Source organism: Phyllobates terribilis, unplaced genomic scaffold (genome assembly GCF_046119375.1).
Source record: "Phyllobates terribilis strain yellow unplaced genomic scaffold, ASM4611937v1 Scaffold_4__5_contigs__length_816908805, whole genome shotgun sequence".
Classification (NCBI taxonomy): domain Eukaryota; kingdom Metazoa; phylum Chordata; class Amphibia; order Anura; family Dendrobatidae; genus Phyllobates; species Phyllobates terribilis.
The window spans coordinates 394,763,610-394,907,788 of record NW_027362764.1 but is presented as its reverse complement, the minus strand read 5'-3'; positions in this window follow the sequence as shown (position 1 = coordinate 394,907,788).

Genomic DNA, 144,179 nt, shown 5'->3' with positions numbered 1-144,179 from the left:
GCAGGAGAATTTGCCGGACACACAGCTGGGGATCAGCTGACGTTACTGAACCCCAATAACACTGGAGCAAGCGTTGACTGTGCAGACGGCACTTCCGAGCGCCAACTGGCGGTGTTGAAGCTCAGGGATAATACTGAAAACTTAGGAGCCATAGGTGTAATTGGAGCAACTTTAAAATCTGTAGTAGTGAGAAGGTGGACAGAGCAGGAGAAATTGCCGTCCGCACAGCAGGGGAACAACTGACGTTACTGAACCCCAATAACACGGCAGCAAGCGTTGACTGTGCAGACGGCACTTCCGATCGCCAACTGGCGGTGTTGGAGCTCAGGGATAATACTGAATACAGAGGAGCCAGAGGTGTAATTGGAGCAACTTTAAAATCTGTAGTAGTGAGTAGGTGGACAGAGCAGGAGAAATTGCCGTCCGCACAGCAGGGGAACATCTGACGTTACTGAACCCCAATAACACGGCAGCAAGTGTTGACTGTGCAGACGGCACTTCCGATCGCCAACTGGCGGTGTTGGAGCTCAGGGATAATACTGAAAACAGAGGAGCCAGAGGTGTAATTGGAGCAACTTTAAAATCTGTAGTAGTGTGAATGTGGACAGAGCAGGAGAAATTGCCGGACACAGAGCTGGGGATCAGCTGACGTTACTGAACCCCAATAACACTGGAGCAAGCGTTGAATGTGCAGACGGCACTTCTGAGCAGCAACTAGCGGTATTGGAGCCCAGGGTAAATACTAAAAACAGAGGAGCCAGAGGTGTATTTGGAGGAGGTTTTAAATCAGTAGTACAGTGGATGTGGACAAAGCAGGAGAATTTGCCGGACACACAGCTGGGGATCAGCTGACGTTACTGAACCCCAATAACACTGGAGCAAGCGTTGACTGTGCAGACGGCACTTCCGAGCGCCAACTGGCGGTGTTGGAGCTCAGGGATAATACTGAAAACAGAGGAGCCAGAGGTGTAATTGGAGCAACTTTAAAATCTGTAGTAGTGTGAATGTGGACAGAGCAGGAGAAATTGCCGGACACACAGCTGGGGATCAGCTGACGTTACTGAACCCCAATAACACTGGACCAAGCATTGACTGTGCAGACGGCACTTCTGAGCAGCAACTAGCGGTATTGGAGCCCAGGGTAAATTCTAAAAACAGAGGAGCCAGAGGTGTATTTGGAGGAGGTTTTAAATCAGTAGTACAGTGGATGTGGACAAAGCAGGAGAATTTGCCGGACACACAGCTGGGGATCAGCTGACGTTACTGAACCCCAATAACACTGGAGCAAGCGTTGACTGTGCAGACGGCACTTCCGAGCGCCAACTGGCGGTGTTGGAGCTCAGGGATAATACTGAAAACAGAGGAGCCAGAGGTGTAATTGGAGCAACTTTAAAATCTGTAGTAGTGAGAAGGTGGACAGAGCAGGAAAAATTGCCGTCCGCACAGCAGGGGAACAGCTGACGTTACTGAACCCCAATAACACGGCAGCAAGTGTTGACTGTGCAGACGGCACTTCCGAGCGCCAACTGGCGGTGTTGGAGCTCAGGGATAATTCTGAAAACAGAGGAGCCAGAGGTGTAATTGGAGCAACTTTAAAATCTGTAGTAGTGAGAAGGTGGACAGAGCAGGAGAAATTGCTGTCCGCACAGCAGGGGAACAGCTGACGTTACTGAACCCCAATAACACAGCAGCAAGTTTTGACTGTGCAGCCGGCACTTCCGAGCGCCAACTGGCGGTGTTGGAGCTCAGGGATTACAGTTCAGGTGGTAAAAATATGAACACAACAGGAGACCTGGATACTGTTGCCAACCAATTATTTATTCTGGAAGAGGACTGGCAAATTCATGAGACATCCAGGCCTTGTTCATTTTGAGAAAAGTAAGCCGGTCAACGTTATCGGAGGATAGTCGCATGCGACGGTCTGTTAGTACACCACCTGCGGCACTAAAGACGCGTTCCGATTATACACTAGCAGCAGGGCAAGCTAGCACCTCCAATGCATTCTGACTAAGCTCTGGCCATGTATCCAGCTTACAGACCCAAAACTTGAAGGGAGAAGAGCCGTCTGGGAGTACACTGAGAGGGCAAGACATGTAGTCTGTCACCATCTGACGGAAACGTTGCCTCCTGCTGACTGGAGCCGTCTGTGATGGTGTAGACATTTGTGGCGGCGGGGACACAAAACTTTGCCACATTTCGGCCATACTGGTCTTGCCTTGTGCTGAGGCGCTGCTTCTGCTCCCTCTTTGTGCAGAGCTTCCTCCACTGCCTCGACGCACTGTGCTGCTTTGTAAAGCACTAGCAGCACTGGAATGGAGAACATGATGGAATGCACCAGTGCGTCTTGGTACTCCCGCATTTTACGCTCCTGGTTCAACGGTGTTATGAGGCTTTGTAAGTTGTCCCGGTAGTGAGGATCTAGGAGGGTGGACACCCAATAATCAGCCGTGTTGAGAATGTGGGCGATGCGGCGGTCGTTTCTCAGGCACTTCAGCATGAAATCAACCATGTGCTGCAGACTGCCAACTGGCCAAGAAACGCTGTCCCCTGCTTGAGGCGTGATCTCTGCCTGATCTGCATCACCCCACCCTCGCTCTAGATACTGACTACTAGAGCATTGTGTACCTCCCTCCTCTGGACAGATGTCTTCCTCATCCATTGACTCCTCCTCATCCTCCTCACAAAGTGTCCCCTGCCTAGGCCTTTATGAGGAACCACGTTGCGCAGACTGTAGAGAAGCAGATGGCATTTGTGACTCCTCATCCTCCACCTCTTCCAAAACCTCGTCCCTTAGTGCTTGTAGTGTTTTTTCAAGCAAGCAGATAAGGGGGATAGTCATGCTGACTAGTGCATCATCTGCACTCGCCATTCGCGTGGAATAATCGAAGGCACGCAAAACGTGCAAATGTCCTTCATAGAGGCCCAATCAGTGGTGGTGAATAGAGATGAGCGTTGTTCTACTCGAACTGTTCGCCAATCTCAAATTCGAGCTGTTTTGGGCGGTGTTCGAGCCGTTCGGCGAACACGAACAATTTGAGAAAAATTCGGCTGTTCGAGGTTATGTTCGATAACTGTTCGTGCACGAAAATCATAACTGGATTTTTTCTCAGTAATGATGAAAATTAATGTTAATACGCAGTTTGAGTGTACAGCGGGGTGGGGGGAGGGGCAGGGGATGGATCTCTGCAGGAACAATGAAGATCTCCATTTTTTTTTCTCTTTCCCGCATTTACAGTGGGGAGGTGCAATCTGTCAGCCTATCAGCAGCGCACACACGGAGCGAAGTGCTTTTTTTCACACAAGCAAGGGCATGTGTCATTGGCAGTGTATGTCACATGTCCTTGCCCTATAAGACCAAGCCATTTTCCCCGTCGCCACCATTTTCTCACTGCTGCAGCTGCGTGTTAGACGGCACCGCTGTTGCTGTGTGCGCTATACCTTGTTAATTTCAAGCCAATTTTCGCACAAATATACAGATAGCTTGGGAGTAGGGAATAGTTGTGATTGCAGTCCTTTTAAGGACTAGGTTACAGCATTTCCTACGACTTTTATCAGGCAGGTCTGTGCTCTTAAATAGATAGGTTGTGGGAGTAAAGACTAATTGTAATTGGAGTCCTTTTCAGGACTAGGTTACATCAGTTCCTATCAGTTTTTGCCAGGCAGGTCTGTGCCAGTGCTGTGCAAGTTTTTTTTCACAGCATTTGGCTGAATCTAGCAAAGCTAATCCTTTTTGGCCTATTGCAGAGTCTGTTAGTCAGTGGAGTAGCCTATCTGTGTTGCAAGATATACCACCTGTGTATAGAATACCAATTTTTTTACTGCACCTAGTGAAGTAAAATATTTTGGGCATAGCATCATTCTATTAGTCCATCTATACTGACCTCCATCAGGTTGCAAACTGAATCTAATTTTTTTCTGCATCTAGCTCTGAAAAAATATTGGGCTTCTAGCTGTGTGTGGGTCTTGTTCTATTAATCCATCTATACTGATCTCCATCAGGTTGCAAACTGAATATAATTTTTTTCTGCATCTAGCTCTGAAAAAATATTGGGCTTCTAGCTGTGTGTGGGTCTTGTTCTATTAATCCATCTATACTGACCTCCATCAGGTTGCAAACTGAATATATTTTTTTCTGCATCTACCTCTGAAAAAATATTGGGCTTCTAGCTGTGTGTGGGACTTGTTGTATTAGTCCATCTATACTGACCTCCATCAGGTTGCAAACTGAATATATTTTTTTCTGCATCTACCTCTGAAAAAATATTGGGCTTCTAGCTGTGTGTGGGTCTTGTTCTATTAATCCATCTATACTGACCTCCATCAGGTTGCAAACTGAATATAATTTTTTTCTGCATCTAGCTCTGAAAAAATATTTGGCCTTCTAGTAGTGTGTCGGACTTTCTCTATTAGTCCATCTATACTGACCTCCATCAGGTTGCAAATTAAAAATAATTTTTATCTGCATCTACAGTACCTCTGAAAAAATATTTGGGCTTCTAGCTGTGTGTGGGACTTGTTGTATTAGTCCATCTATACTGACCTCCATCAGGTTGCAAACTGAATATATTTTTTTCTGCATCTACCTCTGAAAAAATATTGGGCTTCTAGCTGTGTGTGGGACTTGTTGTATTAGTCCATCTATACTGACCTCCATCAGGTTGCAAACTGAATATATTTTTTTCTGCATCTACCTCTGAAAAAATATTGGGCTTCTAGCTGTGTGTGGGACTTGTTGTATTGGTCCATCTATACTGACCTCCATCAGGTTGCAAACTGAATATATTTTTTTCTGCATCTACCTCTGAAAAAATATTGGGCTTCTAGCTGTGTGTGGGTCTTGTTCTATTAATCCATCTATACTGACCTCCATCAGGTTGCAAACTGAATATAATTTTTTTCTGCATCTAGCTCTGAAAAAATATTGGGCTTCTAGCTGTGTGTGGGTCTTGTTCTATTAATCCATCTATACTGACCTCCATCAGGTTGCAAACTGAATATAATTTTTTTCTGCATCTACCTCTGGAAAAATATTGGGCTTCTAGCTGTGTGTGGGTCTTGTTCTATTAATCCATCTATACTGACCTCCATCAGGTTGCAAACTGAATATAATTTTTTTCTGCATGTAGCTCTGAAAAAATATTTGGCCTTCTAGCAGTGTGTGGGACTTGTTCTATTAGTCCACCTATACTGACCTCCATCAGGTTGCAAACTGAATATATTTTTTTCTGCATCTACGTCTGAAAAAATATTGGGCTTCTAGCTGTGTGTGGGACTTGTTGTATTAGTCCATCTATACTGACCTCCATCAGGTTGCAAACTGAATATAATTTTTTTCTGCATCTAGCTCTGAAAAAATATTTGGCCTTCTAGTAGTGTGTCGGACTTTCTCTATTAGTCCATCTATACTGACCTCCATCAGGTTGCAAATTAAAAATAATTTTTATCTGCATCTACAGTACCTCTGAAAAAATATTTGGGCTTCTAGCTGTGTGTGGGACTTGTTGTATTAGTCCATCTATACTGACCTCCATCAGGTTGCAAACTGAATATATTTTTTTCTGCATCTACCTCTGAAAAAATATTGGGCTTCTAGCTGTGTGTGGGTCTTGTTCTATTAATCCATCTATACTGACCTCCATCAGGTTGCAAACTGAATTTAATTTTTTTCTGCATGTAGCTCTGAAAAAATATTTGGCCTTCTAGCAGTGTGTGGGACTTGTTCTATTAGTCCACCTATACTGACCTCCATCAGGTTGCAAACTGAATATATTTTTTTCTGCATCTACCTCTGAAAAAATATTGGGCTTCTAGCTGTGTGTGGGACTTGTTGTATTAGTCCATCTATACTGACCTCCATCAGGTTGCAAATTGAATATAATTTTTTTCTGCATCTAACCCAGCCAATAGTTTTGGCCTAATACCACAGTTTGGCCACTCAGCTCTGCTCGGTTACCATCCATTGTTTTTTTGTGCAAACAACTCCAGAGTTGTGAATTAGTTAACCACCAAAATGAGTGGAAAAAGGCCTGCTGCTGGTGGAAAGGGGAATAGGCGTGTTGGGAAGGGGAAAAAAGGTTGTGTCCGTGGGGTAGGTGTTAAAGCAACAGTAACATCTGCAGAAGAAAGACCATCTTCCAGCCAAACTAAAATGTCTACTTCTTTTAGCGGACAATGTGATAAGATCCCTTTCTTACGGCCACGCCAATCGCTACAAATTCCAGATGAGGCACAAAAACAGCAGGTGCTTCAACGGATATCAAGTGCTCCTTTAAGTGGGCTCTCCTCCACATCAACTTCAACATCACAAATACTCCAGTCCTCAAAGGTGTCACCCAAATCGCACTTGCTTCCTCACAGCTCCCAAATCTCCAGCTGCCCGTCTGAGTATGAGGTAGAACAGATGGTTGAGTCTGCAGAGCTGTTTACTCATACTATAGCCTGGGAATCAGAGGTCGACTCCAGCGCTTCTGTGAATCCAGACGAGGAAATGATCTGCACTGATGCCCAGAATCTTTATGAGTCGGATCCAGGACCAGAAGCAGAAGGTTCTGACCATAATGTAGACCCTCATTCCCAAACTGTAACTCCTGTTGGTGGAGACAATGAGGAAGACGATGATAAGACTCAAATACCTGATTGGAGCGACAACTTTAGTTTTTTGTCAGGGCAGGAACAGGTTGGCTCTGAGGACGACGGGTGTGATAACACACAGGGTGATGATGATGAGGTTGGAGATCCCACTTACTGTCAACCCACAGTCAGCCAAGAGATGAGGTCAGCAGAGGAGGTGGAGAAAGATGCTAGTGACGACGAGGTCAGGTTGCGCCTTCCTGGACAGAGACGTAGTACTGGAAGCACGTCAACAACTGCATCCTCAAACACAACTCTGCCTCTCACCACAAGTCGTGGTGGCTCTTCAGGTCGCATGGGTGCTAAGCCTTGCATAGCCTGGGCATTTTTTCAGATCGATAAAGATGACCCAACTCGTGTTATCTGTAACATTTGTCAGCAAAAGCTAAGTAGAGGCCAAAAAATACATAGTTTGAGTACTTCATGCATGAACCGGCACATGGACATGAAGCATAAGTTGCAGTGGGAAGCTCAGTGTGCTACAATGCGGCCTAGCCGGCCGGGCCAACCACCGTCTGCCATATCTTGTGCATCCGCGGCCTCTTCATCCTCTGTGACTGGGGGGACAGCAGTCACACCTGCTTTGGGGCGCAGACCTGCCACCTCTTTACCCGCAACAGCCAGCGTGATTGGCAGGTCATCATTTTCTTTGGAGGTGGGAACACCAGCTGGTGTTGAGCGCTGTCCGACATCGATAGCACCACCTTTGGATCAAGGCAACCTAACATGTCCGCCTGCATCTTCCTCACAGACCGGCAGTTTGCCGGGGACACCCTTATCAACCCCGTCTAAGCACAATAGCCAGCCCTCGGTCCCTCAGATGTGGACAAGTAAAAGACCATTTCCTCCTAGCCATGAGAAAGCTAAGAGGTTGAATTTCACCATCTGCAAGCTCTTGGCTACAGAAATGCTGCCTTTCCGCCTGGTGGACACAGAGGATTTTCGAGACCTTATGTCCGTCGCAGTGCCCCAGTACCAGATGCCCAGTCGGCACTACTTCTCAAAGAAAGGTGTGCCTGCGCTCCACCAGCATGTCGCACACAACATCACCGCTTCTTTGAGAAACTCTGTGTGTGACAGGGTGCATTTCACCACAGACACTTGGACGAGTAGGCATGGACAGGGGCGTTACATGTCGCTGACTGGGCACTGGGTAACTATGGTGACAGCAGGACAAGGGGCTGCTGTCCAAGTCTTGCCGTCCCCACGAGTTGTGCGTCAATCCTCTTTATGTCAAAGTTCCTCCACTGCTTCTGCCTCCTCAACCTCCTCTCGGTCTTCCACCTGCACCCAAAGCCTGTCTGGTCATGCCACAAGCTTTCTAACTGCGCAGAAGGGATCCTGCACACCTCCTTACTATGTTGGCAGTAGGGCTCAACGTCATCAGGCGGTTTTTACATTGAAATGTCTGGGAAATGTGAGTCACACAGCTGAGGAGTTGTGGTCAGCTCTGGAGAACCAATTTCATGAATGGTTGTCTCCACTGGACCTGAAACCAGGGAAGGCCGTGTGCGACCATGCTGCAAACCTGGGTGCGGCCCTTCGCCGGGGCAATGTCACACACGTGCCTTGTATGGCTCACGTGTTGAACCTGGTTGTCCAGCAATTTTTAGCCCACTATCCCAGACTAGATGGCCTTCTGCAGAGGGCACGGTCGCTGTGTGCTCACTTCCGCCATTCGCATCCCGCAGCTCAGCGACTTACATCTCTACAGAAGTCGTTGGGCCTGCCACTTCACCGGCTAAAATGCGATGTGCCTACCCGGTGGAATTCAACTCTGCACATGTTGCAGCGACTGTGGCAGCACCGACAAGCCCTGGTGCAATACGTTCTGACGTATAACCTGGGCCAACGAGATTCAGAGGTGGGGCAAATCACGCTGGAGGAGTGGTCTCAGATCAGGGACCTATGCACCCTTCTGCACAGTTTTGAAATGGCGACGAAGATGTTTAGTGCTGACGATGCCATTATCAGCATGACTATTCCGGTGATTTACATGCTGGAGCACATGTTAAACAGAATTCGGAGTCAGGTGGTGGCACAAGAGGAGGTGGAGGAAGTAGAGGAGGAGGAGTTGTATGCGGAAGGGCTAACATCTGCAAGGTCCAGACGGTCGGCAGCACCAAGGCGGCAGGCATGTGAGGGTGGGGGAGATGGTTTTACCAGGGCGCATGGTAGCAGCCAAACTAGTGAGGAAGGTGCAGGAGCCCAGGAAGAAGTGGAGGACGAACTGATGGAAGACTCATCAGATGAGGGAGACCTTGATCACATTTCTGTTGTGCGAGGTTGGGGGGAGAGGACAGAGGAAGGAAGCATGATTGTTACCTCGCCACCAACACAACAGGGACTTGGTGCTCCTGGATGCGCAACACACATGAGTGCCTTCTTGCTGCACTACCTGCAACATGACCCTCGAATTGTGAGAATTAGAAATAATCCTGACTACTGGGTTGCCACACTGTTAGATCCGCGGTACAAAAGTAAATTTGCAGAAATTATTCCTGCCATAGAAAGGGATGCACGCATGCAGGAGTATCAGCAGAGACTGTTGCAGAATCTTACATGTGCTTTTCCACAAAATACCAGTGGTGCACGTAGTGAATCTCACAGTTCCAACTTGCCAACCGTGGGACCGTCAAGTGTTCAGCACTCAAACCGTAACAGAACCACAGTATCTGCTGGTAACATCAATTTTGCGGAATCATTTCACCACTTTTTTAGCCCATCCTTTGCAAGGCCACAGGAGACAAGAAGTCTGACACATAGTCAACGCCTAGAGACGATGGTACAGGAGTATCTCCAAGTAAACATTGAAGCCACGACTGTGTCACTGGACCCTTGCTCTTTTTGGGCTTCCAATCTGGATAAATGGCCGGAGCTAGCCACTTACGCCTTGGAGATCTTGTCATGCCCCGCAGCCAGCGTTCTGTCTGAACGTGTGTTCAGCGCTGCTGGTGGTGTGCTGACAGATAAGCGCACGCGGCTCTCCACTGATAATGTAGACAGACTCACGTTCATAAAGATGAACAAATCATGGATCCGAAACGACTTTTCTACCCCTGTGTCATCCTGGGGAGAGTAAAAGCTTGATGATTGGTTAAAATCACCCTACCAACCGTTTTAAGCTTTCAAATTACTAATCATGTTTATCTGTATCTTGACTGGAAAATAATTTGGGCTTTGTAGCAGTGTGCAGCACTGATCCTATTAGGCCATCTATACTAAAGCTTCACCAGATTTAAAATTAAAAATAATTTTTAGCTGCATCTAGCCCGGAAAATAATTTTGGGGCTCCGAGATGCGCAAGACACATAAGTGCCTTCTTGCTGCACTACCTGCAGCATGACCCTCATATTGTCAGAATTCGAAGTAATCATGACTACTGGGTTGCCACACTCTTAGATCCCCCAAACTTTTCGATCAACCTTTTCATCTTAATAAAGACCAAAAAAATGGTCATTTTTGAAATTATAAGCATTAGCAGGTTGTTAGAAACTGAAATCAAACAGTTTTCAACTCAAAACTTTATTCTAGGTGATGTTACATTTTCACATAGGACCCCTTGTTCGAAAGGAGCTTCTGAACTCTCTCGTCCATTGAATTTGTCAGGTTTTGGATGGTTTCTGCTTCAATTGTTTTGCATGAGGACAGAATACCCTCCCAGAGCTGTTGCTTAGATGTGAACTGCCTCCCGCCATCATAGACACTCCTTTTAATGATGCTCCAAAGGTTCTGAATGGGGTAGAGGTCAGGGGAGCATGGGGGTCACACCATAAGTTTGTCCCCTTTTATGCCCATATCAGCCAGAGATGCAGATGTTTTATGTGCAGCATGAGATGGTGCATTATCATGCAGAAAAATGATCTTGCTGTGAAATACACGGTTCTTCTTCTTGAACCATGGCAGGAAGTGCTGTTTGAGAAAATCCACATACATTATGGAGTTCATCTTTAGCGCCTTCAGGGATCCTAAAGGGGCCGACAATCTCTGTCCCCATGATTCCAGCCCAAAACATTACTCCACCTCCTCCTTGTTGGCTCTGTAGCCGTGTTTGCGTGGGGTGTCCATCAACCAGCCATCCTCCACTCCATCCATCTGGACCATCGAGCGCTGCACGGCACTCATCCGTGAACAAAACTGTTTTGAAATCAGTCTTCATGTAATGTTTGGCCCACTGGAGCCATTTCTGCTTGTGTGAAGTGTATAGAGGAGGTCGACAGGATGGCGTATGCACAGCTGCAAACCTCTGAAGGACCCTGCATCTTGTTGTTCGGGGGACGTTGGAGGCACAAGCAGCTTCAAAAACTTGACTGCTGCTATGACAAGGCTTTTTGGCCGCTGCTCTTTCAACCTGACGTAATTGCCTGTAGAAAAGAGTCCTCAATTTGCCCTTATCAGCACGCACACGTGTGTACTGTGAATCAGCTACATACTTCTTGATTGCCAAGACACTTCATCCTGATCATCGCACAATGTTGATTGTAGTCATGCCTTGACCTAAACACTCCACAATTTGTTGCTTCTCAGCAGCCGACACATCCTTTTTCTTTCCCATTTTGGCAGAAAATGTAGGCTGCTTAATAATGTGAGAGAGCCTTCTTAAGTAGTCTTGCCTTTCATTGGACACACCTGCCAAACTAATTAGCACAGGTGTCTGCAATTGCTTACAGTGATATAAAGAGCCCTGACACACATCACCATCAATGAGTTTAACTGACAAACAAACAAATTCTTCCCTTATCACTCCTAAACACTTTTTGCATAATAATTTGGAACGCAGTGTACATGTGCTTTTCCACAAAACACCAGCGGTTCACGTAGTGAATCTTACAGTTCTAACTTGCCAACCGTGGTCTGTATGGAGTTGTTCAATAAAGGGCCCAAAATTAAGATAACATAGATGGGAGAGGTCTCTATGAATAGGAATTCCTAAGTATTTGATACCCTGTGAGGGACAGGCAAAGGGAAAGTTGGACTTGATGGAATCCTATATGGATTTGGGGAGGGAGACATCGAGGGCCTCAGACTTCGCTGCATTGATTTTAAAATTTGACCATGTAACAAAGTGATCTATTTCAGCCATAACAGCAGGGATGGATATATGTGATTGAGTGATATATACTAGGACATCATCAGCAAATAGAGAGCACTTGTACTCGGTGCCTCCCACCTCAATCCACCTAATATTGGGGTTATGGCGAATTGATGAGAGCAGGTGCTCCGTCACTAGGATGTATAAGAGAGGGGACAGAGAACATCCCTGCCTTGTCCCATTGGTGATTGTGAAAGGTGATGAAAATGTTCTGACGCGCCCCCTGGGCCTTGGGACACCCGGAGCCGGACCCTTTTTGGTGGATGCTGGTGGTTGTAGTCTCCGTGGCGGCAACCCGGTTCCGTGGCTCAGGGCGGTCAAACCAGTGGCGGAACTATTTATGTCGTTTTGATGTTTAAATGTCCGACTACGCCACCCGTGGATTGCGGTCAGAGTGAACCGCCGCTCCAGGGCAGACCGCTGAGGCTGGTGTTGTGGGTGCAGCAGAGCGTAGCATAACTCCCCACGGGAGGAGTATAGCCTCAGGGCAGTGTATGCGGAGGATGGGGGTGATGGTGCAGGGCAGCAGCAGTAACGACACGGAGTCAGTGATGCAGTCCAGGGCCTTTACTCACAGTTCTTATTATCCAGACCACGTCTGCAGGTAACGGCTGCCCACGTCGTACTGTGCTCACCAGGTGAGGGGCTCAGACAACTCCCAGATAACTTTGGAGCACTTCACAGGACCCCCTTTGTGTGTCCTTTGTCTGGCCTTTCTTACCAACACTTCTGTCCGGCTGCCTCGGGCCTCCTCTTGGTAAACTTGGCGCCAGTTTCCCTGACCCTATGTGGTGCCTTCCTAGCGGGTGTAGCGAGGGGCTGCGCCACATAAAATGTCAGAGCCTCCGGTTTCTAGCTGAGGGTCGTTTCCTGCCTCCACTAGTTCGGGGACCGGTCTCCCCCTTTGGCCTGACCCCTCCACGCAGGTGGATTCGGGCGTGCGGTGGCGACTCGCCTGTCCGCACCCCTGGGATCCCTTCATTCCTCGTTCCTGGAGCCTTCTCCGCTCCTCTTCCTTCCTTCTCCCTCTTCCAGGCCTGGGCCTCTGTTACTAGGCCCGCCTCCAGAGCAGAGCTCATGCAGAGCCCCTGCTCCCTGCCACTTCTGCTCAGACTTCTCTGCACTGAACTAAGATGGTGCCCACCTTTTATACTCCCTTCTCAATGCACCCAGGAACTGCTTCCTCCCTGCTCCTGCACTACAGGGTTCCCCTTCCTCAGTGTTCCCTCCCCCCACTCCAGCCAGGGACAGGGACTGTCGTGCCCATCTCAGGGGCATATTGGTCGCCCTGCCCCACGGCAATGTGGTGTAATGCATGCAGGTGTCGGGTCCTGATCCACACTCCATCCTTACCTGAGAGTGAGATATCACACCTCTGGGTGAGGTGCAATACGTCTGTAGCAACCGAGCCCTCAGGGTGCTACAGTTCCATTCATCTTCAGCCTAGGTGACGTATTGCGATACAGGGCCGTGATTTTGGCTATAAAAGGGTCCCCTAGACCCCTACCCCAAGCTTTTTAAGAGAATCATATATGGCGTGCCAGGAGACTCTATGGAATGCTTTCTCAGCATCCAACGAGAGTATCTAATTACAAATTTTTAACTGCATCTAGCCCAGGAAATACTTTGTGCCTAGTAGCAGTGTCTGCTAGTCAGCGGATTATCCCGGCTGTTAAGCAAGCTACACCACCTGTAGTTTAGACACTTAATTTTTTCAAAGGAAATGATTCGGGACCATGGGATACTTAGTGAAGAGCATCAGGAGGCACCCCAAGGCATAGGGGCTGGGACTGGCAGTAGGATGCCTTGCGGTGGACAGCCGAGCTCGATCCTTATAAAAGCTTTTTAACTGCAGCAGCTTTAGTGGACGCTACTGGAGCTGGAATTACCGCGGCTGCTGGCATGAGACTTGCCCTCCAATAGATCCTTGTAAATGGATTTAAAGTGTATTCATTCAAATTAGAGAGACAATTTAAATTAAAAAGCTTAGAGCTGCCTCCACCACAGGGGGGCTCGCTCGACCCACCAGCTGACAGGCACCAGTATTGGGAGAGGGGGGCTGGCCGTCAGGGTTCACCGCGGCTCTGGCACAAACCCGGCGACACGGAGGTGGCACGGGCAGGAGCGGAATGGCCGTGTCGGCTTCTCACTTTTTGGATTTTAGAAGGGCATGACATGCCTATATCTGTGTCTCCCCCTCCTTTTACTCCTCCACCTCTTTTATTTTCGCATGACTATATGTACTTGTCACTTTTCCATGTGTTAGTTATGTCTTCTGAGCAGTTTGTCAGCTTTTGGACACCTTTGAAGGTGTTTTCTATGTGTTTCTATGTGTTTTTGTTTGCCTGCCATTGGTTTTAACGGTGTTCGAAGGTGTTCGACGAACAGTTCGACGAACAGTTCGGCGAACACACGGGTGTTCGACGAACCGAACCGAACTCGAACACTACGGGGGTGGCTCAACACTAGTGGTGAAGTGTGAACGGCGCGCACTGCGACTTGTTTGCGCCTGCTGCAGCTGGTACTCCATTACTGCTGCCTGCTGCTCACACAACCTCTCCAACATATGTAACGTTGAATTCCACCTGGTGGGTAGGTCACATATGATGCGATGTTCCGGAAGACGTAATCGGCGCTGCAGAGCTGCAATGCGTGATCTTGCGTTGCTGGAACGCCACAAGTGAGCACACTCTATGCGGACTTTGTGAAGCAGTGCATCAAGGTCCGGATAGTCCCTCAAAAGACTCTGCATGACCAAGTTGAGCACATGTGCCAGACATGGGATGTGAGTGAGGTTGCCTAGGCCCAGAGCTGCCACCAGATTTCGGCCATTGTCACACACTACCTTGCCTGGCTGGAGATTCGCTGGCACAAACCACACGTCGCTCTGCTGCTTGATGGCATTCCAGAGCTCCTGAGCTGTGTGGCTTCGATTCCCCAAATAAATTAATTATAATCGGTCATCATAACAGGTAAACGTTCACGGGTCGATGTGGAGGTAGACCGTGACGGCTCCTGCAGCGCTGATTCAGAGGAACAGCAGTAGGAGGAGGAGTCAATGTGTACAGACTGGATTCCTGCAATCCTTGGAGTTGGCAGAACACGTACAGCGCCACTCTCAAGATCTGTACCTGGCTCCACAACATTTACCAAATGGGCAGTGAGGGAAAGGTATCGTCCCTGTCCATGCTTACTGGTCCACGCATCGGTGGTCAGGTGGACCTTGCTACTGACGGCGTTTTGTAGCGCATGTTTAATTTTTCCCTCCACATGATGTTGCAGGGCAGGGACGGCTTGCCTGCTGAAATAAAAGCGGCTGGGCATATTGTATTGTGGGACTGCCAATGCCATAAAGTTACGGTAGGTGTCAGTCTCCACCAGCCTGAATGATAGCATTTCAAGGGCCAGTAGTTTAGCAATGCCAGCATTCAGAGCCTGTGCTCGGGGGTGGTTTGCCGAGTATGGGCGCCTTTTCTCCCATGCCTGTGCTAACGATGGCTGTAGACTGGCCTGGGAGTGTGAGGATGACCTGGGAAAGTGGTGCTGTGGGTGGAATTACACTGTGTCTCTGTACAACAGTGCCAGAGATTCTTCCATGGCGATCCTGTGAGGAAGCCGAGCCAGCTGTGTGTGAGCTGGAGGAAGAGGCTACAACACGAGCTGAAGAGTTGGTAGGTGGTGCTGTAGGTTGGCCTAGGTCTTCAGTGTGTTTTTGTAACTCCACCACGTGCTTGGTCCGCACATGTTTCCACATATTTGTGGTATTGAGGTTGCGAACACTTTTCCCTCTTTTCACCTTCTGATTACACAGCTTGCACTTGACAAAGCAAATGTCATCTGCAACTGTGTCAAAAAAGGACCAGGCACTGCAAGTCTTGGGAGCGCCCGCTTTGGATTTTGGAAGAGCCATGCTCCTAATGGGTGCCGAAGTGGAGGCTACAGGCAACCAAGTCTGCCCCCTCCCTCTCCCTCCTTTTTGGGCTGTTCGGGGAATCTCTTCCTCAGAGCTGCTCCCACTACCTTCCTGTCCCTCACGCCATGATGGGTCAAGGACCTCATCATCTACATCACCTTCTTCAAACAACTGCTTCTCCTGGGTAGTCTCGACAGCACAGTACGCACCAGAAAGTGGCACCTGATTCTCATCATCAGATGCGTACTGAGGTGTGCTGCTCACCATAGGCACTGGCCCACCCGCCTCTTCAGATTCAGAGAGACAAAACGGTTGCGCATCACTGCATACTACCTCTTCTTCAAATTCTCGAATTCTGCTTGGCTGGGCCCCTCTTTCCAAGCCAAGAGATTCAGAGAACAGAAGTAGAGATGGCTCCTGTCCAGGGCTCTCTGACTGCCTGGGCAATATGGCAGGTGGTGAAGAGACGGATGGGTGCTCTTCAGTGCTCAGGACCTGAGAGGATCTGGAACTAATTGAAGTCGATGTATTAGCTGCCATCCATCTGACAACGGCTTCAATTTGGTCCTCCTGCAGCAGTGGGGTACGGCTAGCTCCTACAAAGCTGCGCATAAAGGACTGTTCCCTGGTAAAACTGGGGGATGCTGAGTCACTGGTGCCCGCAGCAGGCACAGAATCCCCACGTCCTCTCCCTGCAGGCACAGAATCCTCACGTCCTCTCCCTGCAGAAACTCCACGCCCACGCCGACGACCACATGCCTTACTCCCTGCCTTCTTCATCTTGGTAGACTGATAAAGATAGGCAGAAAAGTACTAAGTGCTTAGTGTGCTTATTCCTGAACAGCTGCTAACAGGTATAAGAAGCACTAATTTTATAAAGTGTGGACTAGACTTTAATATGAGCTAATGTGGCCTACACAACTGTAAAGTGGAGTGTTTGGTGAACTTTATTTAGGTTTTTTTTGTCACAAAAAGACACTGGATGTGCCTAAAGATGTAATACCGATAGTATCACAAACTTTTTGTAGCTATTACAATGTAGGAAGGTAACCTACAATGCAATAGATGAGGCTACAAAAAATAGGCTAATACTAATCTGGCTGTGGCTGCAGGGCACAATGCTGCAGAAAGGCTCCTCTAACTACCCCTATATAGTGTGTTTGGAACCAATGTAGCTGAATACGGATGGAACCACCACACTAATAGGAGAAATCAGGAAAAATTATGAATTGGCAAAAAAGGACAATGTATGAGGCAGTGACACACACTGAGTGCACTACAACCAGACGTGGCTGAAGCACACACTACAGGGCGAGCTGCACTCACACACACAGACCTTGCAGACAGGCGTGAACAGTGCAGATGCAGAGCACTGTGCACTAGCGCTGCAAGACCAAAAAAATTTCTCTATCTACTCCTATATAGTGTGTTTGGAACCAATTTAGCTGAATATGGATGGAACCACCACACTAATAGGAGATATCAGGAAAAATTATGAATTGGCAAAAAAGGACAATGCATGAGGCAGTGACACACACTGAGTGCACTACAACAAGACGTGGCTGAAGTACACACTGCAGTGTGAGCTGCACTCACACACACAGACCTTGCAGACAGCGGTGAACAGTACAGATGCAGAGCACTGTGCACTAGCGCTGCAAGACCAAAAAAATTTCTCTATCTACTCCTATATAGTGTGTTTGGAACCAATTTAGCTGAATACGGATGAAACCACCACACTAATAGGAGATATCAGGAAAAATTATGAATTGGCAAAAAAGGACAATGTATGAGGCAGTGACACACACTAAGTGCGCTACAACCAGACGTGGCTGAAGTACACACTACAGGGTGAGCTGCACTCACACACCAGACCTTGCAGACAGCGGTGAACAGCACAGAGAACTGTGCACTAGCGCTGCAAGGCACAGCGGTTTATAAAGTAGCTTGGGTAAAGCAGAATAGACCAAATAGGTAGCTAAAACTGTCCCTCAGAACAACAGCGTCCTATCCCTAACTGAATTCACAGCAGAGTGAGCTCAAAATGGCGGCGGCGGCTTTTATAGTGCATCATGACATCATTTCAGCAGCCAATCACAGCCATGCCATTAGTTAAGATGCCTACATGCCTAACAGGATGTGCCCACACTTCTTAGGATCCTCATTGGCTGAATAAAATGAAAATGGCTCATTGCATTATGGGAACTTCCGATTCCGGTATACGATATTGCAAAAGTATCGGAATTAAGTATCGGAATTCCGATACCGCGAATATCGGCCGATACCCGATATTTCAGTATCGGAATGCTCAACACTAGTCACTGTGCATTGAAAAGGAATATCACAAAGTGAGCTCATACTGAGCATGTATCAGAATTGACAAGCAATGCATGCTCAGTAGAGCAGGAACTAGCCCAAACAAATGTCACTGATGATGCTTTATTTCATGGTGGGGAAAGCAGCTCTGGCAATGACCACAGCATTGGCTCTCAAATTATGTCCCTTTAAAATATCCTAGTATCCACTGAAGATTCTCAAACGAGACATCATCAAATCAGAATTTAAAAAAAAGGAAGTAAAGGAGAGAAGAGACGGAGCGGTAGAAATTTTTTAATCAAAGAGTATTAGAAAAGCAATTAGATTGTTACAATAAATATACATTAATGATTAATATCAACTTTAGTTTTGGACCACTCCTTTAACAACTGCAAGTACCCTGTGTAAAATCTGAATTTGGTTGAATGGATAGCATTTATCTGCCAATTTATTTGTATGAAAACATTTATATGATTATTGTAAGGGTATTTTCACTCTTGACATGGCTTTTGACATGAATTCCGCCTTAAAATCATCACTTAAAAAAAACACATCTAATCTGCTTACAAGCTTTCCATTCCCTTTTTAGCTAGTGTTAAACAAAGCATCATGTCAATTCATTGAAGCATTTTCATATAAATCATATTTCACATATGAATTGGAAAAATACACTCAGATACAAATACACTGATTTTGAGGGGGGTTTTGGTGAGGTTTTTGCAGTGGAAGAGCACCAAAAGTAACATCATATTGACGCACCCTATATTATACTTAAAATTTATCTAAAACCATGCTAAAAAACTATCAAATACCACATCAAATGAGCTCCAAAAATTACGCATTCCCACGAGACCATGTTGTTTAAAAGAAGTTTTTAGATATGGATTTTTCAGTCAGAAAAATCCATGTTAAAAATTTTGTGTGAACATACCCTAACACTTTGCCTTAGATAGAGATGCACTATTAAATAGGTTCAAGTAGGATGTCAAATTATAGCTTTATGTCTATATGTATTATGGATATGAAGAAATATTTTCTCAAACATTCGCATGACTTTCTATTATTTCCATATGCCTAATACCAACTTAAATTTATGTGGAATTCCTTTCTTATCAAGCACACTTGACAGGTATTTTCACAACTGGTTAACATCTAACTTTCTTGATGTTGCAAAGCACATATGGAGCAAATGTAATAAATACCTCACTGTAATACACAAATCAGCCATATCATTAAAACCACTGACAGGCGAAGTGAACAACATTGATTACCTTGTTAAAATGTCACCTGTCAAGGGTACCATTAGGCAGCGAGTATTATTAGTGTTATGAAGGTTGATGTGTTGGAAACAGGAAAAATTAGTAAGTGGAAGGATCTTGGCGACTTTGACAAGGGCTGAAATATCACGACTAGAAGATGGTTCAGAACAATTCTAGATTTTCACTTCTTATGGAGTCTTCATAGTTTGCAGGGACTTGTACTTACCAAAAGTAGTCAAGTGAAAGGTAAGGTTTGAATTGATGACTGGGTCATGGGCTCCCAAGGCTTTTTGTGAGCATGGGAATCAAAGACTAGCGATTCAAATTGCTTAAAGAGTCAATGGTAGCGTGTCACAGGACTCGCCCATTGGCACCCCTGTCATGTGATCGCGGGGGTTGTCATGACAGCTGGGGGTCTGCATAAGACCACCGTGCCTGTCGTAAATCATGATCATGATTTATACTACACATAAGCCTGAAACCCTGCTATGTGTAGCACAGGCGATTGAATGATCACAGCTTTAAGTCTCCCAAGGGGACTATTGAAGCAAGTAGAAAGTAAAACAAAACAATATATATTATAAAAATAAAATAAAAAAAATGTAAAAAAAAATAATTAACCCCTTAAGCCCCAAGGGTGGTTTGCACGTTAATGACCGGGCCAATTTTTACAACTCTGACCACTGTCACTTTATGAGGTAATCACTCTGGAACGTTTCAATGGATCCCCCTGATTCTGAGATTGTTTTTTTCGTGACATATTGTACTTCATGATTGTGGTAAAATTTCTTCGATATCACTTGCGTTTATTTGTGAAAAAAACGGAAATTTGGCGAAAATTTTCAATTTTCAAAATTTTAATTTTTAATGCCTTTAAATCTGAGAGATATGTCACACAAAAGAGTTAATAAATAACATTTCCCACATGTCTACTTTACATCAGCACAATTTTGGAACCAAATTTTTTTTTTGTTAGGGAGCTATAAGGGTTAAAAGTTGACCAGCGATTTCTCATTTTTCCAACAAAATTTACAAACCATTTTTTTAGGGACCACATCACATTTGAAGTCACTTTGAGAGGTCTTTATGACAGAAAATACCCAAAAGTGACACCATTCTAAAAACTGCACCCCTCAAGGTGCTCAAAACCACATTCAAGAACTTTATTAACTCTTCAGGTGCTTCACAGGAATTTTTTGAATGTGGAAGAAAAAAATGAACATTTAACTTTTTTCACAAAAATGTTACTTTAGACCCAATTTTTTTTATTTTCACAGGGGTAACAAGAAAAAATGGACCCCAAAATTTGTTGTGCAATTTCCCCTGGGCACGTAGATACCCAACATGTGGGGAAAAAACACTGTTTGGGCGTACGGCAGGGCTCGGATGGGAAGGAGCGCCATTTAACTTTTTGATTGTAAAATTTGCTTGAATAATTAGCGAACGCCATGTTGTGTTTGGAGAGCCCCTGTGTGCCCAAACATTGGAGCTCCCCCACAAGTGACCCCATTTTGGAAACTAGACCCCCCAAGGCACCTATATAGAAGCATAGTGAGCACTTGGAACCCCCAGGTGCTTCACAAATTGATTCGTAAAAATGAAAAAGTGTTTTTTTTTTCACTTTTTCATTTTTACGAATCAATTTGTGAAGCACCTAGGGGTTCCAAGTGCTCACTATGCATCTAGATAGGTGCCTTGGGGGTTCTAGTTTCCAAACTGGGGTCACTTGTGGGGGAGCTCCAATGTTTGGGCACACAGGGACTCTCCAAATGCAACATGGTGTCCGCTAACAAATTGAATAGAAAATCGGCTCAAATTGTTAGCGGACACCATGTTGCGTTTGGAGAGCCCCTGTGTGCCCAAACATTGGAGCTCCCCCACAAGTGACCCCATTTTGGAAACTAGACCCCCCAAGGCACCTATCTAGATGCATAGTGAGCACTTGGAACCCCCAGGTGCTTCACAAATTGGTTCGTAAAAATGAAAATGTGTTTTTTTTTTCACTTTTTCATATTTACGAATCAATTTGTGAAGCACCTAGAGGTTCCAAACATTGGAGCTCCCCCACAAGTGACCCCATTTTGGAAACTAGACCCCCCAAGGCACCTATCTAGATGCATAGTGAGCACTTGGAACCCCCAGGTGCTTCACAAATTGATTCGTAAAAATGAAAAAGTGAAAAAAAAAACAATTTTTCATTTTTATTATTAGACACCCAAAAAAAAACTTGCGGGGATCGATTGTGCATGGCAGGCAATCCCTGTAAAGTTTTTTTGGCCGCGAAGCCTATGGGGCAGAGACTCGAGCATGTCACTCAAATACCCACGATACTCAATGTATACCAGAGCCCCCGATGCAAACTCAAGTAGCGAGCACTTGTGCTCAACACTAGTCGCCATATCGTCATCTTTTTTTCTTTTGAAAAAAATCCCAACCCCATCACAAACCTAACCCCAACCCTAACCCCAGCCCCAGCCCTAACCGTAGCACAACCCTAACCCTAGCACAACCCTAACCCTAGCACAACCCTAACCATAGCACAACCCTAACCCCAAACCCAGCCCTAACCCTAGCCCAATCCTCACCCAAGAGTTTATTTTTGACGCCATTCCTCATGTGGTATAAGTGATTAGACGACTTTATTCTTAGGGTCGATGTGATTACAGCAGTACCAGAATCATATGCATTTTTTGTAAAATCTAGTTTTTGCATCGCCATATTTTGAGAGCTATAATTTTTCCAGATTTTGGCAGACAGTCATGTGACGGCTTGTTTTTTGCGGGATGAGTTGACGTTGTTATTGGTGCCATTTTCAGGCACGTGACATTTTTTGATCGCTTTCTATTCCGATTTTTGGGAGGCAGAATAAACAAAACCCAACAATTCAGGAATTGTGTTTTTTTTTTTTTTTTATTCTGTTCCACGTGTGGGAAAATTGATAAGGTAGCTTTATTCTTCGGGTCAGTCCATTTACAGCGGTACCACATTTATATCGGTTTTCTATCTTTTGCACTTTTACATAATAAAAGCAATTTTATAGAAAAAAATATTTTTTAGCATAGCTTTATTCTGAGAGCTATAACTTTTTTAATTTTCGGCTGATGGAGCTGTATGTTGGCTTGTTTTTTGCGGGACGAGATGACGTTTTCAGCGGTACCATTTTTATTTATACTTGTCTTTTTGATTGCGTGTTATTCCATTTTTTGTTTGGCGGTATGGTGATAAAGCATTGTTTTTTGCTTCGTTTTTTTTTTTTTTTTTTTTACCGTGTTCACTGAAGGGGTTAACTAGTGGAACAGTTTTATAGGTCAGGTTGTTCCGGACGCAGCGATACCAAATATGTGTACTTTTATTGTTTTTTTTTAATTTTTTTTTATAATAATATTTATTGATGGGTACATTATATTTTTATTTTTGGTGGATTATTTTTTTATTTATTTATTTATTTATTTTTTTTCACTTTCTGGGTGTTTTTACACTTTTTTACTCTGTCCCACTCTGGGACTTTCATTTTTTTTTCTCTGATCGCCTGCATGGCGACACCCGAGAAGCCTTTGCAGACAGCGCTGGAAGCCGGAAGAGGAGGTGAGTATCTGCGATCACCTCCCCTTGCCCCCGCAATGCTGCAATCGACTTCGATCGCAGCATCGCGGGGGTTAATGTGCTGGGAGCGGTGCAGGGCCGCTCCCTGCACATAGTATCGGGTGTCAGCTGTGACAATCAGCTGACACCCGGCGGCGATCGCGCCCGCACAGCCTGTGTGCGCGCGCGATCGCCATGACGTACTAATACGGGTCTGGCTCTTAAGTCCCAGGGCACAGACGCGTATTAGTACGTCAAATGTTGTTAAGGGGTTAAAAAATAAAAAGTTCAAATCACCCCCCATTTGCCCCATTCAAGATAAAACAATTAAAAAAAATACTCAGATTTGGTATCGCTCCGTTCAGAAATGTCCGATCTATCAAAATATAAAGTAAATGAATCCAATCGGTAAATGGCGTAACGAGAAAAAAAATCAAAACGGCAAAATTACGTTTTTTTGGTTGCAGTAACATTGCAATACAATGCAATAACAGGCGATTAAAACATTGTATCTACCTAAAATGGTACTAATAAAAACGTCAGCTCGGCAGGCAAAAAATAAGCCCTCAACCAGCCCCAGATCACAAAAAATGGAGACTCTACGGGTCTCGGAAAATGGCAACATTTTTTTTTCCTACAAACTTTGGATTTGTTTTTCACCATTTAAATAAAAAAGAACTTTTGGTATCTGCGTACTCGTACTGATCTGGAGAATCATATTTGCAGGTCAGTTTTAGCATGCTATAAAAGAAACATGAAATAAGAAACAAGAAACATAAGCGTATCTGCCAGGATTCAGATTTGGAAATCAGACTGATTTTACAGTGAAATATAATTTGCAGCAAAAGTTATTTCTTTCCAGCATGCAGGAATGTCAGAGGGCTAGTCATGCCGGAAGTTCTGACTTGGAGTGAAGAGGTTGAAGAGGATGCAGGCGTCTAGGTAAGAGGGAAAGAAGAGGTGCAGAGGACAGGACAGTGGGCAGTGGCTATGCTGGACAGGTAAGTACGAGAGAAGTTTATTTTTTTTTAAAGAAATGGATACCATGCCGGTCAAACACAAGTTTATCAAGTTTAGTTAGTTTATCTAATGTATTTCAAATAAGGAACACAGCAAAGACTAGAAATGCTACAAAAGGAACATGATCAGAGATTAGTAGATTTGCTGATTTTAAAACTCAGCAAATCCCATTGATTTTACAGGGAAATTCAATTTACAGCAGTTATTCTTGTGAATTGTCAAGCTTGTGGATTATGGATCCCCTGCGCTACAGGCCAGGGAAAGCCTAGGGTGGGCCTAACTAAGCCTGAGTTTTCACTAGAGCCCCTGTTGATGGGCCCACATAGATGCCAGTTGCTACTCCAGGATAGATCCCGATACCGCCCGTCAGGACAGTAGAATGGACAAGTAGTCCAACGCAGGACCGGATACAGAGGATATAGATGTAGCTGCTTGTTCAGATTGGACGTATACCAGAGCTGGTACTGGTAGTGTGGGATTCAGACTATGGTGCTGCCGGAGCGGTTCCAGTGTTAGACACCATCGGAGTGGTTTCAGATTCCGGTACAGCCAGAACAGTTTCGAATTCAGGTACTGCCGGAGTGGTTTCAGGTTTAGTGCCGCCAGAGTAGTTTCAGATTCAGGTATCACACAGACAAGATGGGAACAGGAAAGCAGAACTGGTACTTGTATAGATTAAACTGGATTGGTGCAGGGACCTGATCACTGGCTAGCAGCCTGCAGACTGATTAACTACAATTGTTGCTCAGGCACCTCTCAACAGGTGGAGGTGCCTTAAGTATTAAATGCATCCTAGCTATTGACTGGGGACACATTAGGAGTGTGCACTGTCTCTTTAAGAGACCCTGGGATATGGAAGGCGAAGTAGGAGATGCAGCCTGGGCAGTGTGTAAGTCGACGTCCCGGCCAGGTGGGAGGAGCAGAGGCATGCAAGGATGCTGGTGTTACGTGAATTCAGTGTTCCTTATTATTCTCTGGGGTATTTCCAAAACCCAGAGCATGGTAAAAGTAGGATGTCAACAAAAAATGTAAAAAAATACTTCACCGCTCACCTGTCCCATGGTCCCACAGCCCACTGCTAGTTTCTCCACAGCTTTTCCTTTCCTCTTTCACCATAGTGCACATGCTTATCAGCTTCTTCACTACTTACTAGGATGTTAGAGTGTTAGTCATGCCTAAGGTCCTGGCCTAGAGTAAAGAGGCCAAAGAGTATGTGCACAGCTAGGGAAGAAGAATACAAGAGGTGAGGAAGATCGAATTGTGGGCAGTGGGTGTGGTGAGACAGGTGAGCGATGAGGTATTATTTTTTTAACTATTTGCCTCACCCTCTATGGTTCACAAAAGTGTCAGAAGGGGCTGGTCACCATCTTTCTGAATTTGGCACAGAGTGAATTACAAAATATCAGTATTATAAAGCCAATTTTTGTAAAATTTTAGTAGAATTTAATTCCACTCGAATACATTTGCAAACCTCTAAACATGACAATAAGAATAGTGAAAGAAACATTTTAAAGTTGTTTACAGAAGCTTTGTCATAATGTACCCAGCACTGTTTTCCACCTTTCTGTTGCCGTCTTTGTCCTTTCTTAGATGCCCTGAGAAAGATCTTCATATCTGGGTGTATGGTATGTAATGCAGCGGCTTGCTGCATTGCTAAAATGTCCAGGGGGTGTGTTCTGGCTGACCATGTACCTCCCCTCAGGTGACTGATCACATGACTGTGACATCATCACAGGTCCTGTGTGCACAGAAAGATATATAAATCCGGGTGGTTTGGAAACAGAGAGAGGCCTGGTGAGGCAAGAGGCCTGATCCCTGTGTTTGGGACGCCAGTAGTCCTGGAAGGCACGTGGCTTGGAGACCACAGCTGGGGAGCCTTAAAGCCACAGCTGTGGCAGAACAGAGCTGAGAGAAGCAGCTAAGACCCGGCAAAGGTAAAAATGGTTCTTTATATGGACATTGATGCTGTACCTTGCTGAAGTTTGTATCTGAAGCCAAGCGGGTATAGCTGCCACTGAAAGGCTCTAGGACATTACATGTGTAACATTCTTGCGAGCCACTGAGATGGACTATGTTATAAGCAGTCTATGACGTGTAATAAACTGCTGGACTTTAGTTTACTGGAAAACCTGGCATGTGTGCTTTAATTAACCCGGTGAAGTGAGTGCCCCCCCAACACGATCAATACCGCTACCTTACAGGTACTTCATTCTAAGAGTATGGATGAAATTAAAAGTTAGTAATTGTAGGTAGTAATACAGTATTATTGGCTTGGTTTACTTAACAGAGTTTTGTTGCAGAATGTAAAACTTCACCCTTAGATAAAATTTCATACCCATTTAGAAGCAAATACAAAGTTGCTGCAATGTACCTGAAACAGGTATATATCACACTGGAAAGAAATGATCAGTGTTAACATTTGTAATTATTTAGATCTTCAAAGTTCACTATTTGACTTTTTATTATCTATCATTACTGTCATTATTGTCAAGTTTAAATGACACAGATCTTCTGCTCTTGTTGTAATAACTCTCAAGGCGACTGTATTATGCAGTATTATGCAGTTCAAAACACGTTGTTAAAAGTTTAGCTAAATCCTACAGCTATATATCTGTAATTGTGCTATGCACAACCATACCTTACATCTTAAATGTTATTAATAGTAATAATAATTACAATAATAATAATCATAATAGTCCAAATTCATATAACCCCAATGTATTATACAGTGGTAAAAAAAACAGGCATTCCTCACGTGTACTAAAGCTGTCAAACAGTCGCAAATCATGCACACGGTGTGGCTCAAACATAACACCCGAGCACGCTGAAGATACTCGGAAAACACCCGAGCATGCTTGTAAATCTCAAGTAATGAGTGTAACGGGTCCGGAAGGCGGAACCTCTGAGCTACTATACAAGGGAGCGGCCCTTGTATGGAAGCGGGTGGCAGTCTCTGGGTGAACGGACAGGGAGTTACGGCAAGTGATCAGGGCAGTCTCTGGGTAAGGGGTAGGTACGACCTGTGATGGCAGAACCTCCGGGTAGGCTAGCAGGCAGATGGTAGACGTGTGCTCCAGGTGAGCAAGCGAGAGTCTCTGGAATAGCAGGTGGTCACGGCACGTGACGGCGGAACCTCCGGGCTGGCAGGCAGGTAGGTAACGGAGAAGCGCTCCCAGGTGAGCGGGCAATAGTCTCTGGAATAGCTGGTGGTCACCGCACGTGACAACGGGACCTCCGGGCTGGCAAGCAGGCAGATAACGGAGAAGCGCTCCCAGGTGAGCGGGCAAGCTGGTCCATAGACAGACTGACCGGAGTAGTAAGGCAGACCGTCGGACCTCAGGCAAGCAGGCAGGTAACAAGTATTCAGGCAGGACTCAGGCAGGTAACTGGCAGGAAACTAGCAGGAAACTGGCAGGAAACTGGCAGGTAACTGGCAACGGGACCTGAGGGCTGAAGCACAGGTGAGACACAGGTGCAAACAACATTGCTCGGGCACCTCCATTTTGGAGGAGGTGCCTTATATATGATGAAGTCCTCCGGCCATTGGCCGGGGACTCTTTAGGGCGGCGCGCGCGGCCCCTTTAAGAGGAGGGGAGCGCGCGCACCCTAAGCACAGGGGCCGGGAAGGAGCGCGCGCTGAGAGCAGAGCAGGAGGAGGACGCCGGGACGGAGCGCGCGCTGACAGCAGAGCGGGGAGAGGACGCCGGGACGGAGCGCGCGCTGACAGCAGAGCGGTGAGGGGAGCAGCGTCCCTGCCTAGCAGAGGGCAGGGACGCCAGCGCTACAGTACCCCCCCCTTTAGGCCCCCCCTTTTTTAGGCCAGACAGAAATTTAGCTAGGATGAGAGGGGCATGGATATTCTCCCGGGGCTCCCACGTTCTCTCCTCAGGACCAAACCCCTTCCAATCTACCAGAAAAAAGGTCTTTCCTCTTACCCTTTTGGTGGCAAGAATGTTCTCTACCTCAAACTCGTCCTCAGCAGAAACCGGAGCAGGAGGCGTACCTGTAGACTTGGAAAAAGAGTTAAGCACCACAGGTTTGAGGAGAGACACATGGAAGGAGTTAGGGATCCGTAAGTTGGCCGGGAGTTTCAATTTATAGGCCACCGGGTTGATCTGACTGATGACCTCCAGTGGGCCGATGAACCGAGGCCCTAACTTATAGGAAGGGATCTTGAGCCGGACATATTTGGACGAGAGCCAGACTTTATCCCCAGGGCGGAATTGAGGAGGGTCCAGACGTTTTTTGTCAGCGTGTCTTTTCATACGCTCGGATGACAGAAGGAGTGCGGACCGGGTACTCTCCCATATGGAGGAAAATTTGTTAACAAGAGATTCCGCAGCCGGATTGTCCGCCGAGGTGGAGACGGGAAACGGGATCCGAGGATGCTGACCGTAGACTACAAAAAACGGGGATTTGGAGGAAGACTCGCTCTCGTGATTGTTGTACGAGAATTCGGCCCATGGCAGGAGATCCACCCAGTCAGAATGGTGGGCATTAACGAAGTGCCGAAGATAACTGGTCAGGTTCTGATTGATCCGCTCCACTTGACCATTAGACTGTGGGTGGTAAGCGGAGGAGAAGTCCAGGGTGACGTCCAGCAATTTACAAGTGGCTCTCCAGAAACGGGAAGTGAACTGTACCCCACGATCCGACACGATGTGACGGGGCAGGCCATGAAGACGGAAGATGTGGCGGATAAAGTCTTTAGCCAGCTCGGGTGCAGACGGAAGACCTGGCAGTGGAATGAAGTGAGCCATCTTGGAGAAGCGGTCAGCGACCACCCAAATGACCGTACAACCGGCAGAGACGGGTAGATCAGTAATGAAGTCCATCGCTATATGCTGCCAGGGGGCAGCAGGTACTGGCAGAGGTAGGAGGCGGCCGGCCGGCAGGTGTCTCGGAACTTTGTTGCGGGCGCAGGACACACAGGCAGAAACAAAGTCTATTACATCCTTGTGCAAGTTAGGCCACCAGTAGTGCCGGGTAATAAGCTGGAGGGTCTTTTTCTGACCGGCGTGGCCAGCTAGTTTAGACGAATGACCCCAGTGTAGGATCTTCTCCCGATCAGGTACTGGTACGAACGTCTTACCAGGAGGAAGACGATTTAGACTCACGGGAGCCACCTGCATTACTCTGGCGGGATCGATGATATGTTTCGGATCCTCCTCGAGATCAGACACCAGAAAGGACCGAGACAAGGCGTCCGCCTTGACGTTTTTGTCAGCCGGGCGAAAATGAAGGACAAAATTAAAACGAGCAAAAAACAAGGACCACCGGGCTTGGCGCGGGTTAAGTCTCTGGGCATGCTGAAGGTAAGCCAAGTTCTTGTGGTCAGTGTAAATTATTACCGGGTGAAGAGCCCCCTCGAGCAGGTAACGCCACTCCTCCAATGCCAGTTTGATGGCCAATAACTCTCGGTCTCCTATGGAATAGTTGCGCTCAGAGGAGGAGAAGAGTTTAGAGAAGAAGCCACAAGTTACCATCCTCCCGGAAGATGATTTTTGAGTAAGTACCGCTCCGGCTCCAGAGGAGGAGGCGTCAACTTCCAGGAAGAACTGTTTGTTGCCATCTGGGCGATGCAGCACCGAGGCGGAAGAGAAGGCCTGTTTAAGGGAAAGAAAGGCCTCCTCTGCTTCGGGTGGCCACTCTTTGGGATTAGTACCTTTACGGGTGAGCGCAGAAATTGGGGCCGTACGGGAAGAGAAGTGTGGTATGAAGAGGCGGTAGTAGTTGGCGAAGCCCAGGAATCGCTGAATGGCCTTCAACCCCTCCGGTCGGGGCCATTTCTCGATGGCAGACAGTTTCTCAGGATCCATTTGTAGGCCGGTCTGAGAGATAATGTAGCCCAGAAACGGAAGCGAGGTCTGCTCAAAGAGGCACTTCTCAAATTTAGCGTAGAGATGATTCTGCCTTAGCCTGAGCAGGACCTGACGAACGTCCCTCCGGTGAGTCTGGAGATCCGGAGAGAAGACCAAGATGTCGTCCAGGTACACCACTACGCAGGAGTAGAGAAGGTCCCGGAAGATGTCATTGACCAACTCTTGAAAGACGGCAGGAGCGTTACAGAGACCAAAGGGCATTACCAGGTATTCATAGTGGCCGTCCCGGGTGTTGAATGCCGTCTTCCATTCATCCCCCTGACGAATACGAACCAGGTTGTACGCCCCACGAAGGTCCAATTTGGTGAAGATCCTAGCCCCCCTCAGACGATCAAATAATTCTGGAATGAGCGGAAGGGGGTACTTATTCTTCACCGTGATCAGGTTTAGGCCTCTATAGTCTATACAGGGACGGAGAGAGCCGTCCTTCTTTTTGACAAAAAAGAAGCCTGCTCCCGCCGGGGAGGTAGATTTCCGGATGAATCCTCTGGCCAGATTCTCCTCAATATATTCGGACATTGACCGGGTCTCAGCAGCGGATAAAGGATAGATACGCCCACGGGGAGGAGTAGTACCGGGTAGCAGATCGATGGGACAGTCGTATGGTCTATGTGGTGGTAATGTCTCTGCCTCCTTTTTATTAAAGACATCTGCATAAGACCAATAAGGAATCGGAAGTCCAGGTAGATTAGCTGGGGTAGGAGAGGGACGGACGGGATGGACGGGAACAAGGCAGGTTTTATGACAGTCTTGTCCCCAGCGAAGGACCTCTCCGGTTTGCCAGTCTAACACGGGTGCATGTCTCTGGAGCCAGGGCAGACCTAGCAAGAGGGCGTGAGAGAGTCCAGGCAGAACATGAAAGGAGATACTTTCAGAATGCAGCATTCCCACCTGCAGGGTAATGGATTCGGTGATGAGTTGAATGGGGCGAGGTAAGAGGCCCCCATCCACGGCAGCGACAGACAAGGGTACAGCCAGAGGTTTGGTGGGGATGCGGTATTTCTCAACCAGGGACTGTGAAATAAAGTTCCCGGCTGCTCCAGAGTCAAGTTGGGCTAGTTCGAAATAACGGTTCTCCCCGTAGATGATCGAAACAGACAACAGCAGGGATGGAGAGGATTTATTCTTGTCTAGGTGGACCTCTCTGAGCGAACCTAGACACAGGCGTTTCCCGACCTCTCCGGGCAGGCACGGATCCGGTGCTCCTTACTACCACAGTAGAAGCAGCTCCCCTCAGCACGGCGTGAGTCCTGACGGGTTTTGACCATCTTGGTCTGGTCGACCTGCATAGGCTCAGGAGAGTGTACCTGGGGAGAGATGGAGGGAATGACGGGTTTCTGGGAAGTAGGAGCTAAACGTGGAATCCTTCTCTCACGGGTGACCTCTTTGGCACGCTCCTGGAACCGTAGGTCAATCCGGGTGGCAAGGGTTATTAGATCATCGAGAGAGGTAGGAATGTCCCGACCAGCAAGTTCATCTTTAATACGACCGGACAGACCCTCCCAGAAGACGGATACCAGAGCGTCGTTATCCCAGGCCAGCTCCGAGGCAAGAGTGCGGAACCGTATGGCATATTGGCCCACGGTGAGACCCTCCTGACGGAGGCGTAGCAGAGAGGATGCGGATGAGGTCTTCCGTCCGGGTTCGTCGAAGACTTTCCGGAAAGCCGAGAGAAAAGCAGGCAAGTTGGACACCAGGGGGTCTCCTCTCTCCCATAGAGGATTTAGCCAGGCCAGGGCCTCCCCGGTGAGATGGGACATGATAAAGGCAATTTTGGCCCGGTCGGAATTAAACTGATGGGACAAAAGTTCAAAGTGCAGGGTGCACTGATTTATGAAGCCCCGAGCCTGGACGGAGTCGCCTCCGAAGCGAGGAGGTGCAGACAGCCGGGGACCGGGATAGGTTACCATGGTATTAGTGGGTAGCGGAGCTGCCGGGTTGCGAGTCATGGTACTGGCAGTGGCTGCAGGTGGTGCAGTCAGAGTGTCCAGGCGAGTCTTGACATTCCGCAGGTGATCCAGGATGGACTCCTGTTGGGACCTTTGACGGGACAGTTCATGACACAGGTCCGTGAGCGAGGGAGCTTGGGTGCCACCGGGTTCCATGGCCCGAGCAAACTGTAACGGGTCCGGAAGGCGGAACCTCTGAGCTACTATACAAGGGAGCGGCCCTTGTAAGGAAGCGGGTGGCAGTCTCTGGGTGAACGGACAGGGAGTTACGGCAAGTGATCAGGGCAGTCTTTGGGTAAGGGGTAGGTACGACCTGTGATGGCAGAACCTCCGGGTAGGCTAGCAGGCAGATGGTAGACGTGTGCTCCAGGTGAGCAAGCGAGAGTCTCTGGAATAGCAGGTGGTCACGGCACGTGACGGCGGAACCTCCGGGCTGGCAGGCAGGTAGGTAATGGAGAAGCGCTCCCAGGTGAGCGGGCAATAGTCTCTGGAATAGCTGGTGGTCACCGCACGTGACAACGGGACCTCCGGGCTGGCAAGCAGGCAGATAACGGAGAAGCGCTCCCAGGTGAGCGGGCAAGCTGGTCCATAGACAGACTGACCGGAGTAGTAAGGCAGACCGTCGGACCTCAGGCAAGCAGGCAGGTAACAAGTATTCAGGCAGGACTCAGGCAGGTAACTGGCAGGAAACTAGCAGGAAACTGGCAGGAAACTGGCAGGTAACTGGCAACGGGACCTGAGGGCTGAAGCACAGGTGAGACACAGGTGCAAACAACATTGCTCGGGCACCTCCATTTTGGAGGAGGTGCCTTATATATGATGAAGTCCTCCGGCCATTGGCCGTGGACTCTTTAGGGCGGCGCGCGCGGCCCCTTTAAGAGGAGGGGAGCGCGCGCGCGCGCGCCCTAAGCACAGGGGCCGGGAAGGAGCGCGCGCTGAGAGCAGAGCAGGAGGAGGACGCCGGGACGGAGCGCGCGCTGACAGCAGAGCGGGGAGAGGACGCCGGGACGGAGCGCGCGCTGACAGCAGAGCGGTGAGGGGAGCAGCGTCCCTGCCTAGCAGAGGGCAGGGACGCCAGCGCTACAATGAGCATGCTCACTCATCACTAGACAAGATGCATTCAAACTGCCTGGTGCAATTTTTTTCTTACATGGTATTAGATCAATATAGAAACAACATACTGCTCAGACGTTATGTGAGGCGATACCAAGGTTTATGTCCAAACATATGACCATCTTAAAGATGCCCTCTACCCATGCACATTAAAGTATGCAGGGGTTTTAGAATCTCCACAGGCAGTAGATGTTTAAAGAAAGAAGAATCAGTCATATAATTCACCATGCATTATCTTTGGTTCTCACTAAAGATCACCTTATTTACATTGAGTAAAAATGTATGTTTATCCCTGCCAAGTGTGAACACGTACATGGGGTAATTGGAGTAATAGCTGAGCATTTAACTGATTTTAGCATTGAATTATATGTGTGGCCACATTTAGACCAAAAAATCTGTTCCTTTTCTGTGGCCTCTGAGGGTACTAAGAAAGTGATAAAAAGGTAGTGTGATTAGGAGCTTCTTTGTTTAAAGGCAATTTGATGTTCTTTTTTTTCTTACTACATTATGATTTAAATTATGTTTATAAAGTTGAAATCATAACTTTATATACACCTGGGTTGATGTAATTAAAACTAATTTCTCCACTTCACAGATTCCAGGTCAACTAATTTTAGTAAGTTCTTTAGTATGTCTAGTCTACTTTGCTTACAACAAAATAAATTTTTCCAACACATTTGAACAAACAAATAATTTCATTTAGTATTCACTATATAAGAATTCAAACGGATTTTACATTCAGCGCATGAAGCACACCAAATACACCAATACAATTTTTTTAGCAACAGTTTTTTTTACATAATGTTCATCAAGGTAGGAGTGAATAAAAAAACATATCTGCACAGGTTTTACTGGTCCAATTGAACAAACTTGTGACCCCTTTCTGCTCCCCACAGAGCCAACGCTCATATGCCTGTGCTAGTGCTAATGTGGCGCCCCTGAGGGTTCGACCGCCACAGGGATGCTGCACTTCTCTAATGGAGTGTGGTGTTCCTCCTCTGAGGTAAGGACAGCGTGATAGTCGTGACCCAACCTTTGCATCCAACACCACATTTCTCCACCATAGGGGGCTAGTATGCACTAGGTGCTGCTCCCCTAGTTACAGGGAGACTGGGGAACCAAGAGTTAGGGGAACCAGTTAGTGGATGAGGGTGGAGGACTTACAAGTTAGTTACACTTTAAATTTCATATTTAATAAAAAGCCATCTTTGATCTTGGTCCTTTTTCTATGTTGTAGACAAGGAATGTCTCAACCCGGCCAAGGACCAGGATCAAGAAGGACCGGAGCTTAAGAGTGTGGCTCCACAGCAAATGGATCCCAGGCAGGATGCAGACGGAGCGGTGTACGCCACCTGTCCTCGCCATGCGATATATTCAGAGGGACTCCGGCTGCAAGAAGGTTACCGGCCCCGACACCCGACCTTGCTACTCTACGTCCTGGATGGGAAAGCCCGGTAGGCCCAGAGGATCCCATCGGGTATCGGACGGAGCGGAGCTGCCACCCGAGCCCTTGTTCTGAGAGGAGTTCAGAGGGAGTCCCAGCCTATTTGCACACACACGGACAGGAAAGGATTCAGTATGTAGTTCAGGAACACTCTGGTGTAGGGTCCCGACTCCCGACTGAATGCTGGACTTACTCGGAGGTTGTCGGACCCCCGACCCCCGACCCTGGTGACCACAGGACTCCACGAGGAGCAGGGAGTCACCTTCCTTCTGCCATCTCTAAAGTGAGTAAAGCCTTGGAAGTTCACCCCTATGGCCTCCGGACTATTTATTCTGCGCCACACCGCGAGACGCGGCGCCCGTCTGCCTCTACTACTACCCCCATCCTCCTGTCCCTCTGCCCTGTGGCCTTGCTCCGCCTGTGGGGAGTAGTAATAACTTTGGCCGCCATAACACCATGCCTCAGCGGACTGCAGTGGTGCTGGTGACCCTTCACCAGGCACCACAGGTGGCGTAGTTGTTAAATCAGCCACTCAACCCGGATGAGCCCACACCATCTCTTTTTAATGTGACAGCCCTGAGCACGGGTCGGGTCCGGGCCACGGCTGCACCCCATCTCTCCATCATAGGACCCGACTTCGAGTCCCCCATCACCCAGGGTAAACTAAAGGGATTTTTCGAGTAAGAGGCGTCACAACCTGGCGTAGTCGGCAGGATCGCGTGCCCGCAGCAAAGGAAGGAAGTACCCATTGCAACCGGGTACTGTGTGCCTTACACCTTGAACTGTTGTTTTACACTTAAAATGGCACCTGGCCAAGAAGAACAGACGCCATAATGCTGTGAAAAGACTGTCTTTGAACGCCTCCCATCGTGGGCTGGGCTCCCGCTTGGCACCAAAAATGTGGACTGCCCCTTCCTTCAGAGACTGTCCGCGGGGTAATGCCCGTCAAACCGGATGGGCTGAACGAAGGTGGGCCTGTCAGCATTCCGCCCAGGAACCGCCCTGAAAGAGGAGGAAGAAGAAAAGCAACAAGGTGCGGCCATTGCAGTCAGAGCTTGGCATTCGTCAGAGGCAGACATGGACGCTTCTGGGGAGCAAACCCACACACCTACTGAACCCGGTTCAGGCCCTTCACCCGGCAGAGAGCAAGGCGGCAGCGTGTTAACCTCGGGAGATTTTGAATTTCTCCGGCAGGAAGCTCCGGGACTCTTAAGAAGGCAGAGAGAGGCCCAGGAGGCGGCGACGGCTGCGTGGCGGGAGGAGATGCTTCTGCGTATCCGGGACCGCCGCCAAGGAGTTGAGGTCCCAGGACAAGGCGACACGGTGACAGAGGTCGAGGGTGGCCCAGCGGCGGGTGAGTGTGCAACCCGTGCCCCAGCTGCAGAGCCTACTGTGACAATCCTGGACCTCATGACGGAGTATTTAATTCCCCACGCGGTCACCTGGGAGCAGGCTTTGGCTCCGGAGCTGCAATCGGCAGCTATGAGTGGGGACCTGCGATACCGCCCAAACCCTGAATCGGAGGTGCCTGAAACTGTGGAGGAATCCACCGGCTCCAACCCGGACTGGTCCGCGCCTGCAGAGGACCCGCAGCAACCTGTCTTGACCACGCTACCCGCACCAGCAGTAACCTGGCCCGAGGCTGAGGAGTGGGCCTGGGAAAACCAGGGAGGCGAACTAATGGGCTTCCCCTAGGAGACCCGGGCTGAAGCGTGGAGGAGGAGCCAGTGGTGCAGCGATCATATCTTCCAGCTCGCTCGGGAGCAGCGGCAACAGGAGCAGCGCTGCGAGCGCCTCGAGGTACGGGCCAAAGCTGCGAAATCCCGGGCTCGTCAGGAGGAGGCCACCCATCCCAGTCCCTGAGTGGAAGGCCAAGTCGTCCGTTTTCACCATAAGGCGGGGTGGGGGTTCATCCGATGTCCCCAATACCAGGACGATGTCTTCGTCAGCCTGCGGGATGTCGAGCCGTGCCTAAAGAAGGGACACCCTGGCCGGAACCTCTTCCCGGGCGATACAGTGACTTTTTCTCGCCACCAGGGGGTGCGAGGGTGGTACGCCCTGGACGTACACAAAGTGTCCGGGAGCGACGCCACCCCGCGCTCAGCCTCAGGGGACCGATTAGCCTCCGTCGGGAGGAATGAGCCCTTTCCAAGGAGAGAACTCGAGGTTTAAAGCAGCCCCCGGCTGTTACAGTTTCCGTTTACAAGTTTAATGTGTTGACTTTTCTATTTTTGCTTATTTCCTACCCGGTTTTGAGAGACATGTGTCCCTGTGGACTTGCAGTAGACAGACTCTTTACTTGTATATAGTTTGCATCTTTTTAGGTGCTCCATATTGGTTTTATACAAAAACCGCGGATATTTCTACCTCAAGACCTCAGAAGGAAAATCTGTCACGGTGGCTCTCCGGGAGGTCCAACTCGAGATCTTCATGCCCTGCAGTCACCCCAGGGCCCACGTTGAGGGTTTAGGGCAGGTCTCTCGCACTTCTGAACTGACTCTGCGTCTTTGCACCTTAACCTGTCTGTTTGCACAAAATGTCTCTGGAAAAATGCTAGCACTTTTATAATTTTATACTTTTGTACTTTTATACTGTATACCCTGTTATGCAACGTTTAAGAATATGTGCTTCCCCTAAAGGGAAGATGGTTATGTTTATATTAAAAAGAAAATTCCTGGGTGTTACTTCTTTTGCAGCCCGCGGACGTGCTGTGTTTTACCAGGGGGGAATGTGGCGCCCCTGAGGGTTTGACCGCCACAGGGATGCTGCACTTCTCTAATGGAGTGTGGTGTTCCTCCGCTGAGGTAAGGACAGCGTGATAGTCGTGACCCAACCTTTGCATCCAACACCACATTTCTCCACCAGAGGGGGCTAGTATGCACTAGGGTGCTGCTCCCCTGGTTACAGGGAGACTGGGGAACCAAGAGTTTGGGGAACCAGTTAGTGGGTGAGGGTGGAGGACTTACAAGTTAGTTACACTTTAAATTTCATATTTAATAAAAAGCCATCTTTGATCTTGGTCCTTTTTCTAGTCCATTGTCTAGCCTTTGCTAGTCTGTCGGCTGTCTCTGTGCTGTCAAAATACTGTGTGTAATGTGACCTCCCTCCCGGAGCGCAGATCCTGTGTGGGCCTGCATCGGTAAGGGACAGAGCCCTCGCACCCTAGCCTTGGGACGAGAGGTAGGTTGTAGATAAGGAATGTCTCAACCCGGCCAAGGACCAGGATCAAGAAGGCCCGGAGCTTAAGAGTGTGGCTCCACAGCAAATGGATCCCAGGCAGGATGCAGAAGGAGCGGTGTACGCCATCTGTCCTCGCCATGCTGATATATTCAGAGGGACTCCGGCTGCAAGAGGGGTACCGGCCCCCGACACCCGACCTTGCTACTTTACGTCCTGGACGGGAAAGCCTGGTAGGCCCAGAGGATCCCATTGGGCATCGGACGGAGCGGAGCTGCCCCCCGAGCCCTTGTTCTGAGAGGAGTTCAGAGGGAGTCCCAGCCTATTTGCACACACACGGACAGGAAAGGATTTGGTCTGTAGTTCAGGAACACTCTGGTGTAGGGTCCCGACTGAATGCTGGACTTACTCGGAGGTTGTCGGACCCCCGTCCCTGGTGACCGCAGGACTCCGCGAGGAGCAGGGAGTCGCCTTCCTTCTGCCATCTCTAAAGTGCATAAAGCCTTGGAAGTTCACCCCTATGGCCTCCGGACTGTTTATTCTGCGCCACACCCCGAGACGCGGGGCCCGTCTGCCTCTACTACTACCCCCATCCTCCTGTCCCTCTGCCCTGAGGCCTTGCTCCGCCTGTGGGGAGTAGTAATAACTTTGGCCGCCATAACACCATGCCTCAGCGGACTGCAGCGGCGCTGGTCACCCTTCACCCGGCACCACAGGTGGCTTAGTCGTTAAATCAGCCACTCAACCCGGATGAGCCCACACCATCTCTTTTTAATGTGACGGCCCTGAGCACGGGTCGGGTCCGGGCCACGGCTGCACCCAATCTCTCCATCATAGGACCCGATTCCGAGTCCGCCATCACCCAGGGTAAACTAAAGGGCTTTTTCGAGTAAGAGGCGTCACAATAAGACTAGAACAAGTAGCCAAGACAGCAGCAGTAACTAAAATATATTTGACATGATGGACCAGATTATTTATCTGGCACTGTGCACTTCAGCAAACTTAGAAACCCATGAGTTAGGATTAATAATACCAACAGTATGCCATTTCATTGGCACATTTGTGGTGCCCCTGGGGGTCCAGCTGCCACAGAGGTACTGCATCTCATCCAGAGGTGTGGTACCCAACTCTCAGGTAAGGAGGGAGTACTACCCGGGACCCACACACCTACATTCAACACTACACCACTCCAGACCAGCAGGTGGGGCAAGATGCACTTGGTCACTGCTGAGCCCTGTCCCTGGCTGGAAGGGGGGGAACCAAGAGAGAGCAAACCATGTAGTGGGTGTGGGTGGAGGAAGAAGCTTAGGGGAGCACAGAGGGTAGGAGTATAAAAAGAAGGGTAGAAAGTTCTAAAGAGAGGCAGCTGGGAGTTGGGAGCTCAGGAGGAGCTCGGCTCAGGAGAGCAAGGAAGGAGTGAGAGAGGAGTTGGGCCTAGTGAGAGAGGCCCAGGAGGAGGAAAGTGAGGAAAGAAGACAGGAGCAGTGAGGAGGGCTCCAGAGAGACAGAAGGGATCCCAGGGGCACGGCGAGTGCAGGATGCCACCCGTGCGCCCGAATTCTCACTAACGTGGAGGGATCAGGCCGCAGTAGGGGACCGGCCCCAGCCTAGTGGAGTACTTTAGGTCTCAGCTAGCAAACCGGAGGTTGCAGCATTTCAGATGCTGTAGCCACACTCCACACTTAATTGCCAAAAAGGTGGCCATAGAGGACCAAGGGGACAAAGAGGATGTCGCCCGACAAGGCCCGTGGCCACTGGCTTGGGACACTGGGTGTGAGGCACAGGGCAGGAGAGCAAGAGCCAGGGAAGAGAGACGACCTGGAGAGGTACACAGAAAGGGGTCCTGTTCAAGTGCTTCCAAGATACCTGAGATTTGGCTGGATCACTTCCCCGGAGGACACAGGATGACATGGCCGGTTATAGCCTGGCCACTATAACTTGGAGCAGCTTAACAATTGTAATGCCCCCGTCACACTAAGCGAGATCGCTAGCGTGATTGCTGCTGAGTCACAAGTTTTGTGACGCAACAGCGACCTCAGCAGCGTTTGACACGTAGCAGCGACCAGGCCCCTGCTGTGAGATCGCTGGTCGTGTCGGAATGGCCTGGACCTTTTTTTGATCATTGAGGTCCCGCTGGGTAGCATGCATCGGTGTGTTTGACACCTTACCTCATTGGCGACTCAGAACTGAGACACATAGGCGTGCATCGTTATACAGGTCGCTACGGGTCGTCATTGCTGCGTTGTTGGGAAGATCTGACTGTTTGACATCTCACCAGCGACCGCACAGCGATGCAGCAACGATCTCTGCCAGGTCGTATCGTTGTCCGGATCGCTGTAGCGTCGCTAAGTGTGACGGTACCTTAAGTAAAGCCTGAAGACTGCACCCCACTGTTTCCTTGAGTAATTACTGCGTCACCAGCCCTGGCACTACACTGTCCCTGCCGGCAACATCTAGCTTTAAAATTCACCATATACTGCCCTGGAGCTTAGCTCTGCCCGTGGAGAGCTGAACCAACTCTGCTGCGTCACCATCAGCCCCAGTGGATCTGCACTGCAGAAGTGGCCCCATATAGCTGCATACGACGGGTGGCATCACGAACATTATCGCAAAAACTTTATTCCCCTTTTCCTTTAATTATTTAACCGCCCGGGGCCATGGGCCGGGTTCCTGCCGCCGTGACTACCCCAGAAAAGGACTGGCCCAGCTACCGAGTACCCCACGGCCCCAGGGGGCACGTCACATTCATTGAATCCTGATTCTATTTACTTCTGGGTCAACAGATTAAACCAAAGGCAAGAAGTTGCCTATATTGAAATGGGTGTGCTGACCTATTTAGCCTCCAATGTACTGTCAGAGAGGGTATTCAGTATGGCTGGTGGCTTTGTCATGCCCAAGCAAACCAGAAAATCTAACACTTGTCATATGAATGTAATGCTGGTGGGTGTGGACCCACTGCACCAAGGGGTGGGCTTACCCTGGAGGGGCGTGACTAATTTACTACCAATTCACTAGATCCTCTGATAGTGAGGATAAGCTGGGCCACCGATACACATCAGTCACTGCTCCAGGGCAGTCCCCGGGACTGCAGCAGCTGACCCATGGATCAAAGCAGGTATACGAGGTACAGGAGGGGCCAGACAAAAAGCGTAGTCAGATGGTCCGGGGTCAGGGCAGGCAGCACAGGTTAAGAATACTAAGCCAAGGGTCAGGAGTGGAGAGGTCAGGATAAACAGGTAGGTAAGCCAGGTCAGAAAACAGGAGAGATAATACAAGAGAGCACCTTACAGGAATCTAGACAGAGACTGAACTAGAACCTTAGATCAGGCAAAGAATGGAGGGAGGAGATGCCTAATATAGCACCTGCTGGTTTTTGATTGGCTAGCGAATCCAAATTATACAGGACACAGCAGAGTTAATTTTGGGAAGGATATGACCTTGCCCCCCTTTAGCCATGTGGAGACAACAGGGATATGCAGAGTTGGAAGTGCTGCATGAACTCAGCATTATATTGAGCTCTGTATTGGATGGCACAGGGTAGAAGCATCGATGTAGCGGTTGGCGAGGAATATGATCCTGGCTGCTACATTCAGGATGGATTGGACAGTGGAGAGTTTAGTAAGAGGAACACCAATTAGTAGATAGCTGCTTGCCGAGTCGAAGGTAAGAAAAGGTCAAATTCTAGAGATGTTTTTGGGGTGTAGGTGACATGAGCGAGTGAGTGATCGGATGTGGGGAGTGAATGGAAGATCTGAATCAAGTTCATGTTGCTGGGGAGTAATGATGGTGCCACAGACGGAAATGGCAATATCACAGCTGACATCTTTTTTGCCTGCCCTGTGATATTCTATACTGTGTGATTTTGCTATTCCTGTCACTTCTGCTGGCACTGTTCATACTTCCTTTATAAAGGGATATCTTTTTAATCATTTTCCAATTAAATAAGCTTAAAAAGTTGGTTAGTGCAGTATATTGTTAAACAGGCTGTTGATTACAACCAGTTGCCATCCATTTACAGCTAGCCAGATGTGTTGAGGTCATTTTAAAAAGGATGTGTTTGCATTAAAGAGCTCAAAAGGGGTTCAATACAATTCCAGGAGACCCCAGAGTGTTGTACATTTTTCCTGGTCATTTAAAGGCTTAACAGTATTTGTAATTAGAGGCAAATTGATTCACAGTGAATCACATTTTTTGAAAATATTTGGTGAAGCAAGCAAATTCCAATGTCAAAAGATTTGAAATCTCAAATGTTTGCTAATTTAAAATAAAGAAGTTAAGACTAGTGTTGAGCCACCCCCGTAGTGTTCGGGTTCGGTTCGGTTCGTCGAACACTGGGATGTTCGACGAACTGTTTGTCGAACTGTTCGTCGAACACCTTAGAAAACCGAAAGAACACCGTTAAAACCAATGGCAGGCAAACAAAAACACATAGGAACACATAGAAAACACCTTCAAAGGTGTCCAAAAGCTGACAAACTGCTCAGAAGACGCTTTCTTTAAAAAAGCCGGCCGGCAATTCAGCAGCGGCATACACCGGTACCCGACAATTTAGACAAGAAGGAATAGAGCTTCACACATAGATTAGATAGATAGAAACATGTCAGTCACATATATATGAAGTACAGTGACAGTGTTGCTTACTGTACTTGTCATTTAGTGTAAAGGATTTATTAAAAAATATAATAATGTTTTCGTGCACCGTCTCTTTAAAAAAGCCGGCCGGCAATTCAGCAGCGGTACCCGACAATTTATAACAGACAGAATAGAGCTTCACACATAGATTAGATAGATAGAAACATGTCAGTCACATATATATGAAGTACTGTGACAGTGTTGCTTACTGTACTTGTCATTTACTGCAAAGGATTTATTAAAAAAAATAATAGTGTTTTCATGCACCGTCTCTTTAAAAAAGCCGGCCGGCAATTCAGCATCTGTACCCGACAATTTATAACAGACAGAATAGAGCTTCACACATAGATTAGATAGATAGAAACATGTCAGTCACATATATAATAAGTACAGTGATAGTGTTGGTTACTGTACTTGTCATTTAGTATTAAAATAAAGGATTTATTATTAAAAAATATTGGCGTTGGGTTCCCCGTAATTTTAGTCTCTAGCGGAGGTTAAGCAGACAGCTGGGGCAGATGTTTGAAGCCTGGGAAGGGGGTAATACCCACGGAGCTTCCCAGGCTACTAATATCAGCCCCCAGCTGAATACCTAGCCTTTACTAGCTATTAAAATGGAGGACCCCCCCCAAAAAAATGACGTGGGGTCCCCCCTAATTTAATAGCTAGCAAAGGCTAGGCAGACAGCTGGGGGCTGATATTAATAGCCCAGGAAGGGAGCCATGAATATTGGCCCCCTCCCAGGCTAGAAACACCAGCCGTCAGCCGCCCCAGAAATGGCGCATCCATAGGATGCGCCAATTCTGGCACTTAGCCTCGCTCTTCCACGCTGCCCTGGTGCGGTGGCAGGGGGTAATAGGGTTGGGGTTGATGTCAGCTTATAATGCCAGCTGACATCAAGCCCAGGTTAGTAATGGAGAGGCGTCTATAAGACACCCCCATTACTAACCCCATAGTCAAAGTTAAAAAAAAAACACAAACACCCAGAATAAAGTCCTTTAATTGAAATAAACACACAATTCTTTATTGTTCTAAATTAAACCATACTTACCATCACGCCCATTCCAGCTGAAGCCAACGATCTCCTGCAATAAAAGAAAAATAATAAAGCAACCTCATCCTTACCTTTCCATGGTTCCCAGGACAGCTTCAACTCTGCTACATCGAGATGACAGGCTGGACCGCAGCAGAACGCTGCCATCCAGCCTGTCATCCCGCGGACACTGAGAAGCGCAGGCATGCACTCAGAATTCTCCCACGCTGTCAGTGACGTGCATGAGGTGAGCTCATTCATGTCCAATGAACTCAGCTGACCTCATGCACGTCACTGACAGCGTGGGAGAATTCTCACGCTGAAGTGTTGAGTGCAGGAGAATTCTCCCACGCTGTCAGTGACGTGCATGAGGTGCGCCGAGTTCATTGGACATGAACTCGTCTCATCTTTATGCCGTCACAGCCAGACACTGCAGAGCGCAAGCATGCCTGCGCTTCTCAGTGTCTGCGGGATGACAGGCTGGATGGCAGCGTTCTGCTGTGGTCCAGCCTGTTATCTCGATGTAGCAGAGCTGAAGCTGTCGTGGGAACCATGGAAAGGTAAGGATGAGGTTGCTTTATTTTTTTTCTTTTATTGCAGGAGATCGTTGGCTTCAGCTGGAATGGGCGTGACGGTAAGTATGGTTTAATTTAGAACAAAAAAGCAATGTGTCTTTATTTCAATTAAAGGACTTTATTCTGGGTGTTTGTGTTTTCTTTTAACTTTGACTATGGGGTTAGTAATGGGGGTGTCTTATAGACGCCTCTCCATTACTAACCTGGGCTTAATGTCAGCTGGCATTATAAGCTGACATCAACCCCAACCCTATTACCCCCTGCCACCGCACCAGGGCAGCGTGGAAGAGCGAGGCTAAGTGCCAGAATTGGCGCATCCTATGGATGCGCCATTTCTGGGGCGTCTGACGGCTGGTGTTTCTAGCCTGGGAGGGGGCCAATATTCATGGCTCCCTTTCTGGGCTATTAATATCAGCCCCCAGCTGTCTGCCTAGCCTTTGCTAGCTATTAAATTAGGGGGGACCCCACGTCATTTTTTTGGGGGGGTCCTCCATTTTAATAGCTACTAAAGGCTAGGTATTCAGCTGGGGGCTGATATTAGTAGCCTGGGAAGCTCCGTGGGTATTACCCCCTTCCCAGGCTTCAAACATCTGCCCCAGCTGTCTGCTTAACCTCCGCTAGAGACTAAAATTACGGGGAACCCCACGCCAATTTTTTTTAATAATAAATCCTTTATTTTAATACTAAATGACAAGTACAGTAACCAACACTGTCACTGTACTTATTATATATGTGACTGACATGTTTCTATCTATCTAATCTATGTGTGAAGCTCTATTCTGTCTGTTATAAATTGTCGGGTACAGATGCTGAATTGCCGGCCGGCTTTTTTAAAGAGACGGTGCATGAAAACACTATTATTTTTTTTAATAAATCCTTTGCAGTAAATGACAAGTACAGTAAGCAACACTGTCACAGTACTTCATATATATGTGACTGACAAGTTTCTATCTACCTAATCTATGTGTGATGCTCTATTCTGTCTGTTATAAATTGTCGGGTACCGCTGCTGAATTGCCGGCCGGCTTTTTTAAAGAGACGGTGCACGAAAACACTATTATATTTTTTAATAAATCCTTTACACTAAATGACAAGTACAGTAAGCAACACTGTCACTGTACTTCGTATATATGTGGCTGACATGTTTCTATCTATCTAATCTATGTGTGATTCTCTATTCCTTCTATTCTAAATTGTTGGGTACCGCTGCTGATTTGCCGGCCGGCTTTTTTAAAGAGACGGTGCATGAAAACACTATTATTTTTTTTGATAAATCCTTTACACTAAATGACAAGTACAGTAAGCAACACTGTCACTGTGCTTCTTATATGTGTGACTGACATGTTTCTTTCTATCTAATCTATGTGTGAAGCTCTATTCTTTCGGTTCTAAATTGTCGGGTACCGGTGTATGCCGCTGATGAATTGCCGGCTTTTCATGTTTCACTGTGAGCACTGTTCCCATCGATTTGGGCAATCACTGTAATGCCACAACCACCATGGCTGTGGCATTACAGTGAGTGGCAGACAATCCCTGCATGATTGGTGCTCTAAATAGCGCCAGACATGCAGGACACGCTTTTGGTGCACGAACAGTTATCGAACATAACCTCGAACAGCCGAATTTTTTGCAAATCGTTCGGGTTCGTAGAACAACTCGAACACCACCCAAAACAGCTCGAATTTGAGATTGGCGAACAGTTCTAGTCGAACACCGCTCATCTCTAGTTAAGACAAAGGGGGGTTGTCTGCTGTACCCTGAGTTTGAAAGGTGCAAGACCAGTTGGAAATCCTAGTTCAAGTCATGAGAATAGTACAAATAATTTGGTTCCAAGGTCATAATGCAACATATGAGTCAAACAGACAATGCTTTCCAGTGGGTGTGATGGGAGGTAGTTTGGAGGGCCGCGAAAAGGTTGTGTTCCGGCAAAAGAATGCCCTGACGCGCGTTTCGCAGCTATAACTGCTGGCTTTTTCAAGAGACGTAAGTGTAGTTTGTGTTACACGCACACCGCTCGGTTCAGATAGGGTGAGATGGGTTTCATGAATTCGTTGGAATCCTGGGGAACCGTTACTCAGGGCGACCATAGCCTGCAGCTTCTCTCAGGCACACGATAGATTCAGTTGCTGACCAGACACATTTGACAAGAGTCTTTTTCAATAGTTTAAGAGTGGAATTTAATCTGAAGCACGGCCAGTGCAATTCAGGGATATTACAGCCACAATCTTCATTACAGTACAGTCTCATAAAGCAGGCACAGTAACGTCAGTCTCTTCAGTAGCATAATTCAGCACAGATTAGATCTCATGGGAGCACACTTCTATGCATACACAACCACAGGCTTTTCCTTCACAAAGACTCACTAGTACACAGCATTCTTTATTAGTGTTGAGCCACCCCCGTAGTGTTCGGGTTCGGTTCGGTTCGTCGAACATCGGGATGTTCGAGGAACTGTTCGTCGAACTGTTCGTCGAACACCTTAGAACACCGTTGAACACCGTTAAAACCAATGGCAGGCAAACAAAAACACATAGAAACACATAGAAAACACCTGCAAAGGTGTCCAAAAGCTGACAAACTGCTCAGAAGACACTCTCTTTAAAAAAGCCGGCCGGCAAATTCAGCAGCGGCATACACCGGTACCCGACAATTTAGACAAGAAGGAATAGAGCATCACACATAGATTAGATAGATAGAAACATGTCAGTCACACATATAAGAAGCACAGTGACAGTGTTGGTTACTGCACTTGTCATTTAGTGTAAAGGATTTATTAAAAAAAATATTAGTGTTTTCATGCACCGTCTCTTTAAAAAAGCCGGCCGGCAATTCAGCATCTGTACCCGACAATTTAGAACAGAAAGAATAGAGCTTCACACATAGATTAGATAGATAGAAACATGTCAGTCACATATATAATAAGTACAGTGATAGTGTTGCTTACTGTACTTGTAATTTAGTGTAAAGGATTTATTTAAAAAAATAATAGTGTTTTCATGCACTGTCTCTTTAAAAAAGCCGGCCGGCAATTCAGCAGCGTTACCCGACAATTTAGAACAGAAAGATAGAGCATCACACATAGATTAGATAGATAGAAACATGTCAGTCACATATATATGAAGTACAGTGATAGTGTTGGTTACTGTACTTGTCATTTAGTATTAAAATAAAGGATTTATTATTAAAAAAATTGGCGTGGGGTTCCCCTTAATTTTAGGCTCTAGCGGAGGTTAAGCAGACGGCTGGGGCAGATGTTTGAAGCCTGGGAAGGGGGTAATACCCACGGAGCTTCCCAGGCTACTAATATCAGCCCCCAGCTGAATACATAGCCTTTACTAGCTATTAAAATGGGGGACCCCCCAAAAAAAATGATGTGGGGTCCCCCCTAATTTAATAGCTAGCAAAGGCTAGGCAGACAGCTGGGGGCTGATATTAATAGCCCAGGAAGGGAGCCATGAATATTGGCCCCCTCCCAGGCTAGAAACACCAGCCGTCAGCCGCCCCAGAAATGGCGCATTCATAGGATGCGCCAATTCTGGCACTTAGCCTCGCTCTTCCACGCTGCCCTGGTGCGGTGGCAGGGGGTAATAGGGTTGGGGTTGATGTCAGCTTATAATGCCAGCTGACATCAAGCCCAGGTTAGTAATGGAGAGGCGTCTATAAGACACCCCCATTACTAACCCCATAGTCAAAGTTAAAAAAAACACAAACACCCAGAATAAAGTCCTTTAATTGAAATAAAGACACAATCCTTTATTGTTCTAAATTAAACCATACTTACCATCACGCCCATTCCAGCTGAAGCCAACGATCTCCTGCAATAAAAGAAAAATAATAAAGCAACCTCATCCTTACCTTTCCATGGTTCCCACGACAGCTTCAGCTCTGCTACATCGAGATGACAGGCTGGACCGCAGCAGAACGCTGCCATCCAGCCTGTCATCCCGCAGACACTGAGAAGCGCAGGCTTGCTTGCGCTGCTCAGCGTCTCTCTGTGACGACATCCAGATGAGGCGAGTTCATGTCCAATGAACTCGGCTCACCTCATGCACGTCACTGACAGCGTGGGAAAATTCTCACGCTGAAGCGCTGATTGCAGGAGAATTTTCCCACGCTGTCAGTGACGTGCAGGAGGTGAGCTGAGTTCATTGGACATGAGCTCACCTCATGCACCTCACTGACAGCGTGGGAGAATTCTCCTGCACTCAGCACTTCAGCGTGAGAATTTTCCCACGCTGTCAGTGACGTGCATGAGGTGAGCCGAGTTCATTGGACATGACCTCGGCTCATCTGGATGCCGTCACAGCGAGACAGTGAGGAGCGCAAGCATGCCTGCGCTTCTCAGTGTCTGCGGGATGACAGACTGGATGGCAACGTTCTGCTGCGGTCCAGCCAGTCATCTCGATGTAGCAGAGCTGAAGCTGTCGTGGGAACCATGGAAAGGTAAGGATGAGGTTGGTTTATTATTTTTCTTTTATTGCAGGAGATCGTTGGCTTCAGCTGGAATGGGTGTGATGGTAAGTATGGTTTAATTTAGAACAATAAAGAATTGTGTCTTTATTTCAATTAAAGGACTTTATTCTGGGTGTTGTGTTTTTTTTAAATACTTTACTAGAAATTCATGGCGGTCGTGTCTATTACTGGCGTGACCCCATGAATTTTGGGCTTGGGGCCAGCTGATAATACCAAGCTGGCCCTAACCCCTTTATTACCCAGTGAGCCACCGCACCAGGGCCCTGGATGAGTTGGGTACAGCGCCAGAAGATGGCGCTTCTATGAACGCGCCATTTTCCGGGGTGGCTGCGGACTGCAATTTGTAGCGGGGGGGGGCCCAGAAAGCTTGGGCCTCCCTGCGCTGCAGATTCCAGCCCCCAGCTGCCTAGTTGTACCTGGCTGGACACAAAAATAGGGCGAAGCCCCACGTACTTTTTTTTTAATTATTTCATGAAATTCATGAAATAATTAAGAAAAAAAGGCCTTCCCTATATTGTTGTGTCCGGCCAGGTACAAATAGGCAGCTGGTGGTTGGGGGCAGCCCGTTCCTGCCTGCTGTACCTGGCTGGACACAAATATAGTGCGAAGCCCCACTTCAATTTTTTTTAATTATTTCATGAAATTCATGAAATAATTAAGAAAAAAAGGGCTTCCCTATATTGTTGTGTCCGGCCAGGTACAAATAGGCAGCTGGTGGATGGGGGCAGCCCGTTCCTGCCTGCTGTACCTGGCTGGACACAAACATAGTGCGAAGCCCCACTTCAATTTTTTTTAATTATTTCATGAAATTCATGAAATAATTAAGAAAAAAAGGGCTTCCCTATATTGTTGTGTCCGACCAGGTACAAATAGGCAGCTGGTGGATGGGGGCAGCCCGTTCCTGCCTGCTGTACCTGGCTGGACACAAATATAGTGCGAAGCCACACTTCAATTTTTTTAAATTATTTCAGGAAATTCATGAAATAATTTAAAAAAAATTGACGTGGGGCTTCGCACTATATTTGTGTCCAGCCAGGTACAGCAGGCAGGAACGGGCTGCCCCCAACCACCAGCTGCCTATTTGTACCTGGCCGGACACAACAATATAGGGAAGCCCTTTTTTTCTTAATTATTTCATGAAATAATTTAAAGAAAATTGACGTGGGGCTTCGCCCTGTTTTTGCGTCCAGCCAGGTACAACTAGGCAGCTGGGGGCTGGAATCCGCAGCGCAGGGAGGCCCAAGCTTTCTGGGCCACCCCCGCTGCAAATTGCAGTCCGCAGCCACCCCGGAAAATGGCGCGTTCATAGAAGCGCCATCTTCTGGCGCTGTACCCAACTCATCCAGGGCCCTGATGCGGTGGCTCACTGGGTAATAAAGGGGTTAGGGCCAGCTTGGCATTATCAGCTGGCCCTAAGCCCGAAATTCATGGGGTCACGCCAATATTAGACATGACCACCATGAATTTCTAGTAAAGTATTTAAAAAAAACACAACACCCAGAAAAAAGTCCTTTAATTGAAATAAACACACAATTCTTTATTGTTCTAAATTAAACCATACTTACCATCACGCCCATTCCAGCTGAAGCCAACGATCTCCTGAAATAAAAGAAAAATAATAAAGCAACATCATCCTTACCTTTCCATGATTCCCATGACAGCTTCAGCTCTGCTACATCGAGATGACAAGCTGGACCGCAGCAGAACGCTGCCATCCAGCCTGTCATCCCGCAGACACTGAGAAGCGCAGGCTTGCTTGCGCTCCACAGTGTCTCTCTGTGAGGGCATCCAGATGAGCCGAGTTAATGTCCAATGAACTCGGCTCACCTCATGCACGTCACTGACAGCGTGGGAAAATTCTCCTGCACTCAGCGCTTCAGCGTGGGAGATTTCTCACACTGAAGCGCTGAGTGCAGGAGAATTCTCCCACGCTGTCAGTGACGTGCAGGAGGTGAGCTGAGTTCATTGGACATGAGCTCACCTTATGCACGTCACTGACAGCGTGGGAAAATTCTCCTGCACTCAGCGCTTCAGCGGGAGAATTCTCACGCTGAAGCGCTGAGTGCAGGAGAATTCTCCCACGCTGCCAGTGACGTGCAGGAGGTGAGCTGAGTTCATTGGACATGAGCTCACCTTATGCACGTCACTGACAGCGTGGGAGAATTCTCCTGCACTCACCGCTTCAGCTTGAGAATTTTCCCACGCTGTCAGTGACGTGCATGAGGTGAGCCGAGTTCATTGGACATGAACTCTGCTCATCTGGATGTCGTCACAGAGAGACGCTGAGCAGCGCAAGCAAGCCTGCGCTTCTCAGTGTCTGCGGGATGAGAGGCTGGATGGCAGCGTTCTGCTGCGGTCAAGCCTGTCATCTCGATGTAGCAGAGCTGAAGCTGTCGTGGGAACCATGGAAAGGTAAGGATGAGGTTGCTTTATTATTTTTCTTTTATTGCAGGAGATCGTTGGCTTCAGCTGGAATGGGCGTGACGGTAAGTATGGTTTAATTAAGAACAATAAAGGATTGTGTCTTTATTTCAATTAAAGGACTTTATTCTGGGTGTTTGTGTTTTTTTTAACTTTGACTATGGGGTTAGTAATGGGGGTGTCTTATAGACGCCTCTCCATTACTAACCTGGGCTTGATGTCAGCTGGCATTATAAGCTGACATCAACCCCAACCCTATTACCCCCTGCCACCGCACCAGGGCAGCGTGGAAGAGCGAGGCTAAGTGCCAGAATTGGCGCATCCTATGAATGCGCCATTTCTGGGGCAGCTGATGGCTGGTGTTTCTAACCTGGGAGGGGGCCAATATTCATGGCTCCCTTCCTGGGCTATTAATATCAGCCCCCAGCTGTCTGCCTAGCCTTTGCTAGCTATTAAATTAGGGGGGACCCCACGTCATTTTTTTTGGGGGGTCCCCCATTTTAATAGCTAGTAAAGGCTATGTATTCAGCTGGGGGCTGATATTAGTAGCCTGGGAAGCTCCGTGGGTATTACCCCCTTCCCAGGCTTCAAACATCTGCCCCAGCCGTCTGCTTAACCTCCGCTAGAGCCTAAAATTAAGGGGAACCCCACGCCAATTTTTTTAATAATAAATCCTTTATTTTAATACTGAAGGACAAGTACAGTAACCAACACTATCACTGTACTTCATATATATGTGACTGACATGTTTCTATCTATCTAATCTATGTGTGAAGCTCTATTCTGTCTGTTATAAATTGTCGGGTACCGCTGCTGAATTGCCGGCCGGCTTTTTTAAAGAGACGGTGCATGAAAACACTATTATTTTTTTAAATAAATCCTTTACACTAAATGACAAGTACAGTAATCAACACTGTCACTGCACTTCTTATATATGTGACTGACATGTTTCTATCTATCTAATCTATGTGTGATTCTCTATTCCTTCTATTCTAAATTGTCGGGTACCGCTGCTGAATTGCCGGCCGGCTTTTTTAAAGAGACGGTGCATGAAAACACTATTATTTTTTTTGATAAATCCTTTACGCTAAATGACAAGTACAGTAAGCAGCACTTTCACTGTACTTCATATATATGTGGCTGACATGTTTATATCTATCTAATCTATGTGTGAAGCTCTATTCTTTCGGTTCTAAATTGTCGGGTACAGGTGTATGCCGCTGCTGAATTGCCGGCTTTTCATGTTTCACTGTTGGCACTGTTCCCATCGATTTGGGCAATCACTGTAATGCCACAACCACCATGGCTGTGGCATTACAGTGAGTGGCTGACAATCCCTGCATGATTGGTGCTCTAAATAGCGCCAGACATGCAGGACACGCTTTTGGTGCACGAACAGTTATCGAACATAACCTCGAACAGCCGAATTTTTTGCAAATCGTTCGGGTTCGTCGAACAACTCGAACACCGCCCAAAACAGCTCGAATTTGAGATTGGCGAACAGTTCTAGTCGAACACCGCTCATCTCTATTCTTTATCCTACATGGAGATGGAGGGGGGGGTTTGATGAGGGAGATGATCCCTGTGATACAATTCCTTCCAGTCCTTATCTTCCTGCCCGATAATATTCTGCACCGTTAGTTCAGGGAGTTTATCTGACCTATGTTTAGCTTCCCTCCTGACCTGAATCCTGTTCAGTTGCCTTCTGTCAGATACAGATAACACACCACCTTTTTTTAAGGCTCCAGCCAGAACAGTAAACAACTTCCCACAATCCCCCTGGGGCTCTGCTAAAACCTCCCTGATTCCTGTGACTGTGTTAACCCCTCTAGCTGCTGCATGCTTCTGGAGCACAACACTTCCTGTCTCTTGTCTGCTTCATGTGGGGGGAACTCCTGATCGATTGGTTATAAGTGTTAACTGTGCTTTTGTATTTGTGCTTTTAGTGAAGTTTGATGCTCCATCCATGAGCTGTGCAAAAGTGTTTGCATCAAACTCTATCTTATCATTGCTGTGCCTCTGTATAGTCCATGGGATACTATCATCTAATTTTTACCTATAATTATGCATGCATACATTTTATCTTATTACCGCTCAGTCTCTGTATAGTGCTTTAACTGTGGTTTGCTATTTGTAGTTGTGGTGCTACGTTATTATGGGATACCTATTTGCTCTATAATAACGTGTGTATATATGAAATCTTACTGTTGCTGCATCCAAGTATAATTCATCTAACACAAATGCAATTATCAATTTGTGTTTGTGGTACAGATTGTTCTTATGGGATACCACCATTTATATGCTTAAAATTTATGGTTGTATACATGTTATTGCTGCTGTGCCTCAGTATGGTCCATTCATGACAATGACTTCGATTTACTATTTGTGTCTGTGGTGCAACCAGGGATACCTCCTTTTTATCAGCAGGTTTAATGTTTAATATCCATGTTTGTTCATAATATTATGTTATTTTTTTTTTATTTATTAAATGACAATTTAAAATCAAACCCATTCAGGAAAGGTGGCTACGTTGCTTTATTGGCCTAGTTTAACATGTCAATTTCTGATTGCATACCATATGGTTGGATATTGCCTTTAAAGAGAATCTATCACTAAATTTATTCTTCCCAAACCATGACTACAAAAATTAGACACATCTAGCTAGTTTGCAGCCACATATATTTTTCTCTTAAAGATAGAGATGAGACTAGGCCAGCACTGTCCCCATGTAGCTTTCACTTTCACCCTCACTGCTCCAGATAATTGACAGGCCTCTCTACCAAAATCTGCACAGTAGAGAGCATGAAGGGACAGGCATGGGGGTGTCCGGTTGTTTAGGGTCAGCAGTCGCAATGCTGTCAGCAGCATCAGTAGCACAGTATAATTATTCCTTGATGGACAGTCGGGTAGGGGGCATCAGCACTGGTGGAGTACAATATAGAACACAATGAAAAGGCAGGCAGCTCCTACGACCATTCAAATCATTGGCTTCACCTGTAATTAAGATCTCCACTGATCCATGCTTGATTCAGTTTGACAAATGTAAAGTTGTTTTTTTCACACTTGCAGAGGGCAATCTGGCCCAATTAGGAGTGCGAAAAACACTTTCTGTGCTGAATATGCTCTTTAACAGTATACTAAAGGCTGGATGAGACAGTTGAGGACTGGGTTAATTCTTTCAACTAGTCCAATCTACTGACCTAAAATCTATTGGGTCAGGGCTTTGGGTACCTGCCGGAGAAAAGACACAGTCCAGGTATGACTGAACTTGGCTGTTCAAATGGTGCATCTCTGATTGCTAACTTATATTAGGTTGGCAGAGGCAGATAAACATCTGGTGCATCATGTCTTATATTGTATATACTGAAATCACTGCTGCTGCTGCCTCGATCACTCGTTGTAGCCCTAGTTGTGGCTCATGTGAGGGAGTATTGGCTCTGCAGGAACCAGACAGGTTTTTCCTGTTCAGCTATCCAGTCAAAAGGTGTCTGCTCAGCAAAGTGTCACAATCCAAGGAACACAGCTTTTTCAGGTACTGCACCAAATTTGACTTTCTTTCAGAAAAGGAAAAAATTCTCCCATTTTATAACGAAGGTCCAAAAGCATGTGTCACAGTCCCACTGCTCACTGTGTCCTAGGGACGCAGTAAGTGACAGCCCAGCCATCCTATGGATTGCAGAGTCATGCCGGGCTGTCAGCATTATGAGTGACAGCTTGGTCGCCCTAGAGTATGCAGAGGTGTTCTGGCATGTCAGTTTTGTGTTATGGGATTTTCTTGTAGCTCAATTAGGCCGGACCTGCAGGAAATCCTCCAGGTGTCGCCCTTTCAGAGTGATTACTTGGCCATTTAGCTGGCTGGCTATGCTGGGACTATTGCCAGTCGTAGTTTTTAATTCAGTGGTGTGTTGCTCTGTGCTCCGTACTCTGATACTCTGATCTTTGTTGCTGGACATTGGATTTGCCTTTTGACTACTCATTTGTATTACCCCTTTTGCCTTGACACACTCTGACCTTGGAATCCTAACCTCAGACTGTGACCTTACTACACCTTTGTCTCTCCCCTCTGTTTATGACGTACCCTCCTCGCTTTTGACCTTGACTTCACCAACTCACGGCTTGTCTGTGAGAAGTGACTCAGCGTCACATTATGACTGGCCCATACATTTGTCCCTTACGCTAGTAGGGACCCTGTTCACATGCACTGTGGTCAGGTGGCAAATCTGATGCTAATGATTCAGGACCTGGCTAAGGAATACCAGAGCCTGGAATCATTGCAAGATCAGTTTCAGGATCAGGCCACTAGTTTGATGAAGATTTCGTATAGCTTTCCGCTGCGGGCAGCGGCTGTGATGACAGTAATCCCTGATGTGCATTTGGTCTCTTCTGAACTTATAATGGCCCTTCCTGAGAAATTTGCGGGAGAGAGAGACCAGTTTAGGGTGTTCAGGGAGAGCTGTAAGTTATTGTGTACTCTATGATCTCAGTCTTCAGGTGATCAGTCCCAGTGGGTGAGAATAATTATGTCTTTCCTGCTAGGAGGTCCTCACACCTGGGCATTTACTTTAGCTCCCCAGGCCCCAGAACAAGTTTATGTCGACACCTTTATTGACGCTTTATCTGTGATTTATGATGAACCTGAAAGAATCTGGGTTGTGGAAGCTGAGATCATGAATCTGACACAGGGGAACCAGACTATAGCACTGAATTTCCAGCAATGGTCTAATGAAGTTTAGTGGAACGATGTGGTCCTCAGGTGCCAATTTTTTCTGAAGCTCTTAAGGATGCTCTGGCTCTTAATGCTCCCCTGTATTCTTTGGGGGTGGCCATGACCCAGGCCATATGCATGGACTATAGGCTTCGGGAAGCCTTTTTCCCTTAACATGTCTGTCTACCTGAGGTGGAGTTGGTGGAGATTAGAGTTGCCAGTTCTCAAGCTGTGGAAAGGAAACCTTGGCACCATCTAGGTCTCTGTCTCCACTTTGGTCTCACTAGACATTTTCTCAAGAATTGCCCAACTCGTCCTCAGGCAAGCAAACCATCAGGAGAATGACTAAGTCTGGGTTATTGTAGAAGAAGTCACCCAGACTCCCAGGTACCTTTTTCTACCTCCGATAAAGTACTGCTGAATACCAAGTGTTATCAGCATTGGCATTCATTGACAGTGGGTCTGCAGCTTACTTTATTGATTCGGGACTGAAACTAAAGTTAGGATTAGGGACAGTTAACAATTATGTTACCAAAAGTTTACGCAAAGGTCATATCCGTCCTTCCTTCACTTCTGTAGCTGTTGGATTTTTCTTTGCAAAAAAGAAAGATGGTGGTCTCCATCCTTGTCTCGATTTCCATAAGCTGAACAAAATCACAGGTAAGAACACATATCCACTTCCACTCATCCCCAACCTATATAATTAGCTTATGAGGGCTAAGTGTTAGGCGTTTGCTGGATTTGAAATGGGTTCAGAGCCATCAGTGGAGTCTGTGGTCTCCCATTCCAGTCCAGTCCAGCCGGGGCTGATGCTGCTCAGCATCGTCGTCGATCCCAACACCTAGCTGGTGCACGAGATGTACAGGTTGTCTCTTGGGTCTTTGTTCCTAGCAACATGAAGGATAGGTTGCGGAGGGAAACAGGGCTGCTACAGCCTAAGTCCAGGATTCTCTGTACTGCACATGCCCATGACATGGCGGACTGTGATTGGTGGTTTGGGAGTCAGCTGATCCGGTGACCTTGCACCGCCTGATTGGTTGCGGATGATGTCACCAATAGTGCGATGGTGGGCAGGGCTTAATCTTTAAATAGCCCGCCCACAAACATGGCGGTGGCTCTGATCATTGAGCAGTGATGGTGTTGTGTGGACGCTTGGTCGTTTGGGCTCCACGTGTACTTTAGCTTGATTCAGGCAGGTTTAGCGGGGGATAGGCAGCCTTAGATGGAGGGAGGCAGGTAGCTTCATCTGACAGTCTGGCTCCGACAAAGGGGTCGCCATACACCCCGAGCAGTCTGCAGACGCCGTATTCCCAGCACTGCCTGTAAGCCAAGTGGAGAGATACTCCTCAGTCCGATAGCACGCCAGCTGGGAGCACTTATACGCCAGCGTGTATCACACACGCATCCTAGCGCCTACTGTGTAGTCCCTGTGCTGTAACAGGACTACAGATACATTATTTATCGCACAACTCTCTTGGAGTTAACGGAGATAGTGCGAATCCCTATTCCCGTTCCGGTGTGCAGTAACATGGAAGGGATTGTTATTTAAGTTGGTTGTTTTACCTTCTCACCCGGAAGGTGTTCGACCGCAGTCCACCAGGCTGCATCGCGGACCCCGAGTTCGGTTGCTTTCCATTATTTAATAAAGTTGTTTGCAACCGTTCCCCTAACACTAAGTGGTTTTCCAAGTTTGATCTTTGGGGGGCTTACAATTTGATACGTATCCAGAATGGAGATGAGGTAAAATGGTGTTTTTAACTTCTGAGGGTTTATTTGAAAATGTTGTCATGCCATTTGGATTATCCAATGCACCTGCTGTATTCAATATGAATATTTTTTCTGATTGGATTGGAAGATTTGTTGTTACTTACCTGAATGATATTCTAATTTTCTCACCGATTTGTGCTCTCAACAGGAACATGTTCGTGTAGTATTACAGAGGTTGAGGGAGAACTCTTTGTTTGCTAAATTAGAGAAATGTGTTTTTCCAGTTCAGGAAATTTCCTTCATTGGGTTTGTTTTGTCAGTAGAAAGGTTTAAGATGCACCCTGGGAAGGTGCAGGCCATAATTTGTTAGGTTCAAACTCGTGATCTTAAAGCATTGCAATGCTTTCTTGGATTCGCAACTGTTATAAAAAATTCATCAAGATTGCTAAATCTCTTACCTTACACATAAGGGAGCGGTTTGGTCGCCAGATGCTATTAGGGCCTTTGAAAGATTAAAAGAGTGTTTTGTGTCTGCTCCTATTCTTATTCAACCTGATCTCCATGAGCCTTTCATTATGGAGGTTGATCCTTCAGAGGTTGGGGTAGAGGCTGTTTTATCACAGGGGTCCAAAACTCTGACCAACCTGCGCCCATGTGCATTTTTTTCTAAAACATTCTCGTCTGCTGAAAGAAATTATGATGTTGGGAACTGTGAGTTAGGTTATGTGCCCACGATCAGGAGCCACTGTGGCCCCCCACGCTGCAAAACAGCCGCACCACTTCTGCCCTCATTATGCAAATGAGTGACCGCAATTTTTTTTTTCATATACAGACTTTCATCATTGATGCAAGTCTATAGGGGAAAGTCCACATGCACAAGAGAAATTGACGTGCTGCGGTCCTGAGGAATGGCTGTATTTTTTGGAGAGGGCAGTTCATCAAGTTACTGTGGTCACTGATCATAAGAATCTTGCTTACATTGAATCAGCTAAATGATTAACCCCGCCAGATGGTCCTTGCTTTTCTCTAGGTTTAATTTTTCTGTCACATTTAGGCTGGGGTCCAAGAATGTTAAAGCTAATGCATTATCTCACAGTCTTGATTCAGTTTCTCCTCCAGAACCTCCATTCTCCATTCTTCCTGAGGGCACAGTGGTTTCCATGACATCCTTGGAGTTGGAAGCGGAGATCCGTAAAGTCCAGTCGTTGACTCCCTCTGCTACTCCAGGGTCCAAATTATTTGTGCCTGTGACTCTAAGATTGCGTATGTTACAGGTGTTTCATGATTCTGTCTTGAGTGGTAATCCTGGGGTCACAGCTACATGGAAAGCTGTTGCTAGACTCTTTTAGTGGACATCCATGTTTAATAATATTAAAGATTTAATAATTACCTTGTGAAGTTTGTGCAGTCGCTAAAGTCCGACATAACCGGCCTGCTGGAAATTGACCGGCCAATTCCAGAGAGACCATGGACTCATCAGTCCATGGATTTCATCACAGATTTACCTTTGTCTGGTGGGAAAAATGTTATTTGGGTAGTGGTTGTATGGGGTCTCTCTTAATATTGTGTCTGATAGGGGAGTGCAATTTGTCTCTAAATTCTGGAGAGCTTTTTGTAATAAACCAGAAACCAATGGTCAGACTGAGAGGAGAAATCAATATTTGGAACAAATTTTAAGGTGCTTTATTGTAGCACAGCAAGAGGACTGGTACTTATTCTTACCTCTCTCTGAGTTCGCCTTTAACAGTTGGGTCAATCGGTCTACTGGAACCTCGCCGTTTTTCTGTAATCATGGTTTTTATCCCCATTTTGGAGAATTTTATAGGATTAGTTCTAAATGTCCTGGGGTGGAGGTCACCATACAGAAACTTGGGGATGTCTATGGATTTCAGGGGCGTGCCGTACTAACATACTAACAAATATTTGGGCCTTTTCGAAGGGCATCAGTAGACAACATGTGTCCCCCGTCAGGTGCCATTAGCAGCTTTCAAAGTAAACCAAGGTTCAGCTTGCCTCCTGCATAATTTAATATACAGGTGCATATCACTAAATTAGAATATGATCAAAAAGTTAATTTATTTCAGTTCTTCAATACAAAAAGTGAAACTCATAAATTATATAGAGTAATTACAAACAAAGTGATCTATTTCAAGTGTTTATTTCTGTTAATGTTGATGATTATGGCTTACAGCCAATGAAAACACAAAAGTCATTGACTCAGTAAATTAGAATAATTAACAGAAACAGCTGCAAAGGCTTCCTAAGCATTTAAAAAGGTCCCTTAGACTGTTTCAGTAGGCTCCACAATCATGGGGAAGACTGCTGACTTGACAGATGTCCAGAAGGCAGTCATTGACACTAAGTAAATGCAAAGTAAATTTTGCATTTCATTTGGAAATCAAGGTCCCAGAGTCTGGAGGAATAGTGGAGAGGCACACATTCCAAGCTGCTTGAGGTCTAGTGTGAAGTTTCCACAATCAGTGATGGTTTGGGGAGCCATGTCATCTGCTGGTGTAGGTCCACTGTGTTCTATCAAGACCAAAGTTGGCGCAGCCATCTACCAGGGAATTTTAGAGCACTTCATGCTTCCCTCTGCCGACAAGCTTTTTGGAGATGGAAATTTCATTCTCAAGCAGGACTTGGCACTTGTCCACAGTGCCAAAAGTACCAATACCTGGTTTCAAAACAACAGTATCACTGTGCTTGATTGGCTAGCAAACACGCCTGACCTTTGGTATTGTCAAGAGGAAGATGAGAGACACCAGATCCAACAACGCAGATGAGATGAAGGCTGCGATCAAAGCAACCTGGACTTCCATAACACCTCAGCAGTGCCACAGGTTTATCGCCTTCTTGCCACACCAAATTGATGCAGTAATTGATGCAAAAGGAGCCCCAACCAAGTATTCAGTGCATTTACTGAACATACATTTCAGTAGGCCAACATTTCGGATTTTAAAAACATTTTTCAAGCTGTTGGTATACTGTATTCTAATTTACTGAGATAATGACTTTTGTGTTTTCATTGGCTGTAAGCCATAATCATCAACATTAACAGAAATAAACACTTGAAATAGATCACTCTGTTTGTAATTACTCTATATAATATATGAGTTTCATTTTTTATTTTGAAGAGCTGAAATAAATTAACTTTTTGATGATATTCTAATTTAGTGAGATGCACCTGTATATAATCACTTAATCCTATATGAATGAAAAGACTGAGGGTGGGGAATGAATCCAAGCTGTTCCCTGCTGCTGTTGTAGATGGGATCTGTTCATTGATAGTAGGGGCTGTAGTAGGAGAGGGGATCCACCACCTTGCAGTGGAACCAGATCCAACCGTTCAAGCTTCACCACCTGTCATGGTTGTATAGATGCATTGCTGCTACTCAAAGCATTCATCCAGTTTTATTGCGATGAGTTCACCACCAGCACCTTGACCATTGGGAGTTGAAGTGGCACACTAGCCGATGGTTGGGAGTGTATGCTTGTTTCCTCATCATGCAATCAGGGATGGATATCTGATGGTGCTATGGATAAGAAGGAGAAGTATTCATAGTATGACAAGCAGTAGTTGCATAAGATGTTGATGATGACACAGGCTAGGTACTACCTGAGGATTCTTCCTGGCTCCCAGAAGTAAATGTGTGATGAGAAAAGGTTCGAGTACAGCTTGAGCCTGTGCTCATAATGCTAGCTAACTTGCTTTTCCCAAATGAGCAGGTGATATCACTACATGACATGGAGTGAAGATGGAGTGCTGTAGTCCATAGTCTATTCGAGTCTGGACAGCCCTGGTAAATTTTCCTACTACAAAGCCTTATATGCTGCAAAGTTTAGTCAGCTGACAAAGTGGAGAAGAATTCCATTCCTACACCCAAAATACCCAAACGTTAGACTTGCCATGACTTTGACCAGAACGTTTAGGTGCTGTTGAGCCTTCTGCACCAACAGCAGTTGTGGCATCACTTGTTGCCAAGCTGAAAAAGAAACATATCTTCCCCTGGAAGATCTCCTGTCCCTGAGCTGAAAGCAGAAAAAGAAGATCTACCCCCCAGAAAATCTTTTGGCCGAACAATGGTACCACTCTTTAATGCCAATGACAACAGCCTCCTTCTCGGATTTCCTAATCACACCTATCTGGCTCCTTGGTCATGTCCACCACACAACCATCATCATGCCTGACTTCTTTGACAATTGCCATAGTAAGGTAAATGCCCTGAGCTCTTCGCCCCCTCAGTGATTGCCACTTCTAGATTTGCCACTATCACCTTGGCCGCCACTGCCAGTGACTCTACCACCATGGCTCAAAAACCTGCAAAACAGCTAGGCATTTGAATTGCAAAAATAGGAATTACCAGCTCACTCCTACTATATGACTGAGATCCTCGGCATGGGGGAAGCCACTCCTACTAGACTCAGTGCTGTATAGATCCAAAAGAAAAAATCCTCTCTTTTCTTTTGGATCTATACAGGCATTTGACTTGCATCCTATATCTCATCCGACCCCATGCCACCCAAGCACAAAGACTGACTTAATTTCATTTAAAAAATGGAATAAGTTGTTTTTGTGAAATATATTCCATACTCCATCGAGTGTTGTGACCTAAGGAGCCTAAGGGGCAGAACATAAAATGTTATCATTGAAAGAAAATAATGTCTGCAGGGTAAAAAAATAACTGTTATGATGGTAGAGGAAAACTGTGCACAACATTGACTCAAATTGATGGTATCACTGTCAGAGGTTAAATCATCCTGCTGTAATTGAGATGATTGATGTGCAATATATTCCATAATACCAAATTGTATCCACAAATACAAATACAAATTGGTGGAGGGAGGAGAGACCAATTGGGACCTGTGTTTGGCAGTACTTCTACCCAGATGGTTGGTGCCAAAGGTGGTATTGCTATTGATTATGGCTGCCTCAATTTTAGCCATGTTTTAATCAATCATTTAAATCTATGTATTTTTCACAGACTGCAACACTCATCTTCTTCAGTACTGTAGGTGTACAACACATACTGCTTGTAGTATTTGTCCAATGTTTTATTGCTTTTTTCCCTATTTCTACTGTTGAGCTGTGAGTTCTGATGTTCTCTTAATATACTAAATCACCCTAAAATGGGTGCTGCTTTCTGTTCCTTGGCTTTAATACAAGCTATGGTAGTCCCTCTTGATTGGCTGTGCTATACTATGTGTTGTTATGTGATAGCTTTACGGCATTATGGGGAAATCTGTATGGTCATGCCTGAGGTCATGTGAGCATTCTGAAGCTGATGTCATCATTTGCAAATGTAAAATGATAGTGGGAATTGTTATGCTGATTTGCGGAAAATAATTCACATCAGTTCGAATCACCAGGACTTGCAAATTTCCTAAAATTCAACACAATTTTGATTTGCATTGAATCAATTTGCCTGTCCCTAGTTTTGACTTGTTAAATTGTAAAGTGTAAATATTTTAATTTTTTGTATAAATACATTGAATTTGTGTATACAGTGGGTACTGAAAGTATTCAGATCCCTTTAAATTTTTCACTCTTTGTTTCATTGCAGCCATTTGGTAAATTCTAAAATGTTCATTTTTTTTCTCATTAAAGTACACTCGGCATCTCATCTTGACTGAAATAAACAGAAATGTAGAAATTATTGCAAATTTATTAAAAAAGAAAAACTGAAATATCACATGGTCATAAGTATTCAGACCCTTTGATCAGTATCGAGTAGAAGAACCCTTTTGAGCTAGTACAGCCATGAGTCTTCTTGGGAATGATACAAGTTTTTCACACCTGGATTTGGGGATCCTCTGCCGTTCTTCTTTGCAGATCCTCTCCAGTTCAGTCAGGTTAGATCGTGAACATTGGTGGACAGTCATTTTCAGGTCTCTCCAGAGATGCTCAATTGGGTTTGGGTCAGGGCTCTGGCTGGGCCAGTCAATAATGGTCACAGAGTTATTCTGAAGCCACTCCTTTGTTATTTTAGCTGTGTGTTTAGGGTCACTGTCTTGTTGGAAGGTGAACCTTCGGCCAAGTCTGAGGTCCAGAGCACTCTGGAAGAGGTTTTCATCCAGGATATCTCTGTACTTGGCCGGATTCATGTTTCCTTCAATTGCAACCTGTTGTCCTGTCCCTGCAGCTGAAAAACACCCCCATAGCATGATGCTGCCACCACCAGGTTTCACTGTTGGGATTGTATTGGGCAGGTGATGAGCAGTGCCTGGTTTTCTCCACACATACCGCTTAGAATTATCACCAAAAAGTCTTATCTTTGTCTCATCAGACCAGAGAATCTTATTTCTCATAGTCTGGGAGTCCTTCATGTGTTTTTGAGCAAACTCTATGCGGGCTTTCATATGTCTTGCACTTAGGAGAGGCTTCCGTCAGGCCACTTTGCCATAAAGGCCCGACTGGTGGAGGGCTGCAGTGATAGTTGACTTTGTGGAACTTTCTCCCATCTCCCTTCTGCATCTCTGGAGCTCAGCCACAGTGATCTTGGAGTTCTTCTTTGCCTCTCTCACCAAGGCTCTTCTCCCACTCAGTTTGAGCAAAGGGTCTGAATACTTATGACCATGTGATATTTCAGTTTTTCTTTTTTAATAAATGTGAAAAAACTTCTACATTTCTGTTTTTTTTCAGTCAAGATGGGTGCAGATTTAACTTTAATGAGAAAAAAAATAACTTTTTAGAATTTACCAAATGGCTGCAATGAAACAAAGAGTGAAAAATTTAAAGGTCTGAATACTTTCCGTACTCATTATTTTACTTCCATTTTAACCATGATAATAAGAAATTATTTCGCCGTTTGTCACATCAATCTTAAAACAAACTTAACTACTGAATGTTGAAGTATAAATAAATAAATATCATTTTTTAATGATTTTCAAGCTATTTTAATGTAATCTCTCTTTTGTTTTAGTTGGAGTAAAATTAATCTGAATAACATTGATGAAAAGTAAGTGAAGATCCTTATTGCTTTGAAGTAGGAGAGATAAATGGATAATCCTACTAAACAATATAAGGATGTGAGTCATATGCTTATATAATAGTAGAACTCATTATAAAGAATATTTTAAATTGTTTTGGGTTTTAACACAAAGTTGTACAATCAGGTGATGGATAAAGGCATAAAATAATAGCCTTACCTTACATTATTATTACTGGGAGAAAAGAGAGATGTGTGCCAAAAATAACTATTTTCCCTAGACCTCAGGAAGGCTCTTTGTTAAGGAATTTTTTTCCTCTGGAATATTAAACAACAGTATTGAAAGCAACTATCTTGTAGATGTTTTCTATGGTACACGTTTTTTGCTATAACACGAATATATGACACAAATATATTATTACAACTAATTTGTAAAATCAAACTGATCTTCGTTTCTGAAGATATAATACTTTAAGACCATACAGAAAGCATACAGTATGCAAACACTTCACATACATATTAGAGGAGGAGGATATGCCATGTAATTTTGATTGGTGGATCCTTTGTGATTCCATCAATCCTGTAAACAAAGGGACAGCTCCATTTAATAACTACTAATGTATAGCATGTGTACTTATTTGTAGTTATGGTCAAGTACTGGTTTATTATATACAGTACATGTATTTTAGAATACTTATTTAGAAGTGGCCAGCGGCGTAACAAAAATTCGATGGGCCCCAGTGCAAAATTTGGACCTGGGTCCTCCCTTAATGTTGGTTAGATGAATAGGCCCTTGCGTTCTAAATCCTGTAAAGACATAGGTGTTGCACCTCCTTTCCCATCTAGCAATGTCCCCCATCTTAGGCTCTTTCAAGGTATATATATGTCTCCCATCCTGGGCCCCTTCCGGGTACATATATCCCCCATCTTGGGCCCATCCTGGTATATATGTCCCCCATCCTGGCATATTTGTCCCCCATCCTGGGGCCCGCCATAGTAAAATGTCTCCCATCTAGGTACATATGTCTGTCACCCTGTATATATGTCCCCCATCCTGGGCCCATCCTAGTATATATGTCCCCTATCCAGAGCCCCATCCTGGTATATATGCCCCACATCCTGGTATATTTGTCCCCCATCCTGGGGCCCTTCATAGTAAAATGTCACCCATCCTGGTATATATGTCCCCCATTCTGGTTCATATGTCCCCCTTCCTGGGCACATATATATATATGTCCTCCATTCCGGGCCATTCCAAGTATATATGTCCCCCATCCTGGTATATACTGTATGTCTCCCATCCTGAGCCCATTCTGGTATATATGTTCCTCATCCTGGGCTCTCCTGGCATATGTGACCACCAGAATGTCTCAGCAAGTGTTTGAGTGTAGTGCAAGCTTTCCTCACCAATTCTTAGGGTTAACCTGTTTTGGTCCTGGCCTCTGGCTACATTTCAAAACCAACAGAGTGCCTCAGCCTACGTATGATATCACCAAAAGGTAAGGACTTGGGGTGGCAAGAGGTGAGGAAATTAATTGGATATACACACCCTATACTTTGGGAGGGGAGTCACATAAGGGAATTTCATCCTGAACAGTCCTTGTGATAAACAGTGTGAAAAATTAACACACAGTGAGAAAAAAATAAAAAATAATTAATTAAATTAAATGAGGATGTGCACCATAAGTACGTCACAGCTCAAGACATCCTCATACTGTCTAGCCAGAAGGCCAGGACAAATAAAGGTGAATGTGCTCAAATTGAACGAAAATGAAGTGCATGCCAAGGTGGCTCAATTAGTGGTGTTCCCAAACCCAGTAAGTTTTGACTCCATACTAGTGTTGAGCGATACCTTCCGATATCAGGAAATATCGTATCGGATTGGATCGGGCCGATACCCAAAAAGTATCGGATATCGCCGATTCCGATACCGGAAACCAATGCAAGTCAATGGGACACAAATATCGGAATGAAAATAAACCCTTTCTTTCCTTGTAGGTTAATTCTACATGAAGTAAAACAACTAAGAATAATGTAGAATGACATGAAAAGCCGGCAATTCATCAGCGGCATTCACCGGTACCCGACAATTTACAACAGAAAGAATAGAGCTTCACACATAGATTAGATAGATAGAAACATGTCAGTCACATATATATGAAGTACAGTGACAGTGTTGCTTACTGTACTTGTCATTTAGTGTAAAGGATTTATTAAAAAAAATATTAGTGTTTTCGTGCACCGTCTCTTTAAAAAAGCCGGCCGGCAATTCAGCATCTGTACCCGACAATTTATAACAGACAGAATAGAGCTTCACACATAGATTAGATAGATAGAAACATGTCAGCCACATATATAAGAAGTACAGTGATAGTGTTGCTTACTGTACTTGTCATTTAGTGTAAAGGATTTATTTAAAAAAATAATAGTGTTTTCATGCACCGTCTCTTTAAGAAAGCCGGCCGGCAATTCAGCATCTGTACCCGACAATTTAGAATAGAAAGAATAGAGAATCACACATAGATTAGATAGATAGAAACATGTCAGTCACATATATATGAAGTACAGTGACAGTGTTGCTTACTGTACTTGTCATTTAGTGTTAAAATAAAGGATTTATTTAAAAAAAAATTGGCGTGGGGTTCCCCTTAATTTTAGGCTCTAGCGGAGGTTAAGCAGACAGCTGGGGCAAATGTTTGAAGCCTGGGAAGGGGGTAATACCCACGGAGCTTCCCAGGCTACTAATATCAGCCCCCAGCTGAATACCTAGCCTTTACTAGCTATTAAAATGGGGGAACCCCCCCCAAAAAATGACGTGGGGTCCCCCCTAATTTAATAGCTAGCAAAGGCTAGGCAGACAGCTGGGGGCTGATATTAATAGCCCAGGAAGGGAGCCATGAATATTGGCCCCCTCCCAGGCTAGAAACACCAGCCGTCAGCCGCCCCAGAAATGGCGCATCCATAGGATGCGCCAATTCTGGCACTTAGCCTCGCTCTTCCACGCTGCCCTGGTGCGGTGGCAGGGGGTAATAGGGTTGGGGTTGATGTCAGCTTATAATGCCAGCTGACATCAAGCCCAGGTTAGTAATGGAGAGGTGTCTATAAGACACCCCCATTACTAACCCCATAGTCAAAGTTAAAAGAAAACACAAACACCCAGAATAAAGTCCTTTAATTGAAATAAAGACACAATTCTTTATTGTTCTAAATTAAACCATACTTACCATCACGCCCATTCCAGCTGAAGCCAACGATCTCCTGCAATAAAAGTAAAATAATAAAGCAACCTCATCCTTACCTTTCCATGGTTCCCACGACAGCTTCAGCTCTGCTACATCGAGATGACAGGCTGGACCGCAGCAGAATGCTGCCATCCAGCCTGTCATCCTGCAGACACTGAGAAGCGCAGGCATGCTTGCGCTCCTCAGTGTCTCTCTGTGACGTCATCCAGATGAGCCGAGTTCATGTCCAATGAACTCAGCTCACCTCATGCACGTCACTGACAGCGTGGGAAAATTCTCCTGCACTCAGCGCTTCAGCGTGAGAATTCTCCCACGCTGTCAGTGACATACATGAGGTGAGGTCATGTCCAATGAACTCAGCTCACCTCATGCACGTCACTGACAGCGTGGGAAAATTCTCACGCTGAAGTGCTGAGTGCAGGAGAATTTTCCCACGCTGTCAGTGACGTACATGAGGTGAGCTGAGTTCATTGGACATGACCTCGGCTCATCTGGATGCCGTCACAGCCAGACGCTGAGGAGTGGAAGTATGCCTGCGCTTCTCAGTGTCTGCGGGATGACAGGATGGATGGCAGCGTTCTGCTGCGGTCCAGCCTGTCATCTCGATGTAGCAGAGCTGAAGCTGTCGTGGGAGCCATAGAAAGGTAAGGATGATGTTGCTTTATTATTTTACTTTTATTGCAGGAGATCGTTGGCTTCAGCTGGAATGGGCGTTATGGTAAGTATGGTTTAATTTAGAACAATAAAGAATTGTGTGTTTATTTCAATTAAAGGACTTTTTTCTGGGTGTTGTGCTTTTTTAAATACTTTACTAGAAATTCATGGTGGTCATGTCTAATATTGGCGTGACCCCATGAATTTCGGGCTTAGGGCCAGCTGATAATGCCAAGCTGGCCTTAACCCCTTTATTACCCAGTGAGCCACCGCACCAGGGCCCTGGATGAGTTGGGTACAGCGCCAGAAGATGGCGCTTCTATGAACGCGCCATTTTCTGGGGCGGCTGCGGACTGCAATTTGCAGCGGGGGTGGCCCAGAAAGCTTGGGTCTCCCTGCGCTGCGGATTCCAGCCCCCAGTTGCCTAGTTGTATCTGGCTGGGCACAAAAATAGGGCGAAGCCCCACGCATTTTTTTTTTAAATTATTTCATGAAATTCATGGAATAATTAAGAAAAAAAGGGCTTCCCTATATTGTTGTGTCCAACCAGGTACAAATAGGCAGCTGGTGGTTGGGGGCAGCCCATTCCTGCCTGCTGTACCTGGCTGGACACAAATATAGTGCGAAGCCCCACGTCAATTTTTTTTTAATTATTTCATGAAATAATTTTTTTAAAAAAGGGCTTCCCTATATTGTTGTGTCCGGCCAGGTACAAATAGGCAGCTGGTGGTTGGGGGCAGCCTGTTCCTGCCTGCTGTACCTGGCTGGACACAAATATAGGGCGAAGCCCCACGTCAATTTTTTTTAAAATAAATCCTTTATTTTAACACTAAATGACATTTGAGGAGTTAATAAAGATGCAGTCCCTAAATTATTATTTATTTTTTAATTAATTTTTCACAAAACTTTTGATGTGGGCTTCGCCATATTTTTGTATGCCAGCCAGGTACAGCATCCAGCTTCTATGAACGCGCCATTTTCCGGGGTGGCTGAGGACTGCAATTTTCAGCGGGGGGGGGGGGGGCAGAAAGCTTGGGCCTCCCTGCGCTGCAGATTCCATCCCCCAGCTGCCTAGTTGTACCTGGCTGGACACAAAAATAGGGAGAAGCTTCACGTATTTTTTTTTTTTAATTATTTCATGAAATTCATGAAATAATTAAGAAAAAAAGGGCTTCCCTATATTGTTGTGTCCAACCAGGTACAAATAGGCAGCTGGTGGTTGGGGGCAGCCCATTCCTGCCTGCTGTACCTGGCTGGACACAAATATAGTGCGAAGCCCCACGTCAATTTTTTTTAAATCATTTCAGGAAATTCATGAAATAATTAAAAAAAATTGATGTGGGGCTTCGCCCTATATTTGTGTCCAGTCAGGTACAGCAGGCAGGAACGGGCTGCCCCCAACCACCAGCTGCCTATTTGTACCTAGCCGGACACAACAATATAGGGAAGCCCTTTTTTTCTTAATTATTCCATGAATTTCATGAATTTAAAAAAAAAAAACGTGGAGCTTCGCCCTATTTTTGTGTCCAGCCAGGTACAACTAGGCAGCTGGGGGCTGGAATCTGCAGCGCAGGGAGGCCCAAGCTTTCTGGGCCCCACCCGCTGCAAATTGCAGTCCGCAGCCGCCCCGGAAAATGGCGCGTTCATAGAAGCGCCATCTTCTGGCGCTGTACCCAACTCATCCAGGGCCCTGGTGCGGTGGCTCACTGGGTAATAAAGGGGTTAAGGCCAGCTTGGCATTATCAGCTGGCCCTAAGCCCGAAATTCATGGGGTCACGCCAATATTAGACATGACCACCATGAATTTCTAGTAAAGTATTTAAAAAAAACACAAACACCCAGAAAAAAGTCCTTTAATTGAAATAAACACACAATTCTTTATTGTTCTAAATTAAACCATACTTACCATCACGCCCATTCCAGCTGAAGCCAACGATCTCCTGCAATAAAAGAAAAATAATAAAGCAACCTCATCCTTACCTTTCCATGGCTCCCACGACGGCTCCAGCTCTGCTACATCGAGATGACAGGCTGGACCGCAGCAGAACGCTGCCATCCAGCCTGTCATCCCGCAGACACTGAGAAGCGCAGGCATACTTCCACTCCTCAGTGTCTGGCTGTGACGGCATCCAGATGAGCCGACAATGAACTCGGCTCACCTCATGTACGTCACTGACAGCGTGGGAGAATTCTCCTGCACTCAGCGCTTCAGCGTGAGAATTTTCCCACGCTGTCAGTGACGTGCATGAGGTGAGGTCATGTCCAATGAACTCGGCGCACCTCATGCACGTCACTGACAGCGTGGGAAAATTCTCACGCTGAAGCGCTGAGTGCAGGAGAATTTTCCCACGCTGTCAGTGACGTGCATGAGGTGAGCTGAGTTCATTGGACATGACCTCGGCTCATCTGGATGCCGTCACAGCGAGACACTGAGGAGCGCAAGCATGCCTGCGCTTCTCAGTGTCTGCGGGATGACAGGCTGGATGGCAGCGTTCTGCTGCGGTCCAGCCTGTCATCTCGATGTAGCAGAGCTGAAGCTGTCCTGGGAACCATGGAAAGGTAAGGATGAGGTTGCTTTATTATTTTACTTTTATTGCAGGAGATCGTTGGCTTCAGCTGGAATGGGCGTGACTGTAAGTATGGTTTAATTTAGAACAATAAAGAATTGTGTCTTTATTTCAATTAAAGGACTTTTTTCTGGGTGTTTGTGTTTTTTTTAAATACTTTACTAGAAATTCATGGTGGTCATGTCTAATATTGGCGTGACCCCATGAATTTCGGGCTTAGGGCCAGCTGATAATGCCAAGCTGGCCTTAACCCCTTTATTACCCAGTGAGCCACCGCACCAGGGCCCTGGATGAGTTGGGTACAGCGCCAGAAGATGGCGCTTCTATGAACGCGCCATTTTCCGGGGCGGCTGCGGACTGCAATTTGCAGCGGGTGGGGCCCAGAAAGCTTGGGCCTCCCTGCGCTGCGGATTCCAGCCCCCAGCTGCCTTGTTGTACCTGGCTGGACACAAAAATAGGGCGAAGCCCCACGTATTTTTTTTTTTAATTATTTCATGAAATTCATGGAATAATTAAGAAAAAAAGGGCTTCCCTATATTGTTGTGTCCGGCTAGGTACAAATAGGCAGCTGGTGGTTGGGGGCAGCCCGTTCCTGCCTGCTGTACCTGACTGGACACAAATATAGGGCGAAGCCCCACATATTTTTTTTTTAATTATTTCATGAATTTCCTGAAATAATTTAAAAAAAATTGACGTGGGGCTTTGCACTATATTTGGGTCCAGCCAGGTACAGCAGGCAGGAACGGGCTGCCCCCAACCACCAGCTGCCTATTTGTACCTGGCCGGACACAACAATATAGGGAAGCCCTTTTTTTCTTAATTATTCCATGAATTTCATGAAATAATTAAAAAAAAAAAAACGTGGAGCTTCTCCCTATTTTTGTGTCCAGCCAGGTACAACTAGGCAGCTGGGGGATGGAATCTGCAGCGCAGGGAGGCCCAAGCTTTCTGCCCCCCGCTGAAAATTGCAGTCCGCAGCCGCCCCGGAAAATGGCGCGTTCATAGAAGCTGGATGCTGTACCTGGCTGGCATACAAAAATATGGCGAAGCCCACGTCAAAAGTTTTGGGAAAAATTAATTAAAAAATAAATAATAATTTAGGGACTGCATCTTTATTAACTCCTCAAATGTCATTTAGTGTTAAAATAATGGATTTATTTAAAAAAAAAATAGCGTTGGATCCCCCATAATTTTAGTCTCTAGCGGAGGTTAAGCAGACGGCTGGGGCAGATGTTTGAAGCCTGGGAAGGGGGTAAAACCCACGGAGCTTCCCATGCTACTAATATCAGCCCCCAGCTGAATACCTAGCCTTTACTAGCTATTAAAATGGGGGACCCCCCCAAAAAGAATGACGTGGGGTCCCCCCTATTTTAGTAGCTAGCAAAGGCTAGGCAGACAGCTGGGGGCTGATATTAATAGCCCAGGAAGGGTGCCATGAATATTGGCCCCCTCCCAGGCTAGAAACACCAGTCGTCAGCCGCCCCAGAAATGGCACATCCATAGGATGCGCCAACTCTGGCACTTAGCCTCGCTCTTCCACGCTGCCCTGGTGCGGTGGCAGGGGGTAATAGTGGTGGGGTTCATGTCAGCGCCAGCTGCCATGAAGCCCAGGTTAGTAATGATGGGCGTCTATAAGACACCCCCATTCCTAACCTACAAAGTGTTAAAAAGAAAAAACACACTACACCCAGAAAAAAATAATTTATTTGAAATAAAACACACAATTTTATTTAATTCTTAGTTTACTAAAAATAATAGTTACCTGTCCACGTTCCTGCGCTGATCTCCCATGCACAGCTGTCACATCTGGAGATGGTGACAGCTGTGCATGGCTGCTGTAAGCTCACGCTGCCAGGAACACGTCCGCTCCCGGCAGCGGGAGCCCCTGACTGAGGTCACCGGAGTGCATTCAGTCAGCGCAGCTCCGGAGACCTCGTTTACGGCAGTGCTGTACCGTGGGAATTTCTCACGATACAGCAGGGCCGTAAAGCAGCTAACCAGAGCACCGCTGCCTTAACTCTGGTGAAACCTTACGGCCCCGTCATTCTAGCGGCGGCAGCAGTTCAGAGCGGTCACATTCTATGTGGCTGCTCTGAACTGGAGATCTTCGTGGGACACTCGTGGACTGCTATGGAGGGGTAAGGATAAGGTTGTGGTTTATTATTTTATATTTTATTACAGGAGATCGATGGCTTCGGGGAATTAGGTGTCTTGGTGAGTATAGGTGTAGTTTTTTATTTTTTACTTTATTTTAGGTGGCGATCGGCGGGGACAGGTAATGTATGAACTAATTTCTTTTAGGTAACCACTGGCCACCAATGACATGTATTTAACATTTATTGGGGACACAGTAGGGCAATTTAAATAGCAGGATCAGTCTGATGGGAACTACTGCTCCCATCGAGCTGATCCTGCTGGCAGGAGTGGACGGGGGACAGACATAGGCCGATGGGAGTAGTAGTGTCACATCGGCCTATGTCTGCCTGCACGCACACACCCGCACACATCGCACAGACACCGCGTACACCCGCACAAACATCGCGCACACACCCCGCACACACACCCCGCACACACACTAATCATGATGGGTCTGGGAGGTGAGGCTGACCTGTGCGGCCGTGGGAAAGTTCATGTGAGTTCATGCAGTCAAGCATGAACTCACATGAACCCTCTGAGGGCACCGCGGCTAATTCAAATGAACAGCTGATCGGCATCAGCTGATACCTCAGCTGTTCATTTGAAATAACCGGCGGGAAAGCGCAGCACAGAACGGGAAAGCCGGCGGTGAAGTCTTTTCATTGCCGGCTTCCCCGCCCGGGTCCTTCGCTCCCCGCTCCTTGGAGCTGCGCTCCCCGCCCGGTCCTAACTTACTATCGGGATGGGAGGTGGCGAGGGGAGCGGAGGATCGGGGTGGGAGGCTGCGGGGAAGCAGTATGGGGCTGTGTGATTGTTTAAAAGCCGGCGGCTTTATACCGCCCGCCGGCTTTTAAACAATCAGGAGAATTCTCCCCCGCTGGGATGGCATTCTGATGACAGGCTGGATCGCGCTGCCATCCAACTTGTCATCCTTCACAGACACTGCAGAGCGCAGGCATTATGGGAACTTCCGATTCCGGTATCCGATATTGTAAAAGTATCGGAATTAAGTATCGGAATTCCGATACCGCGAATATCGGCCGATACCCGATATTACAGTATCGGAATGCTCAACACTACTCCATACTCATAACTCCTAGGGTACTTTTACATCATGGATTTTCAAATAAGCTTGCCCATTGCTTTGATTTAGAGGGTCTGGATCACCTACTGGTGGCAACTTGAGTTAACCTGCATACATCGATAAGCTTCACCTCCATATGTACAGTACAGACCAAAAGTTTGGACACACCTTCTCATTTAAAGATTTTTCTGTATTTTCTTGACTATGAAAATTGTACATTCACACTAAAGGGCATCAAAACTATGAATTAACACATGTGGAATTATATACTTAACAAAAAAGTGTGAAACAACTGAAAATATGTCTGATATTCTAGATTCTTCAAAGTAGCCACCTTTTGCTTTGATGACTGCTTTGCACACTCTTGGCATTCTCTTGATGAGCTTCAAGAGGTAGTCACCAGAAATGGTCTTCCAACAATCTTGATGGAGTTCCCAGAGATGCTTAGCACTTGTTGGACCTTTTGCCTTCACTCTGCAGTCTTGCTCACCCCAAACCATCTCGATTGGGTTCAGGTCTGGTGACTGTGGAGGCCAGGTCATCTGGCGTAGCACCCCATCACTCTCCTTCTTGGTCAAATAGCCCTTACACAGCTTGGAGGTGTGCTTGGGGTCATTGTCCTGTTGAAAAATAAATGATGGTCCAACTAAACGCAAACCAGATGGAATAGCATGCCGCTGCAAGATGCTGTGGTAGCCATGCTGGTTCAGGATGCATTGAATTTTGAATAAATCCCCAACAGTGTCACCAGCAAAGCACCCCCACACCATCACATGTCCTCCTCCATGCTTCACGGTGGAAACCAGGCATGTAGAGTCCATCCGTTCACCTTTTCAGCTATTTTACCATGAAGGCCTGCTGCACAAAGTCTCCTCTTAACAATTGTTGAAGAGATGTGTCTGCTGCTAGAACTCTGTGTGGCATTGACCTGGTCTCTAATCTGAGCTGACTCTTGGTCTTCCTTTCCTGGGGTGGTCCTCATGTGAGCCAGTTTCTTTCTAGCGCTTGATAGTTTTTGCAACTGCACTTGAGGACACTTTCAAAGTTTTCCCGATTTTTCGGATTGACTGACCTTCATTTCTTAAAGTAATGATGACCACTCGTTTTTCTTTACTTAGCTGCTTTTTTCTTGCCATAATACAAATTCTAACAGTCTATTCAGCAGGACTATCAGCTGTGTATCCACCAGACTTCTGCACAACACAACTGATGGTCCCAACCCCATTTATAAGGCAAGAAATCCCACTTATTAAACCTGACAGGGCACACCTGTGAAGAGAAAACCATTTCCGGTGACTACCTCTTGAAGCTCATCAAGAGAATGCCAAGAGTGTGCAAAGCAGTCAGCAAAGTAAAAGGTGACTACTTTGAAGAACCTAGAATATAAGACATATTTTCAGTTGGTTCACACTTTTTTGTTAAGTATATAATTCCACATGTGATAATTCATAGTTTTGATGCCTTCAGTGTGAATGTACAATTTTCATAGTCAAGAAAATACAGAAAAATCTTTAAATGAGAAGGTGTGTCCAAACTTTTGGTCTGTACTGTATTTTCACTGTATGAACAAAAGTATTGAGATGCACCAATTAATCATTGCATTCAGGTATTTGATTCAGTCTCATTGCCACAGATGTTTAATATCAAACACTTTGACATGCAGTCTGCCTTTACAAATATTTGTAAAAGGTTGGTTAATTATAAAGAACTCATTGAATTCAAGCATATGGAAATATGGATTTATTACATTTCTTCCCTCCAAAATATTCCACTATATACTGTGAGTGGGTAGTATAATTGAAAAGCGGAAACATTTACGAATCACAGCAACTCCGAGTCCTGCCTCAATCCCATAACAATCATTTGGGATGAACTAATGAGATTGTGAGCCAGGCCTTTCAAACAACATTCGTGTCTGACCTTACAAATGTTCTTTTGGATGAATGGGCAAAAATTCACTCAGACATTCTCTAAAATTGTGTGAAACGCCTTTCCATAAGAGTAAAAGCTTTTTTTAGCTACAAAGCAGGGACCAACTTCATATCAATGCCTTTGGATTTAGAATTGAATGTCATAAAAGCTCCTGTAGATATAATGCTTTTATCCATATAGTATATGTACCCATCCATAACCAATGGCTCCTGCAGTAGACAATGATAAGAACAGATATTATTTTGTCTGTTCTAGTTTTAAGTGAAAATATTTGTTAAATTGTACTTTTTGACAAGACATATTTGGAGTTGTCACTTTGCTTCAGGTAGAGATAAAATTTAAACCACTTCTATAAGGCGAGAACATGTGCACCTTGACTTGCTCCTGAGACGTCTGCCTCTGTTACCAGGCACCACCATATTCATTCTGTGGGCAGCGCAGTTGATGGATAAGATGTCATGACCATAGGCTCATGTGGTTGGGACCTGTATTGCCATCAAATCAGGCATCATTGGTATGTGTGCAGTCCAGTAGGAGTAATCAGCTCCCTGCTGTGGCCAATGGGACAACAGCTCCCCTACTTAAACTCACAGCATACTGATGGGAGTTGCCAATCATAGTTTTCACTTACTCTGGTTCACTCCTGTTATTTAGAATCAGAATCTTGTTCAGTCTTTTTTTTGTTCAGTTTCTGACCATGGCCCATGTTTAAACTACTTGTCCATCTAGTGAGTCTATTTCTGTCCCTGAGCTTCTGGTAATGACTAGAGATGAGCGTTGTTCTACTCGAACTGTTCGCCAATCTCAAATTCGAGCTGTTTTGGGCGGTGTTCGAGCCGGTCGGCGAACACGAACAATTTGAGAAAAATTCGGCTGTTCGAGGTTATGTTCGATAACTGTTCATGCACCAAAATCATAACTGGATTTTTTCTCAGTAATGATGAAAATTAATGTTAATACGCAGTTTGAGTGTACAGCGGGGCGGGGGGAGGGGCAGGGGATGGATCTCTGCAGGAACAATGAAGATCTCCATTTTTTTTTCTCTTTCCCGCATTTGCAGTGGGGAGGTGCAATCTGTCAGCCTATCAGCAGCGCACACACGGAGCGAAGTGCTTTTTTTCACACAAGCAAGGGCATGTGTGATTGGCAGTGTATGTCACATGTCCTTGCCCTATAAGACCAAGCCATTTTCCCCGTCGCCACCATTTTCTCACTGCTGCAGCTGCGTGTTAGACGGCACCGCTGTTGCTGTGTGCGCTATACCTTGTTAATTTCAAGCCAATTTTCGCACAAATCTACAGATAGCTTGGGAGTAGGGAATAGTTGTGATTGCAGTCCTTTTAAGGACTAGGTTACAGCATTTCCTACGACTTTTATCAGGCAGGTCTGTGCTCTTAAATAGATAGATTGTGGGAGTAAAGACTAATTGTAATTGGAGTCCTTTTCAGGACTAGGTTACATCAGTTCCTATCAGTTTTTGCCAGGCAGGTCTGTGCCAGTGCTGTGCAAGTTTTTTTCACAGCATTTGGCTGAATCTAGCAAAGCTAATCCTTTTTGGCCTATTGCAGAGTGTGTTAGTCAGTGGAGTAGCCTATCTGTGTTGCAAGATATACCACCTGTGTATAGAATACCAATTTTTTTACTGCACCTAGTGAAGTAAAATCTTTTGGGCATAGCATCATTCTATTAGTCCATCTATACTGACCTCCATCAGGTTGCAAACTGAATATAATTTTTTTCTGCATCTAGCTCTGAAAAAATATTTGGGCTTCTAGCAGTGTGTGGGACTTGTTCTATTAGTCCATCTATACTGACCTCCATCAGGTTGCAAATTAAAAATAATTTTTTTCTTCATTTAGCTCTGAAAAAATATTTGGGCTTCTAGCAGTGTGTGGGACTTGTTCTATTAGTCCTTCTATACTGACCTCCAGCAGGTTGCAAATTGAATATAATTTTTTTCTGCATCTAGCTCTGAAAAAATATTTGGGCTTCTAGCGGTGTGTGGGACTTGGTCTATTAGTCCATCTATACTGACCTCCATCAGGTTGCAAATTAAAAATAATTTTTTTCTGCATCTAGCTCTGAAAAAATATTTGGGCTTCTAGCAGTGTGTGGGACTTGGTCTATTAGTCCATCTATACTGACCTCCATCAGGTTGCAAATTAAAAATAATTTTTTTCTTCATTTATCTCTGAAAAAATATTTGGGCTTCTAGCAGCGTGTGGGACTTGTTCTATTAGTCCATCTATACTGACCTCCATCAGGTTGCAAATTAAAAATAATTTTTTTCTGCATCTAGCTCTGAAAAAATATTTGGGCTTCTAGCAGTGTGTGGGACTTGGTCTATTAGTCCATCTATACTGACCTCCATCAGGTTGCAAATTAAAAATAATTTTTTTCTGCATCTAGCTCTGAAAAAATATTTGGGCTTCTAGCAGTGTGTGGGACTTGGTCTATTAGTCCATCTATACTGACCTCCATCAGGTTGCAAATTAAAAATAATTTTTTTCTGCATCTAACCCAGCCAAAAGTTTTGGCCTAATACCACAGTTTGGCCACTCAGCTCTGCTCGGTTACCATCCATTGTTTTTTTGTGCAAACAACTCCAGAGTTGTGAATTAGTTAACCACCAAAATGAGTGGAAAAAGGCCTGCTGCTGGTGGAAAGGGGAATAGGCGTGTTGGGAAGGGGAAAAAAGGTTGTGTCCGTGGGGTAGGTGCAGAAGAAAGACCATCTTCCAGCCAAACTAAAATGTCTACTTCTTTTAGCGGACAATGTGATAAGATCCCTTTCTTACGGCCACGCCAATCGCTACAAATTCCAGATGAGGCACAAAAACAGCAGGTGCTTCAACGGATATCAAGGTGCTCCTTTAAGTGGGCTCTCCTCCACATCAACTTCAACATCACAAATACTCCAGTCCTCAAAGGTGTCACCCAAATCGCACTTGCTTCCTCACAGCTCCCAAATCTCCAGCTGCCCGTCTGAGTATGAGGTAGAACAGATGGTTGAGTCTGCAGAGCTGTTTACTCATACTATAGCCTGGGAATCAGAGGTCGACTCCAGCGCTTCTGTGAATCCAGACGAGGAAATGATCTGCACTGATGCCCAGAATCTTTATGAGTCGGATCCAGGACCAGACGCAGAAGGTTCTGACCATAATGTAGACCCTCATTCCCAAACTGTAACTCCTGTTGGTGGAGACAATGAGGAAGACGATGATAAGACTCAAATACCTGATTGGAGCGACAACTTTAGTTTTTTGTCAGGGCAGGAACAGGTTGGCTCTGAGGACGACGGGTGTGATAACGCACAGGGTGATGATGATGAGGTCGGAGATCCCACTTACTGTCAACCCACAGTCAGCCAAGAGATGAGGTCAGCAGAGGAGGTGGAGGAAGATGCTAGTGACGACGAGGTCAGGTTGCGCCTTCCTGGACAGAGACGTAGTACTGGAAGCACGTCAACAACTGCATCCTCAAACACAACTCTGCCTCTCACCACAAGTCGTGGTGGCTCTTCAGGTCGCATGGGTGCTAAGCCTTGCATAGCCTGGGCATTTTTTCAGATCGATAAAGATGACCCAACTCGTGTTATCTGTAACATTTGTCAGCAAAAGCTAAGTAGAGGCCAAAAAATACATAGTTTGAGTACTTCATGCATGAACCGGCACATGGACATGAAGCATAAGTTGCAGTGGGAAGCTCAGTGTGCTACAATGCGGTCTAGCCGGCCGGGCCAACCACCGTCTGCCATATCTTGTGCATCCGCGGCCTCTTCATCCTCTGTGACTGGGGGGACAGCAGTCACACCTGTTTTGGGGCGCAGACCTGCCAACTCTTTACCCGCAACAGCCAGCGTGATTGGCAGGTCATCATTTTCTTTGGAGGTGGTAACACCAGCTGGTCTTGAGCGCTGTCCGACATCGATAGCACCACCTTTGGATCAAGGCAACCTAACATGTCCGCCTGCATCTTCCTCACAGACCGGCAGTTTGCCGGGGACACCCTTATCAACCCCGTCTAAGCACAATAGCCAGCCCTCGGTCCCTCAGATGTGGACAAGTAAAAGACCATTTCCTCCTAGCCATGAGAAAGCTAAGAGGTTGAATTTCACCATCTGCAAGCTCTTGGCTACAGAAATGCTGCCTTTCCGCCTGGTGGACACAGAGGATTTTCGAGACCTTATGTCCGTCGCAGTGCCCCAGTACCAGATGCCCAGTCGGCACTACTTCTCAAAGAAAGGTGTGCCTGCGCTCCACCAGCATGTCGCACACAACATCACCGCTTCTTTGAGAAACTCTGTGTGTGACAGGGTGCATTTCACCACAGACACTTGGACGAGTAGGCATGGACAGGGGCGTTACATGTCGCTGACTGGGCACTGGGTAACTATGGTGACAGCAGGACAAGGGGCTGCTGTCCAAGTCTTGCCGTCCCCACGAGTTGTGCGTCAATCCTCTTTATGTCATTTTTCCTCCACTGCTTCTGCCTCCTCAACCTCCTCTCGGTCTTCCACCTGCACCCAAAGCCTGTCTGGTCATGCCACAAGCTTTCTAACTGCGCAGAAGGGATCCTGCACACCTCCTTACTATGCTGGCAGTAGGGCTCAACGTCATCAGGCGGTTTTTACATTGAAATGTCTGGGAAATGTGAGTCACACAGCTGAGGAGTTGTGGTCAGCTCTGGAGAACCAATTTCATGAATGGTTGTCTCCACTGGACCTGAAACCAGGGAAGGCCGTGTGCGACAATGCTGCAAACCTGGGTGCGGCCCTTCGCCGGGGCAATGTCACACACGTGCCTTGTATGGCTCACGTGTTGAACCTGGTTGTCCAGCAATTTTTAGCCCACTATCCCAGACTAGATGGCCTTCTGCAGAGGGCACGGTCGCTGTGTGCTCACTTCCGCCGTTCGCATCCCGCAGCTCAGCGACTTACATCTCTACAGAAGTCGTTGGGCCTGCCACTTCACCGGCTAAAATGCGATGTGCCTACCCGGTGGAATTCAACTCTGCACATGTTGCAGCGACTGTGGCAGCACCGACAAGCCCTGGTGCACTACGTTCTGACGTATAGCCTGGGCCAACGAGATTCAGAGGTGGGGCAAATCACGCTGGAGGAGTGGTCTCAGATCAGGGACCTATGCACCCTTCTGCACAGTTTTGAAATGGCGACGAAGATGTTTAGTGCTGACGATGCCATTATCAGCATGACTATTCCGGTGATTTACATGCTGGAGCACATGTTAAACAGAATTCGGAGTCAGGTGGTGGCACAAGAGGAGGTGGAGGAAGTAGAGGAGGAGGAGTTGTATGCGGAAGGGCTAACATCTGCAAGGTCCAGACGGTCGGCAGCACCAAGGCGGCAGGCATGTGAGGGTGGGGGAGATGATTTTACCAGGGCGCATGGTAGCAGCCAAACTAGTGAGGAAGGTGCAGGAGCCCAGGAAGAAGTGGAGGACGAACTGATGGAAGACTCATCAGATGAGGGAGACCTTGATCACATTTCTGTTGTGCGAGGTTGGGGGGAGAGGACAGAGGAAGGAAGCATGATTGTTACCTCGCCACCAACACAACAGGGACTTGGTGCTCCTGGATGCGCAACACACATGAGTGCCTTCTTGCTGCACTACCTGCAACATGACCCTCGAATTGTGAGAATTAGAAATAATCCTGACTACTGGGTTGCCACACTGTTAGATCCCCGGTACAAAAGTAAATTTGCAGAAATTATTCCTGCCATAGAAAGAGATGCACGCATGCAGGAGTATCAGCAGAGACTGTTGCAGAATCTTACATGTGCTTTTCCACAAAATACCAGTGGTGCACGTAGTGAATCTCACAGTTCCAACTTGCCAACCGTGGTCTGTATGGAATTGTTCAATAAAGGGCCCAAAATTAAGATAACATAGATGGGAGAGGTCTCTATGAATAGGAATTCCTAAGTATTTGATACCCTGTGAGGGCCAGGCAAAGGGAAAGTTGGACTGGATGGAATCCTATATGGATTTAGGGAGGGAGACATCGAGGGTCTCAGACTTCGCTGCATTGATTTTAAAATTTTACCATGTAACAAAGTGATCTATTTCAGCCATAACAGCAGGGATGGATATATGTGATTGAGTGATATATACTAGGACATCATCAGCAAATAGAGAGCACTTGTACTCGGTGCCTCCCACCTCAATCTACCTAATATTGGGGTTATGGCGAATTGATGAGAGCAGGTGCTCCGTCACTAGGATGTATAAGAGAGGGGACAGAGGACATCCCTGCCTTGTCCCATTGGTGATTGTGAAAGGTGATGAAAATGTTCTGACGCACCCCCTGGGCCTTGGGACACCCGGAGCCGGACCCTTTTTGGTGGATGCTGGTGGTTGTAGTCTTCGTGGCGGCGATCCGGTTCTGTGGCTCAGGGCGGTCAAACCAGTGGCGGAACTATTTATGTGGTTTTGATGTTTAAATGTCCGACTACGCCACCCGTGGATTGCGGTCAGAGTGAACCGCCGCTACAGGGCAGACCGCTAAGGCTGGTGTTGTGGGTGCAGCAGAGCGTAGCATAACTCCCCACGGGAGGAGTATAGCCTCAGGGCAGTGTATGCGGAGGATGGGGGTGATGGTGCAGGGCAGCAGCAGTAACGACACGGAGTCAGTGATGCAGTTCAGGGCCTTTACTCACAGTTCTTATTATCCAGACCACGTCTGCAGGTAACGGCTGCCCACGTCGTACTGTGCTCACCAGGTGAGGGGCTCAGACAACTCCCAGATAACTTTGGAGCGCTTCACAGGACCCCCTTTGTGTGTCCTTTGTCTGGCCTTTCTTACCAACACTTCTGTCCGGCTGCCTCGGGCCTCCTCTTGGTAAACTTGGCGCCAGTTTCCCTGACCCTATGTGGTGCCTTCCTAGCGGGTGGAGCAAGGGGCTGCGCCACATAAAATGTCAGAGCCTCCGGTTTCTAGCTGAGGGTCGTTTCCTGCCTCCACTAGTTCGGGGACCGGTCTCCCCCTTTGGCCTGACCCCTCCACGCAGGTGGATTCGGGCGTGCGGTGGCGACTCGCCCGTCCGCACCCCTGGGATCCCTTCATTCCTCGTTCCTGGAGCCTTCTCCGCTCCTCTTCCTTCTTTCTCCCTCTTGCAGACCTGGGCCTCTGTTACTAGGCCCGCCTCCGGAGCAGAGCTCATGCAGAGCCCCTGCTCCCTGCCACTTCTGCTCAGACTTCTCTGCACTGAACTAAGATGGTGCCCACCTTTTATACTCCCTTCTCAATGCACCCAGGAACTGCTTCCTTCCTGCTCCTGCACTGCAGGGTTCCCCTTCCTCAGTGTTCCCTCCCCCCACTCCAGCCAGGGACAGGGACTGTCGTGCCCATCTCAGGGGCATATTGGTCGCCCTGCCCCACGGCAATGTGGTGTAATGCATGCAGGTGTCGGGTCCTGATCCACACTCCATCCTTATCTGAGAGTGAGATATCACACCTCTGGGTGAGGTGCAATACGTCTGTAGCAACCGAGCCCTCGGTGCTACAGTTCCATTTATCTTCAGCCTAGGTGACGTATTGTGATACAGGGCCGTGATTTTGGCTATAAAAGGGTCCCCTAGACCCCTACCCCAAGCTTTTTAAGAGAATCATATATGGCGTGCCAGGAGACTCTATGGAATGCTTTCTCAGCATCCAACGAGAGTATCTACTTACAAATTTTTAACTGCATCTAGCCCAGGAAATACTTTGTGCCTAGTAGCAGTGTCTGCTAGTCAGCGGATTATCCCGGCTGTTAAGCAAGCTACACCACCTGTAGTTTGGACACTTAATTTTTTCAAAGGAAATGCTTCGGGACCACGGGATACTTAGTGAAGAGCATCAGGAGGCACCCCAAGGCATAGGGGCTGGGACTGGCAGTAGGATGCCTTGCGGTGGACAGCCGAGCTCGATCCTTATAAAAGCTTTTTAACTGCAGCAGCTTTAGTGGACGCTACTGTAGCTGGAATTACGCGGCTGCTGGCATGAGACTTGCCCTCCAATAGATCCTTGTAAATGGATTTAAAGTGTATTCATTCAAATTAGAGGGACAATTTAAATTAAAAAGCTTAGAGCTGCCTCCACCACAGGGGGGCTCTCTCGACCCACCAGCGGACAGGCACCAGTATTGGGAGAGGGGGGCTGGCCGTCAGGGTTCACCGCGGCTCTGGCACAAACCCGGCGACACGGAGGTGGCACGGGCAGGAGCGGACTGGCCGTCTCGGCTTCTCACTTTTTGGATTTTAGAAGGGCATGACATGCCTATATCTGTGTCTCCCCCTCCTTTTACTCCTCCACCTCTTTTCTTTTCGCATGACTATATGTACTTGTCACTTTTCCATGTGTTAGTTGTGTCTTCTGAGCAGTTTGTCAGCTTTGGGACACCTTTGAAGGTGTTTTCTATGTGTTTCTATGTGTTTTTGTTTGCCTGCCATTGGTTTTAACGGTGTTCGAAGGTGTTCGACGAACAGTTCGGCGAACACACGGGTGTTCGACGAACCGAACCGAACTCGAACACTACGGGGGTGGCTCAACACTAGTAATGACACATCTTTTTTACCACCCTCTGCTGGATCCCTCCATCAGCCATCAGCCATTCCCAACCCAGGAGCAAATGTGTAAGCCCATATCCCTATATAAAGGTTAAAGGATGAAGGCAATGGAATCTCCTGGGTTCTGCTAGCTGGGATGGCTAGCAAAAAGCCTTTCTATGGAAACCCTATTAAGTGCTACCATCCTTTAACTGCCAGTGTTCCCTAACTGTCTAAGTGCAAAAATTCTGGATTATCTTCAAGATGTGGTCAATCAAATGATAGACTAGGCTCAGTTGGACCATGATCTTGCAGAGTAAATTCAGCAGAATAAAATTGTTCTGGCCCAATCCACTGCAGCACCTCATTTGACCATTCCCAAATCCAAGGTGAACCTACCTGACTGATTTTCAGGTGACTTGCATTTTTTTTCTTTAGAACAAGTTGTAACCTGCACTTAAGGCACTAACCACCTCCATATGGTATCAAGACACTATATTTTATGGATAATTATAGCAATGATTTCAATATTTCACAAGTACCACATTTAAGGGCACTGAGATTAAATGGGGCAGCAACAGGCTCAGAATTGCTTGTAGCAGGATGAGAATTTTGTATAGTTTGGTAAGAGGAGAAAATAGTGTTGAAAATGGGAGAAATCAACTGTGCTTGGGTTGCGAACTCTACAGACAAGCCATGTCTGGAAGAAAAAGACAGGAAAAGTTATTGATTCACTTATATGGTCGGCAGAAGTGGAATCCACCACTAAATAATCACAGTATATACGCTATGTTAGTCTTACTATAATGATTTTTATAAAAAAAAAGACAAAAGTGAAAAATGGGGCAGCACAGCACAGTAAGAAATCCTTTGCATATGGGTGCAAGGTTCCTCAGGATAAACTCCAAACACCAGGATACCAAAAAAGAAAAATGATGAAAACAGCACTCTAAAAAGTAAAAACAAAATGTAGTTTATTCATCCAATCCTCAGAAATGTGCAGAGACATATTTATGAAATTTGGGTGAATAAATCACATTTTTCTGAACTTTTGATTGTTCTTATTTTTAGTTTTCTGTGGAAAGGAGTCAACCTTGAGGAAGATTGCATTCATCCAAAAAGGATTACTTATTGTGCATCTCCCCTCCTTTCCATTTCTGTCCACTATAATTCAGGTGCAACTCTGCAGTTATATACATGTGTTAATTATGATATAGGACACACTCATGTATTTCACTTCCTTTGCTGGACCCCTAGCTTAGCCTCTGCCTCACAGGTTGATCATGTAAGGGAGACTAAAAGTAGGGTGACACTCTAAAACAGGGTGAGTTAACTTGTCTGAATTTATGACGTTGCATGTATACATTATGGAGTTTTACCCTCTATGACAATGTCATTAGTATAGTAAAGGAGTGATGTTTCCTTCATTTCACTGAAATAATTAATTAGTAACAAGAAAGCATTTGGGTAGAGATGATCAAATCTCTTAAAATTCAAATTTGATAGGTTCATTGAATTTTTCCCAAATATTCAATTAGCAGGAAATTGATTTACTACAAATTGTAATGCTGCAAAGTCGGTAACTGCCCGGGAAAAGACATATGTAACACTCTGAGGTTTCATACTACTGTACCGAACCCTTTTCAAGTACCATAGTACAAATACAGCCTTAGTAATGCCCAAATAACCTTAACATGTCTGGCTATGGGTAAATAGATGGTGATAATCAACAGCCTCTTTAATAACCCATTGCACAGACAGACTTTTCATCCTTTTTATTATAAAAAAATCTGTCCAAAAATTATCCCTCTTAGTCTTTTGTGATCAGGCACACCATTAAGTAAGGAAGTCCATGAGAACGACTGAAATTTCCTGAACAGGGACAAACTCAGAATACACCTGCTAATGCCGGTGATCTACACCAAACCTGATTGACTATGAATTTTATAAATGATGCACACAGAAACTTGGCTTTGTTGACAGTCATCCATTCCTGAGGCAATGACACTGTCTGTGTGTACTATCATTTTGGGTACTTTCCTTTGGTAACATGGTGTCCAGACCACGGGAAACAGAGAATTAGGGTTCTTTGAGTGATCACCCTCTCCACCCATGTGACTTAGGGTGGAGAAAATTACACTGCTGAGTAAAGAACATGCATTGGAGAATTTTTATTTTGTAGCTGAAGGGCAATAGATAATCCATCACCAGGATAATTCGCCACTAGTAATGTAAATTAATTTCCATTGAACCTAAAACCCTTCAAGAAGTTATGCCTTCTCAAGGTAACTGATTACTTCCACTATCTCTTGGATATATATATGACAGCATTGGGCAAGATTATCTCATAAGCTACCTGATATTTGTTTCTTAGTAATTATAGGGAGTAGAAGAACTAACACTACCAGAGCCTTTTATGTTTTCAGGTCTGGACAGGGGCACAACAAATATTTATTTATTTTTTAAGAATATGTAAGAAGCAGAGACATTAAAAAAATCAGACTCGCAGTAAAATTATTTTATTTTTAAATGTTTACCCTTTAATGCTGTACAGGGTACTTCTAGTGAAATTCACCCCTTTTGCAGCACTCCAAAATATAATTTCACTATAAAAGAGGATAAGGATGAATGTTTCAAAAAATTTAAATTACAAAAGTTAAAGAATTTTGTTTGAAAAATGTAACATTTTGTATGCCTGTGCAGATAACATCTGTGTGACAGCGGGGCAAATCAGGGATGTTCATGGGCGGGGCCGATTTTTTGGCACGAACAAGCCGGAACCCCTAACATGAACCTGAACTTGAAATGCCGAACAAATTTGCTCAACACTAATGATGATTCTGACACCGATCAATTTCAATCAGGGGAAATCAAACCAATCGAAGGCAAAAAGAAAACTCATATTCAACTAAACAGCAGATGATGGTATTATTAATCAAGGAAGCAGTGGGTTATTTGCTAAGATATTACAAAAACAGATTATTGGGGTAGAAGAGCAATTACAGAATGTTGTATTATCTTGACCCACACATCCCAAAGAAAAAAGTAAAATTACAGCATGGTAGAATGTGGAAACACATACAACAGCCGTTTCACGCTGAGCAGGTGTCTTTTCTTGGCCCTGGTCTTGGACCAGGAAGAGGGGCCTGCTTGGCATGAAACAACTCTACGTTGCTGCAATGCTTTTACGTGTTTGGAATTGCTTTTTTCATGGGTGAGTGCCACATATTTATTTTTTTATTTCATAATAGAATGTGAAACAGCAGGGTTAAGCCCATTCAGTACTTCCCCTGAAAAATAAATGTGAAGTTTCATGGGGCTCAAAAAGACCAAATTCCCAGAGGTCCAAGGAAATTTTAGCAGTTTTATCTAGTAACATAAACCTCAGTAAGTGACACACGGGCCTTATTATCTACCAATGGCTGATGTCATAGTAACACGCTCTTCAGTTTCTATGCTGCATAATATTATACGCCACCTCACTGCCAGATGTTGTGTGTACAGATAATGAGAAAGAGGAGAGAGAGAGCCGAGAAAAGAGAGAGGAGAGAGAGATTTCTATGTATGCCACTGGTTGTCCACTAATCTTATATTGATGACATCTTCTTGGGATAGGGGATCAAGAGTGATGACGAGCAAATCTGTTTACATTTGATTTCCTGGAATTTGCTCAAAATGGGCCAGGATTTGACCCCTAGTCATCAATATAAATTCAATCCAGGTCCAACACAGGGCAAACCCACCATAATATGTTATGCAGTATACATCAGCATGTATTGAATAAAGTACTGAATCCGTGATACACTTTTGCTCCTTACAATACTGTGAGAGGTGAAAACAGAGAATCCCCGACACCCACACTGATCTAAATTTGATGACTTATTCTATGTGTAGGCCATTTAAATAAAAGTAGTGGACAACCCCTTTAATGCTATTGACATAATTGTATGTTCTTAATGGGAGTGGAAGCTCATGAATCATGGAGATGCAAGGTAGAGATTTTTTTTTCATCTGCAACCAAAACAAAAAGTCAACTTGCAACCTGACCTGGTCCCATACATCATGCCACTCAACTCTGCTAATCTTATTACATCACAGGGTTATTATTTTTCATTATGAGCCAATAACTTCAGTGTAGTTAATGATCTACGAACATTTTTGATACAATTTTAAGGTTAGTCATGGAATATGACAGAAAGCTATGCTTGTATAATTAATATATTTTTTTGCCCTATTGACCCACATTCCTAATCAGTTACCCCTAGTAATTCACAAACATTAACTAAGATTACAAAAGATTTATATAATGTAGAAAGAAAATGACCGCCAATAAGAACAGATGGCAGCATATCAATTTACAACTTTCAGCACTTACAACAAAAAGTAAAAAGAAGCTGTGATACAATAGGGCTAGTGAGGTTCAGCTTTTAAAATTAACCCCACTTGCCCCTGGAGTCTAACCCTATAATATGTCATTTCAAGTATTTCAAGAACAAGCTATTTGCCATCATTACTTGTAGGATATGCATATTCTCAGGAACAGATTATTATTATTAATATTATTTAGAGCACATACTCTGGAATAAGGCAATACCTTATCCTGATGATGGTCCCATTACTGCATTCATGTGCTGATGTTTGGTTCTGGTTGGTATTCCTGTACTGTTACTGGTTTGCTCCTGTACACATGTCGCAAACCATAACTTGTCAGATGACGTGTTACATGGCTATATAAGTTTTGTGCTGCCTAACAAGTTATAGATAACTACTTAGGAGCATTAAACTTTTGTATTTGAAGGCCCCGGTCGCTGCCATTTTGGCTTTTCAGTGAAACTCAGCCCACAGACAGACCTTTATAAGAGATCGGGATTTTTCCTATAAGCTGCAATACAGTAGCATTACAGTATATAGTATACTGTAAGTGATCAGATGATCATAGGTTCAAGTTCCATTAGTGGACTAAAAAATAAAGTAAAAAATAAGAAAGTGTTTAAAATATGTATAAAAATTCATATCACCCCCAATCTCCTTTATTAAAAATAAAGAAATTAAAAAATATATATATTTGGCATCACCACATTTGCAAAATTTAGGTCTATCAAAATAGAAAACTAATTAAAAGGAACCTGACCTCAACGAAAACACTATTAACTTACAGTATAGAGTTAATCTGAAGGTAACTAGTGTTAAAACCATATGTAGCCGGCTGACTTGAAGTGTGGCTTCACAGAGAAAATGAAGTTTTAATCACTGTGTAATAACCATGTAATGGCTTTTTCTGAGACATCTAGGCTGTGTGAGGGAGTGATTACTTTTCCACTCAGTATACTGGTAGCACGGCTGAAATTACGCCCCGCCACTTTGAATGATAGCCTGCCTGCACTGTGTTTGCGCAGAGCAACCTGTCACTAAGAGTGCCTGTATACTTTGCCTAACCATATATTTCCAGGTACACCTTGCCTTCCTAAAAAATGCTCCAAAAAGTGATTAAAAAGTTGTATGTACCCCAAATTGCTATAAATAAAAATGTCAGTTCACCAAGCAAAAATAAGCCCTCATGCAGCTCTATGGAAGAGAAAATAAAAATATTAAGGCTATCAAAAATGCCATCACGAACATTCTTTCTTTGCAGAAAAAAATCTATGAAAGTTTAGTATTGTCATCACAGTGATCCAGAGAATCATATTCTCAGGTAATTTTTACAAGGCAATTAATACGAGAAAATTAAACCCCAAAAAACAATGATGGAATTAAGTTTTTTCACTGCAGGTTTATTTTACTCTGTGCGGAGAAACACCATTGGATTTTTTTTTCCTAAAGAAGCAGGAAAACTGGAATCGACCTTGCAAACAGGGCAAATGAAAAAAGATGGTCAAAATCAGCGAACCCCTTTAATGAAGAGGAAAGATGTAATAAAGCCTATTTTTTTAATCAGTCAGAGTCATTTTAGCATTTCAATTTACCTATATTAATCTAAACCAGATGCTGAAACATACAGTATACATTTTCAGAATTCTATTTTATTTTACGATTGCATATTTATTACTTTACTTTCTCTTAATGATTATGGGGATGACCCTCTTTTTAAGGTTACTGTAAAATATATTTAGGAATATGATGTACGTAAGTCTGCATATGTCCATTGACATTTATAGGAGAAGCATGCTATGTGATCTCTGCAAAGGTTTTTGTAAAGAGTTGGAGAAAGTGAGTTGTGACCAATACCTGTTGTGAATATGATGCTGATTTACTTGCATACACAGTGGGGAAATACGTTTTTGATCCCTTGCTGTTTTTGTCAGTTTGCCCACTGACAAAGACATGAACAGTCTATAATTTTAAGGGTAGGTTAATGTAAATATTGAGAAATAGAATATCCCCCCCCAAAAAAATCAAGAAAATCACATTGTATAAATTAGATACAGTTTTGCATTTTGCCATTTTGCAGTGAGAAATAAGTATTTGATCCCCTACAAACCATTATGAGTTCTGGCTCCTACAGACAAGTTAGATGCTCCTAATCAACTCGTTACCTGCATTAAAGACAGTTGTCTTACATGGTTACCTGTATAAAAGACTCCTCTCCATAGACTCAATTAATCAGTCAGATTCTAACCTCTGCAACATGGGCAAGACTAAAGAGCTTTCTAAGGATGTCAGGGACAAGATCATAGACCTGAACAAAGCTGGAATGGGCTACAAAACCATAAGTAAAACGCTTGGTGAGAAGGAGACAACTTTTGGTGCAATAGTAAGAAAATGGAAGAAATACAAAATGACTGTCAATCAACATCGTTCTGGGGCACCATGCAAAATCTCACCTCATGGGGTATCCTTGATCATGAAGAAGGTGAGAGATCAGCCTAAAACTACACGGGGGGAACTTGCTAATGATCTTAAGGCAGCTGGGACCACAGTCACCAAGAAAACCATTGGTAACACATTACATCTTAAAGGTTTAAAATCCTGCCGTGTCCCCAAGGTTCCCCTGCTCAAGAAGGCACATGTGCAGGCCCATCTGAAGTTTGCCAATGAACACCTAGATGATTCTGTGAGTTATTGGGAGAAGGTGTTGTGGTCAGATGAGACAAAATTGAGCTCTTTGGCATTAACTCAACTCGCCGTGTTTGGAGGAAGAAGATGGATGAGTACAACCCTAAGAACATCGTCCCAACCTTGAAGCATGGTGGGGGAAACATTATACTTTGGGGTTGCTTTTCTGCAAAGGGGACATGATGACTGCACCGTACTGAAGGGAAGATGGATGGGGTCATGTATCGCGAGATTTTGGCCAACAACCTCCTTCCCTCAGTAAGAGCATTGAAGGTGGGTTGTGGCTGGGTCTTCCAGCAAGATAATGACCCAAAACATACAGCTAAGGCAACAAAGGAGTGGCTCAAAAAGAAGCAAAGTAAGGTCATGGAGTGGCCTTGCCAGTCTCCAGACCTTAATCCCATAGAAAACTTTGGGAGGGAGTTGAAGTTCCGAGTTGCCAAGCGACAGCCTCAAAATCTTAATGATTTAGAGATTATCTGCAAAGAGGAGTGAACCAAAATTCCTCCTGATATGTGTGCAAACCTCATCATCAACTTCAAAAAAAGTCTGACTGCTGTGCTTGCCAACAAGGGTTTTGCCACCAATTATTAAGTGTTGTTTTCCAGAGGGATCAAATACTTATTTCTCACTGCAAAATGCAAAAAAAAATATCTAATTTATACAATGTGATTTTGACTCGACCCCTGGGCCGTGGGGTACCCGGAACCGGGCTTCTGTACGATTCCGGGGGTAGTAGTGGCAACCCGATCCCGTGGCTCAGGGTGGTCAGACCTAATGCTGTGGCAGTTTATTTGTAGAGTTATGAATGTCCGACTATGCCACCCGTGGATTGCGGTCAAGGATGACCGCCGCTGCAAGGCAGGCCGCTGAGGCTGGTGTTGGTGTGCAGCACAGGGATAGGATAACTCCCCACGGGAAGAGTGTAGCCTCAGGGCAATGTAGGTGGATGCTGGGGGTGATGGTGCAGGTGCAGCAGAAATCACTCAGAGTCCAATGATGCAGTCCAGGGTTTTTACTCACAGTTGTTATCCATGTCACTTCTGTCAGCAATGACTGCCCAAGCCGTGCTGCGTCCACCAGGTGAGGGGCTCGGTCAACCCCCAGGCAATTCAGGAGTATGGCGCAGGACTCCCTTCTGTCCTTTCTCTGGCCTCTTGTGCCCCACCAGTGACCAAACTTCTGTCCAGCTACCGTGGATCTTTGCGGGCAAACGTTGGCCCCCGTTTCCAGCTATCCTATATGGTGCCTTCCTAGCAGGTTTGGCGGGGGGTCGCACCAATAGATGATCACGACCTCCGGTTCTTGGCTGAGGGATAATTTACCTCCACCAACTTGGGAATCCGGTACCCTTCAGCGGCCTGACCCTTCACCTGATATAACGCGGGCTTGCAACGGTTGCTGTCCGTTCTGCTCTCTCTTAGGGTCCCTTCTGCCTTCTTGTTTCTGGAGCCTTTCTACTCCTCTGTCTCTCCTCTTTCCTTCCTTCTCCATCTCCTTTTCTCCTCTCTGGCCCCGGCCTTCTCTCCAGGCCTGCCTCTGGGCAGAGCTCCTACAGAGCCTCTGCTCCCTGTCACCTCTCCACTGTTCTGAACACCTCTCTAAAGATGGCTCTCACTTTTTATCTGCTTCTCTGTGTTGAGCTCAGGTGACCTGCACCCAATGAGCTCCTTCCTATGCTCCAGAAACCATCCCCTTCTGCTCCTACATCACTGGGTTCTCTCCCCCCTCCCCACTCCAGCCAGGGACATGGTCATTTGTGCCTGCATTTAAATGGGAGCACCGTCGAGCTGTCCCCCGGAAATGGGGTGAGTGTGTGTATGCAGCTACTGAGCCCTGGTCCATACTCCATCCTTACCCGGAAGTGGAATATCACACCTCTGGTTGAGGTGCAATACCCCTGTAGCAACCGAACACTCGGGGCGCTACATTCCCCCCTGGTCAACCACAGCACGTCCTCGGGCTGGAAAAGAGCAAAAACATTTGATTTACAAGACATGCAAAACTTTTTTCAAAACCTTTCACATTAGAAAACGGCCGACATTATGCAACTCCCTTTATGGGAAACACCTTCTCTTTTCCAACACTTTTCTTTGCTAGACATTATAAGGCATTTTTAATATTACCGGAACTCTTTTACCAGACATTATATAAAACATTTTCACTATTATGTAATTCTTTTAGCAGCATATAAAACTTTTCAGGTAAAACATTTTAGTAAATTCTCTTCTTCACTGGCCACTGTGCAACTTGCGACCAGGTGTCCATTCTTTCAACAAGGTGCAAAACTTCAGCAAACTTTCAAACATGAGGGACTCGCTCGTAAACCCTCAACGTAGGCCTTGGGCGTGGCTACAGGGCATAGGTGATCCGGTAGTTGGACCACATTTTCGGCCACGCCAAACAAGTTTTTGTCCAGAGGAAGACGTTGCAGTACTTTTATAAAACCAATAGGGGGCACTTTAAGAAGTGCAATTATGTACAATATTGACCGCTCCCAGTCCTCGGCCGGATAGTTCAATAAGTTGGCTGCTCCCAGTCCTCAGCCAGGTGGGAAAGGGGAATGGCTGCTCTCAGTCCTCAGCCAGGTAACAGTTCAATCGGGATCAACTTTGTATCAGACAAACAGTTCCTTTTACCCTGACGGGCAACTATGTACATGGGTACGCTGCCACTCCTCAGTAGCGGTGTCCTCCTGATGCTCCTTCTTCCTCTTCATACTGATCTTCAGACCCGTCCGGGTCCTCTTGGTATCCGGGTTCTGGTTCGGGGTGCTGCTCCTCTCTTATCCTCTGGACATGAAGGGCATACCATCCCTTTAGGCCTCGGTGTCGGGTGTAGGACACCAAGTCTCCTGGAAACAGACCCCATTCCGGGTGGCCTTCCAGCAGGTGGCTCTCCACGTCTCTCCGGGTAACGAACACATCCGTGTCCGTGGTCGAGTCTCGGATGAAACCCCATCCCTGCTCTTGCTGGAACTTGACTATGGTCCCGATGATTCTGGGACCGCGTGCAGCCTGGGGGTCTCGCCTGACGCGCATCTTCTGCTCCGCGCTTTGGGCCTGCAGCTGTTCCTGCCTCTGTCGCCATGTCCGCCTCTCCCGCTCGAACTGCGCCACCTGTTGGTGACAGAACTCCCGTCTGCGGGCTGCGGCCGCCCGTGTCTCCTGCGAGAACCCCATGAGGTCCTCTCCTGTCAGGTCCCACTCATATTGGACCTCCTCTACCGGGAGCTGGGAAACTTCAACAGGCCGTGGGTCAGGCGGGAGTGAAAGCAGAGGAGCTCTGGCCTCCGCGGGTAGGCTTTTCCGCAGACTGGGGTGCACCCATCCCTCTGGTACGGGGACTGGCTCTCCATCCGGACAAGACAGTTGGGCATACAGGTCCGCGCCCAGGGGTGGTGGTTTCGAGACCGGGGGCGCACGCGGTTGGGAGGTGCCTGGGGTGGTCAGGCCTTGCGACCGGGCCTGGAGCGATCCGCTTCTGACCGCCTCCGGGGTCAGGGGGCACGACGTGGGGCATGGTTCAGCGGTGGTGTTCGAGGCTTGGGGCCTACGTACCGGTGGCAGGAGCGTGGAAGCTGCAGCGGCTCCCGGGACTTCTGGCTCCACAGTGGGATCCAGGGGTAAGCCTTCGGTGTCAGGACCCGGGGCAGGGGCGTCTTCCTTACCTGCCTCCGCGGCAGCGCTGTTCTCGGCCTCCGGTCTCCTCTCTCCGTCCTCGGGGGCAGGCGCGCTGCCGCGTGCTGGCAGTGTCTCTTGCTGCCGGGTCGCGACCCGCCGGGCCATCTCCTCTTTCCACCCGGCAATGACGTCCCTCTGCGCTCGGACCGTCCTCCGGTCCAGCTCCTCCAGCGCAGTCCGCAGGAACTCAGGGTCTTCTGCGGGGAGCTGAGCCATCAGCTCTGTGAGGCTGTACGGGGATGCCTCGGCCTGCAGCAGGCCGCTTGCCAGGGTGCTGGAGTTGACGCTCCTCTCCATCTCCGGGTGTGGTCTGGCGAGACTGATCCAAACCACACCCTGCCCCTCGGTTTTCTTCTATTTCCGCCCCTGTTGGGGGTGGTCCTGGGGCAATCTGCTGACAATCACTCTCAGGGGCAGCCCCCCCACCTTGATGGACATCTCTACAGCCGCACTCATGGCTGTTGGGGGTGGGCTCCTTCTTTGGTGCCATTCTGGGACCTGGCCCACGATGGGAGGTGGCTTCCTGTTATCTTTTGGTGCGCACATTATGGCGTCCGTTCTGCCGGGGTGGGCGCCATTTTCAATACAGTGAAACAGTCTCTTTTCAGGCATGCAATACCCATTTGTGGCGGGTTGGTCACAATCCTGCCGACTACGCCAAAGCTGACTTGCCCCCTGGGCCGTGGGGTACCCGGAACCGGGCTTCTGTACGATGCTGGGGGTAGTAGTGGCAACCCGATCCCGTGGCTCAGGGTGGTCAGACCAAATGCTGTGGCAGTCTATTTGTAGAGTTATGAATGTCCGACTTTGCCACCCGTGGATTGCGGTCAGGGATGACCGCCGCTGTAAGGCAGACCGCTGAGGCTGATGTTGGTGTGCAGCACAGGGATAGGATAACTCCCCACAGGAAGAGTGTAGCCTCAGGGCAATGTAGGTGGATGCTGGGGGTGATGGTGCAGGCGCAGCAGAAATTACTCAGAGTCCAATGATGCAGTCCAGGGTTTTTACTCACAGTTGTTATCCATGTCACTTCTGTCAGCAATGACTGCCCAAGCCGTGCTGTGTCCACCAGGTGAGGGGCTCGGTCAACCCCCAGGCAATTCAGGAGTATGGCGCAGGACTCCCTTCTGTCCTTTCTCTGGCCTCTCGTGCCCCACCAGTGACCAAACTTCTGTCCAGCTACCGTGGATCTTTGCGGGCAAACGTTGGCCCCCGTTTCCAGCTATCCTATATGGTGCCTTCCTAGCAGGTTTGGCGGGGGGTCGCACCAATAGATGATCACGACCTCCGGTTCTTGGCTGAGGGATAATTTACCTCCACCAACTTGCCTGACCCTTCACCCGATATAACGCGGGCTTGCAACGGTTGCTGTCCGTTCTGCTCTGTCTTAGGGTCCCTTCTGCCTTCTTGTTTCTGGAGCCTTTCTACTCCTCTGTCTCTCCTCTTTCCTTCCTTCTCCATCTCCTTTTCTTCTCTCTGGCCCCGGCCTTCTCTCCAGGCCTGCCTTCTGGGCAGAGCTCCTACAGAGCCTCTGCTCCCTGTCACCTCTCCACTTTTCTGAACCCCTCTCTAAAGATGGCTCCCACTTTTTATCTGCTTCTCTGTGTTGAGCTCAGGTGACCTGCACCCAATGAGCTCCTTCCTATGCTCCAGAAACCATCCCCTTCTGCTCCTACATCACTGGGTTCTCTCCCCCCTCCCCACTCTAGCCAGGGACATGGTCAGCTGTGCCTGCATTTAAATGGGAGCACCGTCGAGCTGTCCCCCGGAAATGGGGTGAGTGTGTGTATGCAGCTACTGAGCCCTGGTCCATACTCCATCCTTAACCGGAAGTGGAATATCAAACCTCTGGTTGAGGTGCAATACCCCTGTAGCAACCAAACCAAATCTCTCAATGTTAAAATTAACCTGCTCTTAAAATTATAGACTGTTCATGTCTTTGTCAGTGGGCAAACTTACAAAAACAGCAAGGGATCAAATACTTATTTCCCCAACTGTAGATGTGAATCTTCACTATAACTTTGTGATGATAAGAAATGAACAGGGAAGAACAGAAAATGTCAGTCTATTTTTAAGGTCAGCAGTCCCATTGAAAATAGCAAGATTTTTTCTTATAATATTGATAGTGATATTAAAAAATGAAAAAAATCAACCTAAAGCATCGCATATTTTCATTTTTTAATGACTCATAAAAAACTATATAAGTCATTCTCCTTGAATTGAACGTCTTTTGTCCTTTATTATGGTCCGAGATCTCCAAAGTCCCCAAAGCATAATAAATATAAGATGTAAAGAATAAAAAAAATGTGACGAGGATTGGACAGGTAGCAGTGATGAGAGGAGGGGTACAGAAAGGTTGACGATAAGGTGAGTATGAACATTTTTTTTAACCCTTTGATGGCTCCTCACGAGTCAGTGGTCACCATTTTGCTAAATCTGCACGGAAGCAAATTACAAAAATACCGCTATTTTTTCAAACTCAGATGTTTGCAATAATCAAGGAGAATTCAATTTTACTCAAATAAATTCTCTCATCTCTACTCCTCAACATAGAATTTGACAACTAAATAATATTCAAGTTATCAAATTATGAAAAAATGGAAACAAAATGTTTAAAACATCTTGATTTATTCAGCATCTATTGAGTATGAGTGCCTTGGCATGATAACAATGAGATAAATAATGGTTGTCTGTGGAATGCTCTTTCACGCTGAATCCACTTGGGCACATAAATAATCAAGATCCAGTTGTAGCAGCTCCCTTTACAATTGTCGACCAATGATATCTCAGATATGCTTTATGGTAAACAAGTACGGAGACGCTTAGACCATGGTAGCACATTTAGACCACACAGGCTACTCAGTATTGTATGAGCAGTGTATGGCTTGGCATTGCTAAATTGAAAAATGGCTCTTGGGACACTTTTTTAGTAATGGCCATACCACTGGTTGCACTATTTGACTAAGGTGTCAAACAGTGTCTACACAAACCAAAAGAAGACGTTTGTGGAACATTGGATTATAAGTCAGATGTCCAGCTACAAGTGTTCCATTAACCTATTATTGTTCAGGGCAAGGTAAAGGAGACTCAAATGGAGGTCTGTCCTCTTCAGCGATGAGTTCTTCTTTTGTCTTGAATGCAATGATAATTGGAAATTGGTGTAAATCAAGCACATCTAGGATGTCATTGGTCTGCATTCAGAATTCAGCATGGGTGGACATTCCTTTGCCAACCATTAGTAGTCTCATTGATAGCATACCAAGGCATGTAAGTGCATATTTTTCTGACAGTGGTCCTCATGCTCTATACTGGATAAATTAGCATGCTTTGAGAATTTTGTTTCAATTCTTTCATCATCTATATATCATTAACTTGACTGTTGATCCTGTAATTTTCATAATTCCATAATTTTTCCTTCTCGGTGTTGTAATTCTAATGTTGATAAGTATATACAGGATATATATATATATATATATATATATATATAAATATATATATATAAATATATACAGTACAGATTTTTCTGTATTTTCATGACTATGAAAATTGTACATTCACACTGAAGGCATCAAAACTATAAATTAACACACGTGGAATTATATACTTAACAAAAAAGTGTGAAACAACTGAAAATATGTCTTATATTCTATGTTCTTCAAAGTAGCCACCTTTTGCTTTGATGACTGCTTTACACACTCTTGGCATTCTCTTGATGAGCTTCAAGAGGTAGTCACTGGAAATGGTCTTCCAACAATCTTGTTCCCAGAGATGCTTAGCACTTTTTGGCCCTTTTGCCTTCACTCTGTAGTCCAGCTCACCCCAAACCATCTCGATTGGGTTCAGGTCTGGTGACTGTGGAGGCCAGGTCATTTGGCGTAGCACCCCATCACTTTCCTTCTTGGTCAAATAGCCCTTACAAAGTCTGGCGATGTGTTTGGGGTCATTGTCCTGTTGAAAAATAAATGATGGTCAAACTAAACGCAAACTGGATGGAATAGCATGCCGCTGCAAGATGCTGTGGTAGCCATGCTGGTTCAGTATGCCTTCAATTTTGAATAAATCCCCAACAGTGTCACCAGCAAAGCACCCCCACACCATCACACCTTCTCCTCCATGCTTCACGGTGGGAACCAGGCATGTAGAGTCCATCCGTTCACCTTTTCTGCGTCGCACAAAGACACGGTGGTTGGAACCAAAGATCTCAAATTTGGACTCATCAGACCAAAGCACAGATTTCCACTGGTCTAATGTCCATTCCTTGTGTTCCTTAGCCCAAACAAGTCTCTTCTGCTTGTTGCCTGTCCTTAGCAGTGGTTTCCTAGCAGCTATTTTACCATGAAGGCCTGCTGCACAAAGTCTCCTCTTAACAGTTGTTGAAGAGATGTGTCTGCTGCTACAACTCTGTGTGGCATTGACCTGGTCTCTAATCTGAGCTGCTGTTAACCTGCAATTTCTGAGGCTGGTGACTTGGATAAACTTATCTTCAGAAGCAGAGGCGACTCTTGGTCTTCCTTTCCTGGTGCGGTCCTCATGTGAGCCAGTTTCTTTGTAGTGCCTGATGGTTTTTGCAACTGCACTTGGGGACAAGTTTGCCCAATTTTTCGGACTGACTGACCTTCATTTCTTAAAGTAATGATGGCCACTTGTTTTTCTTTACTTAGCTGCATTTTCTTGCCATAATACAAATTCTAACAGTCTATTCCATGGGACTATCAGCTGTGTATACACCTGACTTCTGCACAACACAACTGATGGTCCCAACCCCATTTATAAGGCAAGAAATCCCACTTATTAAACCTGACAGGGCACACCTGTGAAGTGAAAACCATTTCCAGTGACTACGTTTTGAAGCTCATCAAGACAATGCCAAGATTGTGCAAAGCAGTCATCAAAGCAAAATGTGGCTACTTTGAAGAACCTAGAATATAAGACATATTTTCAGTTGTTTCTCAATTTTTTGTTAAGTATATAATTCCACATGTGTTAATTCATAGTTTTGATGCCTTTAGTGTGAATGTACAATTTTCATAGTCATGAAAATACAGAAAAATCTTTAAATGAGAAGGTGTGTCCAAACTTTTGGTCTGTACTGTATATTATTATTTATTTTTAGAGCACCATTGATTCCATGGGGCTGTACATGTAAAAATGGGTTTACAACAAAATACATATTATAATGAACAAACTAAGAGGAAAGAGCCCTGCCCTTGTGGGCTTACAGTCTGCAGGATAATGGGGTTGGAGATAGATAGATATATATATATACACACATCTGATTTACTGAGCTATTTTCTGTTTCACTGTATCATTTCTGTGTGCTTACTTGTGCATGGCTTTTATAGTCTTTGTGACATGCATATGCATCTGGCAGGCTCAACGAGGAAGCCTATGTGAACCTATATATGTTGCTATAATAATTGTATATAGCTTAAGTATTGCTAATATTTTAGTAATTCATGTTATGGTATCCCATATGCAATTACAAGGAATAATTCCTTAAATTCATATTATTTCAAAGTAAAGCCTAGCTATTTTCTATACTTCAGTAAAACATTATGTTTAATGATGTAGTACAATGTATGGCTCTTTACTGTCTGCTTGGTATGCAGATGATGTGCTGAGTATCTTTTCGCTTTGATATTTAGCTGCCTCATACTGAACTACAACCGGCTTTATTTTCAGAATTTCTTCAATGTGCTTGAAATCATTGAATAGAATTTCACCTTTCACTTTCCATGTCTTGGAATTAATATTTGTAAAGCGACAGAAATTACAGACAACTGTCTCTTTATAAAATATAGTCAGGTTATTCAGTACAAATGGAACAAACTTCATTTTTCATTTTAGATCAAAGTTGCAATCTTTTTGAAGTGAAGATATTTGATAAAAAGTGTCTTTTTAACAAAGTTAATAGGACATGGGGATCTTTTATTAAACTGCAAAATGTTATTAATATTGCAGAATTAGCTTGAAAGAAATATGTGAAATGACACCGGAAATTAATTAGATTATTTCATCATTCTTTTAAATTAGAAACTTTGATACACTTCCATAGATATATAGGTACATTGATAAAAAGACACAAAGACAAACAGAATTTTAATGAGTACGAAGCTTTTATCTACTATCACTTTGTGACTTAATTTTTGCTGTTTATACTGCCTATTGATTGCAGTAGAAACCTGCTGTTTTAATGTTGTTATTGATATTCTCCCTGGGTTTTCTTCTAATTCTACCATTGATATTGCCTTGATCGGATTTAGTTTATTTGAATTGCCTGTAGGTTTCGGTCTCTTGAGTTTTTCACTGTTTATAGACATGCAAAGATAAAACCTTACTTTTTATCTAAAATCCTTGAGAGACTGCAACAGATAGACATTTTTCAGAGCATTACACAAAAAAACAGAGCAATCAAAAGACTCGTACTTCACTTCTCACCTCATGTGTCTAAGACATAGTGCTATACGCCCTACATATGCAGTCTTCTAATCTAGTCACATTCACTTTTTCCTACAGAACTATTTGTTCCAAAATTGTTTTGACACAACATCACAAGTGGGTCAGGTTTCACAGATCACATTGCAACTTACTTTTTTGTGGCACTATTAATATGTTTTGGAATGATGACTGAAGAAAAGCTAAAGAGTCATGTTGTTGACTAGATACAATCATTTTAGTCCTATTATAACCTTCATCAATCTTAAACATTTGCTGAAACCATGCTTTGCTGTTTTTCACAAACTGAACAATTTAGTCATTCAGCTCCATTCCAAGTCATATTATCCAATCACAGAAGAGCTTTTTTCTAAGCCAAAGGAACATTTAGATTTGGGATAAAGTTAACAAAAATCTGCTATATTAAAACACTGTTTTCACTTTAAAACAATGTTTACGATATGCTACCATTCTTTAAATATAATGTCTCTTGCTGGCACTTTAGGGGAAGATTACAACCATTTATTTTGATGCTATGTGATGCCCATAATAATTTTTTTTTAATTGAAAGCTCGAGATCGTGCTCAAATCACCCAAGTGCTCTGAAAAATGTGATGGTGCCACATAAAAAAAAGTGCACAAAGATGCGGTCTCTCACAGCCAACTCTAAAAGGAGTAGTGCTCCCAACAAACCGTTCCCAATCCCTTTGAGCCAGAAGGCCACAGCGAGGAATCTTGACTAGTGGCTCCCCTTTGCTGAAGATCAGAGAAAGACCAAATCAAGCTGCCGGCATCCACCCGGGTTGCCACCCAAATTAAACCAGGAGCCAATCTAGAGTGACTTCTGTCCTGAAGGAGGGGAACTTGTGGTTTTGCAAGGGGAACCTGATGGCCACACACTCCACCCCTAGACTGATCAGAGGGGAATCCATAAGGGAATAGCATCCCGAGAAGTCCATGACACAGGACACACATGCAAAAAGTGACACACAGTGAAAAACAATTAAAATAAATAGTGGTAGGTGTTAAAAAACAGACTGGACATCCTACCAGGTTATTTAAAAATTTCCCCATCCTTACCAGAAAGTCCAGATTAAGTTTGTGCTTAGAAAGAGTGAAGGAAAAGTGCTGTGCAAATGTGCCACAGAACTTAATGGGCTTCCCACACCCAGTGAGTTTAGCAACCCTAGGGTCACCACTCCTGGGGCACTGTACACCTTGAGCTTTAAGACTAAGCCGACCTAGTGGCTTCGATCCTGGTGGGCCAGGGTTTTCATCATATGACTAAATAAGCCACCCGGTGTACTGCCCAGTGCACTTTATTTAGTGTTCATCATGTACGAATCTACTCAGGTGGCCCCAGGACAAAATCTGCCTTTTTGAATAATACTACACTTTATCTTAGCTAAAAGGCCGAAAAGCGATGCCCATAATACCATTGACATTGTCACAAAAAGTGAGATCACTTTTTTCCGAATAGAACTGTATAAAGGACAGTTGTTGGCAGCGAACACAAGTGACTTTTCAACATACTGAGAGGTGTTTACATTTTTTAAACCTTTCAAACCATATACACAGCCCACACATTGAAGGTCAGCAGTTGCCTTCACATTTACCCATAGGCGCAGGATAGTCTAACTTAAAAAGAAGAATGATATTGATTGTAGTTAAAGAATTTACATAGTTAAAGATTGTCACACAGCATATAAACAAGAACACTGCACCGCTCCCTGCACTTTAACCTGCTAAATGCTGCAATTTAACATGGAAGCAGAGGGAAGAAAGCCCCTCTGCCTTTGGCTCAGGTCCCAATTGTTGCCATGGTGACCCGATGTCATCATGACGACATCCAGGTAACCAGAGCTAGCAAACTTGCAAGATCATGGTCAGTGCATGATCTAACAAGTTTGTCAGTGCAGAACTGACAGTTTGTATACCATAGGAATGCTCCTGCATCCCTATCCTATACAAGCGATCAGCCTGCAATTAGTGAAAGTCCAATAGTGGGACAAAGTGTAAAAGGAAAAAAAAGTGAAAAAAAATTGTAAAAATATTTAAAATAGAATCAGGTATATAAATTGTACCCATAAATAATATTTTTATGAAAAAGAAAGTACACATATTTGGTAATGCCACATCTGGAATGACTTAACCTCTAAAACTGTTAACCCCTAGTTAACCATTTCAATGAACACCATAATAAAAAAAAAAAAACGAGGCAAAAAATGATGCTTTATCATGAAGCCACCGCATAAAAAGTGGAATAAAAAGTGGAATAAAACGGGATCAAAAAGATGAAAGTAAATAAAAATAGTACCTCTGAAGCCATCATCTTGTCCAACAAAAAATAAGCTGCCATGCAGCTCCACCAGACGGAAAGTAAAATAGTTATAGCTCTCAGAATAAAGCGATGCAAAAAATATATTTTTTTCTATAAAATAGTTTTTATTGTGTAAAAGCTCCAAAACATAAAAAATCGCTATAAATGTGGTATCGCTGTAATCGCACTGACCCGAGGAATAAAGCTGCTTTATCAATTTTACCACAGGTCGAACAACATAGAAAAAACCCGAAAAACAATTTCTGAATTGCTGGATTTTATTCATTCTGCCTCCCAAAAAGCAGAATAGAAAGCGATCAAAAAATGTTACGAGCCCAAAAATGGTGCCAATGAAAAAAAAATGACTCGTCCCACAAAAAATAAGCCCTCACTTGACTTGACATGGTGATGCAAAAACTAGCAAAGACGCTTTTTATTGCAAAAATTAGTTTTTGCAATAAAAAGCGTCTTTTAGTGTGTGACAGCTGGCAAACATAAAAACCCGATATACATCTGGTATCAATGTAATCGCACAGACCCGAAGAATAAATTCGCCTAAAAAATTATATTGCACTAGCAACGACGTAAAAATAATATAAAACCAATTCTTCACCTGCTGCTGCTGCTGTGCCCACGATGCATTTTTCAAGCGTTTACGCTGTGGAATTTCCGCAGCGTAAATGCTTGGGAAACGCTTGACAAACCTTCCCCCATGGTCTCCAATGCAATTCTGCACTTTCAATGCCCATGCTGCGCTCAAAAATCCGCAGCATGTCCATTAATTTTGCGGAAGCGCTGCGTTTTCGCTGCTATTTACTTGCATTAGAATGCGCCAATTCCACAAGACAGCATCTGTACTTGCGTAATTGGCGCGTTCTAATGTGCGGATGGTACCCGGGTGTGGAGGACAGGAGAGTCTCATCCACACCCAGGTACCATAAAAAAAGAATAAAATAAAAAATAAAGATTATATTCACCTTCTGACGACCCCCGGACTCCTTCTCTTCGCTTGCCGACTGATCGCGCAGGACTGAAGGACCTGCGCCGACATCACAGTCATGTGACGGCAGGTCTTTTCAGTACAGCGTAAGCGCGATCTGCCGACAGCCAGCACACGAGCGCAGCAAGTCTCGGGGGCCATCGGAAGGTAAGTATAGGTTTATTTTTTTATTTTTAACCACTCTCTCGGGTCACACTATATAAATCCATGCCGTTTGCATGGATTTATATAGTGTGACCTAGTTGTCACAAGCACTTTCCAAGTGATGCTAATCACTTGGAAAGCGCTTGTCAACCTGCATGCGGAAATGCCAGTGAATAACGCTTCATTTCCGCATGTCCCTGGCAGGAAAATGCATGTACAATCCGCATGCATTTTTTTCTGCCAGGGAGATGCATAAACGCTAAGGAAAAAATCCTGAGCACTTCTGTATCGTGGGCACATAGCCTAAAACTCGCCTCATATTTATCCTGCACTCTGCGCTGAGCGCTTACACCGAGGTTTCCATGTAAATCTCTGAAATACATGATTCAGATTCCCTATAATGAGGCAGATGGAGGCACTGTGGATGCCGTCTGACCTGTGATCCAGCAGTGTCCGTCTTTTTAGGCATGCATAAAAGTGCCGTCGGCAACAGTTTTGTTCAATTCTGAAAAGGACAACGTTGAACAGAGGCCAGACAGACTCCAGAGTAACTCTGCTGCCTCATTATAATGAATGGATTCCTCGGGGGTTTCATCTGAATCACATCATTTGGAGATTTAGATGGAAACCCCAATATAAGTGTTCAGCGTAGAGCGCCTGATTAATGTGATCTAAAATGTTATGTAAAATGTTCATAACAAAAAATTCAAATCACTCCACAAAAAAAAAAAAAAAAACATTCAGGTTTTGATCTGTCAATGGAAATATAGGGGGCTTCCACATTACTGGTAGCACAAAGTCTCTGGAAAAGTGAAATGGCTCCTCGTCCCATAAAAGAAATTCAGCAAACTCTGCTCCCCCAAATCCAAATGCTGTCCCTCCCTTCTGAGCCCCAGTGTGCCAAAACCACATTTAGCATCCACATGTTTGGCATTCCTGTAGCAATGAGAGCCCACCTAATTTACAGGTCTCCAGAAGCATGAGATGGGCACAACATACTGGTCACTACAGTGTACTGGTCAATACATCTGCAGTTTGCAATTTTCACTTAGCAACATCCACTGCTGCTTGTTTCAGGAAAACACCCATGGAATTAAAATCGTCACTACACCTGGAGATAAATTCCCAATAGGGTATAATTTCCAAAATGGGGTCACTTGAGGGGTGATTCTGCTATTCTAGCACTTAAGGCTCTATATATGGAATCCGCATACTATTCTAGAAAAATCTGCCCTCCAGGAGGCAAATAGGGCTTCGTCCCTCCCGAATCTCGTTGAGTGGCTAAGCAGTACTGTACAGCCACATATGGGGTATTTCTACATTCAGCAGAAATTGTGGGACAAATTTTGGTGGCATTTTTACCCTTTTCTCAGTGTAAAAATGTAAAATCTTGGGCTAAAACAAAACTTTGGTGGTAAAAATGTAGTTATTTGTTTCTTCACTTCCCAATGGTATAAAATTCTGTGACCCACCTGTGGTGTCAATATGATTGCTGCACCACTATCTGAACTCATTGAGAGGTATAGTTTGTAAAATGGGGTCTCTTATGGGGGGTCTGCTTTTCTAGCACCTCAGGACTTCTGCCAATATGACATGGCACCCTCAAACAAGTCCAGCAAAATCTGAACTCCAATATGGTGCTTTTTTCCCTTCTGAGCTTTGCATATGTGGTATCTGCACGTTCAGGAGAAATTGCAGAACAAATTGTGTTGTCCGTTTTCTCCTGATACCCCTTTGAAAATAAAGAAATTGCGGCTAAAAAACATTCTTGTAGGAAAAATGGGATTTCTTTATTTTCATGGCTCTACGTTATAAACGGTTATAGGAAGTTTCGCCCCCAGCAGTTCGCCCCCAGCAATTTGCCCCCAGCATTTTGCCCACATCAGTTCACCCCCAGGTACATTTCGCCCCCGCACATTTCACCCCTATCATTTTGCCCCCAAGGAAGATTCGCCCCCGCACATTTTGCCCTTGCACGTTTTGCCCCCGGGACGGGGCGAACTGGGGGAGATATGTGTGGGGGTGAAATGTGGGGGGCAAAACATACTGGGGGCCAAATGCTGGGGACGAAATGTGCAGGGGCGAACTGCTGGGGGCGAAACATCCAATTCCCATTATAAACTTCTGTGAAGCACTTGGGGGTTCAAGGTGCTCAACACACATCTAGAAACGTTCCTTGATGGGTCTAGTTTCTAAAATGGTGTCACTTGTGCAGGATTTCCACTGTTTAGACACATCAGGGGCTCTCCAAACGCGACATGGCGTCCGCTAATTATTCAAGCAAATTTTACGTTCAAAAAGTCAATTGGCGCTCCTTCCCTTCCGAAAACCTACCGTGTGTCCAAACTGTGGTTTTCCCCCACATATGGGGTATCTGCTTACTCAAGAGAAATTGCAAAACAGATTTTATGGTGCAATTTCTCATGTTACCCTTATGAAAATGCAAAATTTTGGGTTGAAAAACATTTTTGTGGGAAAAATGTGAATTTTTTTTTTTAACGGCTCAATATTATAAATTTGAGTGGAGCACCTGGGGGTTCAAGGTGCTCACTACACATCTAGATAAGTTCCAAGTTCCCTGAGGGGTCTAGCTTTCAAAATGGTGTAACTTGTGGGAGGTTTCCACTGTTTAGGCACATCGGGGCTCTCCAAACGCGACATGGCATCTGCTAATTATTCCAGCAAATTTTACATTCAAAAAGTCAAATGGCGCTCCTTTCCTTACGAGACCTGCCGGGCGCCCAAACAGTAGTTTTCCCCAACATATTGGGTATTGGCACGCTCTGGAGAAATTGCACAACAAATTTTGGGTTCTGTTTTTTATTGTTACCATTGCAAAAATAAAAAATTTGGGTCTAAAGTAACATTTTTGTTAAAAAAGTTGAATGTTCATTGTTTTCTTCCATAGTACAAAAATTCCTGTGAAGCACCTAAAGGGTTAATAAACTTCTTTAAGCTGTCCACAACTCTTCAGCATTGTGTGTTTTTTCACCTAAGCATATTAGCTTCAGCACAGCCTGTTGCCGCTTGGCCGAGGCAGTGCTGCAGTGCTTCCGGCTTGTGACTGATGTGGTCATTTCGGAGATGGAGGCTGAAGAGGAGGAGGAAGCTGAGGAGGATGAGGTGCAGGAGTTGTAGACCATGGGGGAAACCCTGATTGACCTAGGGCCCGCAATCCTTGGCGTCTGGAGGACGTGTTCCGTCCCAAGGTCCGACTGGGTCCCGGCTTCCACTATGTTAACCCAGTGTGCCGTCAGCAAGATGTAACGTCCCTGCCCACAAGCACTTGTCCATGTGTCCGTGGTTAGGTGGACTTTACCGGTAACTGCGTTGTTGAGAGCACGGCTAATGTTTTGGGACACGTGCTTGTGTAATGCGCGGACGGCACACCGGGAGAAATAGTGGCAGCTGGGGACCGAGTACCGAGGGATGGCCGCCGCCATCAGGTTGTGGAATGCTTCCGTCTTCATGAGCCTAAAAGGCAACATTTCGAGCGCAGCAAGTCTCGGGGGCCATCGGAAGGTAAGTATAGGTTTATTTTTTTATTTTTAACCACTCTCTCGGGTCACACTATATAAATCCATGCCGTTTGCATGGATTTATATAGTGTGACCCAGTTGTCACAAGCACTTTCCAAGTGATGCTAATCGCTTGGAAAGCGCTTGTCAACCCGCATGCGGAAATGCCAGTGAATAACGCTTCATTTCCGCATGTCCCTGGCAGGAAAACGCATGTACAATCCGCATGCATTTTTTTCTTCCAGGGAGATGCATAAACGCTAAGGAAAAAATCCTGAGCATTTCTGTATCGTGGGCACATAGCCTAAAACTCGCCTCATATTTATCCTGCACTCTGCGCTGAGCGCTTACACAGAGGTTTCCATGTAAATCTCTGAAATACATGATTCAGATTCCCTATAATGAGGCAGATGGAGGCACTGTGGATGCCATCTGACCTGTGATCCAGCAGTGTCCGTCTTTTTAGGCATGCATAAAAGTGCCGTCGGCAACAGTTTTGTTCAATTCTGAAAAGGACAACGTTGAACAGAGGCCAGACAGACTCCAGAGTAACTCTGCTGCCTCATTATAATGAATGGATTCCTCGGGAGCTTAATCTGAATCACATGATTTGGAGATTTAGATGGAAACCCCAATATAAGTGTTCAGCGTAGAGCGCCTGATAAATGTGATCTAAAATGTTATGTAAAATGTTCATAACAAAAAATTCAAATCACTCCACAAAAAACCCCCAAAACACTCAGGTTTTGATCTGTCAATGGAAATATAGGGGGCTTCCACATTACTGGTAGCACAAAGTCTCTGGAAAAGTGAAATGGCTCCTCGTCCCATAAAAGAAATTCAGCAAACTCTGCTCCCCCAAATCCAAATGCTGTCCCTCCCTTCTGAGCCCCAGTGTGCCAAAACCACATTTAGCATCCACATGTTTGGCATTCCTGTAGCAATGAGAGCCCACCTAATTTACGGGTCTCCAGAAGCAGGAGATGGGCACAACATACTGATCACTACAGTGTACTGGTCAATACAACTGCAGTTTGCAATTTTCACTTGGCAACATCCACTGCTGCTTGTTTCAGGAAAACACCCATGGAGTTAAAATCGTCACTACACCTGGAGATAAATTCCCAATAGGGTATAATTTCCAAAATGGGGTCACTTGAGGGGTGATTCTGCTATTCTAGCACTTAAGGCTCTATATATGGAATCCGCATACTATTCTAGAAAAATCTGCCCTCCGGGAGGCAAATAGGGCTTCGTCCCTCCCGAATCTCGTTGAGTGGCTAAGCAGTACTGTACAGCCACATATGGGGTATTTCTACATTCAGCAGAAATTGTGGGACAAATTTTGGTGGCATTTTTACCCTTTTCTCAGTGTAAAAATGTAAAATCTTGGGCTAAAACAAAACTTTGGTGGTAAAAATATAGTTATTTGTTTCTTCACTTCCCAATGGTATAAAATTCTGTGACCCACCTGTGGTGTCAATTAGAGATGAGCGTTGTTCTACTCGAACTGTTCGCCAATCTCAAATTCGAGCTGTTTTGGGCGGTGTTCGAGCCGTTCGGCGAACACGAACAATTTGAGAAAAATTCGGCTGTTCGAGGTTATGTTCGATAACTGTTCGTGCACCAAAATCATAACTGGATTTTTTCTCAGTAATGATGAAAATTAATGTTAATACGCAGTTTGAGTGTACAGCGGGGTGGGGGGAGGGGCAGGGGATGGATCTCTGCAGGAACAATGAAGATCTCCATTTTTTTTTCTCTTTCCCGCATTTGCAGTGGGGAGGTGCAATCTGTCAGCCTATCAGCAGCGCACACACGGAGCGAAGTGCTTTTTTTCACACAAGCAAGGGCATGTGTCATTGGCAGTGTATGTCACAGGTCCTTGCCCTATAAGACCAAGCCATTTTCCCCGTCGCCACCATTTTCTCACTGCTGCAGCTGCGTGTTAGACGGCACCGCTGTTGCTGTGTGCGCTATACCTTGTTAATTTCAAGCCAATTTTCGCACAAATATACAGATAGCTTGGGAGTAGGGAATAGTTGTGATTGCAGTCCTTTTAAGGAATAGGTTACAGCATTTCCTACGACTTTTATCAGGGAGGTCTGTGCTCTTAAATAGATAGGTTGTGGGAGTAAAGACTAATTGTAATTGGAGTCCTTTTCAGGACTAGGTTACATGAGTTCCTATCAGTTTTTGCCAGGCAGGTCTGTGCCAGTGCTGTGCAAGTTTTTTTCACAGCATTTGGCTGAATCTAGCAAAGCTAATCCTTTTTGGCCTATTGCAGAGTGTGTTAGTCAGTGGAGTAGCCTATCTGTGTTGCAAGATATAACACCTGTGTATAGAATACCAATTTTTTTACTGCACCTAGTGAAGTAAAATCTTTTGGGCATAGCATCATTCTATTAGTCCATCTATACTGACCTCCATCAGGTTGCAAACTGAATATAATTTTTTTCTGCATCTAGCTCTGAAAAAATAGTTGGGCTTCTAGCGGTGTGTGGGACTTGGTCTATTAGTCCATCTATACTGACCTCCATCAGGTTGCAAATTAAAAATATTTTTTTTCTGCATCTAGCTCTGAAAAAATATTTGGGCTTCTAGCAGTGTGTGGGACTTGGTCTATTAGTCCATCTATACTGACCTCCATCAGGTTGCAAATTAAAAATAATTTTTTTCTTCATTTAGCTCTGAAAAAATATTTGGGCTTCTAGCAGTGTGTGGCACTTGTTCTATTAGTCCTTCTATACTGACCTCCAGCAGGTTGCAAATTGAATATAATTTTTTTCTGCATCTAGCTCTGAAAAAATAGTTGGGCTTCTAGCGGTGTGTGGGACTTGGTCGATTAGTCCATCTATACTGACCTCCATCAGGTTGCAAATTAAAAATAATTTTTTTCTGCATCTAGCTCTGAAAAAATATTTGGGCTTCTAGCAGTGTGTGGGACTTGGTCTATTAGTCCATCTATACTGACCTCCATCAGGTTGCAAATTAAAAATAATTTTTATCTGCATCTACAGTACCTCTGAAAAAATATTTGGGCTTCTAGCAGTGTGTGGGACTATTTGTATTAGTCCATCTATACTGACCTCCATCAGGTTGCAAATTCAAAATAATTTTTTTCTGCATCTAACCCAGCCAATAGTTTTGGCCTAATACCACAGTTTGGCCACTCAGCTCTGCTCGGTTACCATCCATTGTTTTTTTGTGCAAACAACTCCAGAGTTGTGAATTAGTTAACCACCAAAATGAGTGGAAAAAGGCCTGCTGCTGGTGGAAAGGGGAATAGGCGTGTTGGGAAGGCGAAAAAAGGTTGTGTCCGTAGGGTAGGTGTTAAAGCAACAGTAACATCTGCAGAAGAAAGACCATCTTCCAGCCAAACTAAAATGTCTACTTCTTTTAGCGGACAATGTGATAAGATCCCTTTCTTACGGCCACGCCAATCGCTACAAATTCCAGATGAGGCACAAAAACAGCAGGTGCTTCAACGGATATCAAGTGCTCCTTTAAGTGGGCTCTCCTCCACATCAACTTCAACATCACAAATACTCCAGTTCTCAAAGGTGTCACCCAAATCGCACTTGCTTCCTCACAGCTCCCAAATCTCCAGCTGCCCGTCTGAGTATGAGGTAGAACAGATGGTTGAGTCTGCAGAGCTGTTTACTCATACTATAGCCTGGGAATCAGAGGTCGACTCCAGCGCTTCTGTGAATCCAGACGAGGAAATGATCTGCACTGATGCCCAGAATCTTTATGAGTCGGATCCAGGACCAGACGCAGAAGGTTCTGACCATAATGTAGACCCTCATTCCCAAACTGTAACTCCTGTTGGTGGAGACAATGAGGAAGACGATGATAAGACTCAAATACCTGATTGGAGCGACAACTTTAGTTTTTTGTCAGGGCAGGAACAGGTTGGCTCTGAGGACGACGGGTGTGATAACGCACAGGGTGATGATGATGAGGTTGGAGATCCCACTTACTGTCAACCCACAGTCAGCCAAGAGATGAGGTCAGCAGAGGAGGTGGAGGAAGATGCTAGTGACGACGAGGTCAGGTTGCGCCTTCCTGGACAGAGACGTAGTACTGGAAGCACGTCAACAACTGCATCCTCAAACACAACTCTGCCTCTCACCACAAGTCATGGTGGCTCTTCAGGTCGCATGGGTGCTAAGCCTTGCATAGCCAGGGCATTTTTTCAGATCGATAAAGATGACCCAACTCGTGTTATCTGTAACATTTGTCAGCAAAAGCTAAGTAGAGGCCAAAAAATACATAGTTTGAGTACTTCATGCATGAACCGGCACATGGACATGAAGCATAAGTTGCAGTGGGAAGCTCAGTGTGCTACAATGCGGCCTAGCCGGCCGGGCCAATCACCGTCTGCCATATCTTGTGCATCCGCGGCCTCTTCATCCTCTGTGACTGGGGGGACAGCAGTCACACCTGTTTTGGGGCGCAGACCTGCCACCTCTTTACCCGCAACAGCCAGCGTGATTGGCAGGTCATCATTTTCTTTGGAGGTGGTAACACCAGCTGGTGTTGAGCGCTGTCCGACATCGATAGCACCACCTTTGGATCAAGGCAACCTAACATGTCCGCCTGCATCTTCCTCACAGACCGGCAGTTTGCCGGGGACACCCTTATCAACCCCGTCTAAGCACAATAGCCAGCCCTCGGTCCCTCAGATGTGGACAAGTAAAAGACCATTTCCTCCTAGCCATGAGAAAGCTAAGAGGTTGAATTTCACCATCTGCAAGCTCTTGGCTACAGAAATGCTGCCTTTCCGCCTGGTGGACACAGAGGATTTTCGAGACCTTATGTCCGTCGCAGTGCCCCAGTACCAGATGCCCAGTCGGCACTACTTCTCAAAGAAAGGTGTGCCTGCGCTCCACCAGCATGTCGCACACAACATCACCGCTTCTTTGAGAAACTCTGTGTGTGACAGGGTGCATTTCACCACAGACACTTGGACGAGTAGGCATGGACAGGGGCGTTACATGTCGCTGACTGGGCACTGGGTAACTATGGTGACAGCAGGACAAGGGGCTGCTGTCCAAGTCTTGCCGTCCCCACGAGTTGTGCGTCAATCCTCTTTATGTCAAAGTTCCTCCACTGCTTCTGCCTCCTCAACCTCCTCTCGGTCTTCCACCTGCACCCAAAGCCTGTCTGGTCATGCCACAAGCTTTCTAACTGCGCAGAAGGGATCCTGCACACCTCCTTACTATGCTGGCAGTAGGGCTCAACGTCATCAGGCGGTTTTTACATTGAAATGTCTGGGAAATGTGAGTCACACAGCTGAGGAGTTGTGGTCAGCTCTGGAGAACCAATTTCATGAATGGTTGTCTCCACTGGACCTGAAACCAGGGAAGGCCGTGTGCGACAATGCTGCAAACCTGGGTGCGGCCCTTCGCCGGGGCAATGTCACACACGTGCCTTGTATGGCTCACGTGTTGAACCTGGTTGTCCAGCAATTTTTAGCCCACTATCCCAGACTAGATGGCCTTCTGCAGAGGGCACGGTCGCTGTGTGCTCACTTCCGCCATTCGCATCCCGCAACTCAGCGACTTACATCTCTACAGAAGTCGTTGGGCCTGCCACTTCACCGGCTAAAATGCGATGTGCCTACCCGGTGGAATTCAACTCTGCACATGTTGCAGCGACTGTGGCAGCACCGACAAGCCCTGGTGCAATACGTTCTGACGTATAGCCTGGGCCAACGAGATTCAGAGGTGGGGCAAATCACGCTGGAGGAGTGGTCTCAGATCAGGGACCTATGCACCCTTCTGCACAGTTTTGAAATGGCGACGAAGATGTTTAGTGCTGACGATGCCATTATCAGCATGACTATTCCGGTGATTTACATGCTGGAGCACATGTTAAACAGAATTCGGAGTCAGGTGGTGGCACAAGAGGAGGTGGAGGAAGTAGAGGAGGAGGAGTTGTATGCGGAAGGGCTAACATCTGCAAGGTCCAGACGGTCGGCAGCACCAAGGCGGCAGGCATGTGAGGGTGGGGGAGATGGTTTTACCAGAGCGCATGGTAGCAGCCAAACTAGTGAGGAAGGTGCAGGAGCCCAGGAAGAAGTGGAGGACGAACTGATGGAAGACTCATCAGATGAGGGAGACCTTGATCACATTTCTGTTGTGCGAGGTTGGGGGGAGAGGACAGAGGAAGGAAGCATGATTGTTACCTCGCCACCAACACAACAGGGACTTGGTGCTCCTGGATGCGCAACACACATGAGTGCCTTCTTGCTGCACTACCTGCAACATAACCCTCGAATTGTGAGAATTAGAAATAATCCTGACTACTGGGTTGCCACACTGTTAGATCCCCGGTACAAAAGTAAATTTGCAGAAATTATTCCTGCCATAGAAAGGGATGCACGCATGCAGGAGTATCAGCAGAGACTGTTGCAGAATCTTACATGTGCTTTTCCACAAAATACCAGTGGTGCACGTAGTGAATCTCACAGTTCCAACTTGCCAACCGTGGGACCGTCAAGTGTTCAGCACTCAAACCGTAACAGAACCACAGTATCTGCTGGTAACATCAATTTTGCGGAATCATTTCACCACTTTTTTAGCCCATCCTTTGCAAGGCCACAGGAGACAAGAAGTCTGACACATAGTCAACGCCTAGAGACGATGGTACAGGAGTATCTCCAAGTAAACATTGAAGCCACGACTGTGTCACTGGACCCTTGCTCTTTTTGGGCTTCCAATCTGGATAAATGGCCAGAGCTAGCCACTTACGCCTTGGAGATCTTGTCATGCCCCGCAGCCAGCGTTCTGTCTGAACGTGTGTTCAGCGCTGCTGGTGGTGTGCTGACAGATAAGCGCACGCGGCTCTCCACTGATAATGTAGACAGACTCACGTTCATGAAGATGAACAAATCATGGATCCGAAACGACTTTTCTACCCCTGTGTCATCCTGGGGAGAGTAAAAGCTTGATGATTGGTTAAAATCACCCTACCAACCGTTTTAAGCTTTCAAATTACTAATCATGTTTATCTGTATCTTGACTGGAAAATAATTTGGGCTTTGTAGCAGTGTGCAGCACTGATCCTATTAGGCCATCTATACTAAAGCTTCACCAGATTTAAAATTAAAAATAATTTTTAGCTGCATCTAGCCCGGAAAATAATTTTGGGGCTCCGAGATGCGCAAGGCACATAAGTGCCTTCTTGCTGCACTACCTGCAGCATGACCCTCATATTGTCAGAATTCGAAGTAATCATGACTACTGGGTTGCCACACTCTTAGATCCCCCAAACTTTTCGATCAACCTTTTCATTTTAATAAAGACCAAAAAAATGGTCATTTTTGAAATTATAAGCATTAGCAGGTTGTTAGAAGCTGAAATCAAACAGTTTTCAACTCAAAACTTTATTCTAGGTGATGTTACATTTTCACATAGGACCCCTTGTTCGAAAGGAGCTTCTGAACTCTCTCGTCCATTGAATTTGTCAGGTTTTGGATGGTTTCTGCTTCAATTGTTTTGCATGAGGACAGAATACCCTCCCAGAGCTGTTGCTTAGATGTGAACTGCCTCCCGCCATCATAGACACTCCTTTTAATGATGCTCCAAAGGTTCTGAATGGGGTAGAGGTCAGGGGAGCATGGGGGTCACACCATAAGTTTGTCCCCTTTTATGCCCATATCAGCCAGAGATGCAGATGTTTTATGTGCAGCATGAGATGGTGCATTATCATGCAGAAAAATGATCTTGCTGTGAAATACACGGTTCTTCTTCTTGAACCATGGCAGGAAGTGCTGTTTGAGAAAATCCACATACATTATGGAGTTCATCTTTAGCGCCTTCAGGGATCCTAAAGGGGCCGACAATCTCTCTCCCCATGATTCCAGCCCAAAACATTACTCCACCTCCTCCTTGTTGGCGCTGTAGCCGTGTTTGCGTGGGGTGTCCATCAACCAGCCATCCTCCACTCCATCCATCTGGACCATCGAGCGCTGCACGGCACTCATCCGTGAACAAAACAGTTTTGAAATCAGTCTTCATGTAATGTTTGGCCCACTGGAGCCGTTTCTGCTTGTGTGAAGTGGATAGAGGAGGTCGACAGGATGGTGCATGCACAGCTGCAAACCTCTGAAGGACCCTGCATCTTGTTGTTCGGGGGACGTTGGAGGCACAAGCAGCTTCAAAAACTTGTCTGCTGCTATGACAAGGCTTTTTTGCCGCTGCTCTTTCAACCTGACGTAATTGCCTGTAGGAAAGAGTCCTCAATTTGCCCTTATCAGCACGCACACGTGTGTACTGTGAATCAGCTACATACTTCTTGATTGCCAAGACACTTCATCCTGATCATCGCACAATGTTGATTGTAGTCATGCCTTGACCTAAACACTCCACAATTTGTTGCTTCTCAGCAGCCGACACATCCTTTTTCTTTCCCATTTTGGCAGAAAATGTAGGCTGCTTAATAATGTGAGAGAGCCTCCTTAAGTAGTCTTGCCTTTCATTGGACACACCTGCCAAACTAATTAGCACAGGTGTCTGCAATTGCTTACAGTGATATAAAGAGCCCTGACACACATCACCATCAATGAGTTTAACTGACAAACAAACAAATTCTTCCGTTATCACTCCTAAACACTTTTTGTATAATAATTTGGAACGCAGTGTACATGTGCTTTTCCACAAAACACCAGTGGTTCACGTAGTGAATCTTACAGTTCTAACTTGCCAACCGTGGTCTGTATGGAGTTGTTCAATAAAGGGCCCAAAATTAAGATAACATAGATGGGAGAGGTCTCTATGAATAGAAATTCCTAAGTATTTGATACCCTGTGAGGGCCAGGCAAAGGGAAAGTTGGACTGGATGGAATCCTATATGGATTTGGGGAGGGAGACATCGAGGGCCTCAGACTTCGCTGCATTGATTTTAAAATTTGACCATGTAACAAAGTGATCTATTTCAGCCATAACAGCATGGATGGATATATGTGATTGAGTGATATATACTAGGACATCATCAGCAAATAGAGAGCACTTGTACTCGGTGCCTCCCACCTCAATCCACCTAATATTGGGGTTATGGCGAATTGATGAGAGCAGGTGCTCCGTCACTAGGATGTATAAGAGAGGGGACAGAGGACATCACTGCCTTGTCCCATTGGTGATTGTGAAAGGTGATGAAAATGTTCTGACGCACCCCCTGGGCCTTGGGACACCCGGAGCCGGACCCTTTTTGGTGGATGCTGGTGGTTGTAGTCTTCGTGGCGGCGACCCAGTTCCGTGGCTCAGGGCGGTCAAACCAGTGGCGGAACTATTTATGTGGTTTTCATGTTTAAATGTCCGACTACGCCACCCGTGGATTGCGGTCAGAGTGAACCGCCGCTACAGGGCAGACCACTGAGGCTGGTGTTGTGGGTGCAGCAGAGCGTAGCATAACTCCCCACGGGAGGAGTATAGCCTCAGGGCAGTGTATGCGGAGGATGGGGGTGATGGTGCAGGGCAGCAGCAGTAACGACACGGAGTCAGTGATGCAGTTCAGGGCCTTTACTCACAGTTCTTATTATCCAGACCACGTCTGCAGGTAACGGCTGCCCACGTCGTACTGTGCTCACCAGGTGAGGGGCTCAGACAACTCCCAGATAACTTTGGAGCACTTCACAGGACCCCCTTTGTGTGTCCTTTGTCTGGCCTTTCTTACCAACACTTCTGTCTGGCTGCCTCGGGCCTCCTCTTGGTAAACTTGGCGCCAGTTTCCCTGACCCTATGTGGTGCCTTCCTAGCGGGTGTAGCGAGGGGCTGCACCACATAAAATGTCAGAGCCTCCGGTTTCTAGCTGAGGGTCGTTTCCTGCCTCCACTAGTTCGGGGACCGGTCTCCCCCTTTGGCCTGACCCCTCCACGCAGGTGGATTCGGGCGTGCGGTGGCGACTCACCCGTCCGCACCCCTGGGATCCCTTCATTCCTCGTTCCTGGAGCCTTCTCCGCTCCTCTTCCTTCCTTCTCCCTCTTCCAGGCCTGGGCCTCTGTTACTAGGCCCGCCTCCGGAGCAGAGCTCATGCAGAGCCCCTGCTCCCTGCCACTTCTGCTCAGACTTCTCTGCACTGAACTAAGATGGTGCTCACCTTTTATACTCCCTTCTCAATGCACCCAGGAACTGCTTCCTCCCTGCTCCTGCACTACAGGGTTCCCCTTACTCAGTGTTCCCTACCCCCACTCCAGCCAGGGACAGGGACTGTCGTGCCCATCTCAGGGGCATATTGGTCGCCCTGCCCCACGGCAATGTGGTGTAATGCATGCAGGTGTCGGGTCCTGATCCACACTCCATCCTTACCTGAGAGTGAGATATCACACCTCTGGGTGAGGTGCAATACGTCTGTAGCAACCGAGCCCTCAGGGTGCTACAGTTCCATTTATCTTCCGCCTAGGTGACGTATTGCGATACAGGGCCGTGATTTTGGCTATAAAAGGGTCCCCTAGACCCCTACCCCAAGCTTTTTAAGAGAATCATATATGGCGTGCCAGGAGACTCTATGGAATGCTTTCTCAGCATCCAACGAGAGTATCTAATTACAAATTTTTAACTGCATCTAGCCCAGGAAATACTTTGTGCCTAGTAGCAGTGTCTGCTAGTGAGCGGATTATCCCGGCTGTTAAGCAAGCTGCACCACCTGTAGTTTAGACACTTAATTTTTTCAAAGGAAATGCTTCGGGACCATGGGATACTTAGTGAAGAGCATCAGGAGGCACCCCAAGGCATAGGGGCTGGGACTGGCAGTAGGATGCCTTGCGGTGGACAGCCGAGCTCGATCCTTATAAAAGCTTTTTAACTGCAGCAGCTTTAGTGGACGCTACTGGAGCTGGAATTACCGCGGCTGCTGGCATGAGACTTGCCCTCCAATAGATCCTTGTAAATGGATTTAAAGTGTATTCATTCAAATTAGAGAGACAATTTAAATTAAAAAGCTTAGAGCTGCCTCCACCACAGGGGGGCTCGCTCGACCCACCAGCGGACAGGCACCAGTATTGGGAGAGGGGGGCTGGCCGTCAGGGTTCACCGCGGCTCTGGCACAAACCCGGCGACACGGAGGTGGCACGGGCAGGAGCGGACTGGCCGTGTCGGCTTCTCACTTTTTGGATTTTAGAAGGGCATGACATGCCTATATCTGTGTCTCCCCCTCCTTTTACTCCTCCACCTCTTTTATTTTCGCATGACTATATGTACTTGTCACTTTTCCATGTGTTAGTTATGTCTTCTGAGCAGTTTGTCAGCTTTTGGACACCTTTGAAGGTGTTTTCTATGTGTTTCTATGTGTTTTTGTTTGCCTGCCATTGGTTTTAACGGTGTTCGAAGGTGTTCGACGAACAGTTCGACGAACAGTTCGGCGAACACACGGGTGTTCGACGAACCGAACCGAACTCGAACACTACGGGGGTGGCTCAACACTAGTGTCAATATGATTGCTGCACCACTATCTGAACTCATTGAGAGGTATAGTTTGTAAAATGGGGTCTCTTATGGGGGGTCTGCTTTTCTAGCACCTCAGGACTTCTGCCAATATGACATGGCACCCTCAAACAAGTCCAGCAAAATCTGAACTCCAATATGGTGCTTTTTTCCCTTCTGAGCTTTGCATATGTGGTATCTGCACGTTCAGGAGAAATTGCAGAACAAATTGTGTTGTCCGTTTTCTCCTGATACCCCTTTGAAAATAAAAAAATTGCGGCTAAAAAACATTCTTGTAGGAAAAATGGGATTTCTTTATTTTCATGGCTCTACGTTATAAACGGTTATAGGAAGTTTCGCCCCCAGCAGTTCGCCCCCAGCAATTTGCCCCCAGCATTTTGCCCACATCAGTTCACCCCCACGTACATTTCGCCCCCGCACATTTCGCCCCTATCATTTTGCCCCCAAGGAAGATTCGCCCCCGCACATTTCGACCCCGCATGTTTCGCCCCGGGACGGGGCGAACTGGTGTCGATATGTGTGGGGGTGAAATGTGGGGGGCAAAACATACTGGGGGCCAAATGCTGGGGACAAAATGTGCAGGGGCGAAATGTACCCGGCGGCGTATTGCTGGGGGCGAACTGCTGGGGGCGAAACATCCAATTCCCGTTATAAACTTCTGTGAAGCACTTGGGGGTTCAAGGTGCTCAACACACATCTAGAAACGTTCCTTGATGGGTCTAGTTTCCAAAATGGTGTCACTTGTGCAGGATTTTCACTGTTTAGACACATCAGGGGCTCTCCAAACGCGACATGGCGTCCGCTAATTATTCAAGCAAATTTTACGTTCAAAAAGTCAATTGGCGCTCTTTCCCTTCCGAAAACCTACCGTGTGTCCAAACTGTGGTTTTCCCCCACATATGGGGTATCTGCTTACTCAAGAGAAATTGCAAAACAGATTTTATGGTGCAATTTCTCATGTTACCCTTATGAAGATGCAAAATTTTGGGTTGAAAAACATTTTTGTGGGAAAAGTGTGAATTTTTTTTTTTAACGGCTCAATATTATAAATTTGATTGGAGCACCTGGGGGTTCAAGGTGCTCACTACACATCTAGATAAGTTCCAAGTTCCCTGAGGGGTCTAGTTTTCAAAATGGTGTAACTTGTGGGAGGTTTCCACTGTTTAGGCACATCGGGGCTCTCCAAACGCGACATGGCATCTGCTAATTATTCCAGCAAATTTTCCATTCAAAAAGTCAAATGGCGCTCCTTTCCTTACGAGACCTGCCGGGCGCCCAAACAGTAGTTTTCCCCAACATATTGGGTATGGGCACGCTCTGGAGAAATTGCACAACAAATTTTGGGTTCTGGACGTGTTCCGTCCCAAGGTCCGACTGGGTCCCGGCTTCCACTATGTTAACCCAGTGTGCCGTCAGCAAGATGTACCGTCCCTGCCCACAAGCACTTGTCCACGTGTCCGTGGTTAGGTGGACTTTACCGGTAACTGCGTTGTTGAGAACACGGCTAATGTTTTGGGACACGTGCTTGTGTAATGCGCGGATGGCACACCGGGAGAAATAGTGGCAGCTGGGGACCGAGTACCGAGGGACGGCCGCCGCCATCAGGTTGTGGAATGCTTCCGTCTTCATGAGCCTAAAAGGCAACATTTCGAGCGCAAGTGTAGCACCCTGAGGATTCGGCTGCTACAGGGGTATTGCACCTCACTCCAGAGGTGTGGTATTCCACTCCCGGGTAAGAATGGAGTGTGGAACTGAGCTCAGTAGGCTGCATGCACTACATACATCCCATTTCCGGGGGACAGAACTACGGTACTCCCACCAGTATATGTGCAGGTACGACAGCGTCTGTCCCTGGCTGGAGTGGGAGGGGGGTGGAACATCCCAGTAGTGTAGGGGCAGATAGGGGGAGTAGTCTGGGTAAAGCTAGGAGCTCATTGGGTGCTAGTCACCTGGGCTCACACATAGAGGGAGTATATATGGTGGGCACCATCTTAGGACAGGGTCTTTTTAGCCTGAGGAGCAGAGCAGAGGAGCTCAGCCAGGAGGGCTGACAGGGAGCTGTGGCTCCGGCTGGGCCCAGCTCCAGAGCCAAGCCTGCAGAGGGAGAGAGGAGAAAAGAAGGACCCAGAGAGAAAGACAAGAAGGGAACCCCAAGACCCCAGAATAAAGACAAAAGGGTGAAGGGTTGGCGGACAAGGGTACCGGATCCCAAGCTGGCAGAGGCCAAAACAAACCTTAGCCAGGAACTGGAGGTCGTGGGCAGGATCTGCCACGACCCTCACCAAATCCACCAGAATGGCACACCGAGCATAGGGTCAGGGAAGCCAGGGAAGGTTCAACCAACAAGAGACCCGAGGGAGCCGGACACAGGTGGATCCCTGGTGGGAATGGCCAGAGAGAGAGAGAGAGAGTCAGAAGGGAGCTCAGGACCACGCTCCGGAATCACCTGGGGGTTAGCCGAGTCCAGGACCTGGTGGACGCAGCACGGCTCGGGTGGTCACTCAAGGCCAGAGTGACCAAAAGAACACCAGTAAGTAAAAACCCTGAACTGCATCTCCTGACTCTGAGTCTTCTTTCTGCATCATCACAACCCCCATCATCCACACCTGCTGCCCTGAGGCCATACCCCTCCCATTGGGGGTTATACCATCACTGCTGCACATATACCACCGGCCTCAGCGGACTGCTCTGCAGCGGCGGCGTCAAAGCCGCACTCAACGGGTGGCGTAGTCGACAATCAAGTTAACATCTACTGCCATAGACTGCCACTTAGTTTGACACCCTGGGCACGGACCGGGTCACCGCCACAAGGACTACTACCCCTATCCAGATCCGGCTCTGGGTATCCCTTGCACATGGCCCAGGGGGTGCGTCAACTTTGGTGTAGTCGGCAGGATCACGTGCCCGCAACCACCGGGTACTGCGTGCCTGAAGAAAAGTTTATCTGTACCGTAAAAAGAAGTCTCCCGCCAATTCCGGAGGGTCCCCGCCATCGGACGCCATCTCGGATCGTTTCCCGCCATTTGCCCGCCATCTGCAGTCTTTTACCGCCATCCACAGAGTTTCCTGCCACTGGGAAGCGGTTCCCGCCATTTCAGAAGATTTCCCGCCCTGGCAGAGCGGACGCCATTATGGGCATGCCAGAGGGTGGCAAGAGGCCACCTCCCATCGTGGGCCAGGACCAAGAATGGCGCCAAAAACGAAGACCGCCCCCACCAGCAGAGACTGCAATGATTGAGATGTCCATCAGCGTGGGGGGTCTGCCCCTGGAACTGACAATCACCAAGTTGCCCGAGGACCGCCCTCAATGGGGGCGGAGACAGAACAAAAGAGAGAAGATGGGAGCAGCTTGGAGAAGTCTGGAGGAGCCGTACCCGGAGATGGAGGGAGAGGCAGGCAGCACCGACCCTGTGGTCAGGAGCCTGTTGCAAGCTACCACTCCACAAGACCTGGTGGAGATCCTGGCACAGCTCCCCCGAGACCGGGAGCATGCACAGACTGCGCTGGAGGGCCTCGCACGGAGGATGGCCCAGGTGCAGCAAGAAACGCTGATGGAGTGGAGCAGGGAGATGGCCCAGCAGGCTGGAACCCGCCAGCGGAGCACACCACCCGCAACGAGGAGCACGCCTGCCCCTGAAGAGGATGCAGAAGGGACGGAGGCCGGAGACGACGCCGCAGAGGGAGCTGAAGAGATGGAGGCAAGTAAAGGGGACGTCACTACCCCAAGCCCAGCCACCGTAAGCCTACCCCCGCTCCCCGTCGCAGAGCCCGAAGTCCCACTGATCGTGCCCGTTGCCGCACCGCTACCGCTCCAGACTAGGCCCCAAGCAGGAGCCGCGACCACGCCCCTGTGACGTCACGCGCCTCAACCCTGAGCGCGGCCAAGCAGGAGACGCGACCGGCCTGGTCGCAAGGCCGAGTGCCCCCGGGCGCCGCCGTCTTCACGGTGCCCTTTACCTTCAGGGTACCCCAAGCCTGGTCGCAAGGCCTAGTGATCCCGGGCACCGCTGCCACCACCGTGCCCTCAACTTCCACTGTGCCGCACCTGGGTGAAGACTTGTTTGCCCAGCACACTTGCCCGGATGGGCAGCCCTTTGCGTGGCCACCGGAGTACCACCATCCCCGACTCCGGAAAGAAAGACCCCTGGATGAGCCCCTAATCCCGGCTCCGGTGCCCGTCAAGATGACCCCGCTCTCGTTAGAGGAGGCGCAGTTTGAGTGGGACCCCGCAGGAGGAGACATCATCGGGTTCACTCAAGAGACCCGGGCGGCTGCAACTGAGCGTGCGGAGTGCTGCCGCCAGCAGTTGGAAGTCTTTGAGCGAGAACGGAGAGAGAGACGGGTCCGCGAGGAGCGGCTGCAAGTAAAGAGTGCAGAACAAAAGAGCCGGACCCGAAGGAACCCCCGTGCAGCCCACGGTCCCCGTGCCACCGGGACTGTAATCAAATTCCAACTGCAGCACGGTTGGGGCTTCATCAGAGATCATCACACCCCCGGCGACGTCTTCGTGACCAGAAGAGATGTCGAGTCCCACCTACCGGAGGGACACAGAGGTCGTGACCTTTACCTGGGTGATGAGGTCACCTTCACCCGGCACCAATGTGCCAAAGGACCCTATGCCCTTCATGTACACCGACTGACAGAGAAAGAGCTGAGGTGTCAGGAGGAGCAAGAGGACCCGGACGGGTCTGAAGGGTACACGGAGGAAGGAGCTGGAGGACATCGCCACTGATGTACAGTAGGAGCACTGTAAATAGTTACCCGTGAAGGTACAATAACTGTTACCATTATAGTCCCCGTTGGGACCAGTGAACTGTTCCAGTGTGTCCCATCTCCCCACAGGCTGAGGACTGTGAGCAGCCATCCCCTTTTCCCCACTGGCCGAGGACTGTGAGCGGCCATATCCCTTGTAAATAGTTGCGCTTCCTAAAGTGCCCCCTACCGGTTTTATAGGAAACTGTTTTTTCTACCAGAGACTGTGGCACTTACCTGGTCACAATTTGCACAAGTGGCCAGAGGTCAAAAATGTTTTATATGAAGAGTATTATGCTGCTGATATATATATAGTGTTTTATATGTTTATGATGTTTTTGAAAAAATTTTGTATGTTTTTGGATATTTTGCTCTTTTACAGCCCGAGGACGTGCTGTGATTTACCAGGGGGGAATGTAGCACCCTGAGGATTCGGCTGCTACAGGGGTATTGCACCTCACTCCAGAGGTGTGGTATTCCACTCGCGGGTAAGAATGGAGTGTGGAACTGAGCTCAGTAGGCTGCATGCACTACATACATCCCATTTCCGGGGGACAGAACTACGGTACTCCCACCAGTATATGTGCAGGTACGACAGCGTCTGTCCCTGGCTGGAGTGGGAGGGGGGTGGAACATCCCAGTAGTGTAGGGGCAGATAGGGGGAGTAGTCTGGGTAAAGCTAGGAGCTCATTGGGTGCTAGTCACCTGGGCTCACACATAGAGGGAGTATATATGGTGGGCACCATCTTAGGACAGGGTCTTTTTAGCCTGAGGAGCAGAGCAGAGGAGCTCAGCCAGGAGGGCTGACAGGGAGCTGTGGCTCCGGCTGGGCCCAGCTCCAGAGCCAAGCCTGCAGAGGGAGAGAGGAGAAAAGAAGGACCCAGAGAGAAAGACAAGAAGGGAACCCCAAGACCCCAGAATAAAGACAAAAGGGTGAAGGGTTGGCGGACAATGGTACCGGATCCCAAGCTGGCAGAGGCCAAAACAAACCTTAGCCAGGAACCGGAGGTCGTGGGCAGGATCTGCCACGACCCTCACCAAATCCACCAGAATGGCACACCGAGCATAGGGTCAGGGAAGCCAGGGAAGGTTCAACCAACAAGAGACCCGAGGGAGCCGGACACAGGTGGATCCCTGGTGGGAACGGCCAGAGAGAGAGAGAGAGAGTCAGAAGGGAGCTCAGGACCACGCTCCGGAATCGCCTGGGGGTTAGCCGAGTCCAGGACCTGGTGGACGCAGCACGGCTCGGGTGGTCACTCAAGGCCAGAGTGACCAAAAGAACACCAGTAAGTAAAAACCCTGAACTGCATCTCCTGACTCTGAGTCTTCTTTCTGCATCATCACAACCCCCATCATCCACACCTGCTGCCCTGAGGCCATACCCCTCCCGTTGGGGGTTATACCATCACTGCTGCACATATACCACCGGCCTCAGCGGACTGCTCTGCAGCGGCGGCGTCAAAGCCGCACTCAACGGGTGGCGTAGTCGACAATCAAGTTAACATCTACTGCCATAGACTGCCACTTAGTTTGACACCCTGGGCACGGACCGGGTCACCGCCACAAGGACTACTACCCCTATCCAGATCCGGCTCCGGGTATCCCTTGCACATGGCCCAGGGGGTGCGTCACAAGCAGTCGTGAAATGTGAGAATTTAGTAGTGTGGCCTGTGGGGTGTTGGCTGCATATTTGCTCTTGCGTTCCAAGGACTGGGGTATGGACAACTGAACACTCCGCTGGGACAAGGACATGGACATGCTTACTGATGCTGCTACTTGAGAGTGTGCAACAACAGATGCAGGGCAGGAGGCATCTTCGCATGCACCATGGACAGGGGATTGGCTTGCATACACAACAGCGGAAGAAGCAATGGTGCCACCCGTAGACACTGTTCCTGGACACCGGGGTTCGGCCCACAAAGTCGGGTGCTTTGCTGCCATGTGCCTGATCATGCTGGTGGTGGTCAGGCTGGTCGTTTTGCCACTCCTGCTGATGCTGGCCTGGCAGGTTTGCAAATAGCCTTTTTGGGGTTATCGTCAGAGTCTTTAAAAAACAACCAGACTTGGGAAGACCTAACAGTGGTTCTGGCAACTTCGTGTTGGTGTTACGGGAAACGGTTGCCTGCAGCCACTACACTGCTTCTTCCTGCCTGTTGGGGTGCTCTGCCTCTCTCCCCCTGTGTGCTGCTGTCCTCGCTCTGCATGTCCTCCTGCCAGGTTGGGTCAGTTACTATATCATCCACCACCTAGTCTTCCAATTCCGCACTCTGGTCCTCCTCCTGACTTTCTGGCAATTGTGTCTCATCATCGTCCACCTCTTGTGACACTTTCCCACTGTTGCCTTCATGTGACCGTGGCTGCTCAAATATTTGGGCATCGCTACACGCGATCTCCTCTTGCTCCGCTTCAAGTGGACAGGGCGAGAGGCCCGAAACTAAAAATGGAAAAGTGAACAGCTCTTCAGAGTGTCCAAGTGTGGGATCAGTTGTCTCTGGGCACTCGGCATGGTGGGAGGAAGGAGGATCAGGGTGAGGAATATGCGGTCCAGACTCACGGCTACTGAGACTATACCGTGTGGAAGACAGGGTGGTGGTGGTGGTGGTGGCTAAGTGACTGGAAGCATTATCCGCTATTCAACCAACAACCTTTTGACACTGCTCTGGGTTCAATAGTGGTGTGCTGCGGTCCCCTAGAAATTGGGACAGGAAGGTCAGGCGAGAAGATGTGGGTGTTTGTTGTAGCACAATTTTGGCTTGCCCACGGCCTAGTCCTCGGCCTCTGCATGCACCATCACCATCACGTCCAGTTCCCCGTCCCTTACCACGTGCCTTGCCATTTTAAATGGAGGACAGTATCTTCCACGCTCACTACAATGACTGACTTTGGAGCGAATTTATATGTGATCCGTGTGACGAAGAAAACAGAGTTTTAAATACCTGGCCTGTAGGTAAGTAGTTTGACCAGCAAACTGTTGTCAATTGCTTCACTGACACACTGAAATAAATTTTTAATGGAGGCCAGAAATGGCAGTAATTTCTGACAACACATATGTGAGCCGTGTGACGGAGAAAATAGAGTTTTAAATACCTGGCCTGTAGGTAACTATTTTGAACAGCAATCTGGTGTCAATTGCATCACTGACAAACTGAATTTTTTTTTAAATGGAGGCCAGAAATGGCAGTATTTTCTGAAAACGTTTATGTAAACCGTGTGATGGAGAAAACACAGTTTTAAATACCTGGCCTGTAAGTAACTATTTTGAACAGCAAACCAGTGTCAAAAACTTTGCTGACACACTGAAATTTTTTTTTAATGGAGGCCAGAAATGGCAGCATTTTCTGAAAACGTATATGTGATCCGTGTGACGGAGAAAACACAGTTTTAAATACCTGGCCTGTAGGTAACTGTTTTGAACAGCAAACCAATGTCAAAAACTTTGCTGACACACTGAATTTTTTTTTTAATGGAGGCCAGAAATGGCAGTATTTTCTGACAATGTATATGTGAGCCGTGTAACGGAGAAAACAGAGTTTTAAATACCTGGCCTGTAGGTAACTATTTTGAACAGCAATCTGGTGTCAATTGCTTCACTGACACATGGAAATTTTTTTTAATGGAGGCCAGAAATGGCAGTATTTTCTGAAAACGTATATGTAATCCGTGTGATGGAGAAAACACAGCTTTAAATACCTGGCCTGTAGGTAACTGTTTTGAACAGCAAACCAGTGTCAAAAACTTTGCTGACACACTGAAAAAAAAATTTAATGGAGGCCAGAAGTGGCAGTATTTTCTGACAACGTATATGTGATCCGTGTGACGGAGAAAACACAATTTTAAATACCTGACCTGTAGGTAACTGTTCTGAACAGCAAACCAGTGTCAAAAACTTTGCTGACACACTGAAAAAAATATTTAATGGAGGCTAGAAATGGCAGTATTTTCTGATATGTGATCCGTGTGCGGAGAAAACACAGTTTTAAATACCTGGCCTGTAGGTAACTATTTTGAACAGCAAACCAGTGTCAAAAACTTTGCTGACACACTGAAACAAATTGTTTAATGGAGGCCAGAAATGGCAATATTTTCTGACAACGTATATGTGATCCGTGTGACAGAGAAAACACAGTTTTAAACAGATGCATTTTTAGCGCTGTAATAAGGAAATGACCTGGCTGTATTCTGCAGTGCCAACAAGCAAATAGCGCAGAAAAACAGTGTTCTCTGGATTGCTTTTTAAGCAAATAATGAGGATTAAGATGCAAAAAAAATTATTCCTGGCCCCTGAGACCTGGGTCTATTTCCAGTAATATCTAACAGCAGCAGCCGACAGAACTGAATGGAGCCTCTTGTGCTATGTGCACTGCAGTCTGCTATATACACTGCCTGCCTGCCTATATACACTGCCTGCCTGATATCTCTGCAGATGGATTAGTTAGGGACTGTTTGTTAAGATGGATATTTGTAATGTACGGTTTTTCTCCCTACACTACCTAACACACAAGCAAATCTCTCCCTGACACAGCAGCAGCTCTCCCTACACTGTCTGATCCAGAGAGACTGTGATGAGCACAGCGGCGCCAGGTCTGATATACACCTGATGACGCTGTGCGGCCAGCCAATCACTGTAATGCCCACAACCAACATGGCTACGGCATTACAGTGCATGGCAGGCAATTCCTGCATGCTCATTGGCTCTCTAAAGAGCGCCAAACATGCAGGAAGGGGACCCGAGTTCCCGCCCGAGTAACCCAGAAATACTCGCCGAGAGCCGAGCTTGTCGAGCACCATGATGCTCGGGCGAGTACTGAGTAGTGGCAGGCACGTTCGCTCATCAATTATTGTGACTATTAACTTTGACTTATGGTCAGTGGGGTTGGAGCACTGGATAACTCTTTACTTGTGTTTCACAGTCTGGCCATAGCTTTAATGGTAGGTGTTTGTTATTTAAGTTGTAAGCATTGACATAAGTTAACTTCTATGATTTTGGAAAATTTACTACTATATAAATATTACATATTCTCCATCTTTGAAAAGCGCAGCCTTCCTCATAAACTCTTTAGAGCAAAATGGTAGTTAATGGAGGACATGTAAACAGACCTGTCCACCAATCTCCTTCAACTCAAAGACTGCACATAAAATAAACATTTTGCTAATGGAGGAGGCTTATGGAAAGGTGTAGTCACATGCTCCCCCATCAATGGTAATTTTGTTAACATGAATTCTGTGCAGTTTATTTAAGAAGTATTCCAAGGCTGTGACCTTCCTGGGAATGTTCTAGGTAAGAATGCAGGTGGAAGAAAAGCTGCTCAACGTATGCACTTGATTGGTTTGCAATAGGACATGGAGAAGGTGGAATAAAACTACTATATTCATCACCTTACTCTGCTGTCATTTGTAAACAGCAGAGCAGGGAGGATTACTGGGCAGAGTTACTTTTTTTCTTCTCTTGGTCCACATCCATTGTAAACCTGTCTAGTATCACAACTTTTACTATGGAAAATGTATTATCTAACTACTAATAGTATCTAGCACAGGATATGTGGCACCCCAGGGGTCTGGTTTTCCACAGTAATGTAATGTTATGTCTGAGAGCAGGTGGGAGGTCCTTTGGTCAGGGATCCTGTGCATGCCACACCTCCTGCCCAGTCTTGGGAGGGGAAGAACTTCCCCTGTATAAACCCTGGGCTGAGGCAGGGTTAGTCAGTCAAGGAGAGTAGAGACAAGAAACAGTCACAGGAAGAAACAGCAGAAGCTCAGTGGGAGCAATACTACTACAAGTCAGGGGCTGGCAGCTGCAGAGCTCGCCCTGACTGAGAAGCTTTCTTACCGGACCCGGCGTCCGAGGCTGTGGGGACTAACTCTTACCCAGCAGCAGAAGCCGACCGGCAGGGGATTTCAGGTCCTCTGGCCCAGAAACCCGAAGGCACGGTCACACGCGTGGGACCAGCACCGCCATCGTGGAGCGGAAGCCATTAGAAGGCCCCGAGTCACCGGCCATACGGGTGAGCACCACACGGTACACTCAGGGACGTGGGCTACTTATATCCGCTTCTAGCAAGGTAGCCAGAAGAGTACAGTCAGTTTGGGAGGCCTACAACTCCGCCTGGCCAGGGGAGATCCCATCTGCTCAAGGACTGACCAGGCCCCGTTCACTAGCAAGTACTCCGGGAGGGTCTATCGTTGTTACCAGTAAAGACCCTGAATTACACCGCACCGTCTCTGAGTGGTTCCTGCCACCCCCATCATCCACATCTGCTGCCCTGAGGCCATACCCCTCCCGTTGGGGGTTATACCATCTACGCTGCACCATCCATCCACCGGCCTCAGCGGACTGTCTTGCAGCGGCAGCTCCATAGCTGCATTCAACGGGTGGCGTAGTCGTCCTACATCTACCGCTGTTACATCGCCGCTCAGTTTGACTCCCTGGGCACGGACCGGGTCACCGCCACGAGACTACAACCCTCAAGAGATCCGGCTCCGGGTAAGCTCCCGCGTGCGCAACGCAGCACGACACAGGCCCAGGGGCGCGTCAACTTTGGCGTAGTCGGCAGGATTTCGTGCCCGCAACCACCGGGTACTGCGTGCCTGAAAAAGAGACTTTTAAAACTTACCATCCGTGAAGTTTTCCCGCCATCGGTGAAGATTCCCGCCATCCGGCGCCATTTTCAGCCTTCTTCCCGCCATCTGTGAAGATTCCTGCCATCCGGCGCCATCTTCAGCCTTCTTCCCGCCATCCGTGGAGTTTTCCCGCCGTTGGACGCCATCTTGAGGACGCCGCGCGGGAAGAAGAGGGGCGTGGACTCCGAAAGCGCGCGAGAACTGAAGCCCCGCCTCACGTCCGGACGTTGCGTAAGGTCCTGGAAGGAGCCCAGCAGACGCCGACGTCACCGGAGCACGACGGAAGGTCCTCAACCCTGACGATCTACTGCGGAGCCGCGGCCTACGGAACAGGATCATCGCAAGGTAGGCCACGGTCCACTAGGGGGGAGGAAGATGTCGGATGCGGAGGAGAGCTTCACTGCCTCAACCCCCGCCAGCGCCACCGCTGCTGCAGTTATGCCCTTCACCATGCCCTATATCCCGGGAGCAGCTTGGCTACCCCAGTACTCAGGGGAGTCACATACCTTGCATGACTTTAGAGAAAAGCTGGATAGCCTCTTCCAGGTGTACCCCCTCACAGAAGAGCAAAAAGTGAGCATCCTGGTGGCTCAACTAACCGGGGCAGCCAAAAGGGAAGTAAAATCCTGGCCACCTGGGAGGAAGACTGTCGCAGGGATACTAACCCGGCTGAAGGATACCTTTGATACCCGCACCTCAGCCGAGATTAAGCTTAGATTCTACGGGTGCAAGCAGCGAGCGCATGAGAGTATAAGGGACTATGCACTAAACCTACAAGAGGCCCTGAGGGCCATTAAACAGACCGACCCTGATGGAGTGGGAAACGAGGACAGGCTGTTGACCGAACAATTTATAGAGGGACTATATTGTAATGCCCACCGAACCCAGTTGCGGGCGATGGCCTTACAGGATCCCCATCTGGCCTTTGCACAGTTCAAGGACAGAGCCATCCGGGTGCTCCGAGAACCGGCACCGGGTGGCGTTGTGACCCACAGGCGCCCAGCTATCACTTACCACCAGGAGGCGGCGTCCTTGTCGGCAGGGCCTGTGGGAGCTGATGCGCAGGCTTTGGACAATGACCCTGCTCCAGACCTACACCATCAGGTCCAAGAGCTAGCTAAGAGCGTTGCTGCGCTAACCCGAACTGTGCAGTCTTTACAGGTTTCCACCCCAGGGAAGATCCAGCTGGCATCCGGACAGGAGGACATCCCGTGGCGTCGACCAAGGAGGACCCCACCGGCCAGAGGAAGACCCAGTGACCGATACAGCAAAGACGGACGACCCATCTGCCGCCGCTGCAATCAACCCGGACATATGGCAAGGTACTGTTCTTTAAACGGGCACAACCTGGGGTAGAGGGCCAACCCCCAGGAAAAAGATCACCAGGCCCATCGAACTGGCACGACAGATATGTGGGAGGACGTCCAGTCTTGCCTGTGGTACTGGATGGCATTCCCATGAGTGCCCTACTGGACACCGGGTCACAGGTCACCACCATCCCGTACGTGCTCTTTAAGCAGTACTGGAATGACTCGGATATTACCCGCTACCCTGACGACGACTTGAGTATCATCGCCAGCAATGGCCAGCCCGTGCCACAGATCGGATTTAAAGAGGTGACCATCAAAATCGGTAGAGTCGAACTGGCAGCACAGGGACTGATCATTGTAGATATTGACAAACATGAGAGTCACCCAAAAATAACTCTAGGAACTAATGTAATTGAAAATTGTCTTGCAGAGGTGATTTTCCTTTTACAGCAGGTTGCCAAGAACGCCAGCTCCGGCGAGCAGCGGGTGCTCCAGAAAGAGATCCGGGCACTGATGCGACGGCAACAGGTGGAACTCTCCGGCGGTGAGATTGGTAGCGTAAGAATGTGTGACCCTTTTCCTATTGCCATGCCCCCAAAAAGTGAAATGATGATTTGGTGCCGGGCAGCTATTGGTCTGAGAGGTAGAGATTACCAGGCAATGGTAGAACCAGTTTACTCAGACAGTAGGCCCACCATCTTGACAGCACGGGGGGTGGTTAATGTACGCCATGGGAGGGTGCCCGTTCGCATAATCAATATCGGGAAGAGGGAAGTGTACTTGCCCCGGTATGCCACGCTAGCCAAATTATATACCATTAACCAAAATGCTATACAATCTGTGGAACCCTTGCCTCCATCTCACCCGGAGGAAGGTAACGGCTCTAAGAAAACAAAGGAGGACTGGTGTCAGCAACTACATTTGGGTACTGACTCCACTCCCTCACATCAGAAACAGGGAGTCTATCGGGTGGTTCAAGAGTACGAGAGAGTGTTTAGTAAACACCCGTTAGACTTCGGGCGAGTCAAGGGGGTAGAACACCACATCCCCACGGGAGACCATCCTCCCATAAAAGAGAGGTATCGACTCGTACCCCCTGCACACTACCAACATGCCAAGGGGATGCTTAGAGACATGAAGGAGGCTGGGGTGATCAGGGATAGCTGTAGCCCCTGGGCAGCTCCACTAGTCTTAGTCAGAAAAAAAAGACAACACCATGAGGATGTGTGTAGATTACAGGAAAATCAACCGTATCACACACAAGGATGCGTACCCCATACCAAGGATAGAGGAGTCATTGGCTGCTTTAAGATCTGCTAACTTCTTCTCTACCTTGGATCTCACTAGCGGGTACTGGCAGGTTCCTGTAGCAGAGGCGGACCGGGAAAAGACCGCATTCACCACCCCGATGGGACTTAGCGAGTTCACCTGCATGCCGTTCGGACTCTGCAACGCACCAGGAACCTTCCAACGACTAATGGAGTGTTGTCTGGGCCACAGAAACTTCGAGACGGTCCTGTTGTACCTGGACGATGTCATCGTATATTCCAAGACGTATGAGGACCACCTGAAACACCTGGCGGAAGTGTTCGAAGCTCTGGCGAGTTACGGCCTAAAGGTGAAACCCTCCAAGTGTCACCTCCTGAAACCAAAGGTGCAGTACCTGGGACACGTGGTGAGCGCTGACGGAGTGGCTCCCGACCCTGATAAGATCACCGCAATTAAGGAATGGCCAAGCCCCTCCAGCGTAAAAGAAGTGCGGCAGTTCCTCGGGTTGGTAGGCTACTACCGAAGGTTTATTCCCGGTTTCACCAAAAAGGCAGCACCTATGCAGGACCTCCTGATAGGCCAGTCCCGGAAGGCCAAGAACCAGAAGCCGCCCTTCAAATGGGAGGAGCTGGAAGAAGAGTCCTTCCGCCAGCTGAAGATGGCCCTCACGGGGGATGAAATCCTGGCGTACCCGGATTATAGCCAGCCCTTTATCCTCTACACCGACGCCAGTAACATCGGGCTAGGAGCCGTACTGTCCCAGATCCAGCAGGGGAAGGAACGAGTAATCGCCTACGCCAGCCGAAAGCTGCGACCCACCGAAAGGAACCCCGAGAATTACAGCTCATTTAAGCTAGAGTTCCTGGCCGTAGTATGGGCAGTCACCGAGCGCTTTAAGCATTACCTCGCTTCTTCCCGGTTCACCGTGTACACGGATAACAACCCGTTGACACACCTGGACACGGCAAGACTCGGTGCCCTGGAGCAGAGGTGGATGGCCCGTCTGTCCAACTACGAGTTCACAATCAAATACCGGGCCGGACGCTCCAATACCAACGTGGACGCCCTGTCCAGGATGCCCAACCTGCCGGACGGAGGAGAAGATCCGGAGGGACTGGAAGAAGTTGAACTCCCTGCGTTCCACCGTCATGGGACTATCCAGTACTCCCATCGGGTAAGGAGTAAGCAGGCTGCTACGTTGAACCCCTTACCCCACTACAACTGGGCGGAAACGCAAGACAGCGACCCTGCCGTCCGACTGGTGAAGGAGATGCTGACTCGGCCGGAGGCTCGCCTTGAACCAGACGCTCCGGAGGAAGCCAAACAACTATGGGCAGAGAAGAGTCGACTGTTCCTTTACAAAGGGAAGTTGTGCCGCAGAATGGTTAACTCCCGGACACATGAATTACTCTGGCAAGTAGTGGTGCCACGAAGAGATGCAGCCGTAGTGATGGAGGCATACCACGACGGAGCTGGACACTTCGGGTGGAAGAAGCTGGAGTTCCTGCTGCGCGAGCGATTCCACTGGGTAGGCATGAGGGGAACCATTGAGAAGTGGTGCAGAGACTGTGGCCCGTGCAACCTAAGAAGGAAGGATCGTGCCAGCCAGAAGACTCCCCTGCAGTCCATCGTCACCCGGCAGCCGTTGGAACTGGTAGCCTTGGATCATGTAAAACTGACCCCAAGCAGAAGTGGCTACGTCTACGCACTAACCATCGTGGATCGCTACTCCCGGTTCTTGGTTGTCGTCCCCGTCAAGGACTTAACAGCTCGAACAGCAGCGAGAGCCTTCCAGCAGCATTTCTGCCGTCCACACGGGTACCCGGACCAAGTGTTGACAGACCAGGGACCTGCCTTTGAAGCGGAGGTCTTCCAAGAATTCTGCACTCTGTATGGCTGCCGGAAGATAAGGACGACACCCTATCATCCGCAAACTAATGGACTTTGTGAGAAAATGAACCAGGTGGTAATGGATCTTCTGAAAACGTTGCCACTGGAAGAACGCAGTCTGTGGCCTGAGAAGCTGCCCGATCTGGTGGACCTATACAACCACATCCCGGTAGGTTCCACCAACTGTACCCTGGCTTACCTAATGAGGGCAAGACCTGGTAAGTTACCTGTTGACCTGGAAATGGGAGTCCTGACACCCGAGGACACTTCACCAGAAGCAGACTGGGACACAGAGAGGCAGCAGCAGTACCGGAGAGTACAGGAGAGCGTGGAGCGAAGTCTCTGTCAGGCTAGGGAAAGACAAGAGAAAACTTACAACCAGTATGCTCCCGCTGTTCCCCTGGTACCCGGAGAGCAGGTCTTGAAGAGGAAGAGACGGCTCCACAAGTTGGACGACCAGTGGGAGAAGGACCCGTACACCGTACTGCCCTCAAGCCACGAGAACCCGAAGGTTTGTACCATCAGTAAAGACGGAGGGGAAACCACAGCCATTGTATCCCGGGACCACCTGAAGAAGTGTCCCGAACAACTGAGGAACCCTGAAGAGGAACAAGAAGACCATCGACCCGTAGAGGAAAGGGAAGATATGGTTAGTACTGTGCTCGGGGACTTCCCTCGGTCTTGGACTCAAGTCAATGGTGCAGTTGTGGTACTCGTACTCACCTTCCTCCAACCAGCATCCCAAGCACCTACGGAGCAACAGGTAGAGCTGGAAGAACAGCCGGTCCAGGAGGCAGAAGACTCCACACAAGCAGAACAGGAGGATCAACCCTCTGCTTATAGTGAGCCTGCCGTACCCCTAGTGAGACAAAGAGCCGGTAGACAGCTGCCCAGTTTACCCTTGACAGCTCCTACACCCTGTAGTTCAGGGCCAGACAGTCAGCTCCGTAGGTCCACTAGGGCCACTAGAGGCCAGTTACCCGCACGCTGGAGGATTTGAAGTGTATAAATTGTTTTATTTATGTTTATCTGTGTATTGTTGCTTGTGTATAATTTTGTGTTTCCAGTTATTTTTAGGAATCCTTGGTGGATTTACCGGGAATCCTTGTACATAGTTGGAGCGTAACCCAGGATGGACTAGAGACTGTTAAGGACTCGGGGTAGGACAGACCCCTACCTGGTTACGTCTCCCTGTTTTGGTGAAATGGACACCTTGCTTTCTTCAAAGACTACACCCGGTTACGGACATGCCGTGACCACCTTTATGTGTTTCTTCTTATTGTACTATTATTGTTGTTATATCTTGTTATGTTTTTTCTAAAATATGTTTAGTCCCGGAGTACTAAATTTCACTAGGGGGGAATGTGGCACCCCAGGGGTCTGGTTTTCCACAGTAATGTAATGTTATGTCTGAGAGCAGGTGGGAGGTCCTTTGGTCAGGGATCCTGTGCATGCCACACCTCCTGCCCAGTCTTGGGAGGGGAAGAACTTCCCCTGTATAAACCCTGGGCTGAGGCAGGGTTAGTCAGTCAAGGAGAGTAGAGACAAGAAACAGTCACAGGAAGAAACAGCAGAAGCTCAGTGGGAGCAATACTACTACAAGTCAGGGGCTGGCAGCTGCAGAGCTCGCCCTGACTGAGAAGCTTTCTTACCGGACCCGGCGTCCGAGGCTGTGGGGACTAACTCTTACCCAGCAGCAGAAGCCGACCGGCAGGGGATTTCAGGTCCTCTGGCCCAGAAACCCGAAGGCACGGTCACACGCGTGGGACCAGCACCGCCATCGTGGAGCGGAAGCCATTAGAAGGCCCCGAGTCACCGGCCATACGGGTGAGCACCACACGGTACACTCAGGGACGTGGGCTACTTATATCCGCTTCTAGCAAGGTAGCCAGAAGAGTACAGTCAGTTTGGGAGGCCTACAACTCCGCCTGGCCAGGGGAGATCCCATCTGCTCAAGGACTGACCAGGCCCCGTTCACTAGCAAGTACTCCGGGAGGGTCTATCGTTGTTACCAGTAAAGACCCTGAATTACACCGCACCGTCTCTGAGTGGTTCCTGCCACCCCCATCATCCACATCTGCTGCCCTGAGGCCATACCCCTCCCGTTGGGGGTTATACCATCTACGCTGCACCATCCATCCACCGGCCTCAGCGGACTGTCTTGCAGCGGCAGCTCCATAGCTGCATTCAACGGGTGGCGTCCTACATCTACCGCTGTTACATCGCCGCTCAGTTTGACTCCCTGGGCACGGACCGGGTCACCGCCACGAGACTACAACCCTCAAGAGATCCGGCTCCGGGTAAGCTCCCGCGTGCGCAACGCAGCACGACACAGGCCCAGGGGCGCGTCAGATATTTTGGATGTGTTACCTTGAAAGATAGTAATAAGTGAATCTCGGCAGTTAGATCGAATTTGTTCAGGAAATTTGATTTGCACAGAATAGTTTGATGCAAATCGAATGTGTATTTTTATGCTCTGACGTCTCTGCAAACACACCGCTAGTGTTACAAAACCTGGCTCTTCTCAAAGTGACATAATCACCTCGAGAAAGGACCAGGTGCGAAACGCACATCAGGGTGGTCGTGGTGGTCTCCACATTATATTATGGGTAAGCAGAAATAGATTTGAGAACAAAATTTCTGAGCTTGTCTCTGGTTCTTCATTATATGCCCTAGCATGATGCTGTTGATAGACGTGAGATTTTTCTTTGTCTCACTTTAAATCTATGATTCTGACATCTATGTAGGTTTTTTCATGTTTCCAATAGCACTTTAACATATGTGGATTGAACAGGATTATATGCCTCTGGATATTCAGAATCAGATTGATTATACTCGTTTGGGACATATATCAACTTCAGATTGGATGTACATGTATATATGAACTTTATCATCTATTAATCTGTGACTTCTTCTATTTATGTGGACCCACCATTCTTGTTTACTTGAATTCCTCTGAAACCTTATATACCTTTTGCCCCAATTGTTTTTATTTATATTCAGTAAAATTGATTTGTATTTGATATTCATATGACAGGTTCTGTTTGCTGATGTACATCAGTGTGTTGCGCCGACAGATAAACCCTCTGATCAAGCATTGATTATCATTAGTGCTGCTGCCTTGCTTGTTTGTAATTTTTTTTTAAATTTTGTGAAAGAAAATTGTGCTTAATGAATTAAAATAAATTTTATTTGATAATTTAAACAGTTTAGTCCTTTCTGACACTTTTTCCCTTTCTGATCTTACCTGCAAATGGGCCGCACAAGCAGGAAAGTGTTGACTCTGCCGGAGCAGATGGTAGTTACCTGATCATACATGCGATTGGCAACTGTCTGATAATTTTCAACAATTTTGACCTTTCTGACAATTTTTCTCATACCGACCTGCCTAGGGGAGGTACACACAGGGAAGTCGGGCAATCAGTAAGCAACCGTTTGCTGTGCAAAAGCTTCTCTGATTTGGGAACACAGATTTTCCTACTAATACACCAATTCTACATACCTCAAAAATTTGTTAACATTTTTTTTTAAAAAATTGTTCATTTTATTTAACAAAATTTCACTTAGAAAGTTCAAAGAATTATGTTTTAAGAGTTTTCACCAATTTTGCCTTGTAGCACAGACAGTACAATCAAGGTGGTCTGGCATCAATTGTGGTGAACTATATATATGGGAATACAATTTTCATGCGATTGGACATTTGAACACATGTTTCTAGGGTGCACAAAAAGAGAACTGATGATGCAATGATGGTTTGCCCTGTCTCAGAGTGCTACAACCACGTAAAGTGTCCCACCTTGACTCACAGAGCCTCCAACACAGATTGCCACAATGACTTCCAAGACCAAAGCTTGACTGTTCATGTCTTTCAAAATATCAAATGGAGGAAGTTTTGCTTGTGATAGCCCTCTTCATTGGCTGTGCTGCACCATGTGATTAGATAGCTTCAGAGCATTATGGGGACCATCAGTGGTCTCTTCTCAATGGTAAAGTTTGCAGGCAAATACAACTTTTAAGTCAACATCTAACCATCCATTTTAGATAATAATAAATCAGTCTCTCAAAATCATTGATGTTCATAATGATACAGTCTGTCTTAATGTTTGTTGGAAGGTAAAATGGTTTATAGAGTGTAATTATACAATGTATAAGCAAAGTAAATTCTATGAAGCCTGTTGTTTTTCACTTTTTTAAATAGCTGTCACATTGTGGTTACGATCTCTTTCTTTCAAACAAGTTTTGTCCTCTAATAGCTCTAAATTATATTTAATAGAGGTCAGTCTGTGGTAATCTCATGTGGTGTATGGCAGGGTGCTGTACTCCTCGCAGTATACAATGTATCTCGCTGTGGCCAGTTTTCTGTCAGGAGAAGAGTCCTCTCTTTTATTATTATTATTATTATTTATTATTATAGCGCCATTTATTCCATGGCGCTTTACATGTGAAAAAGGGGTATAATACAAGAACAATTACAATAATCTTGAACACAATGTGACAGCGACTGGTACAGGAGGAGCGAGGACCCTGCCCGCGAGGGCTCACAATCTACACGGGATGGGTGAGGATACAGTAGGTGAGGGTAGAGCTGGTCGTGCAGCGGTATGGTGGAGCGGTGGTTACTGCAGGTTGTAGGCTTGTCGGAAGAGGTGGGTCTTCAGGTTCCTTTTGAAGGTTTCCACGGTAGGCGAGAGTCTGATATGTTGGGGTAGAGAGTTCCAGAGTAGGGGGGAAGCACGGGAGAAATCTTGTATATGGTTGTGGGTGGAGGAGATAAGAGGGGGGTAGAGAAGGACATCTTGTGAGGATTGGAGGTTGCGTGCGGGTATGTAACGGGAGACTAGGTCAGAGATATATGGAGGAGACAGGTTGTGAATGGCTTTGTATTTCATGGTTAGGGTTTTGAACTGGAGTCTCTGAGCAATGGGGAGCCAGTGGAGAGATTGACACAGAGGAGAGGCCGGGGAATAGCGGGGGGACAGGTGGATTAGTCGGGCAGCAGAGTTTAGGATAGATTGGAGGGGTGCGAGAGTGTTAGAGGAGAGGCCACAGAGCAGGAGGTTGCAGTAGTCAAGGCAGGAGATGATGAGGGCATGCACTAGTGTTTTTGCAGATTCATGGTTGAGGAATGTGCGGATCCGGGAGATATTTTTGAGTTGGAGTCGGCAGGAAGTGGAAAGGGCTTGGATATGTGGTTTGAAGGAGAGATCAGAGTCCAGGGTTACCCCAAGGCAGCGAGCTTGAGGGACTTTGGAGAGTGGGCACCCATTGATGTTGATAGATAGGTCAGTTGGGGGGGTTGAATGAGATGGTGGAAAGATGATGAATTCTGTTTTGTCCATGTTAAGTTTTAGAAATCTGGCAGAGAAGAAGGATGAAATAGCAGACAGACATTGTGGGATTTTGGTTAGTAAGGAGGTGATATCGGGTCCAGAGAGGTAGATCTGTGTGTCATCAGCATAGAGATGATAATGAAAGCCATGAGATTCTATGAGCTGTTCCAGGCCTAAGGTGTAGATGGAGAGGAGCAGCGGTCCTAGAACTGAACCTTGGGGGACACCGACAGATAGGGGGCGAGATGAGGAGGTGGTGTGTGAGTGGAAGACACTGAATGTCCTGTCTGTTAGGTATGAGGAGATCCAGGATAGGGCCAAGTCTGTGATGCCGAGAGATGAGATAGTCTGTAGTAAGAGGGAAAGGTCCACTGTGTCAAAGGCAGATGACAGGTCTAGGAGGAAGAGGACAGAGTAGTGTCGCTTAGATTTAGCGGTTAGTAGGTCGTTGGTGACTTTAGTCAGTGCAGTTTCAGTAGAATGGTGTGGAAACCAGATTGTAGGCGGTTGAAGAGGGAGCAGGAGGAGAGGTTGGAGGACAGCTCAGAGTGGACATGTTGTTCCAGTAGTTTTGAGGCATAGGGGAGAAGTGATATGGGGCAATAGCTAGACACAGAGGATGGATCAAGGGAGGGCTTTTTGAGGATGGGTGTGATTGAGGCATGTTTGAAGCATGAGGGGAAGACACCAGTAGTTAGTGACAGGTTGAAGAGGTGGGCTAGGGTTGGGATGAAGATAGTGGTAAGGTTTGGGATGAGGTGGGACGGGATTGGGTCAAGTTTACAGATGGTGAGGTGTGATTTGGAGAGTAAAGAGGAAAGTTGATCTTCAGAAATGGTGGAGAAGGTGGTTTTGGAGGAAGAGGGTTGAGTAGGTGTGGGGAGGGGCTGTGGGGGCTTTAGGAAAAAGCTTTGTCTGATGGTGTCAATCTTCTGCTTAAAGAATGAGGCAAAGTCTTCGGCTGAAATAAGAGGAGAGGGAGGAGGCACTGGGGGATGGAGGAGAGAATTGAAGGTGTTGAATAGTTGTTTGGGGTTGTTAGACAGGGAGGATATGAGAGAAGAGAAGTATGTTTGTTTTGCTGCAGTGAGTGTGGACTTGAAGGTAGTGAGGGACTGTTTGAATGCGATGAAGTGCTTATTGGAGTGGGACCTTTTCCATCTACGCTCAGCAACCCTGGAGGCCCGTCGCAGTTCTTTAGTTAGGCTGGTGTGTCAGGGTTGTCTGTTGATTGTGCGAGCCTTGGTATGTGTGAGTGGGGTGACCGAATCGAGAGCTGCAGCTGTTGTGGTGTTGTATAAAGTGGCAGCAACATCTGCATCAAGTAATGAACTAATGTCTGTAAGAGGGAGGAGGAATTCAGAGAGTGAGTGTAGGTCCAGGTGTTTGAGATTTCTGCGAGGGTATGCAAGTTTGTGGAGTGGGGATTGTTGCCCTGGAGAGGAGAGATAAGAGAATGTGAGTAGGTTGTGGTCAGAAAGAGGGAGAGGTGAGTTAGAGAGGTTAGATAGGGAACAGAGGCGGGTGAAGATGAGATCCATTGTGTGGCAGCCTTTGTGGGTGGGTGTGGAAGACCACTGAGTAAGACCTAAGGATGAAGTGAGGGATAGAAGCTTAGAGGCAGCTGAGAGGGAAGTGTCAATGGGGATGTCAAAGTCGCCCATGAGGATAGTGGGGATGTCAACGGAGACGAAATGAAGTAGCCAAGTGGTGAAGTGGTCAAACATAGTGGTGGTTGATCCTGGGGGGCGGTAGATGACAGCCAGTTGGAGGTTGGAGGGGGAGTAGATACGCACGCAGTGCACTTCAAAAGAGGGGAGAGTAATTGCGGGTGGCAGTGGGATATGGGTGAAGGAGCAGTTATCTGAGAGGAAGAAACCTATTCCTCCACCGTGCTTGCCGGTGGGGGGGGGGGGTATGGGAGAGGTGGAATCCGCCATACGAAAGTGCAGCAGGAGAGGCCGTGTCGGGGGGGTGAGCAAGGTTTCAGTGATGCCGAGGAAGGAAAGCTTGTTAGTGATGAAGAGATCGTGAATGTAGGAAAGTTTGTTGCAGATGGAGCGAGCGTTCCATAGAGCTCCTGTTAGGGGGACTGGGGAAGCAGGGGCTGGGCGGATGGGTATAAGGTTAGAAGGGTTACGAGAGTTTGGGATAGATCGTGGGTAGGAGGTGGAAGTGATTGTAGGGATGTGGTGAGGAGGGCCGGGATGTGGAGAGATGTCGCCGGCAGTAAGGAGGAGCAGAGAAAGCGTTAGTAGGTGGGAGCAGGAGAGGGCATGAGGTGGCTGTCTGTGTTTGGAGACAAAGGATTGTATGTTGAAGAATAGCTCTGAGGAAGAGGTGAGATGGATGGGGAGAATGGAGGGAGAGATGAAGAGTTCCTTATTAGGTGTAGGGATTAGGGGTGGTTGTAAGAAGTGAAGGATTAAGGGGGTGAGAGTGAAAACAAAGACAAACATTGTTTACTGTGACAAAGTATCCAGTTACCTTCAGTTCCCTTCTGGTTAAATTCTGGATTAATTCAAATTTCTCACACACTTCAGCTTCTCTTCTCAAATTACACACCCACATGAAACTCCACAATATAATGTTTTTCCAGTAAATGCCTCCAGGTAGACGGTGATGATGGTGGTAGTTGTCTGTGCACCCGAGCCCCAGTCATAAAGAATCCTTAAGAACTTAAGCAGAAACAAAAGTCTCTTTACTGAGGATAATGGGGCAAATTCTTATTCACAAACGATAGGGAACTGAGGTACGGGATTACACTCACGGTTGAAGACTGCTGTGCACCTGCAGACAGGCAGATCTTGGTAACCTCAGCACTGTGCTCGGTTCCTGCCCTGAGATAATTCTTCCTCCTAGAGGTGCAATTGTAATCTCCCTAATATGAAGACTATTAGTTCCCCTTATTGTGTTCGTCCCCTTTTTAAGCACATCAGTCAGGGAGAAGGTAGGTAACTTCTTCACCTACAAAATGACTTCCTCTTCTCAAAATGTCTGACCACCAACTGCCACTTCAGTCCTTAACTACCTCACATGATTTAGCTCCTCCCACTCCCATGTGACTGTTAGAGCTGCAGTCATTGGCTGACTGCCCAGAGGCGATTTTCCAGAAGCTTCTGCATATTAAATAGAGCTGGGTCACATGATCAAGCCTGTGAGAGGAAGATTAACCCTTTTTTTGCTGCCTGTCAGCAGGTCTCACAATGTATTTCAAATGCACAGCTTACACAAAAAAACAGCATTTATATGAAACACACTATATATCTGGTATCCCATAGAAATGGCCACTTTGTGGGATAGCACAAGTCAGTCACATATGAAACCTAAATAGCTTCCTCCATCAATATTTATAGCCTGACTGGTCCAGAAGAATCATTTGGACTTCAATTAATAAA